The sequence below is a fragment of the Clarias gariepinus genome, chromosome 6 (assembly GCF_024256425.1).
Source record: "Clarias gariepinus isolate MV-2021 ecotype Netherlands chromosome 6, CGAR_prim_01v2, whole genome shotgun sequence".
NCBI lineage: Eukaryota > Metazoa > Chordata > Actinopteri > Siluriformes > Clariidae > Clarias > Clarias gariepinus.
Window position 1 is genome coordinate 36,493,681 of NC_071105.1, and position 103,923 is coordinate 36,597,603.

At 42.8% G+C, this 103,923-nt stretch overlaps 2 protein-coding genes across 2 annotated transcripts; one reads left to right on the forward strand and one right to left on the reverse strand.

Annotated features, from left to right (window-relative positions):
- The first annotated feature begins 1,554 nt into the window (after nucleotides 1-1,554).
- Nucleotides 1,555-44,032, forward strand: kcnh7 (potassium channel, voltage gated eag related subfamily H, member 7). The gene is made up of 13 exons (XM_053498857.1): nucleotides 1,555-1,704; nucleotides 4,531-4,977; nucleotides 10,309-10,526; nucleotides 18,491-18,916; nucleotides 20,192-20,591; nucleotides 21,867-22,066; nucleotides 26,846-27,089; nucleotides 34,763-34,968; nucleotides 36,437-36,542; nucleotides 39,687-39,920; nucleotides 40,895-41,039; nucleotides 43,263-43,419; nucleotides 43,576-44,032. Exons 1-13 carry the CDS (start codon nucleotides 1,608-1,610, stop codon nucleotides 43,870-43,872), a joined length of 3,177 nt encoding a protein of 1,058 aa, XP_053354832.1. The 5' UTR covers nucleotides 1,555-1,607; the 3' UTR covers nucleotides 43,873-44,032.
- Nucleotides 44,033-96,850, reverse strand: dnah9l (dynein, axonemal, heavy polypeptide 9 like). The gene is given in 78 exon segments (XM_053498213.1): nucleotides 44,033-44,732; nucleotides 48,211-48,459; nucleotides 49,265-49,405; nucleotides 49,490-49,602; nucleotides 49,742-49,857; nucleotides 49,938-50,120; nucleotides 50,767-51,009; nucleotides 51,255-51,374; nucleotides 51,546-51,737; nucleotides 51,841-52,068; nucleotides 52,513-52,640; nucleotides 52,749-52,897; nucleotides 53,649-53,842; nucleotides 54,346-54,468; nucleotides 55,632-55,802; nucleotides 56,014-56,154; nucleotides 57,424-57,588; nucleotides 57,716-57,920; nucleotides 58,339-58,461; nucleotides 58,557-58,792; nucleotides 58,929-59,102; nucleotides 59,275-59,409; nucleotides 59,698-59,799; nucleotides 61,244-61,441; nucleotides 61,792-61,935; nucleotides 62,039-62,152; nucleotides 62,272-62,418; nucleotides 62,528-62,761; nucleotides 63,882-64,043; nucleotides 64,144-64,286; nucleotides 64,406-64,529; nucleotides 64,635-64,797; nucleotides 65,320-65,513; nucleotides 65,610-65,771; nucleotides 66,040-66,279; nucleotides 66,428-66,530; nucleotides 67,634-67,799; nucleotides 67,887-68,091; nucleotides 68,328-68,501; nucleotides 69,619-69,750; nucleotides 69,881-70,031; nucleotides 71,047-71,195; nucleotides 71,329-71,460; nucleotides 71,462-71,668; nucleotides 71,758-71,835; nucleotides 71,924-72,118; nucleotides 73,149-73,241; nucleotides 73,369-73,507; nucleotides 73,622-73,738; nucleotides 74,357-74,502; nucleotides 74,599-74,755; nucleotides 74,851-75,011; nucleotides 75,910-76,041; nucleotides 76,793-76,900; nucleotides 77,006-77,131; nucleotides 77,384-77,539; nucleotides 77,654-77,780; nucleotides 77,852-77,943; nucleotides 78,037-78,261; nucleotides 78,335-78,457; nucleotides 78,538-78,660; nucleotides 80,078-80,236; nucleotides 80,592-80,675; nucleotides 80,955-81,113; nucleotides 86,354-86,470; nucleotides 87,726-87,948; nucleotides 88,141-88,310; nucleotides 89,685-89,939; nucleotides 90,043-90,372; nucleotides 90,468-90,690; nucleotides 91,832-92,004; nucleotides 93,693-93,797; nucleotides 93,925-94,120; nucleotides 94,217-94,341; nucleotides 94,473-94,610; nucleotides 94,743-94,859; nucleotides 94,978-95,145; nucleotides 96,611-96,850. Coding segments are annotated over 77 exon segments (12,354 nt in total). The 3' UTR covers nucleotides 44,033-44,732; nucleotide 48,211.
- Nucleotides 96,851-103,923: the final 7,073 nt, after the last annotated feature.

Genomic DNA, 103,923 nt, shown 5'->3' on the forward strand with positions numbered 1-103,923 from the left:
GGGGTCCACTCACATGCTAATGACTGGCTCACACACAGACACCGGCGGAAGTGCTGATGAATGAGTCGGCAGCAGAGCAGCTGCAGTGTGTAAAACACACCCCGTGTGTGTTTTTGCCCCAGCGTGAGGAGCAGCAGTGCGATAACACACCGTGGGAGTGGGAGTGTAACCCGCGCACGGATGTGGCAACGTGGATGAAACGTGACTCCGCCGCACGGTGCAGAGCCGTGAGGGAGACGATGCAGAAGCAGAGCCGGTTCACGTGGCAGACTGGCACCAGCCACACAAACACACAACACACTTCCCTCACGGGCCACGTTGCCCTTTAGTTGCCATGGTTACTTTACTGTCATGGTCTCCAGAGAGACGAGACGAAATCAGTAACACACACACACACACACACACACACACGTGTACAAACACGCAGTGCATAGACATGCACACACATCTGGATACACCCAGATGCACATACACACACACAAACACACACACAAACACATACACATGTGCATAGATATACACACACAAACACACACACATACACGCACACAGACATATACACACACACGCACACGTGCATAGATATACACACACACGTACATGCACACAGACATATACACACACACATTTACACACACTCACATACATTTACACTCACACACACACACTTAGACATACACACACACATTTACATACATACACACACACACACACACATTTACATACATACACACACACACACACACACATTTATATACATACACACACACACATTTACATACATACACACACACACACACACATTTACATACATACACACACACACACACACACACATTTACACTCACACTCATTTACACACACATTTACACACACATGCATGCACAGATGTGCATGTATAGACAAACACACACACACACACACATATATAGTATATATAGATATACTGTACACAAAAGTGCCTACACACACACACACACACACACACAAAAACACACTTAAAATTGTGGATGCACATTAGTGCACAGATACACACACACACACACACACACACACCAGTATGTTGATGCACATGCTGTAAGTTTGTAGATACTTTAACACATACAGTGCCCTGCAGAAGTATTCACACCCCTTGAACTTTTCTAAATTTTGTTACATTATAACCACAAACGTAAACATATTTTATTGTGATTTTGTGTGACGGACCAACACACAGTGACATCGAGGTCAAGTAAAAGGAAGATGATAAACGGTTCCCCTTCACTCTGATACCCCTAATGTAAACCCAGCGGAGTCTAGTGGAGTGAAAGGCATCGTAGGTGCACACACACACACACACACACACACACACACACACACACACAAACATAAACATAAATATAAATCCACACCCTTGACACCCACCCGTGGTGTGTTCAGTGAGTCGTGAGTGATGAACACACACACCGTACACACACTGAATGAATCCGTACAGCGTATCAGGACGTGTGTGACGTGTTGAGAGACGACGGTCTGAGTGGACGTGTTGTGTTTGTTTTTCTCCTCCAGGTTCTGATTTCCTCTGCAACACTCACATCATCCCGGTGAAGAACGAGGAGGGCGTGGTCATGATGTTCATCCTGAGCTTCGACTACGTCCTGGAGGACGGGAGCATGGACTCGCTGGAGCGCATCAACCACACGTCCCCGTCCAGACCGCAACACAGTGAGGCTGATAACTACACACACACACACACACACACTCTGTACCTCTGTACACCACAAGAGCATTAAAAGAGTTCCTGGAAATTGTAGCTCTGATGGAGTAACAGATGTTCAGTGGTGTAGGAGAGAAGAGGACAGAAGAGAGAACAAGAGGATCAGAAGACGAGAAGAGGACGAAGATGAAGGAAGAAAAGACAAGAGATGGATGTGAAGACAATCACTGCATCTAGGGGCAAAAATAAATCAGATGATTTTCTGTGTGTGTGTGTGTGTGTGAGACAGAGAGAGACAGAGAGCTGTAGCTGTAGATGTGATCCGGGAGGGCAAATGGGGGTCAATATTTATGCACCTCGGAGCAGATGACCCGTAACACCAGCGTGTGTTTAAGTTCGCGGTCCCGGCGCTCTGCAGATACACACCGCGTCTCCATCATTACACACTCACATGTCACACATATAAAGCCCAGTTAACAGCCCATGCAAATCTGGCCACAGGTATCATAGCAACAGAGAGGGTTTTGAAGTAAGTGTGTGTGTGTGTGTGTGTGTGTGTGTGAGAGAGAGAGAGAGAGAGAGATCATTGAGGAAGGATCTGGATACTAAATAGTTTGTATTGAAAAGCTGTAGCTTGACAGAATTTTAAGTTAATCTGCAGTGCATCAATTCTATATGTTTCTCTGTCTGTCTGTCTGTGTCTGTCTGTCTCCTTATCCACTCTAAACACCACACACAGGAAGCTCTGAAATAGAAAAGTAAACGTTCAAATTGTCAGAAATGTTTTTTCAGTAACCCCATCAGCGGCGCGTGTTTTCCCGACCCAGACGAATTAAGAAGGAGAAGAATTCGAGGAAGTCCCCCCGAAAAAAGGCGACGCGGGTCCTGCGGGAGGTCCCCCGGGGCGCGCCTTTGAACCGGGATAAAAATAGACCCGCTTGGCCAGTGATTTAATTAACGCTGGCATGGGATTTAAACACCAAGCAGAGATGGAGAGGGGCTGAAGAGAGAGAGAGAGAGAGAGAGGGAGGGAGAGAGAGATGAATAAATCAAAAGGACAAACGAGGAAGGAGAGAGGAGACGGGCTCGAGAGAGAGAAAGAAGGATCTGAAAGGATGAAGGATGAAGGGGGGCTGGGGAGAAGAAAAGGAGGGGAGGAGAGAATAAGGAAAGGGAAGGCAGAGAGAGAAGAACAGGATCGGAGGAAGGGAAGAGACGCGTTAACCTGTATATAGGGTCGCCGGGGGACTGGAGCCTACCCTAGGAGACTTTGGGCACAAGGTCCACAGGGTGCCAATCAATCATAGAGTACACACACACTCACACACTTATTCACAAAGTATGGTTAATTTGGGAACTCCAATTATCTGAATCTGCATGTCTTTGGATTGTGGGAGGAAACCGGAGTACCCGGAGGAAACCCACCAAGCACCGGGGAGAACATGCAGACTCCATGCACACACACAGACTTGAGACGGGAATCGACATTAACCTTTAGTGATCAACTCCCCTATATAAACCGTGGAGGCCCCGCCAACTTCACTTTATTTTACTCAACGTTTCAACTGCGTTCTCGACTCAACTTGGGTTCCTTCTCAAGACATGAGCTGACGTCCCCGTCTCGGCTCTCTGTACATGTATTCCCCGATGGGAATGCGTTCATTAATGAGATGTATAATCCTTCGACGTACAGTAGGTTTGACTGAACAGACTGGAGCTGAATCACAGTCTGCTGCTGTTGTTGTTGTCATGATATCTGATGTAAGAAAGAAAGAGAGAGAGAGACAAAAACAACAACAACACACAATTCCTTTTGACTTTGATGAGAGACTAGAGCGAAGGAGGCGGAACGCTCCGTTTGCCCTCTCTCGCCTCCTTCTCGCATCGTATCGACGCTAACGCCCCACTTTTCTCCCGTCAACGATATTTCTGTCTGACACCCGAGCACATCCGGCTAAAAATTCCCTGTGTTGCCTTGCTGCAGAGATTCACTGCGGTCTAAGAAACGCTGATGCCTTCCGTAGCAGCGCCTGTCCTTCAGATTTAATCAGTAATCTGGCTCTCGCTTATTCAGCAGTTATTACAGTTTGGTCATGGACGCTGAAGCTGTGCATTAAACAGATTACAGTGTTTAAGGATACTGTGAACGAGTCACGCGTGAAGGTTAAAGTCTGTGTGATATCACGGATCCGTTCATGGTCAGCATTCCCATTATTAAGAATGACAATAATAATGCCCCCCAGGTTGCGTCGCAGGTTGATTCCCGTTTCTGGGTGTGTATCGAGTTTGCAAGTTCTTCCAGTACTTGGTGGGTTTCCTCCGGGTATCTTATCACAGTCCAAAGGAATGCAGATTTGAATAGTTGCTGGTTCCAAATTGCTCTTAGTGTGTTTTCCCTGCACTGGATTGGCACCCGGTCCAAGGTGTTCCCCACCTTGTGCCCAAAATCTCCTGGGATAGCCTCGTGACCCCATACAGAATAAGTGGTATAGAAGATAATGCTGAAAGCCTCCGTCGGGTAAGGTTTGTGGGTCAAATCTTCACTGGCCCCAATGATTCTTCCGACTATTTTGCTAGCAAATGCTGATTTAATACACTTCTTAGCGGAAAAAAAATGGAGGAAGAACTTGCTGGCGATTTCCTTGTGAGACGCAGATACTAGTTCCTGATCCACACTAAAGTAAACTGAAATAATTTCAGGAAATCAGGATGATCCCTGTTCCTCTGCTTCTGAGGTCCTCTGGTAGAAATGTGGCAGAAACAAGAGCAGGAAGCATGAACATATAAGTTACAGTAAGGACTTTAATGTTGTTTTTGACTCTGTGCCCCACCAGGAAAGGGACGTTTCTTCCGCTTTCGCCTCCCCATGCCACTAAGCATGCTGGGACTGAGTAAGCAGTCCCTTCCTCAGGAGGACCCGGATGAAGTGACCGTCTACTCGCCCGAACAAATGGACATACCCTCATCCTGCTCCTCTTCATCGTCCCTGTCTCTGTCGCTCTCGCCGCACGAACTCCGCCCTTCCACGCAAGACAGCTGCAGCCCCTTGTACGCCAACGACACCAGGGCTCTGATCTGCCAGAACATGCTGGACTCGTCCTCTCCCGCCTCCGGGCCTCAGGACCGGTCCTCACCCCGGGACACGACGGGAAGGACGGAACCTTCTGGATCGGTGGGCAGCGGGAGCGTGTGCACTCTGCGCAGAGCCTCGTCCACGCATGACCTCGAGGGCTTTCATGCGCATGTGGACATGACGTACCGTGGGCGGCACGCCAGTGAAGGTAAACACAACACCCATGCAATAGATAGATAGATAGATAGATAGATAGATAGATAGATAGATAGATAAATAGATACTTTATTGAACCTAAAGAAATTCCAAACAATCAGCAGCAATTTCGGTATATATATATTATATATATATACTACATACAGTATCGATCAGCCATACAATTATTTGGCTAATAATAAAAGTTCCCACACCTGTCTATCACAGCCAACATTAACCTTTTCATCAATTTGATCTATAGTGCTCCTATTGGATCGGGCTTCAGACTACACTGGCCAGCCTTCGCTCCCCATGTGCATCACTGAGTTTTGGCCACCCGTGACCCTGTCAGTAGTTTACTGGTTTAATTAAATTTGTATAGCGCTTTTAACAATTGTCATTGTCGCAAAGCAGCTTTACACTGTCAAAAGAAAATTATGCAAATTTGTGAATGTGTGAATTATTGAAATATGAATGTGTAGGAACTAAAATGATTAGATAGTCCCTGACGCGACAGTGGCAAGGAAAAACTCCCTGAGATGGCAATAGGAAGAAACCTTGAGAGGAACCAGACTCAACAGGGAACCCATCCTCATCTGGGTGATAACGGATAGCGGGGGTTGATCTGCAGTTATACTTCGTGTTAGGAGGCTGAAAGTTCAGTATAACAGTTGATGTATTTATATTAATATGGTGTCTAGTTCAGTATTAGAGGCTCAGATAGAAAACTGTAGGAAATTCTACTCCTGAACTATCGAGCGACTGCAGTCACAAGTCCTCAGAGAACAAATGTCTGCATCAGCCGAGGCCAGAGTGGGGAAGACAGCATCTAAACACACCAGTTCACCATAATACTCTACGTCCATGAGTCTCTCAGATCTGTTTCTTTACCCAAGGCATATCTATTTACAACAATGCTTGGCTAAGTAAATAGGTTTTTAGCCTAGACTTAAACACCGAGACTGTGTCTGAGTTTAGTCTGAGTTGCTTCCTTGGATTACTTTTGGTATGTCCAGACCACTGCATCCTGGGAACATCCCACAAGACCTGCAGTTTTGGAGCTGCTCTGATCCAGTTGTCTAGCCATTCCAAAATTGTGATGGCTAGACACCTGGATCAGAGCAACTCCCAAACTGGAGGTCTTTCAGGATGTTCCCGGTCTGCAGTGGTCAGGACGTACTGTACCAAAAGTGAACCAAGGAAGGAAAACCAGTGAACTGGCGACGGGGTCATGGGTGGCCAAGGCTCACTGGTGCACATGGGGAGCGAAGGTTGGGCCGTGTAGTTCGATCCAATACAAGTGCTAGTGTGGATCACATTGATAGTGGCAAAGGGTGGACCTGCTCAATATTAGGCTGGTGGTCATAATGGTATTGCTGATTGGTGTATATTTTATTACTATACAGCCCTGGGGTGATCACAGTCAACTTCAGAATTATTGCCACCCTTGTAAAGTCTGGGTACAACGTATTGTGTTTAACTCAGGTAATCCCAATCTTTTCAGGGTCAACTCTAGGTCTGTCTCACACAAACACACATACACACCCGCACGGCCTTAACTACTCCTCACTCATGGCTACAGCTGTAATATTTCCGCCTCTCACACTCCCTGCCTCCCCTCTTTCTTTCTCTAACACCCCTCCTTCAGACAATGGGCGAAGCATTAAAGGTATCCACACCAACTCCGTACTAATGAGCACGTGCCTGCCTGCCTACCACCCACCTGGACGCATGCCAAGCATCATAACAAATGTTGGCATCTGATAATGAATGGTCGTGCTGCTCGACATGCTTAATGTTCTCAGAATTATAGGCAGCATGTGATATACAGTGATGTGTGTGCGTGTGTGCACGTCAGGGGTACAACATGAGGCAGATGTGAACATTAGCATGCATTCATGGATTTTTTTATTTTATTTTTTTTGCAATCTAACCCTTTTCCAGCATGTTACAATAAATTCTTAATATAATCCCACTTAATGTACTTAGACTAGGACATAATAACACACACTGAACCTGCATTAGCGACCCCGATAGGTGCCTTTGATAGTGTTGAGATGGTTGTGTTTGGGGGAAGAGGGGAGGTGCTGTGGAGAATGGGAAGGGTGTTGGTGGAATAGAGACAGAGCGTGTTTAGGCCACGCCCACACCATGGAGGAGGGGGGGGGGGGTGTTATTGGACCATGCTGCAAATCCCAGCAATTTTTACAATGCACCATTTTTCTTTTTAACTTGACGTGGCGCAGCAGATCAGGTTACTAACCCTGATATGACCTTTTACGTTAAAGCTGTACACAGACAGGAGCGCCCCCTAGTTACAGGGACCAAGTTGCCAAGTTCATATGTCTTTGATTCAGATTAATGCAGAGCAGTGAGGACAGTGTTAGTACAGTGGGGCAAAAAAGTATTTAGTCAGCCAACAATTCTGCAAGTTCTCCCACTTAAAAAGATGAGCGAGGCCTGTTATTTTCATCATAGGTATACCTCAACTATGAGAGAAATTTTTTTTTTTAAGAATTTATTTGCAAATTATGGTGGAAAATAAGTATTTGGTCACCTACAAACAAGCAAGATTTCTGTCTCTCACAGACCTGTAACATCTTCTTTAAGAGGCTCCTCTGTTCTTCACCCGTAACCTGTATTAATGGCATCTGTTTCCAGTATAAAAGACACCTGTCCACAACCTCAATCAGTCACACTCCAAATTCCGCTATGGCCAAGACCAAAGAGCTGTCAAAGGACACCAGAAACAAACTTGTAGACCTGCACCAGGCTGGGAAGACTGAATCTGCAATCAATCTAAAATCAACTGTGGGAGCAATTATTAGAAAATGGAAGACATACAAGACCACTGATAATCTCCCTCGATCTGGGGCTCCATGCAAGATCTCACAAGAACTGTGAGCCAAATTCCAGAACCACACGGAAGGACCTAGTGAATTACCTGCAGAAAGCTGGGACCAAAGTAAAAAAGGCTACCATCAGTAACACACTGCGCCGCCAGGGACTCAAATCCTGCAGTGTCAGACGTGTCCCCCTGCTTAACCCAGAACATGTCCAGGCCCATCTGAAGTTTGCTAGAAAGCATTTGGATGATCCAGAAGATGATTGGGAGAATGTCATATGCTGAGTTGCATCCAAAGAACACCATACCTACTGTGAAGCATGGGGGTGGAAACATCATGCTGTGGGGCTGTTTTTCTGCAAAGGAACCAGGACGACTGATCCGGTAAGGGAAAGAATGAATGGGGCCATGTATCGTGGGATTTTGAGTGAAAACCTCCTTTCATCATGAAACATGGCTGGGTCTTTCAGCATGACAATGATCCCAACCACACTGCCCGGGCAACGAAGTGGCTTCGTAAGAAGCATTTCAAGGTCCTGGAGTGGCCTAGCCAGTCTCCAGATCTCAACCCCATAGAAAATCTTTAGAGGGAGTTGAAAGTCGTGTTGTCCAGCGACAGCACCAAAACATCACTGCTCTAGAGGAGATCTGCATGGAGGACTGGGAACGAAATACCAGCAACAGTGTGTGAAAACCTTGTGAAGACTTAAAAAAAATGTTTGACCTTTGTTATTGCCAACAAAACGTATATAACAAAGTATTGAGATGTAATTTTGTTAGCGACCAAATACTTATTTTCCACCATAATTTGCAAATACATTTTTAAAAAAACCTACAATGTGATTTTCTGGATTTTCTTTCTTATTTTCTCTCTCATAGCTAAGGTATACAGTACCTATCATGAAAATTACAGGCCTCGCTCATCTTTTTAAGTGGGAGAACTTGCACAATTGGTGGCTGACTAAATACCTTTTTACCCCACTGTAAATGAGAAGTGCTAATAATGTTACTGATAGACTTTTTCAACTTGCTATCAAGATGACGGTTTGTCTTTTCGATCTGCTGTTCGTGCACCATTAGAGGGCAGCGTAACACACTCGGAGGAAAGCGCTATCCACCCGCTTACGCCTGCAAAGACCCCTGAGAGAGAGCACGGCTCTCTAAGCTCTGTATGGCTGTAGCATCACATGGGAATCGATCTAATGCAAGCTGACGATATTGACTTTACTTTTGATTCTCCTTAGTTAATTGTAGCAGGGTTTTTTTTTTCCCAGATTGATTTCAGGACACAAAAAGGACAGTGATGGAGTCTAATCAGATTAAGCTTCTCTCTTTCTCTTTTTGTCTCTCTGAGGGTGAGTCTTAAATTATAAGCATTTAGAATTCATTTAAATTAACGTTTTAATTTCTAGGAAAGAGGCGTGGCTTTCCATCTGATGATACATAGCGCTCTGTCACTATAAGCTGTACGGGTGAACAAGGTCATGTTTAGGTGACGGGGGTAAGTGGGTGGAGAGACCTGATCCTGTACTGTAACGTGTACAAGAAATCGAAACTCATCCTATGAAATGGAATAACCCTGATCACGATGTTTACGTTATGACTGAATACCAATTAAGGATTTCAATAGAATACACTTTCAAGCACTTTGATTTTATTATTTATTTTTATAATTGATATTATTGCATTTCCAGCATCAGAATGATGGTTAAAATGGATTTGTGATTTAGATATTTCTTTTTAAAATTATGCTTGCAACTGAAATGTATAAAATATTCACCGTAAACATTACACACATTTTTCTTGTTTTTATGTCTGTTAAGGAATAATAAGAACCTGAGCGTTTCATGCACACGAGTGTGAACGTGTTTGTGTGTGTTTGTGAGAATGTACTGTACGTGTTGTGCGCCGCAGTGACACACGACACACTGCATGAATAATAAATTATATACGTTTTTATATACAATATCCTGCAGTTTTGCAGCTGAATTTATTTCTGTCTTTTGGATTCGTGCTGGCTTTGATTTCGTGACGAGTCTTAGTCGTTCTTGAAGATTTTGAATTTTTTACGGAACGTGGTTGTGCGTTTCATACTTTAGGATAAACACAGCATCTTATTTCAGGTTTGTCTTTTTGTTTTTTCTCCCCTGAAATCTGAATGACTCTAATCCCCCCCCCCTCCTTCTCTTTCGCTGTTTCTGATTGGCTAGTATCGCGCTCTTGGATGGCTGGGGGTATGGCTTGAGCTTTTCCTATTTGTGTTGTTTTTCGGTCAGCATGACTCTCTTTTTGTCTGTTGTTGTTGATTTTTAATTCTAACCCAAAGATGAGTAAGATGTGAGTTGTGGAGGTGTGTGTGTGTGACGTTCCTGTCAGTGCTGTGTTTTCGTGTATTAAATATTGAACAGTCAGCATTTCTGTGCTATTATTGGTATTGTTATTATTATGTAAATGAAAAAGCATGGGCTAAACCTGTGTGTGTGTGTGTGTGTCGTCCAGCAGGGCCGTTTAGCCAGATCAAGTGCAGTCTCCTGGGCTCGACGTCAGACTCAAACCTCACCAAATACAGCACCATCAACAAGATCCCGCTCATCACGCTCAACTTCTCCGACACCAACAACGACAAGCGCCCCGCCTCGCCGCCCTCCTCGGAAAAAACCATCATCGCTCCGAAGGTCAAAGACCGCACTCACAACGTCACGGACAAGGTCACGCAGGTGAGACATCAACCGACACGACTAACACGCGAGAGAGAAACAATACGTTAAATAAACTAAAAACGTGTGACACCTGCTGTTTACTTGCTGCGTTTGCTCGCTACATGGAGTAACTGAACGTGTTTCTGCCGGACGGCCAACAGAACCTCCAAAGGTTATGTACAGGAAACAGAAATGAGTAGTTACCTCTCGAGTCTGGTCTGATTCGTTCGTCACGTGACTCCCATAGGCGCTTTACAGTGCAGTACACAGGGAACAGAACTGAGCGGTTTTTCTCATGAGTCTTCTGGTCCGAATCGTTTTGTCACGTGACTCCCCTAGAGGCTAATAGCTGAATGCTGCTCATTCTGTTTATCATAATATGTCCTGCATTGTAATATTTTCATTACTAGGACTAAAGCCACAATTTTTGTATGTAGACGTGTTGAGGGTCTGTTTGTTAAATATCTAACATTTTATTTTAATTCTGATCAAAAGAACGAAACGAACTAAATGACAAAAAAAAATTGTTTATAAACTAATATATTCTATCTATCTATCTATCTATCTATATATAGATATAGGATGATGATATTACTTTGGGTCCAATTAAATTGAAAATTAGTAAAATATTGCTGCAACATCAAAAAGATTCAATTAGTATTAAAAATAGAAACTCTTTAACTTAGTAAATACAGTGTTATAAGTGACACTTTTGTATTCTTTCGCAGTCTCTCTTCACTGTCTAGACCACGGAGTCCGAATCGAAACGAGACTCTTGCATCTGATCTATGCAGCCGAACTGCCGCTGGTTAACATTTAAGAAAAACGTGTTTCTCATGGAGCAGATTTCACGTCAATTTCCTTGTATTTTCATGATTCTTTTTGACCATCGGTGACTCAGTGGTCGGTTTCTCGCCTGCCATGCAGAAGGCCCGGGTTCGATAAGCCCAGATAAAATGGGACGGTTGCGTCAGAAAGGGCATCTGGCATAAAAAGCGTCCCAAGTTGTGTGGATCGGATGTTCCTCTGTGGCGACCCCTCCACGGGACCCGCTGAAAAACTAACAACGTTTATTTTTAATATCTTAGGGGCCTCCATCTGTCATCGTCTCTCCCTGTTTCTTTCCCGACTTTTGGAAAGCGAGGTTAGGTGGGAAGCGTACCGCACCGTCCACCCGCGCTTAGGCTCCCTGTGTCCTTTAGTTTATTTTTTTGGTTTTGTTTTTTGTTGTACAAACTTTGGTTGTCATGATAATGATGTCATAAAATAAACTTTATTTTATGACTTCATTATTAAGTGAGTACAAATAAACATATCTGGTTTCCAAACAGTACGCCAACAAAAAATATATATAATCTTACAGGAAAATATGTGTAGGCCCGAAAGGAAAGCAGCATGTTATGTAAAAGAAAAAAAACATTCTGTGTTTTGGGTGCAACAAAGAAATCTGTTCCTGGTTCTGTAGGATTTTCAGTAAAACTAAGCAGCAAATGCCCTTAAAATGTCCTATTCTCTTTCAGGGAAGAGGAGCCTACAAAAATGAGAAACCTGATGTTCTGACGTAATCAGGCTGCGAATCCGTCCTTCAAAGATTGTGGCCTGTGAATTGACACAATTGTTTATGAATTGATTTACTATAATGACAGGCTTGAAACAGTTAGACTTTCTATTTAATGGCAGAAAAATAAAAATCGCTTCATTTTGCATGGCTGTGTCAGCAGAGCTTTGACTCGACACCTAGTTCTTTGGGAATAAGATAATAAAAATATAAAAATCAGGCAGCGGCTCTGGCGATGAGCGAACACCATATCACAGAACAAACACAATCAACATCCAAAAACGTGGGAAAACAGTCGGAGTACAAGAATAAATAAGGGCCTAGTCTGAGAGTTTACTTCACACAGTGTTGTGTGCAGAGCGAGCGAGCGAGCGCTTGAACAGGGGAGTGACGGCTCACACTCCGGGGAACGAGAACCTCTCAGTGAAGCCCTGGGCTGGAAATTCTAGTCCAAATTTGGAGTTTGCTGGGGATCTTGGGAATTGTAGTTTGTACAGATACAGATACAGGCTGTGATTTCAGTGGCGTTGTGTCATTCACTACCCCCACACCCAGAGTACATCACACACACACATACACAAGGTCTTGTTTCACTGCTCATCCAAGCAGCTTCTTCAGTCTAAGTTAAGTTGCTGCGAGGACGTGATCTTCCTGGGGATGGATGAAAGGGCAGCATGAAGAACCGGGACCCTGGAGGTGCGAGACGACAGCACTAAGCATTAAGCCACCGTGCTGCCAAAAATACGTATCAGTGCCAAAAAAGGTTTTGTTTTTTTTCCCTGATACATTTTCCATGATGGAGGTCATGTGACTGTGGTTAAATGAATGATTACAATTAGAACTAATTCCATTTAAGTTGACAAGTATGTATGTAATCAATCGTTTTTTTTTTTTCCTGCAAGTGCACCCTGAAATAATTGAATCTGTCAAAGTCACCCATCAAAGTCAGTGGGCGGGCTCTAACATTGATCTACTCTAAGTGAATGCTTTGGGCTGCTTTTTCAAACAACAAGGCCTTCTCCGGTCATGGTCATACACAATCTCATGATGAATGAAAGATATTTTACTGCTTCGGTTTCTTTCCTCTGTTATGTTCAGAGCAAAGAAATGACTATTTATCACTTTTACACTTTTCAAAAGTAGAGATGGGTCAAAAATCTATTTAGTTATGTAATATGATTCTTTTGTGTGGCAATTCAAGTATCGTCACACTGACTCCAAATTACACTACTCACAATAAGTTAGGCATATTGTTATTTACATGAGTGCTTTTTCTATTTGCTCTTAGTTTTAATAAAATAAGTAAAATTTCCCCCTTGATATTACTAATAATGTATGAGAAGAAACACCATTTTTATTAGTTTAATATTTATTACCCCAAAGATTTAGACAATACCAGGAATAGTCTCAAATAACAAAAATTGACAATGTCAGTAGTGGATGTTTCCACCATTTGCCGCAATGACAGCTTGACAGCGACGTCTCATGCTCCTCACTATCCTCATGATGTTGTTCTGAAGCAATGCGTTCCACTCTTCTACAAGTGGAGTGAACACGCACGCCGTGAAACACGCACGCCGTGAACTAGTGAACACGCACGCCGAGTCCTCGCTCACATTCATCGGGTGTACCTCAAGGGTCGATGCTTAGTCCGATCTAATTTTCCCTTTATGGATGAAGACGCTTTTGGGAAACTCTGTAGAATCACAGGCCCACAAGAACACTAAATCTAATAAATAATTCAGACTCGAAGACGTCTGTAACACGCTGCAGTCCTCACGATAAACCCGATGTGTCTTCAGGTTACTGGATTCAAGGGGCTTTAAATAAACCATCAGAAACAAACATGCACGCTGTTAATCTCTCTCTCTCACAAACCCTCGTTTTGTCAGCTCCCTGTTTCATAGGCGTCCCTACTGTGTTCCCGTGATTGTTTGTTTGCTCAGTCGTTGCGCGCCTGTAACCAAGCAGATGGCATTTATCACACGCAGATGGCCGGGTTCATCTCTTCAGCTCATAGCGTTTTTATCAAAGCTTAAGAGTTGGACACTTATTAAACTACACCTCGGGGCCTGGTGCTTGGCGCCGGTTAAAAAAGATAAGCTGAGCGTAATTCTCTCTCTCTCTCTCTCTCTCTCTCTCTCTCACACTCTCACACTCTCTCTTAAGCTGTCTCACACACACTCGTGATAGAATACGAGCTTTTAACGAGTGTAATATACACACCATCAAAGATGGCTGCATTAACAGTGGGTCGAGAGTTTTGTTGAAACAGAGGCGAAATGTTCGCAATCAGAACCTCATCATGTGCTTATTATTGCTACAAGATGTGTGTGTGTGTGTGTGTACACAGTCTCTCAAAGCAGTAGTCAGATACAGTCATTTATAACATTGTGTTCATTAGCACAGAGACAAGATCGTCCCGCTCCACTGGATACGAAACAAAAAAAAAACATTGAAAATACAAAAATAATACACACACATAGAGGCACGTGCACGCACACACAGAAACACACACACATACATGATAACACCTCCATATTGGGTTTGGAGTTATTGTGTTTAATTATTCACGTCTTAATGCTTTATTTATTCAGAGGAGGAACGCTGCCAGCCCCACACCCTCACACACACACACACACACACACACACACAGAGGGATCATATAACACACACTAAGTTGTGTATTCAGAGTGACTTAAACACTAAGGGGTTCACAATCAGAATGCACTAGTGCCTGTTTTCTCTCCGAGTTCGAAATTTTTTTAAAATTGCCGCTGCTGCCACCATCTGATCGCTCAGCGATAAAACAGCATTTCTAGTTCGAAGTTAGATTTTTTCCCCGTACACACAGCAATAAAAACATTGCTTGCAGCGTCATGTAGTCATACTGTATTCCCGGGCCTGGAATGTTCGTGTTCTCACTGATCCAACTGAAACAGACCTTTTTGATCGAGTGTCCCCGAAAACGTTCCCAGGGTCTTAATGTGAAATTTTCTGTTGATGGTCGACTTTCAAACTTTTTCTCGGCCTGTGATTGAGGATGTTTCCGGTTCACTCTCAAGCTCGTAGTGATGAATTGGTGTCTCGTCACCAGTAATGATTCTCTTTACAACACCTTCCTTAGAGTATCAGACCAAGTTTGCTTCGCAGATATCCGAACACTTCTGTTTACGCTCTTCTGCGAGATGTTTTCATGCTTCTCTTCTTTCGTGCAAATCACCAGAGAGGCGTCCATTTCTGCTCACGCTGCAGTTACAGATGGACTGATGTAACGCGTTCACACCTGCACATCAGCGCCCGGGGAGACGGGAGCCTCGAACCGACCGCGCTGGTCAGACGGTGTGTGCGGCCGACAGGAGGTTTAATATAACCTGGATAATTTTTGACTCACTTTAATGAAACGTACAGCTCTAAAGTGTACTCGCTGAACCTGCCTCATAAGCGTGTGTTCTGATCTGGTATCTAGGAAACACACTTTCCTCCGGTGGCTGTTGCTAATCTAATGTGAAATAGATGTTCCGTTATATTAGACACACAGCGGTGGAAGAAAAGAAAAATCTTTGATTAAGTCAAATACGAAAGCCAGTAACAGGCCACGTGCTTAAATAAACCTGACTCCTACCCGGTTCTGCTTCCTGTTCGGCAGCTGGAGGAGCGCGAACTTTGACCCTGAGCCCCCAAAGTCTACAGATCAATCAGGCAGCGTGTAAGAGAGAGAGAGTTCTCGCGATTCTATTCCTGACTGTTTCCTCCTGCTTTCTGTGACAGTAATTGCCGTGCCTTAGGATCGCTGTCTCGCTGTCTCTCTGTCTCTCTGTCTGTCTCTCTCTCTCTCTGTCTCTCTGTCTGTCTCATTCTCTTCCGTTCTGTTTCTTTTCCCTCCTTCTGTCTCGGGTGCTGAGAGAACACAATGCCTCTGGTAATTATCTCAACAACACTGGGGTTGCCTGAAGGATCTCTTCCTCCCCACACACACACACACACACACACACACCATCAAACTCTTTAAGTGCACAACAAAAAAAGCTCTCTGCACAACTAATCTCAGGTGTCTGGAGGAAAATGGGTTTCAGCACAGCACTTTTTCACTCTCCCATACTCTCCCTCACACACACACACACACACATACACACACACATACACACACTCCAGTCTTCATAACCAGGTAGGTAAAAAATGTAACTAAAGATATTAGGGATGGAAATCACCAGGGACGACCCGATACGATATTATCAGGATACCTCGGTGCCGATTCGATTGATATTGCGATCCTATAAGCATCAAGACTTTAAATATCCTGATTTAATATTAAAAAAATTTTTTCAATTGTGTTAGAATTTTAAAACCTTTAAGAAAAAACCGAAAGTTTTATACCTAAGCTTTGTTCAGCAACTTCGCAACTCAACTACACATGAAGAATTAAGTTCAGATTTTAATTGTCTTTATTTGTGAAATTCTTTATTCTTTGCATATCCTATTTTAACAAAATTCTAACTGAGCAGTACGTATCTCCGTTATGTCACCTACCGTAATTATTAATTCTAAATAAACTCAACAGATTATTCATTCGGGATGAAAATGTATAAATAGTTCAGAGTGCGCCACCTGTAGGATTATAAAGGATAGGCGACATGTTACCACCTCCAATATGTACTGTATCACTCACTCACCTTCTATACTGCTTTATCCTGTATTCAGGGTCGCGGGGACCTGGAGCCTATCCCAGAAGGCTTAGGGCAGAAGGGGGGGGTACACCCTGGACAGGGTGCCAATCCATCACCGGGCACACACACATACTACGGGCAATTTAGGAACACCAAACAGCCTAACCTGCATATCTTTGGACTGTGGGAGGAAACCGGAGGAAACCCACCAAACATACGAAGAACATGCAAACTCCATGCACACAGAGACAGGAATCGAACCCAGACCCTGGAGGTGCAAGGTGACAGTGCTAACCACTACACCACCGTGCCACCATTGTACTGTAATCATTCAAAACTTATATGTATTATGATACCTGGGCATGTTTTCTCCTTGACATGTCTATCCACTGCACAGTATTTGGTCATTTATACTGGATATTACTATATACCATATTTACTATTACAGTAGCTACTGCTCCAGTATAAAACAGTATAACACATTGTTATTTATTCAAAATAGGCCACTTATGCACTTCTGTTTAGATGCTAACTGCATTTCATTGGTTCTGTACATGGACTTTACACAGTGACAATAAAGCTGAATCTAATCGAATGCCTCCAAAGTCTCCAAACTCACCGAGTGCATGTTGATGGCTTCAGGGCGCCGGCTCGCTCAGCTTCTAATGCTCGAGACTAATTGGTTCTCAGGGTGTTTTGAGACTGGTGTAAGTGTGTGTAATGAGTGGGTTTCAGACTAAATCGGTCGAACGAAACTTTTGATAATGTAACACAATAAATACACATTTCTGTTTCTGCTGCACCACCTGGAGGCTCGTGCACTCGGGACACAATCGATTCTATCCGAAGCTGATTGTTCTCAGCTGATCGCGCTGAAAACCAGCCAATTCAGTTAACAGGCCGATCGACCGGAGCATCTCTATTATTAATGTAATAAATCATTTAAAAAATCGATCTTGGAGTCGTTGTGGCGACACGTGAGAAGAATCGCTATTCATAACTGAATGGATTTTTGACCTCATCACTAATAAGAATGGACTTTGAGTGTGTAAGCATGCCAAGAAGCTGAGAAATAAAACTAAAATGATGTACTGTACAGTAGATCTCTGTTAGTTAAGGTTCCGGTATCAAAAATTTTTGAACATTACCAGCCCGACTTTCTGCCCCAAATTTAACCCAAATAAGTAAAAATCTCAGATGTTCTAAGCCCTGATCTATTTGTTCATCTGACATCTGGGCCGAGCCGAGGCAAAAGTCCAGGGGATGAAGTGTGTTACAGGTTGGATGAATGTGTTAAGTGTGTTAAGCATGTTGTACAGTACAATGGCGTAGTGGTTAGCCCTGTTGCGTTGCACCTCCAGGCTCTGGGTTTGATTCCCACCTCCAGTCTGAGTGCATGGAGTTTGCATGTTCTCCCGGGTTTCCTCCCTTATAACATGTCCAGTGACATGCAGATTAGGCTAACTGGCGTTCCCAAATTGCCCATAATGTGTTAATTTTAAAAGGAGGTCCCACCATGGTTGTAAAAATTGGAATTGTTACTCACTTTTGGTCCCTAGTTGTACTACAGAAGTTTCTAGATGGACAGTGTAGTGAGGGTTACAGGTTGGGGGTTAGGTTTGTTAGGAGCTGTTGGAAATGTTCCACAAAATTAAACCCATGAAGAAAAAGTATGACGTGTAGTTCTTCACACGGAGTACAGACGGATTAAAACACTTTGGAATAGAAAAGTCATTCACTCTGTCTCCTCTTCCTAGGTGTTGTCTTTGGGTGCGGACGTACTTCCTGAGTACAAGCTCCAGACGCAGCGCATCGACAAGTTCACCATCCTGCACTACAGCCCGTTCAAGGCCGTGTGGGACTGGCTCATCCTGCTGCTGGTCATTTACACGGCCATCTTCACGCCGTACAGCGCCGCCTTCCTGCTCAACGACCCCGAGGAGAAGGAGCGGCGCGTCTGCGGCTACTCGTGTAACCCGCTCAACGTGGTCGACCTCATCGTGGACATCATGTTCATCGTCGACATCCTCATCAACTTCCGCACCACGTACGTCAACGCCAACGACGAGGTGGTCAGCCACCCGGGCAAGATCGCCGTGCACTACTTCAAAGGCTGGTTCCTCATCGACATGGTGGCCGCAATCCCCTTTGACCTGCTCATATTCGGATCGGGATCAGAGGAGGTCAGGAGCGTCGTCTCGTTGTGTCACTTAATTAATACTCGATGAAGCAACAGCAACTTCTGAAACGATGATATTTTTTATCAAATGTCAAAATCACAAGTTTAGATTACGGGAAAAAAAATATTTACATTACTCTGTCCTGACTACGCCGCGAGTCTTTCAGAACTGTCATCGCTCTTGTGTGATTCTGATGAACCGAGTTACAAAGTCAGGTGTCGTGATGGGAACCATCACAACACACCCTTATGTTTAAAAGAAAACACAGCTCAAGTGTTGCGCGCGCTCTAATCTGTATAACAGCCGACGTCTGCTGGAGTAAGCACTTATAAATGTTGATATAGGTTTACATCAGTGAGCGCTGAACTTGTACAGTCATAAACGTTCCGTATAAAAATACACCATCGACCGAACTCAGATCCAAGTTTAGGCTTTTTTTTCTCCACTCTTAAATGCCTCATGCGACGTACAGTATGGAAGTTTAGCCTTATATCACGCCACAGCGCTCTTCAAATCTTTGGGCTGAAGGTGTTGATTAATTTCTTGTAAACAGCAGATCTGTCAGTGGTAGTGCTAAAACCGCAGGTTTAACTGAAAGCTTATTGTTTCTATAGCAACAGCTTAGACATTATACATTATACAGTATATATGTAGGGATGTGTATGGTGAGGTTTTCTCTTAAGAAGACATTTATTCTGTGTATACAACCTATAAATAAATAAAAAGTGTCATTCTTTTATTAAATAAAGAAATAAATAATTGCTGTAGTGTGGCACGGTGGTTTAGTGGCTAGCATTGTCACCTCGTACCTCCAGGGTCTGGGTTCGATGACCACCTAGGGGTCTGTTTGCGTAGGGTTTCCTCCGCCGGTTTCCTTCCACAGTCCAAAGATGTACAGAACTGGCTTTACCAAATTATCGATAATGTGTGTGTGGATGTCCTGCAATGGATTGGCACGCTGTCCAGGGTGTCCCCTGCCTCGTGGCCTAACTTGTTTAACCATGTACCATGACTCAGTGTACGAGTCATGGTACACTGTTTGGACAAAAAAAAGCTGTCGTTTTAGAAAGGCCTGCATCAAGCAAAGAAAGATTAAAGAAAAGAACTGTCTAAAATCTAATTATTATTATAAATTGGAAGTTATGAAGTGCTGAACGTCAATGTCTGTTCCTTTATAACAGCATGACGTCTATCCTTTACATATTAAAGAGATAAAATGCTTTGATTGCTTTTAAGTTGATTTAATGAAACCGCACCTCTCTCTCTCTCCTGCACCAGACCACGACACTGATAGGTCTCCTGAAGACGGCCCGGCTGCTGCGACTGGTGCGTGTGGCTCGAAAGCTGGACCGCTACTCCGAGTACGGTGCCGCCGTGCTCATGCTGCTTATGTGCATCTTTGCGCTGATCGCTCACTGGCTGGCGTGTATCTGGTACGCCATCGGGAACGTTGAGAAACCCTATCTGAAGCACACCATCGGCTGGCTCGACAACCTCGGCATGTCCATCGGCAAGGTGTACAACTACAGCGACCCGTCCTCGGGACCGTCGATCAAGGACAAGTACGTGACGGCGCTGTATTTCACTTTCAGCAGCCTGACGAGCGTCGGCTTTGGGAACGTCTCGCCGAACACTAACTCGGAGAAGATCTTCTCCATCTGCGTCATGCTCATCGGGTGTAAGTAGCGGGACTGTCCATAGGTGGCGCTACAAAAGAGTATCGAAAATGAATGAATGAACAGAGTGAAGTAAAAAGTGAAATTTCTGGCTGTGACTTTTTATGATTTTTTATATTTTTATCAATATGATGACTTTAGTGCTGGTTAATACTTAACCAGTGTAATATACAGTACAACGCAAAGGAAATTATTATAATATTAAATCACTTAGGTAACAATATTGTACAAATACAATAACAGCTGTACCAAGACTGTTTCAGAGGCAAGTTCTTATGGTGAAATTTCGTATTGTGAAACGCATTTCCCCATAGGAAATAATGTAAATGCAGATAATCCGCTCCAGCCACCCGAAAATATTACCAATATTACCTATTTCCAACACTATAAACATTTTTTTGAATACAAACACAATCAAAACATTTAGAAAGACGTGTAAATGAAGTAAATTATGAAGTAAATATTGATACCTAACTGATACCTCCGCACTTCGTGCGCACTTCGTGCGATCATTTAGGTAGCACCGGTAAGGAAAAAGAAAAAGAAAAGAAAGAAAGAAAGAAAAGCACGCAAAAGACAGAGGCAAAAGTTAAACGCTGGCGAGAGAGAGAGAGAGCGTCACGCAGCTGTGTAGCGTGCGCTCTCAGGTAAAGTTTAAAATTACATAAAAACACAACCCCAGCCCCGAAAGGATATTAGTTTTTCGTTTCAGTTTTCAGAGCCCCGTCCGTTCTCGCGTAGACGGCGGAGCTCTGTTCATTTTGTGTTATTAGTTTTCATTTGTTTTCTTTTAAGTTCCCTTAATTAATAATCCCACGCTATCTCCAAATGGGAAGGTCTTCCGGTGCGTATCATAAGCACTCTTACAGCCTGCTATTTCACTGACCCCCTCTAAAGCCCTGCGTCAGGGCTCTTATAATCAATAAAAACATCTGTTGGTGAGGCTCTCCATACCGCACCCCGTAACAGATACATCTCAGTATCAAGTGTTTAAAGGAGATTAAACGCCTTTGGATAAACGCCTTTAGCATTGTTTAAAAAAACAGCAGTGTAGAAAAAAAAAAAAAGAAAAAAATAGTAAAGACCATGGAGACAGAAGGTGTATCCGAACTTTTTGATACCTTTGAACTTTTGATAATCTGTAAATTCTAAAGAATTGATATTATATTCATTTCTTTCTCTTGAAGGGTGCCAATAATTCCAAGAGTTTCGTTCCGCCAGTGTAAGATTGTCCTTTTGAGATACGTTGACCCCTTTTCTTTGACCTTTGACCCCAGCCCTGATGTACGCCAGCATCTTTGGGAACGTTTCCGCCATCATCCAGCGCCTGTACTCGGGAACGGCGCGGTATCACCTGCAGATGCTCAGGGTCAAGGAGTTCATCCGCTTCCATCAGATCCCCAACCCGCTGCGGCAGAGGCTGGAGGAGTATTTCCAGCACGCATGGACGTACACCAACGGCATCGACATGAACATGGTATGCGAACAAGTACGTGTGTAAGTGTGTGTATACGTCTGGGTATTAATGTGTGTTCAATGTTCTTCTTATAGATCACTCTTGATGGCTGAGATGACAATTCTGAATAATTGATTTGGGTTGTAGATAATTGATACTTTTATTGATATTCCTATTTGTGAATATGTATATTAGCAACAATAGAGACAAATCGATTTGTTGATTAGCTATCTGAATATAATTTTTGATATTGGTTTAACAAGATCGAACTATTTTACAAAGTGATAAAACAGGATAATTTGTCCTTCATTTGTCGAGCCATCATATGATATCAGATGCTCAGTCATATGTCATGATTCCTTTTTTGACAACTTTTACCAGTTAACAATTACTTCTATGATGTTAGTTCCCATGACAGCTTACTTTCAAACCAGGGAAGTTCAGTTACACTGATTAATTGAATCAATGTGTATATGCATTTTGGCTAAATTCCTAGGCAGAAGGATGAGCAGCAACAGCACGATTATTTTATACAGTCAATTAAGGCATAATCTGCCATCTAATTAATACCACTGCCAGGAAAAATACATTTACGCCTTTATATTAACACAGAAAACATTATCTCATTACAATTGTGCCGATCAAAAGGAAATCAAGTAAGCACTCATCTCTTGAAGTTGACGTGTTGGAAGCAGGAAAAATGGGCAAGCATGAGAATCCAAACTACTTACACAAGGGTGACTGGATCCTAGCTTATCCAACACAGAATGTCAGAATTGTGCGGTGGTTGGTACCTACCAAAAGTGGTCCAGGTAAGGACAACCAGTAAACCATTGACAGGGTCATTGGCACCCAAGGCCAGGTAAGGACAACCAGTAAACCATTGACAGGGTCATTGGCACCCAAGGCTCACATGGAGTGTAAAGGCTAGCCTGTCTGATCCAATCCACAGGAGAGCACAAACTGCTGGAAAAGTGAGTGCTAGTTCTGATTTGATAGAAAGGTGTCCTAACACACATGGTTTGTTGCGTATGGGCCTGGAAGGATGTTCGTCATCCACCACCAACAGCTCCTACAATGGGCACCAGAGCTCTGGACCACAGAGAAATGCAAGAAGGTGGTCTGGTCTGAGGAATCACTTTGTTTTCTTACATCATGTGGATGGCCAGGTGTGTTTACATCGCTTACCTTGGAAACAGACGGCACCAGGATGCATTATGGGAGAAAGGCAAAGTGGTGGAGGCAGTGTGATGCTTTGGGCAATGTTCTGCTGGGAAACCTTGAGTCCTGCTTTGGGTCATGTGGTTGTTACTTTGACACATACCACCAGAAGCAGTGACCTCTTTCAGCAGGATAATGAGCCTTGATACACAGGAGCGGTTTGAGGAACATGACAAAAAGAGTTCAGGATGGTAACCCGGTCTCCAGATCTCAAGCTAATCAATCATCTGTAGGATGTGCTGGACAATCAAGATACACTGACTCATGGGTTAGGGGTATCTCAGTGATTGACGCGCTGGACTACTGATCGGAAGGGCCTAGGTTCAAACCCCAGCACCAACTGTCTGGGCTAGGGGTAGCTCAGTGGTTAAGGCATTGGACTATGGTCCGGAAGATCCCAGGTTCAAACCCCACAACCACCAAGTTGCCACTGTTGGGCCTTTGAGCAAGGCCCTTAACCCTCAACTGCTCAGATGTGTAATGAGATAAAAATGTAAGTCGCTCTGGATAAGAGCATCTGCCTAAATGTAAACTGTCGGGCCCTTGATCAAGTTTCTTAACCCTCAACTGCTCGGTTGTGTAATAAGATACAAATGAAAGTCAGTCTTGATAAGGGTGTCTGCCGAACACCATGACAGTAATGTGAATCCATCTAGGTTCCAGCTAACAATTTACATGACTTGGTGCCAGATACCACATGCACCTTCTAATGAGCACAAAAATCACATGACACAAGCTGTCATGGGATCCAACATTATGATAGTATGCAGGTTATAGTGAGAAGGTACGATGTCTAGCTTGACACATTAATGACCGGCTTGTGGGTTATGTCAACCTTATGAATGGTGATCATGACAGTTATAGGGAGGGGTCAAAGGTCCACGACAGGGTTACGTCAGCCTTACGTGAATGCAGCACTCAATTAAAAAAGAAAATTGTATCTGTATTTGAATTTCTGCTGTGATTAGAATACAAGGTTATGAACAGTTTGTGTTTTTCACGCTGATATGTTTCTGTCTTTCTCTTATCTGCTTCACTTGGATTTCAATCCTCTGGTAAGAACAGGAGGTACCAATAACTCACGACTAATAATAACTAATTGCAAGGTTTCCACCGCTTGGTTCATGTTATTCATTCATAAGACTAGATTACTTAAAGCGATGCCACTGTTTTTTTTCCTTTCATTCTGTAAAGGTTGCTGTGCATGCGTAATGCCATCCTAATAGACAGTAGAGATATACATACATACCAAATGATTTGTGCACATCTTTAGCGGTGGCTTTAGGTAAACACGGCAGGGACAAATATTTAAGTGGGCGCTCCTCATTAAGAGGGCGGGTCGGACCGCCGGAGCCGGCCCGGTGCTTATTTTGCGCCGCTGACAGCCGCACTTGCCAAATGCCGTTAACCCTTTCCTTTCCAAATCTCCTCTCTCTTTCTGTCAGTGCGAAGGAGTTCAGGCTTCACTCTGTGGTCTCAGTTTAGTTAGAGGTCGTGTCAGGCATTAGGCAGTTCATGAATAAGGTTCAGTCGGGTGTTTTATGCATGGAACGGTAGCTCGTCTGTTTTTCTACGGAGTGTAGACTCAAAGGTAAGTTTATCCTCATTTTTTTGTTCAACTTTTTGTATTTTTTTATTTTTTTTGTCCTTAAAAAATACTTTACGTTTTTCTTATTTTTTTCCCCCATTGTGTATTTTTATTCACATAACTGATTTTTATTTCAAGACCAGGTTTTGCCAGGTCTGCAGTTTTCCTCCTGACATTGGGGCTATTTTTAAACAGGCACAGTTGGTTCTTTTTTGGTGCCTTAAGGTTTTGAGTGGTTTTCATACATTAGTTTTGTTCTATCTATCCACAGTATATAAAGCTATATAAATAAAAACAAAGGTTTCCTCTGTACATTGGTCAGAACTCGGTCTTACAATGATATCTTTACGCTTCCTACATTGGAGGATCCTAAACCAGTCTGAAACAGTTCTGTCTGTATGTCTGTATGTCTGTCCAGCCAGATTTTGTTTCAGCATCAAGCAAAACTGGCTTTACAGAATTCAATGTAACTTTGCCAGTCTTTGGGTATTTTCCAGAAGTTTAACCTGCACCATAAATGTAAACCAAATGTTAAGCAGTTACTTTATGTGCCAGATTATTAATCGCAAGTTGGACAGTGTACTGCGTATGCATCAAACTGTGGGCGCATCTTAAGTCAACTGTGACAGGAACTAACTTTTGCACTTTAGATCTCTGCCTGAAGTTTAACCTGCACCATAAAGGAATTTTAAATGTTGAGTAAAAGTGATGTTATGAACAGTTATGTGTTGGATTTAATAATCTACTTTAAAATAATCTACTAATGCGCTACTGTCTCAATGTAAACAAACACCTGCACCAATAGATATTAATTAGAAAGGATAAAGTGAATATTTTTACTGGGATTAGTTCATATTTTTCACTTTGGCTAAAATAACAGCGCTGAAGTGGTATAAGTGAATTTTAACACGCTGGAGTCGTTTTAACACAAAACTTCATCTTTATCCGATCTGTGTACTTACGATAGTATAATATACGGACAAAACATTTGTGAGCACTTGACCATCGCATCCATATGTGGTTCCTGCAAAAAACAGCAGCACCCATCTGTCTAGACTGTCTGTGTAGCTGAGAGATCCAAACCTGCTGCCAGTGTGTTACGGTTGGAGTGGAAGAACTCCAGCGTCCTCCACAAAGCCCTCTGAGCACTTATGGGATGAACCCGATGGTATCGCAGCCTCCTCGACATGGCAACATACAGCTCCCTAATGCCACCTGAGCTCACTAATATTCTTGTCGATGAATGAACACGCGTCCACACAGCCACGCTTCTCAGACAAGATGTTTAGCGAGCGCATTACCGTGTCCACGAACCTCTGGCCATGTTACATTCGCAACATTAGCTCTGAGGTACACTTTATGATTGTATTACATCATATAAAATAAGGACATTTTGCTATCTCACATGACGAGTTAGCCGTTCAGGGAAGATATTTAGAGCAAAATGAATGTTTTTGATTGTGTTTACTGTGTGATTACACTAACACGTGGTGACAACGGAATAGAAATTGGACTTTTGTCGAGCAGATCTGGCAACCCTGGTATAGACAAGAGAAAAGTTTTGAAAACCAAAGGACAACGCAAATGGCAACTGTGCTGATCTTCCATCTGTAAAAGCAAAGCAAAATCCAAACCTTTTAGTTTTTGTCTCCTGGCTTGTAGAGATTCTTCAACTTTAAAGCCTAAAGCAGGTGCATGTTGATTTCAGCGTCACATCACCGCACATGAAGTAACTTGTCTTCTCTCTGTTCTGGGTGAATGTCTCTCTTTCTCTCTCTCTCTCTCTCTCTGTCTCTCTTTCTCTCTCTCTCTCTCTCTTTCTCTCTCTGTCTCTCTCTTTGTCTCTCTCTCTCTCTGTCTCTCTCTTTGTCTATCTCTGTCTGTCTTCCTGTCTCTCTCTGTTTCTCTCTTTGTCTCTCTCTCTCTCTCTCTCGGTCTGTCTCTCTGTCTCTCTCCGTCTCTTTCTCTTTCTGTCTCTGCAGGTGCTGAAGGGATTTCCAGAGTGTCTACAGGCTGACATCTGTCTCCATCTCAATCAGTCTCTGCTGGAGGGCTGTAAGGCGTTTCGAGGCGCCAGCAAAGGTTGTCTGCGTGCTTTGGCCATGCGCTTTAAGACGACGCACGCCCCGCCTGGCGACACCCTGGTGCACTGTGGGGACGTCCTCACCGCTTTGTATTTCCTCGGCAGAGGATCGATAGAGATCCTGAAGGACGACGTAGTGGTGGCTATACTAGGTGAGTCGATTCCCGGTCATTCAGGCATTTTACAGCCAAAGAATTGCATAATAATAATAATAATAATAATAATAATATCTCGGGGGTGAGTCAAAAATGATCCGCACTCTGGTTATATTAAAACTTCTGTCTCATCAGCGCTTTCCGTTCGAGGCTCCTGTCTCCCCAGTCACTGTAGTGCAGGTGTGAACATGTTACATCAGTTCATTTGTAACTGCGAGCAAACATAGATACTTCTTTCTGATTTGCGCTAAAAGAAGCGCGGCTTGCAGTGATATGTATTTTTGTGGTCTGAGGTTGGACCTGGTGCCGTACAAAACTCACAGAAGAGCATAAACAGAAGTGTCTGGAAATCTGCTAAAAAAACTTGGACTGATACTCTAAGAAAGGTTAAAGTTTCTTAAAGAGAATTATAACTGGTGCCGCGACACAAATTCATCACTTCGAGTCTGAGAGTAAACGGCAGAGCACGGAACGGCAATCGCCAACCGAGAAAAAGTTCAAAAGTCGACCATCAGCTGGAAAATACATCAATGCTTATAGCTTTCTGAGATTTCTAACTCTAGGGCCAGAAATATTGGGACATCATCAGAAAAAAGGTTCAACAACCAACAGTGCTCGTTACATTGAGTCGATTATTGAAGAGCGGAAGCCTAAACTTCGGATTGAACGCAGAGGACTGATATACAAGGGCGTTGTGAACTCACACAGTGATGCACATCCGCACACTTACTGTATGCCCACACTGTCGACACTCTGAGGTGTTAAAGCGTCCCCTCTATAGTCCTGATCTCACTTCATCAGACTTTCACCTGTTTGGTCCCCTGAAAGGCGCGCTGCGAGATGAAGAGTCACTTCTGATGAAGGACTGAAGACAGCGGTGCATTCGTGGCTCGCAGCTCAGCATTAATTATTTTTTAATGAGGGGAATGTACGCAAATGGACAAAGTGTATTGAAAAGCAAAGAGATTACGTGAAAAATAGTTTTTTGTGTTTGTCTTTTCTAAAAGTTAGTTAAAGTGAATTCTACAGGCAGAGTGCGGATATTTTTCGACCAAAGATACACCACATCCAGGCCTGGGTCTGAAATAACTGTAAATAAGAGTGAATCCAAAGAGTTTACCATTAGGTTTGATTTTAAAGTACAACTTGATTTTACAGTGGAATTTGTTCAAATGTCATACACATGTATTTAATTTACTGGGCCAAGTCACATGTATAATTGAATAAGGGGAGATAAATTATTCATTTCTGGTTTTCCAATGAACATCAATTAATCAGTCTGGCTTTACAGACACTGGGTTGTCGTACACAGACGAGCAAGGATGAAACACATTTACAGATTTACAGACAAGTGTTTTGGCTGTTCTGTCTCAGTTGATAAGGTGAGGAATAAAAACCAATGCTGACCTGATGCTGATCATCAGAAGTCCTGATCCTACAAGAGCTGATTCAGGGTATCCACCAGCATGTCAAAAACTTGAGAGCATAAAGACTTTTGGAGCGATGGAAAAGGTCATGTGACCTGATGAGTCCAGATTGAGCCAATTTCAGATCGATGGGCGTGTCAGAGTAAGAAGGGAAGCGCATGAAGCGTCATGCATAGTGTCCACTGGAGGCAGTGTTATGATCTGGAGCTGCTTCAGTCGCTCAGGTCCAGACGCAGGTCAGGTGCAACGTTACGTGACAATAAAATGAGGCTGACGACATGAACGGATTCTCTGAATTTATATTATTTCCGATGGGAAAGTGCATTTCACAGTAAGAAATTTCACCTTAAGAACTCGCCCCCGGGGCAGATTCAGTTTGTATGCCGAGGAACCGCTGTCTTAAGTTTTCGTCCAAAAATGGAAGAAAGAAACAGTTGTGATGTTCTGTAATGCTCTTAAAGTGATGCTCGGTGAATGTGAGCTGTGATCAAAACTAAAGATATTTCTAGTGCATAAAACTTTTGGGCAGGCGGTATATATTTATCGTTATGTGCACAGAAAGATTCTTAATTAATATAAGAGATTTGGACCTGCAGCTCTGTATTTTACAAAACTGCCAGTAAAGCCCTTAAGCATATGGCGCTGAGAGAACTCTAACAAGAGAACGCTAATTATTAAAGAAGAAAATGTTTGAATGTCTGGGAAACTGGTTTCCTTAACTGACACATGCTTCTCTTTTGCAAGTTTGTAAATCCGAAACTTTCTGAAGTCAGGTTTACATCCAAGTGTATCAGTGAAAGATTTCGTTGTGAATGCGGCGCAGGAGCGTGACGGACATTGTGCGGAAGATCCTCAAGGAGTTGATTAGGCTCATATTTGTTTCAGTATGGTTTCTGACCGATCGAAGTGTGTGACATCAACTATGCAAGATAAAAAAAAACTTTTTGGAAAATTTTTGCCGTCTTTATGCAGACTGTGTGGTTTTTTGGGGGGATGTCCCCCAGATTTTCTCCCTAATTTGGTCGTATCCGATTCCTCCCCGTCACTAGAGGGCGCCACATAAAGGCTACTACGCATTACATTTTAAACGCATGTATTTAAAGACATGTCATTTGATTACAATTACCAAAATAAGTAACATGACATTACTAAGGTTACAAATGTGGTGTTTAAAAATGACTCAAAATGCTTTAAAAATCACGTTTTGTGCGGCACCTACATAGGGAGCCTACGGAGTAACAGAATTTGCCAGAATTCAGTTTTCCCAAACCACCTCACACATAACCGTAATCACTCTCGTTTCCTAATGTGCTATTTAATTACTCCGTTTCCCCGAGTGTCTAAACTTCACCCCAGGGACCCAAACTGAAAGTTTTAACACCCTGGTCTATAATAAATGACACCGGAACGTAACAGAAGCCGCCTGAGCCCAGGTCGTTTCCTCTCCTCGAGTTACACCGAGTCGATAAAATCTCTCCGGGCTGCGGCAGATTTCTACAGGGGATTTAAAACAACGACGCAATGACACCTCAGTCTGAAGAAACAGCTCGTTTTCAGGTGAAAATAAAAACAAACCAAGCCAAAGGGTGCAGGTTCCTCCAATCGTAAACGGCAACAACAGAGGGTCCATATATCTTTTATATAGCGCGCTGCCTGATACTCTGGGACACGAGCAATAAAGGTTTAAGTTATGAGCTCTAGTTCAGTTCTTGCTGTTGCTTTTAGTGCAGCAGGGATGTTTACTGGAGCACATCATTGCTGCTGATTATTAATCACGTCTTAAAATAGAGTTTTAAATCTGAGGGTGGGTCAATTTAATTAGACTTTTAGAAAAGACACATACAGTGGAACCTTGGATTATGAGCATAATTCATTCCGGAACGTAAACCAAATTTATTTTTCCCATAAGAAATAATGGAAACTGAAATTATTTGTTAAACAGCCATAAAAATAATAAATACATAAAAAATTTACACATAATATAAAGTAAAAACTAAACAAATTAACCTGCACTTTACCTTTAAAAAAAAGGAAAAATAAATCCTGACGGATAAGTGTTTCCGTTTATGCCCGCAGGCACTGTGTGTGTGTGTGTGTGTGTGTGTGTGTGTGTGTGTGTGTGTGTGTGTGTGTTTGGGTCTGTCGTTATGTGTGTGCGCGCATAATTGAACACTGTGCCTGTTCACAAACACACACAATCACACACAAAAATACAACGCCTGTCTGCTGCTCTCTTTCTCTCTCACTAAAGACAAGAGAGAGAAAGAGTGTGTGAACCGGCACGGTGTCAAATTATGCATGCGCAGGCACATAATGATAGGCTGAGGGAGAAAATTCATGCACTGATGTTGATTATACCAGTAAGAGACGTGCACTAAGACCCAGCAGGAAAGACGATTAGCCACTTCTACAGCGCAAGAGAGAGAAAAACCGTTGGCTCAGTTGTGATCACGTCATGCTCGGCATCAAAACAAGAAGCGCATGCGTGATACATGATACTCTGTACTCGTAAACCAAGACAATGCTCTTTTTTCAAGTCAATATTTATTAAAAATCTTTTGCTCCTGGCGGAACACTCGCAAACTGCGTTACTCGGGATCCGAGGTTTTACTCTACATCATTTTTCAACATCATCTCCTTGCTTTTCAATACCTTTTGTCCGTTTGTCAACAGCCTTTCGTGTTTCCTTAATAAAAAATGATTAATGGTGAGCTGCGAGCCACGAATGCACCCCTGTCTTCAGTTCTTTATCAAAAGTAAACCTTCGTCCTTTTATGGCCGCTTGCAGGGAACCAAACAGGTGATGGAGCGAGATCACGACTATAGAGAGGGCGCTTTAACACCTGTGGGCAGAAGTGTGTTGACATGCATCATCATGCAAGATCATGACTTTCTTATATATCAGACCTTTGCGTTTAACCAGAAGTTTAGGTTTTAGTTCTTCGATAACTGATGTAACACGTTTTTTTTTGGGGGGGAGACGATGTGTGGAAGTGTTTCGCCACAATTGTTATTAATATTGCAGGCAGCAGGGGGCACTCAGCAGGACAGACTGCTTCTTTAAAGGTGTTTTACAGTTGAAGAATCATTCAAGGCAGAAAAAAAGAGAGAGGGAGCGAGAGAAAGGAGGAAGGAGAACTCTGCAAAGCCATTCATTACGTTAAAGAATGCTGGGTGTGGTCACGGAGACAGCAGTTATTTTTTACTTTGCTGACTTGTAGCTATATTTATCTCTCTCTTACACACACACACAGGTGGGGATGGGTACACTGAATTAAACACCTCATTACTCTTTCCCCAAATAATCCTGCAGCAACATAATAAGGCCACGTAAGAAATAGAGGACGCCGTATCTCTCACACACACACCCACAGACACACACTAACACGAAACTCAGCAATATGAATCTGCAAACTTACAGAATAGCTGAGATAAGCTCCTGCTGCATGCACATGCTTACAGGTCGGGAAACTTGCGCCTCAGCAGGAATCTGTTCCAAAGCGCCCGAGGGAAACTTTTTGTTATTGCTGCTGCTGCTGGTCCAGTGTGTATTTCATCCACAACCTCAGCGTTCTGTTCCGTCCTTGTGATCATGAGCTATGTTTACACACACACACCGATAATTTATAATAAAGAATAATCTGACTTAGAGATCGAGCAGCACGAGAAAGCTTTATTTGCGCTCCTAAATTCGCCTGACTTGTGAGACAGAATGATGAAGGCTGTGGAGGTGAAGGTCCTGGTGCACTACAGTCTGCAATAGAATAACAAAAAACACTTGGGGGAAAACTATCCTTTTGGAGAAGGAATTATTTATTGGTTATGAATGTACCACTGATTTAAGTAGGCATAAAGAAATCGTGAAAAAAAAACTGACTGTAGTGAATCTTCCCAAACTTATTCAGTTATTATACTTCAAGGGCACAACGACGCCTCTTCCAGGAGCTCATAAAAGAACCAAGAACAACATCTAAAAAACTGCAGGCCTCACCTGCCTTACTTAAGTTCAATGTTCATGATTCAACAATAAGAAAGCAATTGGGGGCAAAAAAAGCATTCATGAGAGAGTCCCGAGGCGAAAGCCACTGCTGATCAAAAAGAACATGAAGGCTTGTCTCACAATTGCCAAAAAACATCTTGATTATCCCCAATACTTTTGGCCAAATACTCTGTGGACCTTTTGCGTCCTGTTACATCTGGCGTAAAACTATCACAGTGTTTTATAAGGAGAACATCATAGTCACTCTGGGCCTGCTTTGCAACTTTAAGACCTGGACGATTTGCCAGAATTAATGGAACTAGAAACTTTGTGCTCTAAAAAGAAAATCCTGAAAGAGAATGTCCGGCTATCAGGTCATGACCTCAGGTTCAAGCGCACTCAGGTTACGCAGCAGGACAACGATCTGAGAAACACCAGCAGGTCCACCTCTGTGGGCTAGTCAAAGTCTTGAGATCCTTAAACAGGCTATTTCTGCCTGAAAACCCTCTAATGTGGCTGAATAAAACAATTCTGCAAAGAAGAGTGGGCCAAAATTTCTCCACAGCGATGTGAGGTACCTTTACCTCTTTGCCAGTTACCATAAACTCTTGATTGCAGTTGCTGCTGCCAAGGATGGAACAATCAGTTATTAGGTTTAGGGGGCAATTACTTTTTCACGTAGAGCCAGGCAGGTTTGGAAAGCTTAATGAATGAAAGTATTATTTAGCATTATCAGCATTTTGTATTTACTTGGGTTATTTTTTTGGTATATTTGAATTTGCTTGATGATTGGAATCAGCAATGTTAGAAATAAGCAAAAAATAAAACATAATAAATCAGGCAAACTATTTTTCACAGCATTGTATATGATGTATAAGGGCATGCTTCCTTATGCACAGTGCTTTAATTTAAGAGTTTTTATCCTTGATTTGTACAAAACACACAAAACGTTTTTTAACAGAAAGCGGACTCCAACTGAACTCCAGCTGAAACCTGAAGCAAACAACTCACTGCCTCTGGCTCAGAATTGCCTCGGTGTATAAAATGTGCTAGATTAAAATGTGCTACTGGAAACTCATCAAACAAGCCGAACTAAGGTTACTCACCGAGACTTGTTTTGTTGCCGAAACGACAATGGTAAGTTGAGCTCGTTCTGGGGACGTAAATTACACGCCAGGTCTTGGCCTTCTTGTCAAGTCACGTCCCGTTAAAACTTGGCCAGGGTATACCAGATCCTACATTTGTCGCTCCACTTTTTTCTCTCTCATCGATCTCAGAAACAATGATCGTGTTTCAGATTACTTGTATAAATATCACTTGGCAGGCAGCGTTCAAGGTTCATAAGCGGTGATAAATTCTCTACTCATTGTTGTGTACAAGAGCCGAGCGACGTAATATACACAGTCCAGTACAGTGAGGAATCCTAAAGTGTAACCAAACAAGCACTTCATCATAAGCCCTTGTCCCAAACACATTCCTGAGGCCAGGACTCAGCAGTTTACTTTCACCTAAAAGAAACTCGGGAGAAATTTTAGACAGAGGAGAGGAGTGGGGAAGGAACAGCCATCGGTCAGTGGTGCAATCCGGGAGTCTTTCAGACTGAAGACAACGGGAAGGCAATAAATTCCATGATAATAAAACCTGATTAAATTCTTGACTATATTCCACAATTGAATAAAAGCCATGTGTTTTGAATTTACTGCAGTTTAAGATTGAGATTGAACTATGTGTCACATATACTTTAGAGCACAGTGGGCATTGGTGGCTCAGTGGTAGGTTTCTGCCATACAGTACGAAAGGCCCAGGTTTGATTCACCCGAACTCCAGACGCTGGATGTAGTGCTGGTCCCAAGCCTGGATAAAACAAATGGGAGGGTTGCGTCAGGAAGGCCATCTGGGCATAAAACCTGTCCTAAAGTTATCAGATGGTCTGCTCTGGTGACCCCTTAAAAGGAGCAGCCGAAGAAACCGAACAGCACAGTGACGTGATTTTTTTTTACATATCACCGTTGGGAAGCTGGAGATCAAACCACAGGGTCAGGCAGGAATCAGCACCCCTTGGAGAACAGGGTTAAGGGCCTTGCTCAGGGGCTCAACAGTGGCAGCTTAGTAGTGATGGGGCTCAATTCCCCAACCTTCTGATTAGGAACCCAGAACCTTAACTGTTTGAGCCATCACCGCCCCCTGGATGACTGCGCTCCATTGTGGATGCAACTGTGTAGATCTGCTAATTTCATATCTTTCTTTGTTTCTCACTGGTGCAGGCAAAAACGACATCTTCGGGGAGATGATCCATCTTTATGCCAAGCCGGGCAAAGCCAACGCAGATGTGCGAGCTCTTAGCTACTGCGACTTGCACACCATCGATAGAGAGGAGCTCCTGGAGGTCTTGGATATGTACCCAGAGTTCGCTGACTACTTCTGGTCCAACCTGGAGCTTACCTTTAATCTGCGGGATGAGCACGCCAAGGTATACACACACATACTACGGTACAAGCTTGGTATGTAGTGACATATCACCATCAGGGTCCTAAGTTTGGTTTATTCTCCTTTTACATTGACATATTTTATGCTGATGAATTTGAAAACTATACAAAATAAGTTTGACCTAGAAGTAGAATGTTACTTACAGTAACTATTCCATACTTTGTATACCCTTAACTCATAATTTCAATTGAAATACACTAATAGTCAAAAGTTTGGACACCCCTTTTAATTCCTGATTTTTTTTTCTTCCTAAACTGTAAAACAATAATGAAGGCATTTATCCAAATTATACAGTAATCTTCTTTGAACAGTTGATATTAAGATGTTTATCTGCTACTTAAGATCTGTAAAGCTTCATAACGGCTCTAATCTGAGGTGCTGTTTGTTAATTGGTGATTTCCGAGGCTGGTGACTCTAAATGAACGTCTCCTCTGCAGCAGAGGTCGGTTTTGGTCTTGCTTTCCTGGGAAGGTCTACATGAGAGACAGTTTCATCATGGAGCTTGATGGGTTTTGCAAATGCACTTGACACAATACTCTTGCTAGAACTGTTCCAGAACAGTTCCAGACCTTCATATCTCAGAATAACAACTGACTGTTGCTGTTGTTGTTACTTAACAGTGTTGGGGAACGTTACTTTTTAAAGTAACTAATTACGTTACAAAATTACTTTAAAAAGTAATCAGTTACATTACAGCGTTACTTTCTGATAAAAGTAACTAGTTCGAGTACTTTTCCGTTACAAAAAAATGAAAACTCCTTTGTGATTCCTCATGCATGTTGTTTTAGTCAAGACCTTTATAATTATTCTACCATCATCACTCAGCAAAGTTTGGCTCGTAATCGGTTAACTATTAATACCCCTATCTTACCTACGCGGTTTCGCGCGGTGGCCGTAAGTACGGTTCATCATGATTCACCGCGGGTTTTGATGCTGTGATTAGGGTAGCATCTTTCCGTATGTCAGTCCTCACATAGTCAAACCGCGTAGGTGAGATAGGGGTATACTGTAACAGCAGGAATAACAGAGGGGGGCGGGTTATCAGGGGCGGGGCTTTTAGGACGACTTTCACACACACACACACACACACACTAATGATTGGGAATGACTGCTGTCTGGCTCAGGGATTATATAAATTGTCTGAATAACGGATTACATTTTTGAAAAAATATCAAAATAACTGAGTACTTAAATGGCGGACCTAACGCGTTAGATTACTCGTTACATCAAAAAAGTAATCCGAGTACTCTAACACATTACACTCAACACTTTTACTTAATTATCTAATGCCATATGTGTTTTTTTTATTGTTTTTGGGGAAAAAATCCAGTATTGTTCAAGAATGTAAAAAATTTATCTCAACTTGTGTCCAAACTTTTGACTGGTTCTGTATGTGTAGAAGGTGTAGAAGGTGTCAAGTCCTACTGTACCCCTCTCGGTTCTCTCACCAGATCAGCGGCGTTCGCCAGAGAAACCTGTACACCCCAGTGAGTGACTCTGAACAGGAGGAGATCAACACCAGGTCAAAAGCCTGCTTTAAAAGCAGGACGTCTACAGGTAAACCTCTACAGTGCTGTGAAAAAGTATTTATATATATATATATATATCACACTTGAATGCTTCAGATCATCAAATATTTTAATATTACACAAAGATAACCAAAGTAAATACAAAATGCAGTTTTAAATTCTGTCCAAACCTACATGTGAAAAAGTAATTGCCCCCCTTGTTAAATCATGAATGAACTGTAAGTAAGCGTATTTTTTGGAGTTAAATTAAACCTTGCCGAACCCAGGCCTGATTACTGCCAGATGTGATAAATTAAGAAATCACTTAAATACAACCTGTCTGACAAAGTAAATACAAAAAACAAAAGCAATCTTTCTACCCATCATGACACAGACTGTAGTCTTTAGGCAAGAATAAAGCGTTTTAGAGTTTAGATCAGAATCTGTGATACTCATTGGAGTACCTGTATGATGCATCACTGGCACCATTTAAAGCACACTAGATCCAAGCTCAGGTTAAGTCAACTTAAGAACCTGAAATCTGCAGAACAGACTGCTGGTAGGTCAGCTGGATGAACAATGTTGCCCCTAGTTGTGACTGTGTGTGTGTTTGGTGTCCTGCAATGTTCCAGCATCCCAGCCGGTCCCGTCTCACGCCCTTTGGCTCACCTTAATTCTGTTTTAATACAAAGCAGATTCATAAAATTCCAACGCCTGCAGGGCATCGCACCAGGACCGGCTGTCACGGTCACGGTTTTAAGAAACCATACTGTAGACTCTTTTTTTTTGCATGACAAAATTATTGGCACATCTACAGTCTTATGCAAAAGTTGATAAATAACAGATTTTGGTGGTTAATTAATTGATAAGATGTTAACACAATCTCTCTTGGAAATGGAAAAAAATGCACCATATTTTCAGCAAACATTGATGCATAGTTACCTTTTATGCCATAAATTGAACAAAAATAAAAACAATATTTTGGCACTGTGCAAAAGTTTGGGCACCCTAAGAGTTCCAGAGTCTCAGATTCTTTCTAAGGTTTCAGACCTTAATCAGCATATTAGATCTGATGCATGGAAACAGCTGTCATTAGTAAATGCCAATTTCAAAGGTTTACAAATACTTTGAATCTTTAAACCTTGTTCACACACTTGCGAGCACTCAACAACCATGGGTTCCTCTAAGCAGCTGTGTAAGACTCTACTCTGTAAGAAAATGAAAGTTATTGATGCCTACAATACTTGTAGAAGGCTACAAGAAGATAGCAAAGCGTTGTCAGCTTGCAGTTTCCACAGTGAGAAATGTAATTAGAAGATGGCAGTTCAGGGGAACTGTGGAGGTCAAGGTGAAATTTGGAAGTCCAAGAAAACTCTCGGAGAGAACTGCTTATATGCTAGTCAAATCAAAACCCCCATTTAACTGCAAAAAACCTGCAGGAAGATTAAGCAGACTCAGGAGTGGTGGTGCACCGTTCCACAAGACCTTCATGGAAGAGTCTGCAGAAGAAAACCTTACCTGCGTCCCCATCATAAAATCCAACTTTAGAAGTATGCAACAGATGCGTGCCTGATGCGTTTTGAAAACAAGTGCGGTGGACTGATGAAGTTAAAATAGAACTCTTTGGCCACAATCAGCAAAGGCATGTTTGGGGTAAAAAAAAGAGCAGGATTTCATGAGAAGAACACATCTACATTTACATTTAAATTTGGGCATTTGGCAGGCGCTCTTATCCAGAGCGACTTACATTTTTATCTCATTACACATCTGAGCAGTTGAGGGTTAAGGGCCTTGCTCAAGGGCACAACAGTGGCAACTTGGTGGTTGTGGGGTTTGAACCTGGGATCTTCCAAACCGTAGTCCAATGCCAACACCTTGCTAACTATTAAGCATGGTGGTGGATCGATCATGCTTTGGGGTTGTGTTGCAGCCAGTGGCACAGAAAGCATTGCACAGGTGGAGGGAAGAATGGATTTCAGTAAATACCAGCAAATTTTGGAAGCAAGCATCACACCATCTGTAAAAAAGCTGAAGCTGAAAAGTGGATGGCGTCTACAACAGGAAAATTATCCTAAACATACCTCGAAATCCACTATGGAAACCTCAAGAGACGCAAGCTGGAGGTTCTGGCATGGCCATCACAGTCCCCTGATTTAAACATCATTGAAAATTTGTAGGTAGATCTTAGAAGCCTTTTGCAAGGAAGAATGGGAGAAAATCGCCAAGTACAAAAACTGAAAGACTTTTAGCTATAAAAACCCTTTTTAAGCTGTGATATTCGCCAGAGGTGTTACTACAGAAAGTACTGCTTATGTAGGGTGCCCAAACTTTATCACAGTGCCACAATAATGTTTTTATTTTTTATCTTGGTTCAATATATGACATGAAAAGTAACTATGCATCAATGTTTGCTTTAAATATTGTGCATTTTTTCACATTTCAAAGAGAAACTTGTTATATTACCAAAATCTATTATTTATGGGGTGCCAAAACTTTTGCATAAGACTGTATAAAATCTATTCCAAAGAAATAGATCATCTTTAAAAAAAAAATCTTGGACAAAATCTAAGAAATCCATAATACACAGGATAAAAGACACAAGGACATACGAACAGTGTGACAGATGTTTTGCCAGCTGTGGCCCAAGATAGAGTAGAATAGCATCATGGCTTTAACACTTTTAACACTTAGATTTTAACACTAAAACTGTGCAAGAAAATGAAAATTAGCAGTAGTTAAATAGCTTAAATAAGATTCAGTACATGTGATTCTAAAATAAAAGACGTGGACAGGTTGCTAGACAGCACTATTCTTCTTTTCTCCTCCCTTCATCAATTCTACAGTATCTTTGTTTCAGCCAGTTTCCATGGTGGCATTTGGTGTGTGTGTGTGTATATACTGTATGTGTGTGTGTGTGTGTGTGTGTGTGTGTGTGTGTGTGGTGTTAGAGGACGCAGCATGGTTTGTCGTTTTATAGAGCGGCACTCTGCTGCGTGACCTTAAATGACTTTACATTTAATGCATCTATCCATTTCTGCATGTCTCTCGCACTTTCTGTCTCTCTCTGTGTCTCTTTTTTTGTCTCTCTCTGTGTCTCTTTTTTTGTCTCTCTCTCTCTCTATCTTTCATGATTAACATGAACCTCTCCAAGGAGAACATGTACACATTAGCCTCACCTCACGTCTTCCCACAGGGACTCAGAGTCGACACAGAGTGATGGAGAGGGACAGAGGGAGAGACAGAGATACACTGCAGGGAGAAGATGAGGAAGAGGAGGAGGAAGAGGAGGAGACGAGAAGCAAAGACGAGGCCGAAGAAAAAGAGGAGAAGAGGAATTTGGATTTGGGGATGCTCGGCAACTCGCTTCCTCTCGACCTAAACATGCTCCCGGACCCGCACGCTGAGCAATGCGCTGAGTTATATACAGGTAACGCAACACGCACAGGCGCTGTCAGAAATATTGGCGCCCTTAAAGAGAATGGTCATTTTTCTTTTCTTTTTTTTTCAATGAAAAAATTCTTGCCACATCTATAAAATTATATTTTAAAAAAGAGATAATCCTTAGAAAAAAACTAGGCTTTGGACGAAATCTAAGAAATCCATGATACACAGGTGATTACAGAGATATGAAGAAATATGAGCATGTGTGTGACAGATGTTCTGCCAGCTGTGGCCCAAGATAGAACAGAATAGCATCACAGCTTAAACATGCACGCAAAAATTAACGCTTCTGGATTTCAACACTGAAACTGTGACACAACATCTACAGCGTTAATACGATTCAGTTTGTCTTTGCTCATTTTCATTGGTTGGGGAGCCAATAATTTCGAACGTGCATGAGGTGCCAAGAATGGTGCTTCGACTGCATGTGTGTAAGTGATGGTTATGTGACTATTATGACTTTATGAAGGCTTTTGGGAGGCGTTAAATACACGGCGCACTTTTAAACATGAGTGTGTCTGAGCGCAGAGTTCCTGAAGAGCTGAACACTGTTATTATCACTCAGAGTTGTCTGTCTAAGCAGCTGTGCAGACACACACACACACACACACACACACACACACACCATTATACTCCCTACAGGAAGCTTTCTCTCACTCTCTGCTCTGTGCTACAGTAAAAGGAAACTAGTTTATACATGATGTGTCTGGTTAGGTTTGGTTGCAGGTAAACACACACACACACACACACACACATGTTCTTCTTCCATGCATCTGGATAATGATCACCGTCTAGCTTTTGGTGTGTGTGTGTGTGTGTGTGTGTGTGTGTGTATTAATTATAATATTCCTTAATACCCAGTGTTCTGCGTAGTTGCAGTTGGACGTAATTAACAGCCCTGGGCCTCTGTGTGTGTGTGTGTCTGTGTGTGTGTGTGTGTGTGTGTGTGTTTGTTCCAAGAAGTGTGTGATGAGAAATGGCCCTGTGGGAACATCAATGGCTCAGCACAATTTCAGGATAGAGAGGGCGGAGGTGACTGCGACAGCGACGTCACATTCGGGGAAATGGAGCAGAGGCTGGACTTGCTGCAGGAACACCTGAACAGGTGAGAGACACAGTTGAGGGAAGTCTCGCTTGTAGTTGTCGCCCCCTTGTGTTCACACATTGAAGTGATTTTTTTTTTTCATATATATACTTTAGTCCATTATTGGAATCTCATGATTATTATAAGCTTATGCACTGTTTATATGTTTGTGTTAAGTTTAAACGTACACATGGCCAAAGAAATCAAAATTCCAGAGTAGCTTAATTGAGGCTGGTAGGTCCAGGACTCACCTTGGGGTCAGGGTAGGCGGGTAAATCCTCAAACAATGCCTAAATTAATGAATCCATGTTGCTGTTTAACGCAATTGGAAACGGAAAGGCAGTCGTCATTTTTCCGCAAAGCTCGACGCATTTAGAAACATGAAAAATAATACAGTAAAACCTTGGATTGCGAGTAACGCGGTTTGCAAGTGTTCCGCAAGACGAGCAAAAAATTTTTAATAAATTATGACTTTTTTATTTTTACTTTACAGCAGTGATTCTGTTAGTGTGTGTGTGTGTGTGTGTGTGTGTGTGTGAAAAGAGAGGGGGGAGGGTAACTGTGTAAAACGAGAAGGGGAAGAGGAGGAGGGGCTCCTTACTTTAGCTTCACACACACACCCACATACACACATATACACACACACAGCACCTATGCGCACAAACGGAAACACTTATCTGTCGGAATTTATTTTTACTTTTTTCTGGTAAAGTGCAGGTTAATTTGTTTTTATTTTTACTTAAATTATACTTATTTTTACGTATATTTTGTGTAAATTATTGTTATATATTTATTTTTTTGGGCTGTGAAACGAATAATTTCAGTTTCCATTATTTCTTACGAGAAAATTCTATTTGGTTTATAAGTGCTTTGAAATACAAGCTGCTTCCGGAACAAATTACGTTCGTAATCCAAGATTCCACTGTATATTGCAAAGCAACAGGCCCGAACAACTGCGCTATAGCCACCCAGGTGCACCAGAACGACAGTGGGCGCAGTCGGCACATGCATTTAAAGTGGACATACCAATAACATTGTGACATAATATTTTATATAACTATATAATTATATATATCTAAGGAAGTTATTAGCCACTTTTCATCCTAACTTTAAGGCATCGCCACGGCTGAACCGTTTGAGAAGTCAAAAATCCCTTCGCAATTTTGCATCCGCAATGTCTTGAGATCAAAGTGCCCCAGTTTGGTGGCGATCGTATAAATCCCCTAGAAGGAGTATATCAAATACTATTGGGTGCATTTTTTAAATGACCCAAATTAACTGGCTTCCTGTTGAGTCCATGACATGCACAGTGAAAGTGTTTACCAGGTTTTACACGTATCTGTGCAAGTGTGTATGAGTTACGGAACAAAATCTGCAGTAAGGGTCCTGTGCCACACCCATGCATTAGCCGCTCAGTCGCTGATGGCAGCAGATTCCAACCTGTGTACTGTATGTTAAAACCTCCAAAAAGCCCTGGATGCTGGGAAAAAAAAACTTAAAACAACAAGAGGGCCTTTTCACACTTTAATTTTATATTAATGCTTAGGAACTAAAAAAAAACACACATTGTAAGGATTTTGACTTGTGCGGTGTGTAGAAACAAAAAGCAGCACTTTCTACCCTGACACCCACACGCACCTCTCAGACACAGAACTTGGACTTTTTTTGCATTACAGTTTAATAAAAGTGTAATTTATATGATTTATTTCTTCATTTTGATGAGACATCTCAGAAAAGGTTAAAAATATATTTTTTTTACAAGAAAAAAAAACAAATCCATTTAGAAGTATGTCTAAGGCAAACACGACACAATCCAGCGATGTAGGATATGAAAGTTTGTGTCCGGTGTGTCCGTTGAGATCCACGCGTGTACCTTACTTCCGGACCTCGGACACATTTCAATTTGTCAGTATTTCAACACCGCAGTGTAACTAGTGCTTATTAACCGAGAGAAGCGCCGCTCACGTGTCCTATGTGAAAAAAAACAGCGTCCCACGTTTTCCCAAAGTGTGCTGCTGTTGGCTTTTATAAATCTGCCTCCTCCTCCTCCTCCTCCTCCTCAGTGTCAAAATCCTGAGTCTTATCTTTATTATAGTAATGATGTGTCTAATCCAGATAAGCGGTGCAGCTGGGAAAATAACTCATGAGATGTTTTTCACTGTTTGTGAGAGATGCTTTTACAATCCAAAAGACTTGGATAGTTGGATGGAAACATTCCGCACGTGTGTGTGTGTGTGTGTGTAGATTGGAGGTTCAGATGACGTCTGACATCCAGGCCATCCTGCAGATGCTGCAGAGACAGAGTGCCCTGGGGCCTCCAGCCTACAGCACTTTAGCCTCCAGCCCTGAATACCACAAACCAGCCATCAGAGTGCAGCCTGTTACTGCTGTACAGACACAGGTAACACACACACACATACACACACATACAGCTTTAACCTCTTAAAACCAGGGCCCCAGTGGAGATTCTTACCTTTTTTTTTTTATCATTTTATATAAACACACGTCCATTAGGCAGCCTGAAAAGCACTAAATACAATCCCGGTGTTATTCTTAGTCTTCGCAGAGTCCCGATTTAGAAAACCAGCCTAGTGAGAGAGACAAACCCAAAGACTGCGCACTTCCCGCTGCCATGGAGACGACCTCCGATGCGAGCGGGATAAAAGACTCGGAGTGGGAGGCGGAGCTCAGACCGACACACGAGAGGAGCGAGTCCTCGGCTTCCCCGCGTCAGAGGGCCCTTCACCTGTCGATCAGACAGACGTCCCTCCCCGATTCGTCTCCTCACGAGGGCACGACGCCGGGACTCCACAGGCCCTCCTCTGACCCGGGGCTTCCAGGGAACAGGCATTAGGTCATCACAGAAATCCACATAATACGATATGTTTATAAGGTGTTATAACCATATCTGGAAGTAGGATACCAGAGTCGTTCCCCTCTCGCACTGGAAACCAGCGCACGCTAGACTCAGGGTACATAGTGAAAGTGTGTGTGTGTGTGTGTGAAAGGGAGAGAGAGTGCGAGAGAGAGAGAGAGAGAGAGAGAGAGAGTGCGAGAGTCCACTCTAGAGAGAGAGAGAGAAAATCTGTATGCAAACTACAAAAAACGTTTGTTATCTTCCGAATTTTTTTCCCTTTCCGACTCGAGCACACCAATGTGGGGGAGAAAAAAAAAAACAAGAAAAAATTTTGAATGTATTTCTTCAGTGTGACTGGACACAAAATCAGCCACCATGGAGATGGACGTGCAACCGTAGCAACAGAAGAGCTGCATGCTGGGAAGAATGGTTTTTTTTGTTTTTTTTTTGCCGCATGTTTATTTAAAAAAAAAAAAAGTCATGCTGTTTATCACATGACTTTGGCATGAGTGTTTTTTTGTTGTTTTTCTTTTTTTTTTTGTTCCCCTTTAGTTAAGAAAATGTTGTGCTTTATATAATTAGCATCATCTTCTCCGGGGTTCCAGGAGCAGGGGGTTTATTCGGAGAGAAACCACACAAGAACCACGTCATCTCAGAATACACACCCATGCTGTGTTTGAAACGGTCCCCGTTCTCGCTGTTGACTGGAAAAATACAAGTCCCCCTTGCTGCAAGAGCAGAAAGTCCAGTGGGTGGAGTCAGGCTTGTCCAACTTGTCCAGCTTCTGCCTTTAGGCTGAATAAACGTGTTATAGAGCACGGCGTGGGTTTGGGGATCTCAGAGCGGGACATCTGGTTCTGCAGCGAGACCCAAGAAAACAAAAATTGACATGCGATTATTGAAAAATCAGAAGCACTACATAGAACAGAATATGTGATTGAAATAAATGTTTGCATACATTTAAAAAAGTCTTTACACACACCAGTAGGGACATTCCATCACACACTGGGGTGGACAAATCAGAGTTGGGGAGGCGTGGTGGTGTTCCACTCCACCGCTTGTTTTGTTTTTTTAGCTACACATATTGATTTGAACGTTTGAAAGATTTTCACAATCACAAATATGAAGGTACAGTCCTGTGAAAAGGTATGATTTTTTGTTTTTTTGCATATTTGTCACGCAAAAATTATCAACCAAATTTAACATTACACAAAAATAACTCGAGTTAATAAAAAATGCAGTATTTAAATGATGAGTTCGTTTATGAATGGAGAAGAGCTGTTCAAACCGGCTTGGGCCTATGTGAAAAAGTAATTGCACCCCTTGATAATTCATAATTGAACCATGATTAACTACAGGTATACTTTTTTAAGTTAAATTTCACTTGCCACACCCAGACCTGATAACTGCCAGAGCTGTTGAATCAAGAAATCATTTAAAGGTTCTCACTTAAACCTGTCTCACAAAGTCAAGCACGCTTAAATATCTTAAAAAGCAATATGATCTAAAGAAATTAAAGAGCAAATAAGAAACAAAGTAATCGACATGTATCAATCTTGAAAGGGTCACCAAGCTGTTTCTAAGGCTTTGTGACTCCAGAAAGCCGTTAAATAATAACGTAAATAACGAAATTACTCCAAGAGCGCAACGATAACTCATCCAGGAGCTCATAAAACAACTCAGGACGACATCTAAAGGACTACAGTTCTAAAGAACTACTTACTCGCCTCAATTAATGTCAATGTTTATACTTCAATAATAAGAAGGAGACGGGGCAAGAATGGCGTTCATGGGTTGAAAGTTCCAAGGTTGAAAGACGCTGATGGCCAAAAAGAAGACGAAGCCTCATCTCGCATTTGCCAAAATATCTTGATTATACCCAAGACTTAAGACAAAAAAAAGAAATTACAGAAAGGGGGCAAATACTTTACCACGGCACCATATGTTGATTGAAACACTGATGAGCAAAATAAAAGAAAGTACAGATTTCTACCTCGAGTCTAATTTGTCCACCCCTACACATACACCAATACATTTAGCGATTTATTTTTTTTATGTGCGTAAAAAAAACCAGAACCGAAGCAAATAGTGTCGCGAAGTTTGTTCCTGACACACACCATGACGACCATAAGATCAGCTACAGCGAAGGCTCGACGATACACACTCAGGACCATCGATAGGACATTGACGTTTATTTACAGGATTCACTAATCAAATAACGAATTGTAAGTCATTTTGTACACGGCTCGATGAATAAGGCATGATTTTGTTAAACGTTCACGATTTTATTTTAATCAAACCTCGGGAACATTACTTAGGAACTAAACCCAGGTAACTTTGCTTTGAGAAGATCTTGGCTCCAATCAAACCAAACATCGCAGTGCATTCTGGGTATGTCCTGGCTGCTAGGGTACATCACAGCCCTCAAGGTGCATCGTGGGATTAAAACCGTGCACAAGGGCTCAGGTCTCGCTTTTCAGCTCAGTCTGGCTTTTCTTTCCTCCTTAGGAACATCCACATCTACTCAACGTTCACTCAGTATTGCGTCTCTGCGTCTCCGCGCTGAATTTGGCTGCACACGTGAGCGTGTGTTCACTCTGTTGTTACGCTTTATTATTTATTCAATTAAATTTATTGCCTTTTAAGAATATATATACAGTATATACTATATAATTTCTGTATTACTGTTGTCGAACACTGGATAAGCCCTTATGGACGAGTGCGTGCACAGGAACCTTTGTTGTAGGTATGGAATTATCTCTGGCGCTATCGATTGCAATGTCGCCATCTAGTGATGCATCGCGGCCAGACCCAAAACTAGCGGAACATCATACTGGAGCGTTTATCCAGTTTTTATGCATCTGATGTTCGTCCTGCATGTCTTTATGCATTAAACCCAAACTCCCGAGTCATATATTAATAGAGTTAATATGTACAGCTCCAGCTGACCTGCATGCTTTAACCAAAGTCTCTTTAGCGTATCGTAATCTACTCGGCGCACCGCACCGCACCGATAACGTCTTCCAAGGGTTTTGGAGCAAACTCGTACAGTATGCATGTCTTAACAGGGACCAGAGTAGTGATGTAACTATAAAGTAGATTACTAGAAAAGATGTGTAGAGCAAGTCATTTATCGGAAACATTTCCACGGAAAGAGATTTCTGTAAGTTTTATCAGAATTAAAAAAAAAAAAGAAGCAAAACGTTAAAAACTTTTATGAGCCATGTTTAGAGTTTAGAATACGGCTGCTTTCATGCTTGCCAAAAAAGGATCTGGGAAGAGTTTTGACATGAAGAAACGTCCTTTTGAAGCACCTTCCTAGTCTATCTTGATCTCTATTAGGTTTATTATTATAAAATAAAGACTTAGCGATGATGATGAGGATGATGAGCCTGTTTGAATAAAAGAATAATAATAATTGGAGCTGCTTGTGTGCGACATAAACACGTTACTTTAGTTACACCACGGCACCACAACGATATCTCCCTGTACAGTGTGAAAGCAGTGTTAATCAGACCGCGCGACTCATTCATGAGCTATTCACACTGAGTGTTTTTTGCATGCGTGATCATGTCATCATAACATCATGGTAATATCGTTATAGTACATAATTACTAGCGCTATTCCTGACAGCTATCCTCTATAACTTGTAGGAATCTGCGTCAGATCGTGCATCAAATTACGCACCAGCTTAGGAATAACTCCCCCGCAACACGTGTACGTACTGTATGTATCTTTACAACCCAAGGTGTCAATCCTGAACCAAAAGAAATGAATTAAAGAACGGGATGGTGAGGGATTCTGTGTTGCAACACTGAGTTCAGATTCGATAAGGTTCCCATGGAAACGCTGCTGTTTGTTCATTTTTCCAGGCCCAAGCCTCAAAACATCTCAAAAGCATGCATAACCGCTGGTCTAAGATCAGCTCTAGCCTGAAACCTGATCTCGGATCAGAGCTTTCGACGACGTCTGACCCGAGCGCTCCTGCTATACAACTTTTGCAACTTTTTGCACAAGCACTGCAAAACTTTTCTGGACAGCGTCACTTTTTAACTCTATAGTGCTGTTGACATGAAATTGTTTTTAATGCATTTTTAAATGTATAAATTCTGGTGGATTTTCTATGACGCAGAACACACGGTCGGGTACGAATCTTTCCCTTTTTTTTCTCGGACATAAGCAGTACACTGTATGTATGTATGTATGTATGTATGTATAATATATCGCACTGTATATTAGGGAATATCACCGTTGACAAAGACACGTAATTATTTCAACAAATAAACAACAAAATGAGTTATGATGTGCCGAGTTGTGTCTTTTGCATTTACACACCTCACACACTCAGCAGCAGGGCCACGCCTGCGAGCACCCACTTAGCAGGTCTCTCTCTGCTTTTGAGGTTGAACGTCCAGACGTAGGTGTTCGCTCTGAGTTTGGTCTTGTAGACAGGACACTCGTAGATGTTGCGCGTTTCCTGGCGGTCGTTTGGGACGGCACGCACCGCTATCACGGGCATGCTAGGAGTCAGTTCTTTTAGCCGTGCCTCTGTGATAGTACCGTTCTGGATATCCCAACGTGCACCTGTAAAGTGGTGTAAGGGCCGTTTAGGATAAGAAAACTTTATTAATTACAAAGGACAATTAAAATTGCTGCAGCAGCTAAATATGTCAAAAACTAACAAAAAACTTGAAAGAAAAGTTATTAATTAACTCACACAGAAAGTTATTAATCACTTTTCAGCGTAAGTGATAAGTTAAAGCATTATCACGGCTGACCCGTTTGAGATATCAAAAATCCCTCCGCAATTTTGTGTCCTCAATGTCCTTGGATCACGTCGGCCGGGTTTGGTGGCGATTGTATAAATTCCCTAGAAGGAGTATATCAAAATCCACTAAGTGCGTTTTTGCGAACGACCAAAAATAACCGACTACCTGTCGAGTTAAGCCCAGGACATGCAGTGCGAAAGTTGTTTGGCTCAATGAGCAATAAACGTGTACCAAGTTTCGTGTGCATACATACAAGTGTGTATGAGATATGCAGCAAAATCTTTTGTGGGGGCCCCTGAAGGCCCTGGGCCATGCGACTCTCAGGTATACTAATGGCAGCAGATTCCAACCTGCCTGACAATTTTCATACGTTTTTGAGGATGTTAGGACACATTTTAAAAAAGACCAAAAGAGTGGGAAAAAATGCACAACTGACTTCCTGTTGAGTCCATGACATGCAGAGTGAATGTTTTTAGCTCGATGAGATCTAAATATGTACTGAGTTTTACACATATACTGAACATGCAGTTGTGTATACATGAAATTGAACTATGCAGAAAAATCTCATGTGAAGGCCCTAACTCAGACGTCCTGACAGGAGCATTGTGTGTATCTCAAACCTTCCATGTAGAGTCCGTAGACGTAAGCACCCTCTCTGGCCGGCTGGTTGAACTCCTCCTTAAATTTCTTTGTCACGTCCACCGTTAGAGTCATCTTATCAAGCGGCCACTCGTTCTTCCGTGCCAAGCTCTGCATCACGGCTGCCATACAACAGTTACCGAGTTAGTGTGTGATATAAAGTGATTGCTTGGATCCATGTACACAAGTGTGTGTCTGAGAGTTACCTGTGAGGAAAGACTGAGGGTTGAAAAGACCTGAGAGCCAGACTACGCTGGGCAGAGAGAGATCCTGAGTCCAGCTATCCAGCTCTCGACAACGCAGCAGCACATCATTGTACCTCAGCAAACAAAACAATACATCATTTCTACAAAAGGGTTTTATTTTTGACCAGCACATTGTTGATGCCAAGCCATTTCTTTGCAATTGGAGTAAGACAAATGTGTGTGTGCACATGCACGAGTGTATGTGTGTATTACCACTGAGCCAGGGTGTAGGTGGAGGGGTACGCGAGCCTAGTCCAGGTGTCAGGAACGTTATCAAAAAACAGTGCTGTCTGTAGCTGCTCCATCTCTGAAGATATGGCCAGTTCGCCCTACCACGTAAACCACATGCTCAATATTCTTACACAATATAGACACAATGGACACCTGAAGAACATAAACATACACACACCTTCAATCCCAAGTCCAGCTCTTTCAGTGAACGCCGTATTTCATTGACCAGCATGTTCATGCGCTCACACTCCTGGAAGCACACCAGAACGAAGGGTGTACGCTCGGCCGTTTTAGACATGAGATCTGACATGTTGTATTCCTCCGGTAGTTTCTCCAGGATGTCATCCAAGACCGTCTTTACCTAGAGACATCCAAATCAATTATATGAGTGTCTGCTCTCCTGGTTCTTGACATCCACCATTCCTATTTTGTAAATACGGTGATCTAGGCAGTGGTGGCTCAAACAGTTAGGGCTTCGGGTAACTGATCAGAAGGTCCGGGGTTTAAGACCCGGTGCCGCCAAGTTGCCACTGTTGAGCCTGCTGTTCCCTTTCTGTACAGTAGTGGCACAAACGGTTAAGGCTCTGGTTTGTTTATTGAAAGGTCTGGGGTTCAAGCCCTGGTCAAGTTGCTACTGTTAAGCCCTTGAGCAAGGCCCTTAACCCTATCTGCTCCAGAGGGCACTGATTCCTGGCTGGCCCTGAGTTTTGACCCCAGCTTCCTAAGTGGGATATGCGGAAAATCATTTCACTGTGCTGTAAGAAATCTTAATCTTAATGTTAGTTGCCACAGTGATGCAGCTATTACCTACCTGTACACCCTCCAAATAGCAAAGAGGACATGGCGAGCTTCTAATAATATTGATCAAGCCCTGACTTTGTAAATGCAGTCACGTTACTTACAGCAAAATCATGCACCAGACGCAACTAATGATTTCTACATCAATGAACAATCTGACACAGACAAACAAACAGCAGCAGATACTAAAACCCCTCTCTTAAGCGGACCTTCTCCTCTGTGCTCTGCGATGTTCCCTCGCCCATTGATGAGTCTCTGGTCTGCAGCTCGAGGAGTGTGTGGAACAGACTGTCGGAGGTCACAGTCAGAAACTCGATCTCTGCGTTGGGGTGAAGCCCATAATGCACTGGGCTCTCATGGGAAAGCATCTCGTCTATGAAGCTGTGGTATCCCTCATAGTCCAGGTTGGAGGGAACAACAAAGCCAGGGGCTAAAGCCAACTTCCTGTCAAACTGTCGGGTAAAAAAAGGGAATATTTAAGTTTTTACACATGGGCAAAACATACCTTGTATTAACTCCTTAACTATGGATCAAAACATCGATGAACCCATAAGGACTCCATATGCATAAACCCAATCTCTCTACAAAATTACAGGAGACTCAGTGATGTTTTTTTTTTTCCAGAGAAGGCTTTACTGTCAATTGTTTTGAAATTATTGGTACCCCCGCAATGTTAAAGGAGTGCATGCTTGTGCACCTGGTTGGGCTGCATGTACTCCTCCAAATACGTCCTGCACAGTCTTCTGTCCCAGTCGTCGGTGATGTGTCCACCGTACATAATTTCTCCAAACAGATAGCGAAGATCTTCCCACGGCACCTAGTGCTCAACAAGAAACACATTCACAAAGATAAGTTCTGTCTCACACAGGTAGTATATGTGTAACCACAGTTATTGACACAGTACTTGTCAAGTCCAAGGTGTGAGTAATGTGTAAAAAAAATGGCCACTGAAATAATATTAGCTTAGTGCTGGAGCACACACACACACCTGAGAGTTGGCCTCCAGATAATTGTAAAGCACGTTAACAGAAATGGTGAGATCTCCCGTGTTAAAAGGATATTTGCGGTTCCAGCCCTGAGGGCCGAACTTCCTTCTCTCTGCAACGCACGCATGGAAATAACACAGCGAGAACAGGATGGTCTTAAACTCCTGCTCCCTGGAACACTGGTCCAGGATGTCCTACACACACACACACACATATATATATACGTACTGTTAACAAGCACATAGACAGGCATTATCAAACAATGTGTGTTTTAATGTATTTGATGTAATTTATCACTTGGTCAAAGTTGTCCAGTGCTGCATGTAGGTTGGCCAGCATTCCAGTCGGAGGTTCATTAGTGATTTTAATGGAGTTTTCCAGAATGCCTTGAGGGATTATATGCTCCTGAGGGGTGGCCGCTGGCTCTGCGCTCATAAACACTCGGTAGTCCAGGTGACTGCTCTCACAACATCGTTCCAGGAGCTTCTCCAGACTCCCGAGCCACTTTGCAACCAAATGTATGTTCTAAGAAACGCATGGCGCATGAGCATGTGTTAATTAGGGGTGCAGGAATAGATTTGAAGTTAATAAATTATAGTCCATCTATCCTTTCATTTAGGAATCTCTGTAGTCCAGCTAGAGACTGTGGAGGCCAATGATGATTAGCATTGTATTCATTCCCATTTTTATGACGGTAGTCATGCAGTTAACATGCAACAGACTCACATGCACACACTACGGGCACTTGGGAATGGCAATTAGCCTAATCTGCATGTCTTTGGACTGTCGACACCAGAGTACCCGGGGGAAACCCCCCAAGCATGGGGTGAACATGCAAACTTCATGCACACAGACCCCAAGGCAGGAATTTAACCCGGACCCTGGGGGTGTAAGATGTCTAGTGCTAACCACTACGCCGCCTTGCTGCCCCTGAATTATAATGGACATATTAAAATGTACATACTGTACCTGTAGTATAACCCAGTGACCTTCTTGGGAAGCTTTCTCCATGGCTAGCTCTGCTACAGCTTCCTGGCCTTGTCCAAGAGAGACGTTATGCAGCTTCCCAAGGTCTATAGTGAAGCCAAGCTTTTTACCTTGACACACACACACACACAAAACGAAACAATGTCATATGCATTCAATTTCTTTAGGTTAGTGTGAAAGTGAGTCAGCAGGATTAAGACGAGTGTACGCAGCTTTACCCAGAGACTCCACGTCTTTTAGCGGGTCGACTCCAGGTGACAGGATGAAAAACACGGGCGAGGCTGGACCACTTTCCTTAAACGACCTCGCAAACTCCATCTTCCTGCTCTCAGTGTACTGGACACCCAACTTCTCCTCTACAAAGTTCCTGCGCAGACACACACATTTCCAATAATATAAACATCCAAAAAGGCTCTAAGAATCTTTCACATTAGCCAAGATTGGTTCTTACTGTGCCCAGGAACGATTGCTTCCCCTCCTTGCTGGCCGGCATTTATATAGTTTTTTGTGCTCCGTACTCAGGTACGTTTGCGTATTTACCCCCTTCTATACAGCAGGTGTCAGTATGCTCATGCTTGGTTTGTGAGCCACCATTTAACACAAGAAAAGAACGAGGAAATTAACCTTCATGCTATGCTTATTATTATTGATATTTTAGGAAAATAAATGTCAGGAGCAACACTCTCGCGTGCCTTTCCACTTTATCAGCTATGGCTATAGAGATCTAAAAGTATGACATTAAAGCGTACAATACTTTTTTGAAGGAGCCTGACGGCACTGATGACATTGCGTCTAAACATTGATCTACTTCCATGTTCAGGTACAATTGGCTTTTATGTCTGATTTAATTCGTGTCCAAGTACGCGGCCTCATTCCTGAGACGACCTAATCGGAACACATTTAGAACACAATGATCCTTTTTATGATCCAATGATCCAAATCCGAAAAAAAATTTTAGTGGCACGGTTTTCCAAGCATGGAACGAATGTCTTCTCACTGATCAAAACAAACCAGACTTCAAGTGTCAAGTGTTCTCGGAAACGATCCCAAAACCCTAATGTGAAAATATTAACTCTTCCCTATGGTTAAACACTAACACCATGAGAAATCATGTCCACCTGAGCGCGTAGGTCATGCGGTCAGGACGTAGAGCGCGCATGAGGATGAGTTTCTGGAGCGAGCTCTTGCTCTTCCACTCCTGGGGGAGTTTCTCTTTTTCCGGACACTCCGACTCGACCACTTTCTTCCAGCGTTTAGGAGAGCCCTCGATGTCTCGGTCGAGTCCCCGAAACTCGTCCGTAAAACTCATTGTCTGCGGGAGGACGAACACGACAATCGTGATCATTACAGAGTGTTACTGTAAATGCAATAATGGATACTCTAAACCGTGAAGCGTATTATATATTTAAAGAGAAAAATGACCTACAATGTAACACATGGGCGCGTGAAGGGTTGATTGTTTTGTTGTTGTTGTTTTTTATTAGATTTTGGATGCTAAGATTTGATGTAATTCTTATCTTACTTATGTTTCCTACATCACTGCATCATGTTTAAAAAAATCAACTGTCAATTCAGCTAAGAAACAGCTTTGACACCTGGAACACACCTCTTCCTCACTCATGTGGTGTGCAAATAAACACGTCCTGGAAAACAAGTCTGAACACCTACAATGAAGCAGAAACGCCAGACTGTCTCAGGAAGTGGGACGTCTGGTCACGCTACTGACTTAATTATTCTTTTACCTGAGGGTGATGTGACAAGCTTGAATGGGTGTGTGTGTGTGTGTGTGTGTGCATACATATGTCTGTGTAGTACCTTAATGGCACTCCAGGCAGAGTTGGAGAGGAAGTCAACAGGACTGATGTAACTGTGGTCAATATTGAAGCGCAGGAGGAAATCCAACTCTCGTATATCAATCTCTTTATTCATCAGTAACAGCTGAAACACACACAAAACACGAGCATGTGATGGGGACAAATATATATAGTAGGCAGTATACTGTAGTAATGGATTGGTCAGGGACTTATTTCTTACACTACTGTACATTAAGGGTGTGCTGATAAGCTGCAGTCTGACCTATTCACATTCACACCCTCACACACACTAGTATGGTATTTTTATCTCCGCATAAATGCCTGAAGTGCTACCTTTGTGGAAGAAATGTGGTCAGAAATAAGAAAAACATTAATGGAAATCACGTTTAATAATAATAATAATAATAATAATATCAGGATTATGTTTAATAGCGAAAAATTAAGGGCGCACACAAAGGTGGAAAGTGCTCGCCCTATCATCCGGAGATCGCGAGTTCGGTTCCCGGGTGATGCTGTAACCTCTCACAGCCGGAGGTCTAGAGAGAGCTGATTGGCTGAGCTCTCTCAGAGAGGAGGGATGAGAGGAACTTAGTGCTCCCACATTAATCACGACTCTACAGCCAATCAGGGGCGTCTGTGAGCTCACGCAAGCGAGAGGAGCGGATAGCACTGTCCTCCGAGTCTGTTACGCCGCAATAGTGCGTGAGCAAGCAGTTCAAAAAGACCCGGTCAGAGTTTCGAATCGCAGTTCGAAAAGTCACTTGGTTCAGAGAAAACCCGTGATAGTCTTCGGACCACCCGACTAATGGTAGTAGTAGCCTTAATGTGGGAGCCCCCTACTGGCAAGGAGGAATCGGACATGACTTAATTAGGGAGAAAGTTGAGGGATAAATCCCCCCCAACTGATGAGAACTCCCAGGATTGGAAATAAACAGCTGTGTGTCCATAAGAAAACTACTTGTTAATGAGACTCATCAGAAAAAAAGGTTGAATTTGCTAGAGAGCATAAAGATAGGACTTTTTAGTGATGAAAAATGGTCATGTGACCTGATGAGTCCAGATTGAGCCTATTTCATAATGATGGGCGTGTCAGGGTAAGATGGAAGCATCATGCAAAGTGTCAGCGTTAATAAAATGAAGTCAGCTGACGACCTGAATGTACTGAATGACCAGGTTATCACATCTATGGAGTTTTTCTTCCCTGATGCCACGGCCATATAGCAGGCCTCCAGGAGCATGTGTGTGCTGTAATCGAATCCAATTAGCATAGAATAATACGTGTGCTACCTGGAACGTGAGCTGAGCTGTGAACGTCAGCTTGTCTCTCTCGAACAGGCCTCTGTTGATGTAGTTAAAGGTGGAGAAGGTGATGCACTCGACGAGCGTGCTAACACGGGTCTTGACGTCGACACACGCCTCGGCGTTCTGCACCGCCTTCCGGAAAACCACATCAAACGCCTGAGGAAAGGAAACACAGCTGGATGCATCATAACGAAACAGTTCTACACAATATGCAATACACAAATGCAGCAAAGAAATATTTGTTTCCCAATGTTTGTGTTTGTGTGAGAGGCTGAACCATCGCCTTAACATGATGCATCAAATCCTACAATTATAGTGTACATACTGTCGAGTTTATCCCCTTAGCAAGAAACGCAGGCGGACAGACCTTGAGCGAGAACTGATACATGGGGTTGATCTTGTTCAGGTCGTTGATGATGAAGTAGAGGAGAGACGATCGTACTGCCACGGGTCTGTAGTGCTCACGAGCTTCGTTTATCTTCACCTCATTCACCTTCGCCTCTAATACCTGCACACACATATGATAAAGTTCTAAACATGTCTAAAACCTGCACATAAAGCAAATCAAGCTCCTCATGCAAGAGCATAAAGCTCTTTAATTCGATCACATTCTCTAAGCAACACTAAAATTACTCCCAGGTGTAAATAAACTTGCAAATTTACATACAGTACTGTGCAAAAGCCTTAGGCAGTGTATTATCTGTAGTACAAATGTTGTGTTATATACTGTATGTTTGCATTATTATATTAAAAAAAAGTTTACTATTTCCAAACATAACTTTAAAATAATTATTTAATAAATAAGATTAGAGAAGAATTTTTGCATGCCTGTAAGGAGAGCTCATATTCTCCAGCATGCTCAGTAAAACCTACCAGCTGTTTAAGGAGTGGAATATGGTATATTTTTGCTTTTAGTATATTTTTGTTTGTTTGTTTGTTTCCAAGACTTTTGTGCAGTACTGTAAATAAACAGCGCGTAGGTTTTACTGAGCGTGCTGGAGAATATAAGTTCTTCTCTATCACACTCGCTCCTTCCTATTGTCATGCAAAATCCAGCAGCCTACATTAGGTTTCTTGTTGTTGTTGTTTTGGTCTGGCATGTAATATGTTACGTTCTTTACAGGCGAATATTCTTTGTTAATGTTATTTATTTTTAAAGTGTGTTTGGAAATAGTGAATGGTTTTGTACATAATAAAACAGACATGATAAACATATATAACAACAGGTTAGTAGATACCTGTAATACGGTGCCTAAGACTTTTGCACAGTATTGTATTGTGAAACGACCAGACAATACGATATAATCACGATACCTCGACTCGGATTCAATTTGTATCCTGATTTTATAAATATCCTGATTCGATTTTATATTTTTTTCATATTTTGTAACAATTCTTAACAAACTCAGCAAATTACTTGCTCGTACCAGACAGGACAGTGTTCCGCCTGCCACCAATATGTGAACACTTTAAACAGCACCACCTGTTGGATCATAGAGGAACTGCAACATTTTACCACCACAAATGCAAACATATATAAATAAAAAAATTATTTAAAAAAACATATTTTGGACTCAGTGTAGTAATACATGATTCGCTACACAAAAAGAATTGTGAAATATCACTGCATCATTTTTCCCACCCCATCTCTAGTACTGTATGTGTGTGTGTATGTGTGTGTGTGTACTGCATGTCACAAATAAAGAAATAGGTTATATAATAATTTATATTTATATAATTTATAAATATACAGATGAAGAGTGGTTACTCAAAGCACCTTCATCTCGATCTCGGCCGCAGTGTGTTTGGTGCTTTCCAGTTTCTCCACCAGCATGTTGTCCCCCAGGAAATTACTTTCAGCGGCTGAGAGTCGGGTCAGCAGCTCGTCCTCCAGCTGCTTCAGCTCGATTTTAAAAGTGTTCTGCTGTTTTGTCAACTCGGACTGCACACCCAAGACACACACACACACACACACACACACACATAGTGGTTACTCTGCTGTTCATGAAAACACCTAAAAATAAATCAACTTGGGTATCACGCAGTAATCCACATACACACACACATACTTTGAGGTGCTCGAGGTCAGGTCTCTCCAGGTTGACGACCTCGGCGAGGAGCTGGTCCTCCAGGCCGTCCCGCGTTACGGTGAAGTTAATAAGCGTGGTCTGAGCCTGGATTTCCGGCTTGTAGTGCGGGTTGGCCATTTTCGTATGCAGGATGAGGCGGAAATTCGGGTGGAACAGACACTCCTTATCCCCTACCTTTATATACCTGGACAAGAAGAGTGTAAAAGCAGAAAGGTCAAAACATTGAGGAAAGGTCAAAACGACCTCTCTTTTGGAAGACGTCTTGTTCAGGTCTTCGTTTTGCTTATATTTATATAGATATAAGGCGGCGTCACGGCATAGACAAGGCCTTGATTCTGCTCTCCAGAAGAAAAACGTTCTGCTGCCATGCTGTGATTCAGCCCTCAGGGGTGTCTCTAAAACGAGCTGCCCTTTACAATTAAAAAATAAACGTGACGAAATGCCCTCCAGGGCGTGCTACGTGTGAGGACACATGACGCAAGGTGCCTTTGTGGCGGGATGCAATGAAACTGCACTCTCCAGAGACCCTACTGTGCCTGAGGGCACGCCCCTAAACTGAAGTACTCCGGTGGTACCCGAGCGAGTGTCCTAACACCCCTCACCTGCCCTTTTTGATGGTGTAGCGTCCCAGCAGCGGATCAATAATGGGGTCAATGGTCTCCTCCAGGTTCTCGATCAATACCGGTTCCCCTGTTACCACTGCCTGCTCGAGTACATCAACGTACCTACACACACACACACATACAGATGGGAATAAAGAACATAACAAACTAGTGCTACTATTGTAGATTTGGGTCCAATCCCAGCCATGCCCGCTCACCCTTTCTGCCCCAGGTTAACGACCCAGAGGCTGCCCCCATAGCGACTCTTCAGCCATTTAATGCCCTGCAGCTGGGGGTCGATGAGGAGAGGCCATCTCTCGCAGTTTAACAGGATAGTCGCGTTCTGGGTCGACATCTTATCACCAGGCAGACCCTCGTTATTCCACTTGGCCACCGTAGCATCATCGGTGAGCATGGAGATAGGATCGATGCCCTCGCTCATAGGAACTGGAACCTGACACACACACACATACGAAAGATTCAAAGTGTATATTAAGTTTAATTATTATTAGTATTATTATTACACCCATAAAGAACATATTGAATTACTGAAGCCATGGACTACATACACCCGGAGACGAGACACACACCTTCTGAGTGCGCAGGTACGGCATCCAGAGGTTGTGCAGGAGCTCATGTCGGTATCTTTTGGAAAAGGAGCCGGCGTACGAAATGAAGGCCGCCGTCAGGAGGACGTCGCCGCAGAGGGTCGCCTCCTGCTCGCGATACTGTGCTACAGAGTGTGCCCAGCGCACGTTCTCCGACTGAAACACACACACACACACACACACACACACACACCACAAGTGGAAGAGAGTATATACTGTACATACATATTCTACATATTCTGCATCATGAACAATATGATTAGCGGTGTATTCCCTGTTGGAAACTTACACACACACACACACACACACACACTCATTCCTACTGTACCTCCAGGCCCTTGACTAGACGGTTGGCCAGTTGGATGGTTTTATTGGTGCGATTCACCTCCTCTTGACAGCGCAGCTTCTCAGACGTGGCCTTTTCAAACGCTGCAGTCAGTGTGTCCAGGCTACTGTCCAACTCCTTAACACACACACACACACACACACACACACACATCTAAGTTACATCTTTTACACATTTGCCAGCAAAACAAGAATATACAGTACAGCGTAAAACCAACATTTAAACAATGTGCTGTCTTTCGAAAGACAACAAAATGTTTTTAGGATTTTTTATTTAAAAAAAACTTTTACCCGCAAATCCCCAAAACAACGCATTATGACATTTTTAAGAGCAATCTCAAAAAATAAAAGTCTGTCTTAAAAGGTTGTGTATGTTATCATGACTGTAAGAGGAAAAGAGTCTTACTGTGAGTTTTTTCCTGATGACCTCGAGTTTTTCTGCAGCCTCGACCAGATCAGCGTTGGCTTGAGAAAGACACATCCGCTTCGTCTCTACCTCACACAACACCTGCACACACACACACACACACACACACACACACACACACACACACACACACAAATGCATAACATAGTAAATTTTCAATAAAAATTTTCAATAAAACTCTAAATCACAATCACATGCATGCAATTTTAAAAATCTTAATTTTAATATGATTCATTTAATTTTGTGCTGAAGTGTGTGTATACTCACAAAGATCTGCAGAGGGCAGCACGAGAGAGAAAGAGCGAGAGAGAGAGAGAGAGAGAGTATATAAATGAACAGCTGGATGCGTCACACCCTTAATACTCATATACATCTTAATACAATCAAAATTAGTGTGATTGTGTGTAATGTAAAGAAAAATATATCAAATCAAATTTAAATTCAAATCAACTTCAAGTCAAATTAAATTCAATTGAAATTAAATTTAAATCAGTTTTAAATCAAATAAAATTCCAATCAAATCCAATTAAATTTAAATCAAATTCAGATTTTATTCGTCACATACGCAGCCCCACACAAAATGATATTCAGTGAAATGCTTTTACGACTAACGTGACCTAAAAGAAGGAAGGGTTTCCCAGTGAGAAAGAAATTCCCCTACAGGACATTTAAAATAAAAAAATACCCGTGTTAAATTGTGTGTAAACTCACAAACAGCGTTGAGGGACGTAACTTTTTAAAGTGACTCATTACATTACAAAATTACTGTCTTTAAAACATAATCAGTTACGTTATAGCGTTGCTTTCTGATAAAAGTAACTAGTTCGAGTACTTTTCCATTGCAGAAATTGAAAACTCCTTTGTGATTCCTCATGCATGTTGTTTTAGTCGAGACCCTTATAATTATTCTACCATCATCACTCAGCGAAGTTTGGCCCATAATCGGTTAAATACTAATATCCCTATCTCACCTACGCGGTTTTGTGCGGTGGCCGTAAGTACGGTTCATCATGATTTACCGCGGGTTTTGGCGCTTTGATTACGTTTCCAGCTTTCCGCGCTTTAGTCCTCACAGAAGCTCACAGACCTTGCAGATCTTTTCGCGGAACGTTGGGCGATCATTGCGGCGGCTCACGGTGCCCAACACCGCTTCTCACCGTGAGTCAAATCGCGTAGGTGAGATAAGGGTATAATGGCATAAATAACAGAAGAGGGCGGGTTAACAGGGGCGGGTCTTGTAGGACGACTTTCACACACACACACACAATAACGGAACCACTGCTGTCTGACTCATGGATTACATAAATTGTCTGAATAACGGATTACATTTTTTAAAAAGTAATTAAATAACTGAGTACTTAAATGGCAGACCTAACGCGTTAGATTATTGTTCCATAAAAAAAGTGATCCAACTACTTTTACTTGGATTGGCGTTACACCCAACACTGCTCACAAATATCTGCAAAGGCCAGCACAAGAGATGTATAGGTGAGTATGTATAAATAGAGATGATAGAAATCTATACGGCTTCACGGAATACCTCATGAAATCGTATGATGTTGATAACCCAGGCACACAGTCCGGCGGCGGCTGAGGACTTAACACGCACAAATTCCGGGTTGAAGTCTGGGTCGCTCAGGTACTCGTCCCGCAGCACTCGCACCGTCGCGTCAGAAATGTGCTCTTTATCAAAGTTAACCAACGCCTGCAGGAACTCATCCACCTGTGAGGACACACACACACATCAAGGGACGACCACCGCTCCTGGAAAACGTAGACGTATCTGAACGCGCAGTTCCTTAAATCACCACTAGGCATCCAAATGTCCATAAGGCAATCCCCATAGACCCCCAGTTTTACAACTGAAAAATACTTTAGCAGGCGTCATGGTGGCACAAAACACACATTCACATGCAGTGTGGGAGGACTGTGGGAGGAAACCCACCAAGCACAGAGAGAACATACCAACCCCACGCACAGGACCCCTAGGCAGGAATCGAACCCAGACCCTGAAGGTTGCTCTAGCCTGGAACGCTTTTTTATGCGAGGAAAGTACAAGGACATATCACTCACCTTGCTCATCATGACTTTAGTAGCTTTCCAACTTCGATCTTTGGGAATGCGTCCGCCTGGCGCAAGCAGCACTAGCACAGCAGCTAACACGTTGGTCACGATCACCGGTGGATTTGGGAACGTCCGTAACTCTGTGAGATTAAGCTGTAAAAAAACAGAGTATACAGTAGAGATGTAAAGTCAGATTAATTTTAAAGGCTCTCTCTCTCTCTCTCTCTCTCTCTCTCTCTCTTATTATCTCACACACCCTATTGAGTGTGTTGAGAGCAGCGTTGGCTGCCTGTAAGGCTGGTTCGGCTTTGGCCAGGTCCTCTTCAGTCTCCTTCTGCTGCTTCGTCACCTCAGCCTGGATCGCCGCTACCTGCACATATTAGCAAACACATCCTGATGTAATTAAGTTATCTTTTGTACTTTACTTCTACTGTGCATATGTGTGTGTGTGTGTGTGTGTGTGTGTGTGTGTGCGTAAGTATGTCTGACCCTCTGCTCCTCTGCATCAGCAACACTCTTCTCCTGGTTCAGCTTGTCTGTCTGCTGGCCTATTTTAGCAATCAGGGCCTCTGTGTCGCTGTTCCTGTGATGTAGCTCCACTTCCTGTAGCGCTAGCTTAGCTTTCAGATCCTCCACCTAACAGCAAGAAGGAGGAAGTCAGGGGAAAGGTGGCCAAAAAAGGGAGAGTAAAAGTTTGCATCCCCCATGGTTTTACACTGCGATTACTTTTGCACGAGAAGGTCACCTGGGAGGCCGTGGATAAAAGTTTCTGCAGACCGTTCTCCAGCCGCTCCATCTTCTGAGTCAGCTCCTTCCTTTTTTTCGCCAGCAGGTTGCCGTATAGCTTCATGAACTCCAGGAAGCTCTTCGGTGTGGTGTAGTTGTAGCGTTTCTCGTTCTGCTGGTATTTCACACTCACCTCGTTAACGCTGGTGTGTGTGTACGAGATGAACTCGCTGATCGACACCTTCACTGCAGGCTAAAGAGAGATATCAAGAGGTTTATTCTTTATTATCTGATCTATAAAAATAAAAAAAAGGTAGTATCTGTACATTGGTCAGAACTCGCTCTTTCAATGATATCTTTAGGTTTCATACAACAGAGGACCCGAAACCAGACTAAAAAAAATATACTATGTGTCTGTCTGTCCAGCCAGATTGTGTCACAGCATCAAATAAAACTGGCTGGACAGAATTTAATGAAACTTTGCCAGTCTTTAGTTGTTTGCCTGAAGTTAAACCTGCACCAATGCTGTGTAGAAGTGAAGTCATGTCACTTAACAGAGACAATCGACGCAATAGTTTACTGTGAATGGACAGGGTATGCGGAAGACACCAAAACGACGGCCAAAATCCTTATGAAACAGAAATGAGGGGCAGTGGTGGCTCAAAGGGCTAAGGCAATGAATCTGCAATCATCACCCGGGCAACGAAGGAGTGGCTTCATAAGAAGCATTTCAAGGTCCTGGAGTGGCCTAGCCAGTCCCCCGTTCTTAACCCCATAGAAAATCTTTGGAGGGAGTTGAAAGTCCGTGTCAGTCTCTGTCATTGCCAACAAAGGGTATATAACAAAGTTATTGACCAAATACTTATTTTCTCCCATAATTTGATAATAGATTCTTTAAAAATCCTACAATGTGATTTTCTAGATTTTGTTTTTCTTATTTTGTCTCTAATAGTTGAGGTATACCTATGATGAAAATTACAGGCCTCCTTCATCTTTTTAAGTGGGAGAACTTGCAAAATTGGTGGCTGACTAAATACTTTTTTTCCCCACTGTATATGTTGCAAATAAAGGCGTAACTATACTAACGAAAGCGTGTCACATCATGGCTTAACCCAAATAGAGGCATGTCGACTATGAAAACTGAACCTTCAAAGATGAATGGACAGATCAGTGTATGTTTATTCTTCCTGCTCGAAGTTTAAAACTAGATTGTCTGATATGTTCCAACACCGTGGCGCTAATAAAAAGCAGTCATATTTAGCGCTAGCTTATTTTTAGCTTTAAGCTTTTAACTGTTTGTACAAACTCTTTTCCCATCTACGACGGCTACTTCCGCGAGTACTGTGCACCCCAGGCCTCTATTCAGTTCTCACCTCAAGGCCCTGGATGTTGCTAATGAAGGTTCTGCTGACGGATTGCAGTGCATGCTGGGGCCAAGGATGAAACCAGTCAATGGCTGTGCAGTTGACCAAAGCGGGAAACTTTCGCGCCCTTGTGCGCAAAGTGAAACCCACCGGTGAGAAACACAGGACCACCTGTAATCACAAAAATCGCATCGTAACATGAGGTATCAAACAAATCAGCCTAAGAACAGAAAGAGTTCTGGTTCATGAATTAAACCACTGTTCTCTCGACCTTCAGCTGTCTGCGTATACGATCGATAAAAAAGTTCCAGCAGTTCTCTCGCGTGTCCAGCATGCCGAGCCCTCGGAGTTCCAGACGGATAGACGCCACAATTGTGTCCACCTCCTCCTCAGTAAACAGGTCTGGGATGTCCCCTTTACATACAAACACAATCACATCATTTTTTATTAATTATTGTGTGTGTTCCTACTGTATGTTTCTATTTTATAGAAGCTGTATCAGTCTTAGCTGTAAGTCATATGATGTGAGATACCGGATGCGAGCATGTCGTTGATCAGCACTAGGAAACGTTCGTCTGGAATCTGAGCGTCTGTATGCAGGAAAACTGTGCCGATGTTCTTCACCCCAACCTTAATGTATAGGGCAGCTATGTCGCTCTGCAGACAGTAAGAGAAAAAGAGAGAGAGAGAGACTGAAAAATAAAGTGTGTGCAAGTGTGTGTAAGTGTGTGCAAGTGGTTTTGTGTCTACTGTGTGAGTTACCCTCAAATCCCCAATGCCGTAGCCTTTGCGCAGAGTGATTTGAAAGACCTCAAGCATGCTGAGGAAGGCGGCCAGGCGGCACAAACTCTGCTTCCCACTGCCACCCACTCCAATAAGCAGTGCATTTCCCACTGGGGCCTCCAGAATACGGCTGATTCTACATCTAAACACACACATACACACACACACACACACAAACACACACAGAGACAGATATATACATAAATTGGTTAATAGAAAGAGCAATGAGTGGGTAAATGGACTGAAAGATGGACAGATTCTGGATATGATGAAGCGATACACAGTCTATGGATGAATAAATAGAGATGGGTGAATGCATAAATTAATGAATGGGTGTACAGATATATGGACTGATATAGACAGACAATTTTATACACAAATTGGTGAAAGGATGATTGGAAGGATGGACGGATGGATGGATGGGTGGATTGATGGATTGACATGTAGGCAGACCAATGGATGTATTGATGGGTGGACCTGTAGGCAGATCAATGAATGGATGGATAGATGAATGGATGGGTTGATGAGTAGGCAGATCATTGAATGGATGGACCGATGGATGGGTGGATGGATCGGTCGACATAGAGGCAGATGAATAAATGGATGGATGGATAGATGGATGGATGGATATAGTGTAAGTAGGGATTGATGGATAAACACTTACATGTGCTGCATGGCCTCCTCGAACAGCACCAGGTTCATGTTGGCGTGCAGCTCATTGTAGTGCTCCAGCGCATCACTCAGCATTTTCTGCAGCTTCTCCCAGTCACTGACCTGCGAGTATCGAGGCTCTCCAACCCCGTGGGCGAAGTGCGAATAGATCAGGGGCTGGTGGATGAAGATAGACTCATCTATTCCCTGCAGAATTAGAGAAACGTTTCAGAAGCACTTAAATGGTTAATATAGTCAGCTTTATTAATCCTTGTCTGTGGCACAGTGACGTGTCCTTCTCACCTCAAAGTATCTTTTGCCAGTATCGAGCAGGATCTTACTGAAGAGCTCGACATCCTTCTCCTCCATCAGTTTATCGGAGTAGACACGGGAACACTCATGCAGCCAGAGGTACACCAGCTCGATGGGGTATCGCACTGTCTCAGGCTGGGCAAAAAGAATCCCCTACACACAAAAAAACCACACACACGTTTATAACTTTACTAAATATATAAAGAGATTTTAATGCAAAAATAAAAGCAGTAGATCTAAATACAGAGTAACAATTTCAATTCTCAATGCAAATAAGAGTATATGAGCATAAGAGCTTCTAGTTTGTTTAAAGTGACATAAGTTTACAGTTCTTTATTACTGGGCTGAGGTACTAAACAGTCCAATGCTGCACAAGCGACCCCACTGACACACACACACACACACAAACAAACACACACACCTGGAAGATATTGGAGATGTCCCTAAGGTTGAAGATGTAGTGGAAGCGGATGGCAGTAGGCAAGAAGTTTTGTGTCATTTTTTGGTGGAGGCAGATGGAGGCCTGGACGAGCGCGGCCACCGAGCGGCTCACTCCGTAGCTGAAGCCCCCCAGCTGGAAGTGAGAGGTCAGTATGCTGCTGTAGATTGTACTCAGTGCCTCTGCGCTTGGGAAATGCACAGCAAAAACAGAAAAATGCCTCTATACAAAGGAAGAAAGAGAATGAGAAGAAAGAAAGAGAATGAGATAAGTACTTATCGAACAGATCACTCTCTCTTTATATATATTTTTTTAATTAATGACAAAATTTAAACACGTGGCTCCTGAACTGTAGCCGTCTGAGTGTTACCTGTAGCCGAGGGTTGACGGAGAAACTTCCAGCTGTTGGATTCATGCAGGTGATGTACTGACAGTTGTGAATCTCCTTAAGTACCAGTCTCTGGCGATCATACCTGAAAACACACACAGTGAAGTAAATGTGATTATTACACGTCATGCCATGTCAAATATTTCCCTCTATTTCTGATTAATAACTATAACTGTATACTATCTGTTCCTGACACTACTGACATTCTCATTATGTTTTATACAACAGTTCATTCCGACCGAGCAATCTGATTGGACGCGAGGCGTTCCACTAGTACTGATAATGGACGGTAACAGCACTGGGACGTTTAACCATATGTATCACTCTGTGTTCCAGATGTCCCAGAATTACACTAACCGTCAGTCGCACGTGGGTGCAAGTAGCTCTGTATGGAGCGGAGTACTGAGGAGAAAGCAGCTGCCTGCCAAAACCCACATTCAAATCCAGCCACAGCTCATAAGACAAGGCTGAATTCCAAATTGCTTTCCAATTTCTTATCAAGGGCACTACTTCCCGTGTGGAACAAGGGATTGTAAACCCTACATAGCTTTCTAATTAGTTTGGTATTCAACGCCAAAACCCAAAATTTAGTGGAGCTGATATTTTAAAGTAGAATAAGTGGGAGTATAAAGAGAAATCTACGAGAATGCTGTTGTGCTGCAATATCAGCACGGCTGTGTCCACGACTGCTGATATTCCAGCACAACAGCACTCCATCTCATATGATACTGCTTAATTATGACTTTCATGCTCGTTTACTCATCATAATCATCATATAATCACAAAAAAACTTTCATATTTTTATAGAACTATTTATACAGTATATTCACACGTAATTAATGCATTGCCAGTTCCCACCAGTCACTAGGGGGCTTTCACGTCAAGGCTACTACTCAATCAGGGAGGGCTGAAGACTATCGGCGCTATCCGCTCATTCCGCTTGCATGAGCTTACAGATGCCCATGATTGGCTGTAGAGCCGTGCTTGATGTTGGACATCTAAGTGCCTCCCATCCAAGCCCACAGAGAGAGCTCGGCCAATCAGCTCTCTCCAGTCCCTTTTGGTTGCGTGAGGCTACAGCATCACCCGGGAACCAAACTTGTGATCTCTGGATGTCTGGGGTGATTAATGCTTTTAAGCTTATACAGCAATAAGCAAAAAGCATGACACATGCACACACACACACACCAATGAGAGTAATCCAGATGCTGCCTGATGAGTGTGTGAGGCTGGACTGTTCCATAGGCATCCACCTCCGGCATGTTTAAATCATCAACAAAGTAGATCAGCTTCTTGGTGCCAGGAGGAGCAAAGTTCCTTCCGGCTCTCTTTTCTAGAGGCTTTTCCAGAACACCTGCACAGAAAACAACCGGATGTATATATCTGCTTTATGTTTAATGCTCGCACTCTTGTGCCAGCAGGTGCTTGTATCTCGACTCACGTTGCAGCATGGCCGACGTGGTGTAGTAATTAAAGGGTACTTTGGCCACCATGTACTCCTCCCTGTGCTTGGAGATGGTGTCCCATACGAGGATGGTCTTCCCCACGCCGGCGTTCCCCACCAGCATCACCGGCTTGCCTTTTTCCAACAGGAGCTCCACAAAATACGCCAGGCAGGTGGTCTCTGCTGAGTGAACCAGCACCATCTGAGCACATGCGAACCCACTCACATTAGCTTAGGACTGGAGTGAAAATACAGCCACATGGAGTGTTAATGTTTGGATTAACTTAACAAAGCCTCTGATACTGACAGCAACTTACTGTTTACCATATCATACTGACATGAAATGCTTCTTATCAAAAAAAAAAACCACACCGGACAGAGTAAGTGTTTTGCTGTGTAGTTATGATTTATTGTGTTTACAGTATGTGTGGGCCAAACCTGCAGCGGGACATCAGGCTCCAGCTCGTACGGAGGAGTGCGCTCACGCCACGGCGTGAATTTCTTTGTGTCTGGGTCGATGTAGTAATCAAACACAGTTCCCTGAGAGGGGAACTTCACCGCCCGCATCTCCTTATTCCACCAGCGACTGAACTCGCCGCGATAATCTCTAAGCTAAGGTAGAGAGGAGAAAAAAAGGGACTGAATGAAATCGAGAGGTCGTGTGACACCCTTAAACAGCTCGTTTCAGCATCTCACTTAGATTAAAGTCCAGACTTTGACTAGACTAACCCAAAACCTAAATTATTTTTTAGCTGGTGTTTTTCACATCGTTGTCCTGCTGCATAACCCAAGTGCGATTGAGCTTGAGGTCACAAACTGATGGCCGGACATTCTCTTTCAGAATTTTCTGGTAGAACACAGAATTCATGGTTCCATCATTCGACTGTTGATGTGATGTTCTTGTTATGAAACACTGTGTTAGTTTCACGCCAGATGTACTGGATGAAGTACAACTTTCAAAAGGTTCGACTTTTGTCTTACCAGTCCACAGAATATTTTACCAAAAGTTTTGGGGATAATCAAGATGTCTTTTTGACAAATGCGAGACAAGCTTTTGTGGGTTTTTTTGGTCAGTCATGACTTTTTGCCCTAGAATTCTTCCATGGACACCAATTTTGCCCCCCAGTCTCTTTTTTAATACTGAATCATGAACACTGTCCTTAACTGAGGCAAGTGAGGCCTGCAACTCTTTAGATGTTGTTCTGGGTGTCTTTATGAGCTCCTGGATGAGGCGTCATTGTGCTCTTAGAGTCATTTTGGTAAGGTTTACTACTGTTCCAGGTTTTCTCCATACAGCATGTGTACAATGGCTTTTATTGTGGTTGCTGGAGTTCCAAAGCCTTAGAAACGTCTTTGTAACTCTTCCCAGACTAATACATTCAGTCAGTTACTTTGTTTCTCATCTGTTCTTGAAATTTTTTTAGAAATAGTTTTTTAGAAATTAAAGATCTTTTATCATGCTTGACTTTGTTGGTTCTATTTAAGTGATTTCATGTTGAAATTTTTAATGATTATGCGAGTCTAAAATCTGTCACCTTCAAGCGGATTGGTTTGATGCTTATTTCTTAATTAAAAAACATATATGAACCTAAAGGGTCTTCCACAATTATTGGCACCCCCTTGCAAAGACTGTGAAAGGTTGATCATTAGTTGAAGTAGCTTCATCTGACACTGGAATAAAAATGCTAACTTTTACACTTCCCCTAACACTCAGACTGTACATACTCACATGGTCCTGAAAGAGAGCCCCTCCAAAAGCCCACACACAGGCGAACACAAAGTAGATCTCATAGAGCTCACGAGGAGAGTCAGCAGGAGTGTTCTCATCTGTTAACAAGCAGTCCAGTAGGCAACACAGAGTCTGTGCGCCACACACACACACACACACACACACACACACACACAAACAAATATAAGTATTCAGATTCTGTATGTATTCTAATGTACAGAAAATAGTAAAATGCAGTACATAGTAAAAAGCTAAACTGTACCTGCACCATGCTTGTCTCGGGTATAGGTGTGATGGTCTTCAGGTTGCACCTGACCTGCTCTAAACAGTACGGCACATACTTATCAAACAGAATGGTCAGATTGGCTCGCTCTGATTGGGCGTGGCGTGTGTCAATCCAACTCGTCACATAGCTGAAATACAACAAGATCATTTAACTGAGAGTTTGTGATGCGTACAGGAGCAAAGAGTTAGGGATGAGAATCACCAGTCAATATATATATATATATATATATATATATATATATTTATATATATATATATATATATATATATAAAATTAATAAAATATATATATATATATATATATATATTTATTTTTAATATATATATATATATATATATATATATATATATATATATGTTTATTTTTTTTATTTATTTATTTTTGCAAATTTGTTTCATTTATATTATACATTTTGTAACTATCCTGATTTAATACTATTTTAATATTTTTTAATATTAATTTTTTTTTTTGTTAAAAAAAATTTTCATGACTAGAAGTTTTTATACCTTAGCTTTATTTAACAGCTTCACAACTGAACTCAACATGAATAATTAAATGTGGCTCTTTCCTTATAATATTGGTTTTCTCACTTAAAAACAATATTTAAATAATACAAATTAACATTAAATACAAGAGTTAAATTTTTTTAAATATATTATTATTAATATTATTCCTGATTTTCTCCCAAATTTAAATTTAATTCCCATTTGTCATTAGGCCACTCCCCCCATTAAGTCTACAACTAGCAGTCAGGGAGGGCCAGAGACTATCACATGTTTCCTCTGAGTCACATGATGCCATAGAAAAGCTCGCTCACACACCGCTGGGGGTCGGTGTAACACTCGGAGGACAGCACTATTCCCTCCTTCCCATTGCACGAGCTCACAAGTGCCCATGATTGCTTTAGAGACGCAATTTATGTCAGAGCCTCCTGTCCCTCGCCTCTGAGAGAGCTTGGCCAATCAAATCTCTCTCGGCTTCTGGCTACAAGAGCCTACATGATCCTGGGTATATCATCATCATACACGGGATTCAAACTTGCGATCTCCGGATGATAGGGCGAGCACCTTACAGCTACTTTAAAAAAACGTCTTTGATTGATTTAATATTTTGAGAGTGGGCGGAGCTAACACATCACTCACGAGCTCCAGCCGAGGTCCTGTGGGTTGACGTAAAGGATGCCTGCTCGGGACACAGTTGCAGGAGTGGCAGCCTTGAGATGACTGATTTCAAACAGCAGACGCATAGAGGATGTTAAAGAGATGCGTTCATTACTAGCCAGAGTCAGCACCTAAAACACACACACACACACCCACACACACACAATTTGGCAATCAGCTTTCATATTAAGAATTTTAAAAAGTGTTTACTAGTAACGAGAAAGCCACGCCTCCATGCTGAGATGGGCGTGTATTTATAGCGACCTTATTATCATCCATAACGGTGTTGAGCGATTCTATCCACATGGGATCGATGTCACCGTCCAGCACGACCCACTTCGGTCCATCATGGGATAAAGCAGACAACTCTCTCATGGTGGACGAGAACAGACCTAAAAACGTACATTTAAAGCGGACGCATGATACACACACACTTTCCATACACACAGAACACAGCGCTCACACTCTTACCATCTTTCCACTCGCGTGTTGCAGGATGCAGGAAGCCGAAAAGCTCGTCGGTGGTCACGGCTTTCGGGTTCATGTCGCTCCACACAGCCTTCAGCTTCATGTTCGAGTAGGTTCTATGGAGCGTCTTCAAAATCTGTACGCGAGGTGCAAACAGTATGACTCGCACCACGGCAGCCCGGGTTCGGAATTCTAAGAATTCTAAGTTTGTGTGTGTGTGTGTACCTGACTCTTTCCTGTTCCAGCTCCACCGACTACAAAGACAGAGTGTCTGACGGTGAGCAGCTCCTCTAGCTGAGTCACCTGTGAACAGATCAGACTGATCAGACCGAACGTCTTATAAACACACCTCTAGTGAAGCAACACGGACAAGAGGAACCAGAAGCTGGACCTTGAGGACAAAGTTCTCCTCAGGCTGCAGACGCAGCTCGCTGATCGCCTGGCGGACGTGCTGCTCCAGCTGCAGGTCTCTCTTACGCGGGATGTCCAACAAGGGAAATAAATCACTAATCAGACCCAGGAATATCGGTACGTCACTCGTCACAATCTTCGGCAGGTTGAAATCTCGTAAGGCGCGCATCAACACCTTGACAAGACGGTAGTAATGCGTTACTATCTATTACAAATGTGTTATTGTAGTGTGTAAGAAACCGAAGACCGAAAAGCAAACAATTACTAACAAGTACTTACAGTGCTGTGAAAAAGTATTTGCCCCCTTTCGTGATTTGCATCGGCATGAAAAGTATTTTCGGTATACAAGCAACGAGCGATACGGTTGCGTGTACGTCCAGTAACATTCAAAACATGTTAGAGTCATTGAAAAGCAAAGCCAAGCGAGTTTTTTGTGCAAGATTTAGTAAAGACAGAGCACTATCGGTCCCAAGAATGTTTTCAAGAAGAAAAAAGGAGCCGCTTTAAGTTCCTTTTTTTAAGCAGCCGATGCCAATAAGAATCATAAACTAAGGTTATGTGAGTATTAATGCTTATTTATTTCATATTTTACTTTATTTACATGTCTTTTCTAAATGATTTAATTGTGTTTATATGCAAAAAATTTGATTATAGTGTTGGAAATTGGTAATATTGGTAATATTTTTGGGTGGCTGGAACGGATTATCTGCATTTACATTATTTCTTATGGGGAAATGTGTTTTGTGATATGCTGTAAGAAATTGCCTCCGAAATAGATTAAGTTCATATGCCGAGGTACCACTGTATTTGTCACACTTAAATGATTGACAAATTGTAATAATACACAAATTTTGGAAAGCAGAGTTAAATTCGACTTGCCACACCCAGGCCTGATTACTGCCAGACCTGTTGAATCAATAAAGCACTTAAATAGAACTTGACTGACAAAGTCAAGCACGATAAAAGAACAACACAATCTAAAGAAATTCAAGAACACATGAGAAGCACTGTAACATGTAGGAACACTCGTGCTAAGGAACGTTGTTTTGTTTTACTGTGTACTGAACTGTATATGGTTGGAATGACAATAAAAGCCTACTTGACTTGACTTGACTTGACTTGACTTGCTAGCATACAAGCAAGCAAATAATCCGATATTGGGCTTTTATAGAGATTATTGTTTTAGCAAGTATGAAGACAAGCACCTGGTCTTCAGGGCAGCTCTTGTCTTGTCGTTTCAGCGATCCGGCGACAACCAGCACTGATTTGATGGCCCGTAAACCCCAGTCGTAGTGATCCTGCAATCCCAAAAGACCAGATTTACAGGCAAATCCACTTCCTGTGTAGTTTATTGTTTTGAAGACGAACACAGATTTATATGGCATTCAGGAACCATTTTGAAAAATGATGCATCTTCTGCAGGACCTGTTTGGAGAGAAGTTCTTTGCAGAGTGTGTACAGGCTGATGAACTTGCGGGCGAGCAGGCGAGCGTCTATAAATCCCTCTGCCACAAGCATGATCTCACAGATCAACTCAAAATCAGGAATCACCATAGCGCACGGCCTGACACACACACACACAAAAATCACTTTTATTTGTGTGTTATTACATTAAGAACAGATGTGATTGGCTTATTATAGTGTAGTTAAGATTTTTTTTTTTCAAAGCAGCTGAAACCTGAAGAGCGCTTTTAGGTTCTCCGGCAGTTCTGCTCTACCAGCATATCCTGGATTGAGGGTGATGAAGATCCCGACAGTCGGCCTCAGCTCAATCTCCTCTCCAAGAAAGTAAAATCTGATCAGTCAATCGATAAAAGGAATAAAATAAACATGTTCCAGCTGACAAGCAATCTGAAGACACGAAACAATTTTCCATCATTGTTAATTAGTTTAATTGATTAATTATCACTTAAGGGGGATATCGATAAATCTGGAATGTGTCATGTGAAAGGAAAAAAACAAGTTTGAGATTTCATTGATGTTTTCTTCAAAATCTAAAGCACTATTTTAATGTGCCGAGCAGAAGGAGAAAATTAAATTAAATAGAAAATAAAATCAATGCGACATCACAATGGTTTAGTGGTTAGCACCGTCTCCTTCCACCTCCAGGGTCAAGAGTGCGATTCCCACTTCGGATCTGTGTGGTCTGAAGTTTCCATGTTCTCCACATGCTTGGTGGGTTTCTTCCCACAGTTCAAAGACATGAATGTTAAGCTAATTGTCATTCCGAAATTGCACTAGTGTATAAATAAGCATGTGTGTGTGCCCTGTGATGAATTGGAACCCCGCCGGGGGTTTACCGCGCCTTATGCCCTAAGTCTCCTGGGATAAGCTCCAGGCCCCCCATGACACTGTATACAGGATAATGCGGTATAGACAGTGAGTGTGACATCATCATGTGTGCTCCTGTGACCTCTGCTTCTTGTTCCGGACGGCATCCTGGATTGTTTTAACCTGCACTGCGACCACAGACAAAACGTCCACAGAGATCCTATTAAACTCGTCAAAGCATCCCCAAACACCGGTCTGAGCCAGACCCTTATAGATGTTACCTATGGACTGAGAAAAAAAAAAGATAAAGAGATGTAAAAAATGCCTGATCGTCTGTATATTTCCTCAACTCACTTCACATTTAGCATGTTACTTCCTTCTCACCTTATAGTCCATCTGTTCTGAGCAGTTGAAGACGTAGACCATAATGCCGAGCGAGCGCCCCAGGTCCTTAGTAGTTTCTGTCTTGCCCGTGCCAGCAGGACCAGAGGGGGCGCCGCTCATCGTCAGATGGAGCGACTGAGTCAGTGTAATGTAACATCTGTGTGTAACAATCAGAGGATGGATAAAACATGGTTATCATGAAAGCTTTAATGTGTTGCAGAAAACAAGGCCGGAAGACAGAATGTAACTAACCGATCTGTGAGTGGTGTAATAACCAGGCGATTGGTGTTCCCCAGGTATTCGTAGGAGAACTGAAACTGGGCATCGCAGATGTTGACATAGCAGTGGTTTTGTTCTTCATCCCAGCGATGGCGCAACTGAGACAACCAGGCAAACGCCTGTCCATTCGGTACCTAGAAGACAAGCATCATGACGAACCTCAAAATCTGGGAGGTGTAATCATCTCATGTTCATCCCATGTTGCATGTGGTCTTCAAATCGATGCACAAGGAGAGGCTTTTTACTTTACTATGGAAAGATAAATGATAGTATGTAGAATGTAACTCATTTTCAGTCAGCATTATCGTCATGGCAATTTTAGGACCTTGAACCTCAAGTTCAAGCATGGCATAAGTTTTATACCTTAACTTTATTCAACAACTTCACAACTGATTCGAACAAACAATAAGTTTAAAATACAAGAAAAAAAATACAAGAGTCTCACCTACTCACTCATCATCTATACCGCTTTAACCTGTATACCGGGTCGCAGGGGGCCTGGAGAGGCAGGTAACACCCTGGACAGGGTGCTAATCAATTGCATGGCATACACACACACACACACACACACACACATTCACACACTACGGGCAATTTTGAAACGCCAATTAGCCTAATCTGCATGTCTTTGGACTGTCAGAGGAAACCAGAGAACCCAGAGGAAACCCTACTTTATGCACACAGACCCCGAGCAGGGAATTAAACTTGAACCCTGGAAGTGCGAGGCGACAGTGCTAACCACTAAGCTGACACTACAAGAGCTTAACATTTAGAGCACATGGTGCTTTGAGACTGATGTAGGAGTGTGTAATAAGAGGGTTCTGAGACTAATGTGCTCACACAGTTTGGAGGGAAAGGCAGATCCGAAGCTTTTAACCTGCACCACATTTGTTAAGGTAATGCATTTCTATTGCAACATGCAGAAGCCCGTGCACTCCGCACAGAATCGGTTATGTCCAAATTATCAGTCATGTCTGACCAAGCCAAAAACCAACCAATTCCGGTCTCTGGATGATCGTCTTTAATGGTTACCCTCTGAGAGATGAGCTTGGCCACCACGTCCCGAGCATGAACATCAATGGTACAAAGCGTCATGATCTTCTGCCGATCACCAGGTCTCAGCTCGCCCAGCAGCATGTTTATCAGCGAGTTCAGCTGCAGGATCTGCAATACATGCATATCTTAGTGACCTGAGTGACTACATAAGTGAGGGAGGGAGTAAGTGAGTAAGTGAGAAAGTAAGGGAGTGAGTGAGTAAGTGAATAAATGAATGAATGAGTAAGTGAATGAATAGGTGAGTAAAAATTTGAGTGAGTCAATGTGTGAGTGAATGAATAAGTGAATGTGTGAGTGAGTGAGTGAATTTGTGAGTGAATGAGTGTGAATAAATGAATGTGTGAGTAAGTGAATGAGTGAATAAGTAAATGAGTAAGTAGGTGAGTGAGTGAATGAGTGAGTACGTGAGTATGTGAGTAAGTGAATTTGTGAGTAAATGAGTGTGAGTGAATGAATGTGTGAGTAAGTGAATAAGTGAATGAGTGAATAAGTAAATGAGTAAGTGAGTAAGTGAATGAGTAAATAAGTGAATGAGTGAGCAAGTGAGGAAGTGAGTGATTGAATTTGGGAGTGAATGAGTGTGAGTAAATGAATGTGTGAGTAAGTGAATAAGTGAATGAGTGAGTAAGTGAGTGAGTGAATGAGTGAGTAAGTAAATGAGTAAGTGAGTAAGTGAATAAGTGAATGAGTGAATGAGTGAGTAAGTGAGTGAGTGAGTGAATAAGTGAATGAGTGAGTAAGTGAGTGAGTGAGTGAATAAGTGAATGAGTGAGTTAGTGAGTAAGTGAATGTGTAAGTGAGTGAATGTATGAGTGAGGGAGTAAAGAAACTCCTTAGTGTGTTAGTTACATGAACTGACCTGTTTTTTATTATAATCTTTCAGCGCTGTCTCGAAGCCCTCCTCCAACCTTTCAAATGCAATACCGACATCCATCGCCCACCAAATCTGACTCCCCGTCAGTGCCACCTAAAACACACAAAAACTCACTACTTAAAAGTGAGGTCTAAACCTCTTGTGTTGCCTTCAACCTAGGAAATAATGACATGGTAAAACACACACACACACACACACCTGTGCAGGATAGTCAAAGAGCCACTGATCACGTGATTTGTCCTCATACGCCGCTACGGCTTCGGAGATCTCCTGCCTTACCGTGGAGCGCATGGCGAGCTCCAATGCACCCAGCCAACACTCTGCCTGAAACGGAAGAAGAGTAAAGAAAATGTACACATATAATGTGTACAGTATATGCTGCATATACGCCAATATATTCTCTTTCTCTGATACAAGATATACCATATAGTGCACCAGCCAGGATAATCCTTGTAAAATGACCCCTTAATCATAACCCTCAGTGTGCAGGAATACACCTGTATATAATAAAGTTTGTGCACCCAAAAATACTGTATTTTGTATTAAACCATGTATAGAGTAGAGTGTGTTAGTTACCTGTTCCTCACACACACAGGCCTCGGAAAACGGCACATACTCCCCCTCTCTGCTGTACATCCCCACCGCAACCTCCACCCTCCCCTCCTCTTCTCCATCATCTTTGAACTTCAGATCGGCCAAGTTATCGAAGAGCTTCAGCAGGTGCCGTGTGACCTACACACAAATACAATGCGCACACCAGATTTGTACACTCATACAACACACACACAACTGTGTCTTTGGCCAATAGAATAAGTAGAAATAATGTACTGGGAAAAATGCCCGTACCTGTCTGGGCTGCGTTCCCTTGGAAACGATCTCCAAAAGATCAGCGGCCGAGACGAAGTAGAATCGCGGAAACGTCAGTCGCTTCGTTTCCAAATACTCGGCTAGAGATTTTTCACATACAGACAACCTGAAAAAAATTTCATAAATAAGTACTGTATTTCTAAAATAAAGTGTATTCTGTCGCGTACTCTTGCAGACCTTTGCTGCAGAGCCTCAAGTTTCTCCAGGTAGCCTGGCTGGTTGGTGACGTCAATCACATTTGCAGTTTTCACAACCATCATCATCAACTCCTGTAAGTGAGATAAAATATGTCATTTCAAGTGACACAAAGAAGCGTTTTTATCTTTTCGTTACAGCACTGTACCACTGGACAGCTACTGTACCTGGAAGTTGAGATGGATGCCTTGAAAGAGCTCGGCATCGTGCGCCAGCTGGTTACGGATGTCCTCGGAGTTGGTGAAGATGCTCTGCAGGTGAGCCCAGGTGCGCTGCACTCCCAGCCAGGTGCCAATCACGAGGTCCGCCAACATCAGCCGCCGCTGCCAGCCACTCACCTCGACCAGAAAGTACTCCACGTGCTTGCTCATCAGGATATTTTGCAGCTGGACCTACACAGACACACACATCTGTATTTTGACTTTGCTTCATACCCGTCTGTTATATCGTGTTCGTTTTAATCACCTGATTATCCTCCAGGGTCTCGATCAGATTCTCGTCGGCTTTCAGGAGGGGCGTTCGCGTGCTGGAGTGCGTCTCATACGAGAGAGACATCACAGACCACGTCTGCTTGATCTCAGCTAAAACCTACATGAAGAAGTACAAACGTGATATCTGCTTTGCAGCACACATGCAGTGCCCCTCTGTGCATCTGGCGCTACCTCTACCTTTTCGATCGCCATCTCTTTGACCGCTTTGTCCACAATGTTCTTCACTTCGTCTTCCACGCGGTGCAGCTGGAGCTCCAGCAGATCCCCCAGAGTGGTGTTCTCGTCCATCATGAAGCTCACCTACAGACAGGCAGAATGGTAGGTTTAGGAATCTTGATCAAAACGTATTAAAGACGACTTAATGCTCATTGATCAAGGTGTCTTGTCCTGTAATATAAGGGGTATCAAAAGGTTTCGAGATTTGCGCACCACAGACCCGGTCGCTTTCGCCGTACATCCTTAAAACCTGGCAGTAAGATTCGCGATTGACGGTCTGGCTCCTGCCTCGCCTTTTTCAGTTGTATATGATGAGCTCTACCAATGTGAAGACTAGGGATGCACCGAAATGAAATTTCTGGGCCGAAAACCAAACCGAAATTTTTGGATGCACTTGGCCGAAAACCGATACCGAAACCGAAAATGGCTTCATTAAAAAACATGTTTAAAATATTTTCTTTTTGTTTGTATTAAAAAAACTACAAATTAATTAAAATTATTGCAACTTTGCTGTCCTCATCTGAAACTTTGAAGTGCTTCCAAACCGCCGACATACTCCGTGTTTGATGCGTAATGGCAGCGCGAACGAGACGGGAGGATGGGAGAGGCGTGGCGACAATTTCGGCTTTTATTTTCGGCGCTTTCTTACGTTTCGGCCGAAACCGATAATGCTATTTCAGCCGAAAATTTTCGGCGGCCGAAATTTCGGTGCATCCCTAGTGAAGACTGTTGCTTTGTCTCACGGTCATACCCGTACACCCAAGGTTAGTCACCAGTAAATATTCTTGATAGGCAGGACGGGTCATCTACTTTGACACGATGTTCCTTCTGCTCCTGGGTCAGCAGCCTGGAGACGAACCTGGCAGCAACACGCCTGTTCAAATCACACGTGAGGATTTCCTGGACTGTACCGTATGACACACCGACATCGGGAGCGATGTTGAGGATTGATCTTCGACAATCACCATGCACAAGTTGCCGAATGGTTTCAACATTTTCAGGGATTGAGCTTGTTGAAGGTCTTCCTTATCTCTCGTCATTTTCCAATGGTGTTCTTCTGTTCTTGAAGCATGCGTGCCACTCAAAACACCTTGAATGAACCGCCGTAAACTTGCTTGTTCATGTCAAACGTCTCTGTGGCAGATTTGTCCAGTTTCATGCAGAATTTCACGTTAATTCTTTGTTCGAACTTGCTGTTCATGATGGAATAGCAGCTGCAGTAACGCGCGTGGTCAGAATAGGACCAGTTGCACAGCTCCTGATGTACACAGGACAAGGTCTTTTGACACACTGACTTATGAAGGTCGGTGCTCCCTGTGACTATACGCACAGCCTTGTGCTGCCATCTGTTGGCATATTACAAAACAAGTCTTGAAACCTTTTGATATCACCTCGTATTGTGTTAATACACTGTGAATTGGGCTGCTGTGGTGATATTGTGTTGTGTAAAATGTATATACTATCACAGTGTTCTGTGTAATGCGGAAATGAGATCTCCTACCCTGGTTGTGTGCATGAGTTGCTGCCAGTGGCGCTCTCGGACCGCCGAGTTCTGCAGTTCATTAACAGCCCTCAGTGACGTCAGCAGGTTTTTAACAGTAGACTCTAGACCGGCATAGACGTCCCACACACGCACCTCCTTATCCAGGGTCTTCATCTCCTGCACACATAACCGCAAACAGATCCATCATATAAATAGATAAAAGGTATGTACATTCTGTAATAAAAAAGTTATTACGTTGGTAAAATGCTCAATGTTGTTTTAGGAAAAGGAAGAAAACTTTTCTATAACACATTGTGTTTTATTTTTTTACATAATGTATTACTAAAAGCTACAAGCTTATCACTAAAATGTTTAAAATTAACTAATAACAAGGCCTGTGTTCATGTGAAAATGGGACGTTTGATTGTGCAGAATAACAGAACACAGTTATGAGAGTAAAAACTACCTTTACCTGGAAAGAAAGAAAGAAAGGAAGAAAGGAAGAAAGGTTTTAAGACATGGTTATCTCTACCTTAGCAAACCTCCTGAGCTCCATGTCCATCTGCTCCACATTGATTTCTTTCCATGGTGTCTTTCTCCAGTCAAGGATACTGCACTATATGTATGAGGATGATAATGAGGATGATAATGATGATGATGATGATGACGTGCACAAATCATAATTATAATTTAAAAAGTTAGTTCACTTAGAGTATGCAGATGGTCAGGAGGTAATCCATTTAAATCACAGACAAATGAGAGGACACAATGATAATCTAGAGTAAAAAATACTTTCTATACTTTATTGTTCTGCAGCAGAATAAACATGATGGCACGACAGGACACCCATATGAGGACATAAAAGTGCTTGGGAGAGTTAGTGATGTTGCGTCACCTTGACGAAGATAACCATATCCCACACTGCTTTAAGGAGGATGATGTCAGTGCGGCACTGCCGGAGCTGCTTGTAGTCCGGGAAGCTGACCTCAAACAGCTTGGCTGTTTCTTGCAGCATGCGCATCTCCTTCTCCAGCTGAGCAACGGCACGATTGGTCTAAACATTGGCCACACACACATCCAAACAAATCAGAGCTGGGAGTTTAAGATGTTTGTTCAAGTAGAGGAAACCATTAATCAACATGATCTCAGTGACTCAAGATTCAAGATTCAAGACTCATTTCTTATATGTCTGCTTGAACTTCTTTAGCAACCTCAAAAAAACAAGCCACTAAAGTTAAAAATGTCTCGAGTTATTATATATAATCTATACATATATTACTATACAGATATATTATAAAACTCGGGGTCAGAGCACCGGGTCAGCCAGGAGACAGCGCCCCCCGGGGCAGATATGGTTAAGAGGTTTTGCTCAAGGGCTCAACAGTGGAAGCCTGGTGGTGCTGGGGCTCGAACCCTTGACCTTACAATCAGTAATCAAGTAACCCACAGATCAGATCAGATCGGATTTACATGCGAGGTAAGAGGTTGGACAATGAAACTGAAACGCCTGGTTTTAGACCACAATAATTTGTTAGTATGGTGTAGGGCCTCTTTTTGCAGCATCAATTCGTCTTGGGAATGACAGATACAAGTCCTGCACAGTGGCCAGAGGGATTTTGAGCCATTCTTCTTGCAAAATAGTGGCCAGGTTACTACGTGTTCCTGATGGAGAAAAATGTTTCCTGACTCGCCCCTCCAAAACACCCTAAGGTGGCTGAATAATATTTGGATCTGGTTACTGTGCAGGCCATGGGAGATGTTCAACTTTACTTTCATGTTCATCAAACCACTCCGTCACCAGTCTTGCTGTGGGTATTTGTGCATTATCATGGTGATACACGGCACCGCCTTCAGGATACAATGTTTAAACCATTGGGTGCACATGGTCCTCCAGAATGGATCAGTAGTCCTTGGCAGTGACGCTCCCATCTAGCACAAGTCCACTATGGTTACAACAACTTATCTGCTGTATCTTATTACGGTTCTTTGATTATTGACCTAGGGAATGCTATGATATTGCAGCCCAAACTATCATTGATCCACCCCTATGGTTCACTATGGGTGGTACGTTGCTTTGAGGCTTCTCCACACTGAAACTCTCCCGGATGTGGGAAAACTATCAGTGAAGGTGGACTCATCAGAGAACAATACAAGTTTCACATTATCCACAGCCCAATATTTTCGCCGCTGGCACTATTGAAACCGACGTTTGGCATTGGCACGAGTGACCAAAGGTTTCACCTTGAAAATGGCTATAGCAGCCCGGCCATGTACAAAACTCTCTGTGGAGTTTTGGTGAAAACAGGAGAGTTAAGGTGCACATTTAATTCTGCAGTGAGTTGGGCTGCTGTGGTTTTATGCTTTTTGGAAACAATCCGGGTTAGCACCCGGACATCCCATTCAGGCAGCTTCCTCTTGCGTCCACAGTTACCCCTGTTGGATGTGGCTTGCCCTTCTTGGTGGTATGTTGACATTACCCTGAATACCGTGCCTCTTGATACATTACAAAGACTTTCTTGCTGTCTTGATCACAGATGCGGCAGCAAGACGCGCACCAACGATTTGTCCTCTTTTGAACTCTGTTATGTCACCCATAATGCTCTGTGCATTGCAATATTTTAAGCAAAACTGTGCTATTACTCTGCTACTTAAACCTTTACACTTTGCTCTTACTGGTGAAATGTGCAATTAATAAAGATTGGCCACCAGGCTGGTCAAATTTAGCCATGAAACCTCCAACACTAAATTGGCTAGTGTTTCAGTTTCATTGTCCAACCCCTTTAAATTTATACAACTCTAATGTGCACAAGTTTGCACATATGTACTGTATACACACATTGATACTTCTTTAGGGTTACGACATTTGGGTTTCAATGTGTCATACTGTATTTGTGTGATTGTTTATTCGTTTTGATTAATTGATGTGATTTGAGAAAAGAAATATGCTTCAGATTTTGCTCTAAAGGATGAGGAGCAGTTAGTCAGCTGTTTTTTGAGGTTCAGAAGAAGTAAGGAAGCCAGATGCCTTACTTTATCTGTTTTAGCTAAAGAGGACTGACTGATGATGTCATAGGGAGGCCCAATAAATGGGCAGAGGCATAAATCGCATAACCATGTATCAGATAAATATCCGATTCAGATCTAATCTGAAAAACATCAGATTTGTGGATTCAGACAGCCATTAAAAAATAGTTCTGTGTCACTTTGGAGTAAGAAAATCTGAATTCAGAAGTCAGTACAGGCTTGTGATGTTAACATAGCCTTAAATAGATTCTCTAATAGACAATTACATACATCTGTTAAAGGAAGCATATGTCAAATTTTGAAAGTGCGTGTCATGTGTATTCACAAAATCAACACACACACACACGCACACACACACACACACACAGTGCAAGGAAGCACCTTGTCGATGAGTCTGTATGGCTCCTCAGTGCTGATGCTGAAGATGGGCTCCTTACGGAACCACTCCCGAAACTCGTGCTGTTTAATCTGCGTCCAAAGTGAGACAGACACTGAGTCAGAAGCTGCTACATAACAAACGGACACAAACTTTTCCCTAAATTTCCAGCGGCTTTTCAGTGGCTCTGTGATTTTTATCATTGATGACGGAATGGACATCTTTCAAAGGGGCCCGTTTTTTTTGTGGGAAACCAGGACACCTGTTTAAGAACTGTCCAGCCAAACGGGTGTCCTCTAGTTCAGCTGGGAGCACTAGAGGGCAAGACTCCAAGAAGGCTCCCAGAACAACGTCACCTGCTTCCCATCCTTCTCATCCATGAGCAACAGACCCACCTAGTGCAAGCGGGTTCGGATCGTAACATGCTGAATGCGGTTTCGGCCAAAACCCTGGGTATTCCCGTGCTGCCCTTGGAGAACCACCTCAAGGTCCAGGCCCTTGACGGGAGTCCGCTCCCATCTTTCACCCACAGAACCCCTCTTATTGGTCTAAGGGTCTCCAGCAACCACTCGGAACAGACGTCGCTGTTCATCATGGAGGGGTCACATGCCACAATCATCCTAGGCCTCCCCTGGATAACCAAACACAACCCGCACATTGATTGGGTCAGGAACTTGATCGTAGCCCGGAGCCCATCATGTTCCACGTCATGTTAACGCGCTGCCACCACGCCATGCCTTGACCCCGGCCCCACAGAGGAGCCACCGGACCTCACCCGTTTCCCCCAAGAATACCATGACCTCAGGACTGTGTTTAGCAAAACGACATCACAATAAAGAGCCGGTACCCCCTTCCTCTAATGTCTACCGCCTTCGAACTTCTTCAGGAGGCCAACACCTTCACCAAGCTTGATCTGCGCAACGACTATCACCTTGTCCGCATTCGGGAAGGGGATGAATGGAAAACAACCTTCAATACGCCAACTGGACATTATGAATATCTGGTGGTCCCCTTTGGACGTACTAATGCCTCCAGAGTCTTTCAGGCCCTAATTAATGACATTCTCTGGGATTTCCTCAATTCTTCTGTATTCGTCTATCTGGATGATATCCTGATCTTCTCTCAGAATCCAGAAGAACACTAACATCACGTCAGGCAGGTGCTGCAGAGGCTGCTGGAGAACAACTTGTTCATCAAGGCTGAGAAGTGCTAGTTCCACACCACGTCTACCACGTTCCTCTGGTTCACCATTAGCCCCAAAGGCATCGAGATGGAACCTGCTAAGCTCCAAGCTGCCACCCCCACCTCACGGCAAGAACTTCAGAGGTTCTTAGGCTTTGCTAACTTTTATCGTCGGTTTATCCGAGGCTACAGCTTCATCGCTGCCCCTCTAACAGCCCTCACCTCTACTAAGACACATTTTTGCCGGAACCTGGAATCTGAGAAAGACTTCAGCGAACTTAAGAAGCGGTTCACCTCCGCCCCTATCCTCACCTTCCCAGACCCGTCAGTTCATCGTGGAGGTTGACACCTCCAGCATCGGTGTAGGTGGCATCATCTTACAAAGATCCAACCTGGATAACAAGCTGCATCCCTGCTCCTTCTCCTCCCACCGCCTAACTCCTGCTGAAAGTAATTATGGCATCGGAGACCGTGAACTCTTAGCCATCAAGTTAGCCCTGGAAGAATGGAGACACTGGCTAGAGAGAACGGATGTCCCACTCCTAGTTTGGACCGACCACAGGAACCTTGAGTATCTACGGAGTGCCAAAAGGCTTAATTCTCGACAGGCCCGGTGGTCCCTCTTCTTTCCGAGGTTCAATTTTACCCTCTCCTACCGACCAGGGTCTCAGACTATTTATGACGACCCAAGACCCTGCCGCATGTGAAACTATTTTGCCACCCCCCTGCCTGCTCGCCGTGGCTGAACTCGACATCAAAACCAGTGTCAAGCAAGCCCTATCTCATGAACCAAGCCCAAGCAACGTGCCCCCTAACCTCCTCTCCATTCCCCTCGCTCTGCGCTCTCAAGTCCTGGAGTGGGCCCACAGCTCTAAACTCTCGTGCCACCCAGGCTCCGCCAGAACCCTGGCACTAGCCCAGCAGCAGTTTTGGTGGCCAACCCTCAAGGAGGACTTTTTTAGCTTTGTTTCGGCATGCGATGTCTGCATAAGATCCAAGCATGCCCATCCTTCATCGCCCCTGGTCCAACATTGCCCTGGACTTCTTCACCGGGCTACCCCCCTCCGCCGGCCACACCTGCATCATGACCGTGGTTAATCCGTTTTCTAAAGCTGCTCACTTTATCACACGTGCCCATGTTTTCCCCCAGCCTGTCATGCATCCTTTCCCACGCCCCCGTTTCCGCCCCGTCTACACACCTGTTTTTCATCTCCTCTGCTGATTATTCCAGTGATTTAAGCACGCGCTGCGCGCTGCTCAGATCGCTGGATTATTATGTGTATTTATACCTCGATTCTCTCGCGTTTTCTTTCATTGTCTTTCACGTTACGACCTCGCTTTGTTTTTTCTCGTTATTGATTTTTTGCCTGCCGATTTGGATGTTTGCCTGCCTTTTGATCTCCCGGTTTCGACCCACGCTTCCCTCTTTGATTTACGGCTCCCGTCTCTCGTCCTTTTGGTTTCGCTTTGCCTCGCTGCTTGTCTTCCTGGTTTTGACCTCGTGCTTTCCTTTTGACTACGGCTCTCGCTTCGTGTTTTTGTTTTTTGATGCTTCGCTGACGGACTCACGGCATTCCACCCTCGCTCACGCTTCCGACCACGTCCCCACATCTCGATACAGTCATTATCCGCGCTTGGATTCATATTGTTCTGCCCCGCGTCCCTGACAGAATATGTATTTTTTTGTTATTAAATCATGTTATCGCCCTCACCTCGAAACGGACACATTTCCTCCGGATGCCGGCGACCTCGTTGGACTGCAAAGGAGCGACCTCATGTTTTACGGTGAAGGCGACCTTCTTCAAATTCTTCCATTTTTCAGGAAGTTCCTGAAAATACAACAGTGAACAGGCCAAAATTTAACTACAAATCTGTTTTGATGACACAGTGGTGGCCATGAGAATAAATAAAGAGTTTTTTTTTTTGCGGGGGGGGGGGGGGGGGGGGGGGGGGGCGGTTTCGAACAGTGTACAGTAAGTGGAATCATCTGCAAATGGACTTCACCAAGTTAATTGTGTTTCATCTGTCACTTCATGCTGTGGTGTTCTGGGGCAATAGTGTGAGTGTGTAAGATGCCAGTAGTTCTAGGCTGCTCAGGAAACCAGGCTCGGTCAAAGGAACGAGAATGAACTCACTAGGCAGAGGAGGTGGTCAAACCAAGGACAATTAACAAATGAACTCTTTCATCCACAAAAGATGAGTGAAAAACAGAAAAAGCGCAGTCAGGAACAGGTTTGCTGCTCTAAGGAGCGTCGTGGGAGGTGGTTACCCGCAGGGATTAGGCTCTTTAATGAGTCCCGGTGGGACAGGAGTATTGTCGACCTCCATGCTGCTGATGAGGAGTAAATAGGCACTTTATATAGTATGTTTTTTATTCCTGCAGATAGTCTTACACATTTGATATTACAACCAGCATCAACTTTTTCCTAAATTTGATCTATAGTAGCTATTCTATTTGGATCAGACTACGCGTACCAGCCTTCACTCCAAGTGAGCCTTGGCCACCAATGAGCCTGTCAGGTTTTCCTTCCTTGGATCATTTTAAATGGATCATTATAAATGTTGGTATGTCATGACCAGGAACATCCCACAGGAGCTGTAGTTCTGGGGTTACTCAGGCTATGTTAACTCAGACGATCCTTACGCTTGCCCATTTTTTCTGCTTTCAACACTTCAAATTCAGGGAAAAAGATTCACCTGCGGCCTAACATATCCCACCCACTTCCAGCCGCCATTGTAATGAGATATTGAAACTGTGGCTAATGGAAGAAGGACCAAATTGTGATGGTTAGGCAATTCCAAAACTGCAGGTTTTGCCAAATGTTGCTGGTCTCGAGTGGTCAGGACATACTGTACCAAAAGTGTTTTCCAAGGAAGGAAAACCAATGAACTGGCAACAGGGTCATGGGTAACCAAGGCTCACTGGTGCACCTGGGGAGTGATGGCTGGGCCGTGTAACCAATAAAAGTGCTAGTGTAGATCAAATTGATAAAAAGTTTAACGCTGGTTGTGATGAAAAAATGTCAGAACCACACAGCGCATCACTGTTATGGTGTGTGTGTGTGTGTGTGTGTGTGTGTGAACCTCCAGCAGGGTATAGATGTGCTCCGGCAGTTGTTGGCTGTAGGTCTTCAGCAGATCTAAGGTAGATTTGAGAGGTTTGAACTGCTGCTCGGTGTTCTGCTGTCTGTCTCTGATTGCCATCAGGTGGCCCATGATATCCACCAGATCAGTGTAGTCTCCATCCTTCACGCTCTTTCCTAAACCACACTCTGCGTTCTCGATGAAGCTCGACAACTCTAACACGCTACAGGTGGAAGATGAAAGTTTAGGGAATTCATTAGTTAATAAATAATTAATCTCATTTACATTACAGATACGACAGTGAAGCCATTATGACCTTATGGAAAATGCTACTTTAATTAAATTGATATATCAAACACTATACTACAGTATAATACCGTTAACTTGTGTGTGTGTGTGTGTGTGTGTGTGTCACCTGTCGTTGACGTGGTTGAGCAGATGCTCTTTGAACATCCAGCTCCATTTTTTGATGGTGTTCATAAGGGAGATTTTAAATGGTTTGATGTCGACCTGACACCAACCACAGAACACCCTCTTCTCCTCCAGCGCCTGCACGGCATCGTACAAACTCTCGAACTCGCTAATCTAAACCACACGAAGACACACAGAGAGATAAAATGATTTTCCGAACTGGTATAAATGCATTAAATGTGATTGGGTGTGTTTAAAATGGTTTTATTTTGGAAAAGAACTGAAACTTATTTTTAGAATCAGCATCTTTAAGGTTTTGAGGACAAACGCGAATAATAAATAAAGCAATTTGTTGCTGCAGTATTTGTACACTGTACACATGTGACCAAAAAAAAAAAATCACCACCTGGATTTAACTAAGCAAATAAGCAAATAGTAACTAAGCTTCTCATTTCCTAAGCAAGCGTGTCATAGGACAGATTCTGTGGTCGTAGCAAAGATGTTACTCTATTTCAGAAGGGTCAAATTATTGGACTGCATCAAGCAAAGAAAATAACTAAGGAGAATGCTAAAAACTACTAAAACTGAAACTGAACTGTCCAGTGGGTTATTAAAACCTGGAAGGAATTGGTGAAGCATCATGCATACTGTAAGCTTATCAAAGCAATGCCACAGCCATAATCAAAGCAAAATGCAGTCCAATTAAATATTAGTGTCCAAATTTTTTTTTATGGCAATAATGTCATATATGAACTATAGCTTAGTATTATTTTAAGATTAATTTGCCTGTGGCGGCACGGTGGTGTAGTGGTCGCACTGTCGCCTTGCACCTCCAGGGTCCGGGTTTGCATGGAGTTTTTATATTCTCCCAGTGCTTGGTGAGTTTCCTCTGGGTACTCCGGTTTCCTCCCACATCCAAAGACATGAAGGTTAGGCTAATTGGCATTCCCAAATTGCCTGTAGTGTGTGAATGAATGTGTTTATGTGTGTGTTTGTCCTGCGATGGTTTGGCCCCCATGTCACGGCGTGCGCCCAAATTTAATATTGCTCCCTGCTCACTACCTAAGCGGTCTCCCCTTTTGCAGGTGTGCAAAGGGGCGGGGCCGCGGAAATAGGCACGGCTGGTGAGCTATCTCCGTTAATGGACCCCGGGCTTCTCCCTGCGCCATAAAACACATGACGTGCATGTGAGATGCTTGTGCAATTTTACAGCACTTCAAATGGCTTATAATTTATGATTCCAAACTGATTTCCAGACATTTTAGTTTTGCTTTTTAAATAGGTCGCAGCCAGGGTTGCCAGATCACACTGACAAAATCCTGCTTAGGCAGTAATAAACACCCAACAAGAAAACTTAACCATAACATTTTTTTGTGTTTATTTTTATCTAGCACAAAAAAAATAACCTAAGCCAGTTTCTATTACTCACCTGAAACTGTAAAAGAAGGAAAGAGGCTCATAATACGTTATTTTGGTCAATATATACATATATCCTGCTAAAAAGTGTAAAACAGGACAAATCTCCATTTAAAAAAAAAAGATTCTTACTTGCTGTTTGAAGTTGTCAAGTTTGGGCGGATTCTTGGTGAGCTCGTACTCAGCATAGAGCTCCGCTTCCTCTGCTGAAAGGGCGTGGCCATAGAGAAGGAACTGTCTCATAAACTCTGTCCTGTCTCCCATCCACAGGTATCGATAAGATCTGAACGATCTCTGAAACTCTTTCACCTTGAAAATGGTTGCCCTGGCACGAGTGCGAATCAGCTGAGCCAAGTCGCACAACTCTGGCACCTGAGCGATATCCACCTACAGTGTAACATAACAGTCACAGTCACACGCACACAGTATAGATGTGTTTTTCCCATGTACAGTCTTAGTCTAGCAGCCTACGGGCATAGCACATACACACCTGGTAAGTTTCAGTTTTTTTATCCATGGCGACTCTGTTCATGTAGGTCGCCATTTTAAAGATATCAGCCACCATCTTGTCAACGATGTGATAGAAGTTGCCTGCTTTGGAGAGGTCGAGCGAGGGGTGAAAGGTCATATCCGTGGTGAGGGTTAACTGTACCTCAAACAACGGTGCTGTGCGCAGAGCCGGGTCGGTGTTATCGACCAGGTATTGTAGAGAGCAGCGCACGGCGCTGCAGAATCCGCCCAGAACCATGCGGTCCACATGCTGCGTGTATGCCTCCCAAGACTCTGAGTCGACATCTGCGCCCAGGAGAACGCTGTTTTCCTGAGAGATGTGAAGACAATGAAATATGGAGCTCAAAACGGAGCGCAAATCCTTAACTGGAAATGAGAATAGAGAATGCAGAAAAGGAAATGAACCTGTACGAGTGTGTGTATTCTCTGTCCTGTCTCGGAGACGAGTCTGTACTGCTGTTTAACCTTTTCCTCGACATCGACCATGTGGAGCAGGTCCCCAAGGAGGCTGCTTCTGCGTGTAATACAAGCCGACTGGCTGAAAACTCCCATCAGGCCCTGCACAGTGTCGAGGTTCGACTGACTTTTCTGGACCCGCTCAGATACGCCGTGCACCAGATCACGTGTCCTACGCACAAAGAGATCACGTTACTCCTTCTTAGTGGTGTAATGGACCACAGTGGATCTCCCCAGTGTCGGGCTCGCATGCGAACCGTGGATTAATAGTCAAGTTTAACCATCATAGTGCAAAACCTTAACCCTCAACTGCTTAAATATATAATAAGACCTACCAAAGTCGCTCTGGATAGGACGCCTGACTTTTCAAAAACTATTCTCCCCAAATTTTCACTCACTAACCCTCTTTCTCATGTTCTCACTGTGCTGGCCAGAAAAAAAACCCAGGCAAAGCTGAAAATCCATTTATTTTGAAAAAACAGCACAAAATAAAAACATCTGTACTAGAAACTCTAGTGATCTGAAAGATCTCAAACTGTTTCATGCAGTTTTCCTTATGATATTTTTGTTTGGGGGATTAATCAGTTTGTATCAATGCATATAATGTACACTATACGGACAAAAGTATTTCTGTGTCCAATCATTCTATAGAGCGTTAATAAAGGCCGGACACTGATGTTGGGAAAAAAAGGCCTGGCTTAAATCTCCTTTCCAGTTCACCCCAAAGGTGCTCGATTGGGTTGAGGTCAGGGTTTCCCCAAACTGTTGTCACAAAGTTGGAAGCAAACCGTTGTCCATGATGTCTTGGTATGCTGAAGCAGTAAGATCGTCCATCACTGGGGATAAGGGGCCTGATTGATTGAAACACCTGAATTCAATAATTAACAGGTTTAGCCAAATACTGACATCCATATACTGTAGTGTATATTTTATACATTGATTTCTTCTGGGGGTGCTTAAAGGTTTGGGGGCTGCTTTATTTTAGTAATAAAATATATTGTGAAAAATCAACACTGCGAAGTGACACTTTCTTTACTTCTGATTGTTTAACATCTCTGCAGCCTTTCTGCAGCTTCAGGAAAATGTTTTATTTTAAATTCAACAAAATGTTACAGACAGACGGACGAACGGACGGACGGACGGACGGACGAACGGACAGACAGACAGATAGATAGATAGATAGATAGATAGATAGATAGATAGATAGATAGATAGATAGATACTTTATTGATCCTGAATAAATTTCCAGGATAAAACATGTATAAACCAAAGGAGAATATTAAAGAGAAAAAGCAGTAAAAAACAAAAACAACCTCTTGATGTAATCCCAGAGCTCCTCCTGACTCCATGTCAGGTCCTTGAGAGCGGGTCTTAGAGCACGTCTCACTTCCTCCATTTCTGCTTTGACCAATCGCAGCTCGACATCCAGTATAGTGCTGTGGAGCTTATTGTACCACTGAGTGACCTGAGAGAGCGTGGTAGTGTACTACACACACACACACACACAATATAGACACAATAATATATATATATATATATATATATATATATATATATATATATATACAGTATTTTAAAAAATATATTTTTATATATTTACTATATTTACTTAATATTTTTTATTTTATATTTTTGTGTGTATATATTTTTTGTGTATATTGTGCTAAAGTTCATTAATTTCAGTAATGCAACTTAAAAGGTGAAACTAATATATGAGATAGACACATTACATGCAAAGAATGATGGTTTAGGCTGTGGTTTGTTATAATTGAGATGATTATGGCTTACAGCTCATGAAAACCACAATCTCAGAAATTTAGAATATTGTGAAAGGTTCAATATTCTAGGCTCAAAGTGTCCCACTCTAATCAGCTAATTAAGCCATAACACCTGCAAAGAGTTCCTGAGCCTTTAAATGGTCTCTCAGTTCAGTAGAAAGCACAATCGTGGGAAAGACTGCTGACCTGACAGTTGGGCAGAAAACCATCATTGACATCCTCCATAAGGAGGGAAAGCCTCAAAAGGTAAATGCAAAAGAATGTGGATGTTCCCAAAGTGCTGTATCAAAGCACATTAATAGGAAGTTATGTGGAAGGGAAAAGTGTGGAAGAAAAAGGTGCACAAGCCGCAGGGATGACCGCAGCCTGGAGAGGATTGCCAGGAAAAGGCCATCCAAAAGGTTTGGGGACTTTCACAAGGAGTGGACTGAGGCTGGAGTCAGTGCATCAAGAGCCACCACACACAGACGGATCCTGGACATGGACTTCAAATGTTCCTCTTGTCAAGCCACTCCTGAACAACAAACAACGTCAGAAGCATCTTATCTGTTCTAAAGAAAAAAAGAACTGGTCTGTTGCTCAGTGGTCCAAAGTCCTCTTTTTTCTTGAGAGCAACTTTTGCATCGCATTTGGAAACAAAGGACCCAGAGTCTGGGGGATGAATGGAGAGGTACACACTGGAAGATGCTTGAAGTCCAGTGTGAGGTTTCCACAGTCAGTGTTGATTTGGGGAGCCATGTCATCTGCTGGTGTTGGTCCACTGTGCTTCATTAAGTCCAGGGTCAACGTAGACGTCTACCAGGAGATTTTGGAGCACTTCATGCTTCCTTCTGCAGACGAGTTTTATGGAGATGCTGACTTCATTTTTCAGCAGGACTGCCAAAAGCACCAAAACCTGGTTCAATGACTGTTGGATTACTGTGCTTGATTGGCCAGCAAACTCGCCTGACCGGAACCCCACAGAGAATCTATAGAGCATTGCCAAGAAAAAGATAAGAGACATGAGACCGAACAATGCAGAAGGGCTGAAGGCCGATATTGAAGCATCCTGGTCTTTCATAACACCTCAGCAGTGCCACAGGCTGATAGCTTCCATGCCACGCAGCGTTAAGGCAGCAATTGCTGCAAAAGGGGCCCAAACCATGTACTGAGTACATATGCATACTTACTGTATTTAGAGGTTTGATATGTTCCATGTACAATCCTTGTTTTATTGATTGCATTAAATATTCTAATTTTCTGAGATTGTAGATTTGGGGTTTCATGAGCTGTAAGCCCTGTATGTACATGCTTTATGCCATTAAATAACTGACTAATTCTGTACATACAGAAATGCTTTTGTGCGCACACACACACACACACACACACACATCCTTACACACACACACATCCTCACCACATAGAGTGTTTCTTCCTTTGAGTAGAGATGCAGTGCAGCCTTGGGTATGTTATGGCTCCTCAGCAGCCCAAGATACTTCACCTCCCTCAACACCGAAGTCAACTATCACACACACACACACACACACACACACGCACACGCCCTGCATAAAACTGCTTTTATACACAAATACTGTAAAAACGAGACAGAAACTGGCACATATGTGTATTTAGATGCCTGTTCTTCTTACTGCGGGGTTAAAGTTGACATGGTACAGCCCGCTCTCTTCATCCAGACAGAGCAGCGGCTCGTCCAAGTGTGTGTGACACAGCGCATCCAATCCCACACACCAGGTCGCGTACACCTGTTCATCCAGCTGATCGAGTTCTTCTAAGACACTCTCACATGTTTTCAACACCTGGTCTGCCTCGGGACTGTCTAACGGCCTGACACACACACACACACATATAATAATATATATCTGGTATGGACATATCATGCTTTCATTATGGATTTGAAAACAATACACTGTAGAGTTGTACATGTGTGTGAGGAGGTTAAGGCTGCTGCGGCTGCTCAGGATTCTCTCTCTGAGCTCTTGTGACCACTTCAGGTTTCCAGCTACAGGCGGCAAGTTTTTACCAACAACTGGGCAACCATTCTGTAACTGTGTAAAAATAATAAATAAAAAACACTTAAACTTTAATAACTCTTTGATCTGTTTTTATTTGATCCGTTTAAATGATTAAACGGATGAAATAATCCACTCACACACACACACACACACTCACACTTTACCCTTTCTCTATGTGTGTCTAGGATATGCTGGCAGACGTTGACCTCCTCGTGAAACATGGCCAGAAGGAGGGAATAGTTCGGAGCAAACAGCTGGTGAACCCTCGGCCTCTCCAACAACGTGCCAAAGATCTGCAACAGCTACACACACACACACAGCACAAACACAACTCTGTATATAACTCCAAAACTTGTATTTTAATTGCTAATACAACTGTGTGTGTGTATAAGTGTGTGTGTGTGTGTGTGTGTGTGTGTGTGTGTGTGTGTTACCTTGAAGGCTGATTCCAGGCTGGAGGAGTGTTGAAAAGCCAGACTCAACACCGTGCCCAGTCGCTGGTCGAAGTCCTGATTCTGTTCCACCATTCGGTTGTGATCTCGCACAAACTCCTACAGTACCAGCCACAGAGAAAAGCATTAATACATCAGCTTCGGCAACGTTTATTTATAATCAAATCATGAGGTTTCATTGGCCGTTTGTGTTGTGAGTGTGTATGTGCTGCAACACCTCTTTAGTGTAGTCCAGAGGATCGTATTTGCTCTCCCTAAGGATCCTCCAGCCGTCATGAAACTCGTCATTCATCCTGTACACCATCTCACTGAGAATCTTTCCTCTGGAGCCGCCCAACTCCACACGTTCCAGCTTCAGGAAGTCCAGCGCTGATGCAAACAGCTCCTATCACACACACACCACTCATGATGTTTTTAAGGTACAGATCTGACTTAGAATATGTCAATTCATAATTGGAAGGAAATAAAAAACAGAGGTAATAAATTCTTATTATAATTAATAAGTAATTAATATCTCCAGTGCCATAAAAAAAGAATTTGCCCCTTTCTGATTTCAATATTATATAACGTTAACCTGAGTAAAAACAAAATGCAGTTTTTCAAAGATGATTTCATTTATTAATAAAAAAAATTATAATAACTAGTTTTTCCATCCTTGGCCGCAACAACTGCAATCAAGAGTTTGTGATTTAGTCTTTCACATCGCTGTGGAGGAATTTTGGACCACTCTTCTTTGCAGAATTGCTTTTATTCAGCCAGGTTGCAGGGTTTTCGAGCATGAGCGGCCTGTTTAAGGATCTCAATCTGATTTCTATTCGGACTTTGACTAGGCTGCTCTACTTCATTCAGAGGTGGACTTACTGGTGTGGTGATCGTTGTCCTGCTGCATAACCTGAGTGTGCTTAAGCTTGAGGATACAAACTGATGACCGGACGTTCTCTTTTAGGATTTTCTGGTTGAGCACAGAACTCAATCAATTATGGCAAATCGTCCAGGTCCTGAGGCTGTAAACCCCAGACCTCATGCTACCACCACCATGTTTAACTGTTGGTACAATGTTCTTTTTATGAAATGCTGTTTTTATGAAACGCTAGATGTAACAGGACGCACACCGTCCACAAGTTCCACTTTCGTCTCATCGGTCCACAGAATATTTGCCTTGGGATCTTTGGCCTTGGAAATCTCCCATGGACACCATTTTCCCCTCAGTCTGTTTCTTTCTTGTTGAATCATGAACGTTGACCTTACATAAGGCAAGTGAGGCCTACAGTTCTTTAGATGTTGTTCTGGGATCTTTTATGAGTTCCAGGATGAGTTGATGTTCTGCTCTTGGAGTAATTTCACCCTGGGAAGGTTCCCCACTGTTCCAAGTTTTTGTCATTTGTGAATTATTGGCTCTCACCATGGTTCGCTGGAGTCCCAAAGCCTTAGAAATGGCTTTTTCCAGACTGATTCATATCAGTTACTTTGTGTAATATCTGTTCTTGAATTTCCTTAGATTATTTTGCTTTTTCTTTTCTTGACTTTGTCAGACAGGTTCTATTTAAGTGATTTCTTGATTCAACGGGTCTGGCAGTAATCAAGCCTGGATGTGTCAGGAGAAATTTAAGACGGTTTTCCAAAACTCACAGTTAATTCATGACATCACTTTTTCATGTTTGGCCATGTAGTTTAAAACAGCTTTTTTTTTCCCCTTAAAGAGTGAAAAAAACTTTTATATTTTACATTTATTCGGGTTATCTCTGTGTAACATTAAAACATTTTAGCATAACCAATATGAAAAAAGTTTTGAAAAAATACGGCAAATACTTTTTCACCACACAGTAAATGATTCCATTTTACTCCTTCACCTCAATCATGAGCAGCCTCTCGGTGATGCGGTCAGTGTGCTGAAAGATGATCTGCGAGGGAAAGTCCCATGATTTGACAGAGCGTCCCAGCTGACCGTAATGTCCCCCCGGACCCAGCCTGTCTCTGTACTGCTGGAAAGTGTGTTTAAATGCCCGAAACACCTGCAGCGCCCTCTGCACACGCTCTACACCCTCCTCCAGCTCCATCTTAAAAAGCTCCTCAGGGATTAAGTAAACCATCGCCTGTGCACGCACACACACACACACACACATACACACACACATACACAACAGAGAAACAGATGTGCAATGGTCACAACAATATTTTACTCTCTAATACAGGAAACACACACTCCTCTTGTGTCACACACACCTTGTCGACGATCAGGTTGCAGAACTCAGTGAGGAGTGTAACAATGCGAGGTGAAGAGCAGTAAAAGTTTGAGTGAGTCCAGATGAGTGCGAGCGTGTGAAACAGAGCTGGAAAAAGCGGCTCCAGGTGGGTGAAGCTCCGCTCCTCAAAGGCCACGATGAGCTTCCACAGGGGCTTCAGGTGCAGGTCGATGTCCTCCGCCTCCACCACCGCTGACACACACACACACACACACACAAATGCACGAAGGCAATCTATCTCAAACTACACATTCATTATGTTTTTCCAATGTGTGTGTCAAGTCTAAATAAACGTTAAGCCATTACCATAGTTGACTTTTTGGATGATGTCATGGAAAGAGGTGTAATAACTGCTGTTGATCCTTTGCAGAATCTCAAGCACCTGGCCAACTTTGGGATTTTGCAGCTGCACACACAAACACATTCAGAAGAAGAAATCCTCAATTGGGTCAAACGAGTTCTTTAGTAAAGAGGATCTATTCATCTCCCCAAAGGATCCTTTGGTTTATTTCACTCAGGAGTCTATGTGGAACTGTACCACTGAGATCCACATACAGAACCTCCCTTATCTTTCCAAAGAACCCCTTCAGTAATCTTTATTTTCTAGTTTTACAAACTGTAATAGTTCTAATTGAAACCTTCGGGTTGTAAGAGACTTCATAGAGACATTACTCATACCCCTCTGCATGAAGGTACAAAGTACAAAGCAAGTAAACGATGTGCTGGTGAGTAAACGGAACAGAAACATCCCCAAACGCAGACGGAGAAAAAGTTCAAAAGTCAACCGTCAGCTTGAAAATTCATCAACGCTTACAGTTTTCTGAGATTCTCATCTCAAGGGCCAGAAGTATTGGAACATCATCAGGAAAAAGGTTTAACAATCAACAGTGCTCGTTACAATGAGACAATTATTGAAGATATGAAGTCTAAACTTCGCTTTAAACGCAGAGGACTGCTATACGAGGGCGTCATGATCTTGCATGAAGATGCACATTTGCACACTTCTGCCCACGCTGTCGAGGTGTTAAAGCGTCCTCCCTTTAGTCCTGGTCTCGCTCCATCTGACTTTCACCTGTTTGGTCTCCTGAAAGCAGAACTATGAGGATGACTAAGAGTCAATTCTGATGAAGGAGAAAAAGACAGCGGTGCATTCATATCTCACAGCTCAGCCTAAAACAATTGTAGGGATACAAGCAGGGAGACTATGTCAAAAAGATAATTTTCTTAAGATCTTAAGTTAATTGATGTAAAATCTACAGCCGGAGTGTGGATAATTTTTGACTCATATGACTCGTGTGTTGTCTCACTACCTGTTTCTGAATTCCCTGAAGATTTTCCTTCTGATGGGCCCAGAAGTGCAGCTCCGCTGTGGGGCCCACGTGGTCTCCCTGACGCAGGAGCTGAGAAGAGTCTCGCTGCAGGACAGAGCCCATCTGTTGACTCCACTCAATCACCATGGTCTCAATAGCGTACAGCAAAGCTCGGTCTATCAGACACAAATCGGAGCTACACACACACACACACACACACACACTCATTTTATGAGGTCATTGTAACAAGTGACTGTAGAACCCCCACCCCCACCCCAAAGTTGCCCAGTTAAATGAGCCGTCAAGGTGGATCATGAACAGGAGAGTTGAGCAGCGATGAAACAAAGTGTCCAGTTTAGCGCCCTTAGTGGACATAACGTCATAGGTGTTTCAAGATGGCTGCTAATGGGGTCGTGCAGAATTATGTTAGTTGGATTTTTTTGCCCTCATTAACACTACCATTCTAATCATATAGTAACGTAGCGCTTGTGGCTTTTATCTACTTACAGCTAGGGTACAGCAGTAAACCTGTACGGTCCAGACACAAACCTGAGCTGCTGCTTGTCCCTCCTGTCCACACTCAGAGGAAGTGGAAGCAGTGTTCGTCCCTGAGCACGACCTCGCAGTGTGACTGCTCGACTGCGCAGCTGCTCCAGATGCTTGCGTATGTCCTGACCCAACACTTGTGGCCAGCCTGTCTGATTTAAAGGGTTTGCCAGGACAGACAACAGAACCTTCGAATGAAAACACGCACAAACAAATCATAAACTCGGAACTCAAACTAGACCAAGTCCAAATATACCAGTGCAAAATCTATAATCATATATATAGTACTGTATAATAATTAGCATCAAAAGCTACAAACAGAACTCCACTACACTTACATAACAATAATGGTATTTTATTGTATACAGTTATTTCTACGCTCACACCATGCCAGTGTTCGTTTGGCTGTACCTGACCAACAAGGACGGACGCGTGGTCCAGAGGCTGCGCCGGAACTTCGCTGAGCCACAGCTGGGAACTGAAGGAGCTTCTGGAAACTCCACGGCTGGGTTTCTTCAGCAGACACAGCAGCTTGGTCCTCCATGGAGATGAGCTCTTTTGGGGGAAGAACAGGGGTGTAGCGCTTTCAGATGCGAAAGCACCGGAAATAAGCAGCAACTTATTTCAACACCGAGAGCATGTCAGTATGGATGACATGGCCATCTGGGTATGATATTACAGAACTGAACAGAAAGTCTCTTTTGATCTTGCAGGAATCAAGTGTGTGTGTGTGTGGGGGGGGGGGGGGGGTCTGTGCAGGTTCTATAACATGTAGAACTACAAATGTAGTCCATAGGATAAACCATGGCTTTTAGACCTGTCTACATTGTTTCCTACTTACTACATGTCATGTGTAAAAGTTAGTGCCTCTTTTTTGTTTTGTTTTTTTGTATAAAAACCTAATAAAGATTATCTGATCTCAGTAGGTCTTAGTAGGCTATTAGACAAATATAACCTCAGACCTCACAACGACAAAACTTTTTTCACTGTGCCATTATCTATTTAACAAAAATGAACCAAAAATATTAATACTAATAATGTGGGCAATACTTAGTACCCCTTATTACTTGCACAGGATGTAAGAGGGCAGATTGGGTCAGCCCTTGATCAGCAGTAGATGTGCAGACCTCTAGAAAAGCAGAAGTTTTGGCAGCCTGCCACTTTAATTTTTATTGCATTTTTAGTACGTCCCAACTGTTACATTCAAATGCATTTTTCCAAATAACAGAAAACCTAGGGTTAACCCTAACCCTAACCCAAATTGCCTGTAGTGTGTAAATGTGCGTGTAAATGTTGACTTGAGGTCCTACCATGGTCGTACAAAATCGGAATGGATAGAGGAAACAGCACTTAAGACATTTACCAGTCTTCCCAAGAATGGATGTCCCAGCACATTTACCCCAAGGTAAGACCATACAATGCTCGGAGAAATACAAAAACTCAAGAGCTACATCTCAAACCCTACATGTTAAAGTCCATGACAGAACAATTAGAAGACACGTACAGGTTGCTTAAAAGTGTTCCCAGGAGAAAGCCTCTTCTGTCCAAAAAGAACACGGCAGCACGTCTGAGGTTTGCAAAACCGCATGTGAACACAGTACAAGACTTCTGGAACAATGTCTTACGGACAGATGAGACCGAAGAGTTGTTTAGCCTTAATGCCCAGCGCCACTGGCTAAAATCAAACAGCATTTCAGCAGCAACACCTCATACTTGTTTTTGGAAGCACAGGACCTGGTCACCTTGCAGACATTGAGTCAGTAATGAACTCCGCTGTATGCCAGAGTATTCTGCAGGTGAAGACGAGGCCATCTGTTTGACAGCTGAAGCTTGGTCAGAATTGGGTCATGCAACAGGACGATGATCGGATTTACATTTTTGTTAAATAAATAATAGCATGGTGAAAAAAAAAGTTATATGTTGTTTGTCTAAGATGTTAGATCTTAGATGGTAGATGTTTTGGCGATAAAGTCAAAAAAGGCCAGATTGAGGTGGTTTGGACATGTTCAGAGAAGAGATGGTGAATATATCAGTAGAAGGATGCTGAGGTTGGAACTACCAGGCAGGAGGTCTAGAGGAAGACCAAAGAGGAGATTTTTGGATGCAGTGAGAGAGGACATGAAGTTAGTTGGTGTGAGAGAAGAGGAGGTATAGGATAGGGTTAGATGGAGGCAGATGATTTGCTGTGACGACCCCTGAAGGGAACAGCCTAAATACAAAGAAGAAGTTGTTTGTCTAAGGTTGTATTTGCCTAATACCGAGACCTGCTACGACCAGATGATTTTTATTATGTTTTTGCACATCCCAGTATATGCCCACTACATACTGTAGTGTTTGGTGTAACCACACTCTAAAGCCTATATAGTGCTCTACAGATACAATCAGGTATACAGTAGATTTTAATGATGAACGCTTATAAGGGTGTGTGTTTCTCTCACCTGTTCATCACCTATGTGCAGCGTCCCTCCCGGCCCTGTGAACAGAATGAGGCGCTCACCGCGGCCGTGATCTAAGAAGTCAAGCAACGTCTTCTGGTTCTCCTCCGCTCCAATAAAACGGTTCCATTTGTCCGTCTTCAGACGCAGAGCTGTGAATATCTGCTCCTTCACAAAGTCCACTCGCTCGTCCGAGAGCGCGCTGACCTTCATCTGGCCGGACGGTACACGGACGCCTCCCTCCGTCATGCTGGGAGACAGGTACAGAAGTCATGGGATGCTTCTCAAACACCTTTACCAACAAACTAAAAGCGAACTTACTCACATCTCCTTACTTGCATCCAGGTATAACAGCCGCTGTCCTGTGTTTTGTGTCGAAGGATGAGTGTGGACTCACCGAGTGGAACTCGAACCCCTGGTGAAGGTTCAAGTCGCCATGGTGACGGAAGTCAAAGAGGGTTTGTGTCCGTCTGCCTGTGTGTGTAATACACACCTGCTGGCAATGAAACCTGAGAATCTGATGTATCATATGAGCACCACACACTGCGAGTCATCTCTCACAAACAGCAACGTTACATAAACAGTCTTTCTTAAATGAAACATAAACTAAATGATTAACTGATAAAATACATAAATAACCCATAAGAAAATACTTAAATACTAGTTTTTATACCCGTATTTAACGTTATATTATTAATGTTACTCTACAGTAGTACTTAAGTGAGTGAGTACCTGGAGCCTATCCCATGGACAGGGTGCCACTACATCACATGGCACACACACACACTACAGGCAATTTGGGACGCAATCAATTAACTTAATCTGCATGTCTGTGGACGGAAACCCACTAAGCATGGGGAGAACATGCAAACTCCATGCACACAGAGGCAGGAATCGAACCCAGACTCTGGAGGTGCAAGGCGACAATGCTAACCACTACCCCACCGTGCCACCATACTGACTCCTATATAATAATAATAATAATAATTTTTTGCTGTTGTCATTTTTAATAATAATGCGAGTAGGCCTTGAAGTCAAAACCAAAAAGAGTTGACACTCCGATTCTATTAGAATTAGGCGAGAGTCGCCTTTGAATCCCAAATCTTTCTCCAGCCCCTGATCTAGGGCACTATTTGGTGTGTGAAACAAGGGACAATTGTACCTTCTACATAGAAAGCGCACTAGCTTTCTATTTAACGCTATTTGGGATTCGAACCCAGATGTTAATGAAGCTGATATTTTAAACCAGAGTCAGTGGAGATATAAAGAAAAACTTTACAGGGGATTTACAGGACTGTCCATCACCTTCATGGATGTGTGTTGGCTGAGAAAAATAACTGGTTCCATGAAGAACCAAATCATGAACTGTAGATGATAAATGGAGGTTGTGGAACTGTTGCATTAAAGCAATATCACACTGGAAGTCGTGCTGTTGTACATAATATCGGCACGGCTGTGATGCCTTCGGCACTCGGACTGCACCCTCCAGCTTATGACCGTGCCGATATTCCGCACAACAGCACTCCTTCTCGTGTGATATTGCTTAAGTATGTTTTTTGTCCCTTTCTAAAAAATTGTACGAGACAAACATTTAAAAGGACTAAAATTGCGTAGCGTTAGCACTACTGAATGATGCTAATGAATATTTGAATCTGATTGGTCAAATGGTGCTGATTTATTTTCTATAACACTAGCTCTGACCTCCGTGGTCTAACAACACCTTACCTTATCACTGATGTCTGCACTGGACATGAGAAGTCAATATTTTTATAAAACCTGGATGTGTTAAATGTAGTAACAATGTTCAGGTGGGTGGTTGTTGGTTGTGTACCAATCTGGATCAATTTGCATACGTGAGTTTTTCCCACCTGACAGATCGTTGAAAACATGCAGCGATCTTTAGGAACTGGGATCAGCAATCACCTGCGATATGAGATTATCACGATAGCATGGCGCTAATTCGATTAAAAGTTTTTCCCCGATTTTGTAATTTAAATTTAAATAATTAAAAGTTCAATGATTAATTAAACGTAGCTGTTTCTTACAACATAAATTTTCACACTTAAAAAACACTACAAACTAAATTCAGATACAAGAGTTTAACATTTAACTTTAAATTTAATTGAACAAAAAAGCTACATTGTTACTGAACAGTGTGTATTTCTGTCATCTGCCATAATTATTATTTTTAAACAAACTCGACAAATAATTCTCTCTCACACCACACAGGATGAAAATGTGTAAATAGTTTAGAGTGCGCCACCTGTAGGATTACAAAGTAACAGCGATGCTTTACCTTCTCAAATCCTGCCAAAGTCTCAAAATCTTTAACACAATTTTGAACTAATTAGCGCTCGTAATGTTTTGAGACTGGTGCAAGAGTGTGTAATGAGTTCAAATCTAATTCAAGTTTTTCGAGAAATGTTATTTGATCATGTAATGCTATAAAAATACGTTTCTGTTGCGCCACTCGCAAGCTTCTGCGCTCGGTACGAAATCGTTTATATCTGAGGCCGATTATCACCAGTCACGGTCAACCAAACTGAAAAACAGCCGATTCAGATCTTTGGTTCACCAATATTGTAAACATTAAAATTATAAATATACATGAATCGCCGCACAAAGTAAT

Excerpts from the sequence above, each read along its gene's own strand:
- kcnh7 (XM_053498857.1), top strand. The coding sequence starts at position 1,608 with ATGATGTTCATCCTGAGCTTCGACTACGTCCTGGAGGACGGGAGCATG. Across the intron at positions 4,978-10,308 it reads TGGGCGGCACGCCAGTGAAG|CAGGGCCGTTTAGCCAGATC; the intron begins GTAAACACAACA and ends TGTGTCGTCCAG. Across the intron at positions 41,040-43,262 it reads CTGCAGGAACACCTGAACAG|ATTGGAGGTTCAGATGACGT; the intron begins GTGAGAGACACA and ends GTGTGTGTGTAG.